Source organism: Oreochromis niloticus, linkage group LG1 (assembly GCF_001858045.2).
Source record: "Oreochromis niloticus isolate F11D_XX linkage group LG1, O_niloticus_UMD_NMBU, whole genome shotgun sequence".
NCBI classification, from domain to species: domain Eukaryota; kingdom Metazoa; phylum Chordata; class Actinopteri; order Cichliformes; family Cichlidae; genus Oreochromis; species Oreochromis niloticus.
Genome location: NC_031965.2, coordinates 11,685,749 through 11,829,927, shown reverse-complemented (window position 1 = coordinate 11,829,927; position 144,179 = coordinate 11,685,749). Strand labels below are relative to the sequence as shown.

At 39.8% G+C, this 144,179-nt stretch overlaps 3 protein-coding genes across 7 annotated transcripts; all 3 read right to left on the bottom strand.

Annotated features, from left to right (window-relative positions):
* Positions 1-41,292: 41,292 nt before the first annotated feature.
* LOC100695694 (kinesin-like protein KIF23) lies at positions 41,293-53,088 on the bottom strand. Of its 5 annotated transcripts, none has more exons than XM_013265072.3 (23): positions 52,957-53,088; positions 52,325-52,391; positions 51,622-51,750; positions 51,262-51,367; positions 51,000-51,136; positions 50,790-50,902; positions 50,487-50,657; positions 49,590-49,702; positions 47,678-47,799; positions 47,433-47,535; positions 47,238-47,317; positions 47,018-47,137; positions 46,525-46,684; positions 46,215-46,379; positions 45,823-45,989; positions 45,531-45,704; positions 44,992-45,192; positions 44,479-44,787; positions 42,733-42,966; positions 42,439-42,527; positions 42,189-42,249; positions 42,064-42,104; positions 41,293-41,965 (listed from the first exon to the last, which is right to left on the bottom strand). In XM_013265072.3, the coding sequence occupies exons 1-23, from the start codon at positions 52,968-52,970 to the stop codon at positions 41,950-41,952; spliced, it is 2,892 nt and encodes a 963-aa protein (XP_013120526.1). In that variant the 5' UTR covers positions 52,971-53,088; the 3' UTR covers positions 41,293-41,949. The 5 variants fall into 5 exon arrangements, with proteins under 5 accessions (XP_013120526.1, XP_025758849.1, XP_013120527.1 ...); XM_025903064.1 differs by having other exon boundaries at positions 46,215-46,376; XM_013265073.3 differs by lacking the exon at positions 44,479-44,787.
* A 5,130-nt stretch (positions 53,089-58,218) lies between these two features.
* On the bottom strand, positions 58,219-67,721 carry paqr5b (progestin and adipoQ receptor family member Vb). The gene is made up of 8 exons (XM_003456743.5): positions 67,439-67,721; positions 66,953-67,080; positions 63,675-63,880; positions 63,145-63,271; positions 61,970-62,014; positions 61,167-61,263; positions 59,920-60,064; positions 58,219-59,139 (listed from the first exon to the last, which is right to left on the bottom strand). The coding sequence occupies exons 1-8, from the start codon at positions 67,490-67,492 to the stop codon at positions 58,865-58,867; spliced, it is 1,077 nt and encodes a 358-aa protein (XP_003456791.1). The 5' UTR covers positions 67,493-67,721; the 3' UTR covers positions 58,219-58,864.
* Positions 67,722-81,799: 14,078 nt separating this feature from the next.
* glceb (glucuronic acid epimerase b) lies at positions 81,800-136,903 on the bottom strand. Its single transcript, XM_003456741.5, has 6 exons — positions 136,699-136,903; positions 113,102-113,208; positions 102,528-103,057; positions 93,216-93,461; positions 86,523-86,815; positions 81,800-86,116 (listed from the first exon to the last, which is right to left on the bottom strand). The coding sequence occupies exons 3-6, from the start codon at positions 103,042-103,044 to the stop codon at positions 85,385-85,387; spliced, it is 1,788 nt and encodes a 595-aa protein (XP_003456789.1). The 5' UTR covers positions 103,045-103,057; positions 113,102-113,208; positions 136,699-136,903; the 3' UTR covers positions 81,800-85,384.
* Between the last annotated feature and the right edge of the window lie 7,276 nt (positions 136,904-144,179).

The following is a 144,179-nucleotide window of genomic DNA, read 5'->3' as shown; positions in this document are numbered from 1 at the left end:
TAATAACATCTAAAAGTCTCAGCCATTATGAAACCCAACACACTTTCCACAAAGAATGAAGGAAACAAAATACCCAAAGCCTGATTGCTCAGACATTTATGTACAGAACATACGGAGCAATGTAATTTCCATTAGCATGCCTAAATTCTCTGGAGAATGTACAGTTACAGCAGTTAACAATGTAATGGCAGCTGTAGTTTTGATGGTCATATTTAACCATTTATCAAACAAAGAAAAACACACTTTCCACGGCGACATCAGAATTTACAAAGTAAATATATTAGCTGTTGAATCATTTTCAAGTTGGTGCACAGTAGTCAAAATTTCATAATTTTATCAAGCTGTTTGTCAAACAAGATTTGAGAAAATGGCAAAATAAAAGAAAATTAAAAATTCCATATGAAATGATTAGTAACGAACAAACAGAAAGAGGCTGAAAATTCCCATTTATTAAGTAAAATGAACTGCACAATTTCTAGATAATCCTGTTCAATTATTTTGACTATCTGGAGGGCTTTTATTCTGACAGTTCAACAAATTCTAAAGCACAATGCTTTTTCATTAAGAAACTTTGGCTTTTATTTTGAAGGTCTGGCAGATATCTTATCCTTCTTACTGGTCACTCTCAGGGTCTGGGACTATTATTTATTGTCCATGATTATGTGCATGTGAGAAAAAAATTAGACCAGAGACTCTTGAAATGATTCAGCTTGAATACTTGAAACTACGCTATCATTGGAGATGCAATTAAAATAACTTGAGTATGGGCGCGCAGTTCCACATACTGCATGCCCACACTCAAAATCACAAACTGCCAATGACAAACAGGCCTAAACAGAATGATGAAGGGTGTTCAAATGCAGTTCAGGCTGGTCACTATGGTCATAGTCAACCATTTGTCTGAGATAGAGACAAATACCTGGAAACATCTGCAGACCCAGAAAGACAGTGGTAGCAGTTAATGCTACCACGGTGACATCATTCTGTGTAACTGATGGTGAAATCTGTGTTCACTCGGCACTGCTCATGAGAACGAGCCAACAAATTCAGATTAACAACTTGTATCGACATAGTTTCAAAACCCTGAGTGTTCCAAGCAGTTGCTCTACAGATCATGTGGTCAGGGAAGCAAGCAGGAAAGAGGTAGTTTCTGCTTACGTCCAAAAATCCTTGAAAAAATTTTAATGGGACTCTATGGGGCAGTTAGACGGCACTCCTCTCACTCAAATAGCTGTAGATAAAATTCTGCATCTGCCGGCACTGAGGCAGATTAGAATTTGAAAGAAGACAAATTTTCCTTCAGTTTGGTGGTAAAATAATGTCTGCAGAGTGAAACCTGTGGGCTCACCACCAGGTTAGAGGCATTTTTCTTTCTATATTTTCTTCAGATTCTCCCGCTCTGTCAGCTAATTAGCTCACTCCAACTCTACCATTCACTTGAACCATGACATGCGTGCCCGAAAAAGTAATAGCAGTCATCTCGCCACTGACTTGGTTAATTTAGTGTCTGTACGAGAAAAACGGCGTGGGAAGAGATACACGCTGAGGCTGAAAAATAATCATAAAAACGAAACTTAGCAGAGCGAAACCTATACTGGGATTGTTGGCTTTGAAAGAATCCCACCAATTAGAATTAATTGCTATCTGTGCTGATTGCATATTTCAGATACACACACAAGTTATAGCTTTATTGATAGGTTTGAAATTGGCAACCAAAATATTAGTTATTAGCTCGCTATTTACACCCATGGCTTAGAGTATATTTCTTGCTGCTAAAGACAGTAACAGCTGCCATGCTAAAACTTAGCATAGAAAAAAAGAGTGAAATGATAACAAACTGAACCTACAATGATTAGTAAAATGCATCATTTGTGCTCACTCACTGTGAAACCACCTCCCACACACAAACATGTTGGGAGGGTCCTAATTCCCTGTGTGATACAGCCCCCTGAAGAGGCCTTATATTTATATCCATTGTCAGTGCAGAGCTGGAGAGACTTGCTGGCTCATAAATCTGACCGTGCTTAGCAAGCACAAATTTCCACCTCATTAGCGCTCCACACCCTGTGGAGAGACCTGAAATACACACCAGTTTCGAAATTTTGCCAATCAACCAACAGTAGGATCCCTCTGCTGCTAGCTATGACACCTCCTCACGCATCTAGTTTCAGTAGACTGTGTCATTTTAATATAAAACTATTTTACAGCATAAGATTTTGTGACCCGGATTAACACACGAAGACCACAGTGAGCACCTTTGAGCAGATTTCCAAATGCAAATTGTTCCCAACAACCATCAAATGATGAACCACTGAGTTTGCATCCATCTGCATCCTAATTCCTTCCCTCCTTTTAAGCATTGTGAAAAATTCACACCTCTGTGATGTCCACTTTGATTATCGCACACCCCTTATGGCTTTATCCCGCACCCGTGTTGCCTGTGGGTGGATACACCCCATCTTTGAAGCCCAAACTAGAGCCACAGTGAGGTATAAAATAGGCTCAATATGCCTCCCCCTTCTCCACCTCCCACACTAAGCCTTAGCCCTTCACTCAAGCTTCAGTCTCTTCTCTCGGGGGAAACATGTATGTCAGAGACAGCAGGTGTGAAGTGAGATTAGAAAGCACAGGAAGAGGAGGAGGGGATGGAGGACGATAATGGGAAGGGAAGGGGAGAGAAACACAAGGATAATGTTGACGGTATACGTGCCGGTGTCTCACTTTGTATGCAGCCAAGTTATGTGAAGTTAATTTCGTATGCTTGTGCATCAGCTGAGCACATACACTGCTAATAGCCTTTGTTTCTCCTCGGAGAATGTCACTCGTCAGGCCCATATGATGGACAGCTTGGTGGCTGGCACCGGTAGATGAAGAAAGCTCCCAGGCCATCCACTCCTCAGAGCAGCAATTATCTCTTAGCCTCAGCCCCACACCATGGGCCTGCATGAGAATGAGCCCAGGGCCATGCCTCGACGTCTGGCGTTCTCTCTTTGGAAATACAGACCACATGCACATACAACACTCAGAGTGATGGATGCATGGCCTAGCTCACACATACCAAAGGAGGGAGGCGGACGAAGCTATAGTATGCTAGTACCGTCCTCCAGTGCTAGTTCCTTCAAACAGAGACACTGGAACTGTTGAATATTTAAGAAACGCAACGTGTCGGCGCACGTTTAAGCAGGGAAGACATGGGCTGGAAATGAAGCTGCTGAAACTGACAGGTGAAGCCCTGTGGCCAAGATCAAGACCAGGTAGCATTTCTGCTGCAGCCTGAGGGTGAAAGAGGGCAAAATACCAGTGTCAGGTAAGTTCTCAGAAGAGCCTGATCTGGAAGTTAAATTCCCAGGACTGTAAACAATCATTCAGGTGACATTTGTAAGGTCAGTTTTAGATAATTCATTAAAAACAAAAACAAAAAACGCTAGTTTTATCTGGTGACACAATTTTAGCTGTGGTAGTAAAGCCAAACACTTTGATTGAAATAAACAGAAATGAAAATTGCTCGACTTGTTTGGCATGAGCAGCAGACACATATGGCCCACGAACAAACAAAACTTCTGTCAATATTAGCCCGTTTGTTTATTTGCTTGCATAGCCCATCACTTACACTGGTGTTTAGTGTTTGTGCCCAGAACAAACAATAATTCAAGAGAATGCTTCTCAACCAGCTGAAGAAGCTTGTACATCCCGCCCACCTCCCCTGAGATAAAACTGTAAACATTTCGCAGCTGCTCTTTCTGTTTCCTCAAACTGATAGCAACAGCAAAGTTCTCCAGTGCTGTGATTTTTCTTTTAATTTGCATGAAAGCAGATATGAGCCACGGTGGCAAGGTAACTCATCAGCATATTGACAGGCAGGCATTTTATTCAAAACTGGCCTTAAAACACATTCATCATTCAGCACAGAGGAAAAGCAAACGCTGCTTTTTGTAAGCATCCAATTATTCACCCAGCAAACACTGGCAAACAATAAATGGCTAAGACATTTTAAAAATGAGCAGTGCCAACAATCATACCGCAACACACTCGACTTTTTAGACAGAAGTTGTTCTAAAAACATGTTTCTTTTTAAAGTCAGCGACTAATTTGTTAGGCCAAAACAGCATATCTCAGAAAATCTTTGTTTTTTGCAGTCTTTTTCTACATAAACAAACTAACTAAAAAATTCTAACACATTGTTACTAGAGAACTTTTAAATCAGGTTTTTTAGAATAGTTACAGAGGATATGGATATATTTATATATGGAGAGAGAAAATTACATCAGAGAAGAACAACATATTTGTCAGCTCTCTCTATGGCGAAATTATATGGTGATGAAACTCTGTCAAACATATATTTTCTGTACTGTAATTTCTTGGGGTTGGTCAGCTGCCAAGTACACGGTAGCAGTGCAGTTGACCAACTCTGTTATGTCTTTAAGACAGCTTTCTTTACGCACAATGCAAAATCTTGGACACCCCATAATCCACACTTAGTACAGACCATACATACACACAGCTAGCTTGAGGTCCTTCAGTTCTTGCATTGGGGGTTTTTCTGATTGTCCCAGGAAGAGACATCTGTGAGATTCTCGGCCCATCTTCCATGCTCTGCTCTTTGGAGATCTATCCGCAAAATTCAGAATTATGTTTAGTCCAGGAGACTGTGAGAGCCTGGTCAAAAGCTTCAGTTTGCACCTCTTGAGGATTTTTGAGGATCATTATTCTGCTGTAGGAGTAATCCTCATTTCATCTTCAGCATTTTTACAGAAACTGTGATATTTTTCAAGAACCTGATGGTATTTAATTGAATCCACACTTCCCTGAACAAAGCACACAGTGTGATTCACCAAAACCTGGGTATAACTGGAGAGGTATTCTTTTTCTTAGACTTTGTTGTCTCTCCAAACTTACCTTTGCTCAGGGCAGGAACTGTTGCTTGCAGAATGCGTCATGCTTATCTAACTGCTTATTTGCAAACTTCTGATCCTGTATTTTCTGGTGAAATTGCAGGAACGCTTTTCTTTTAAAGACTATACCATGAAGATTATATTTGTGCAGGTGTCACTCCAGAGAACAGTGGACCACCTCCACAGAGTCTGCTATGTTTTTTTCCCTCGTTGTGTTTCCTACAAGCATTCCCTTTGAAAGGTTTAAGTTTCCCATTTGGTTCTGATTTCAACTTCACCTGTGCCAGTTATTTCCAACGCTTTGAAATTTGCCTCACCTGAGCTTTCCTAATCATAATCTCCACCTTTGAGGGCTAAAATGATCCAAATTCTTTCAAGACTTTCATTGTAGTTTTTCTCCCAGGTGTAACAATCGGGTAGTATTGTGCAGACATCCACTGGAGTTTAGCAGAACCCAAGAAGCAAGTTGTCAACTAAAAGGTACATGCCTTGTTGTGGTACACAGATTCCTAAAAAGACCAAAACAAAGTAAGATTTTGGAGGCTTAGTGAAGTTAGGCTGCCACCTTGCCACTAGCTTTTAGGCCAACAAAACAAAACAAAGAAACACCGGTAAAGGTTATGGGTGTTCTTAGTAAATGTTCACACTTAGTCATTCATTGGGTTATAGCACCTGTGAAGGCTTGACAGGTAAAGATAAGCACCATTACACAACAAGAAGAAATAAACACAGATGAATTCATCTGCAACACAAATTGAGTAATAAATGTGCTGGTTTAAATTATTGTTTTCACAAAGTCACACCCCTATCATGAATGTCCACACTGAATATGTCTAAATATTTGTGTCCAGTATGCTGAGAGTCCAGAGGCAGTGGTGTACACTGGGAGGTTTTGACAAGAGTTTCATACAACAGAGCAGAGGCTTGGACCTGGGAACAGAGTTTATACATGTCTTTTTAAAAAAACATAAACATACCAAGCTAATTTTTTTCTCTTTCTCAAATTGTTTAAAACAAAATATACTAATCTTGATTTAAATTCAAATTAAATTTAAGCTTATAAATGAACCTTTGATTCACATTTTTGAGACTGTACATTTGAGAGAGGTTTGGCAGAAACATCTAAACAGAAGCAAGATACTACACGGTTACGTCTCTCTTGTTTCTTCTTGATGGCCGTACTTCACCTGTAGCTGGCTCTAGAAAACCATGTATATACCTGGCTTAAAGTACAAGGTGCACAGCTCCTAACAGCACGTCATTCTATCAAAAAATACTGGGCTATGTGTGGAAAATGGTTTGGGCAAGGTTTTTCCCCCAGGCGTATCATTTATAGATATGAAACTTTTCCCTAGTGGAAACAAGGCCAATTTCTCCATTTGTCATTTGCAGAGCACACAGTGCTATGTAGACTCAGTGATCAGAGTCCTGGACTTTGCTGTTGGACAGATGGTCAGTGAACTTCAGTGACGACAGCTTTTGTTTACAAAGGTCAGGCCTGATCTTGTTTATGTAAGCTAACAGGTAAAGATACACCCATTGATCAGCAGTGACCAGACTGCTCTAGTTTCCTGCTGATCAGCCATGACTGGTGACAACCTGATAAGCCTGTTGCATTTTATTGATATATCTAATATATGTTTAATTCTATTTGGCACGGCACATCTTTCAGTGTGGCCAAGCTCTGGTTTTTATGGCTCTTCCAGCTCCGGTAGGCTCTGTTGGTTATGATGTTGCTGCTGCTGTTTTACATGAATTTGCTCCATCTCCAAAGGGTTGGTTTGCACTACTGGAGTACACAAGGAAGCTCTGCACAGCACAGTATCCGCACCGCTTTTTAGTGTTCAGAAGGCGTAATCAGAATGCAGCATAGACATGTTGTACACATGACGTGTGGCTGCACAGCAGTTCATTTTGATTTGTACACACAAACTGGACTAAACTACTGTGAGATTTGTTCACGTGAAAGCAGTCGAAGGTCCTCGCAGAAAGTGTAGGAGGGAAAACAAAGAGTAACCTCCAGGTGAGCAACATCAGGGGATAAATGTACATGAAAACAAAGCAATAATTATATTTCCCAGCAAAAAAACGACTATATATGCAATAAAAATATATTTAAAGTATATATTTAAAGTGGTTTTTGCGACAGGCTTGCATCCATGGAATTGTTGGCATTGGCATTGTATTTATTCACTTCCACTTATCCTTAGCAGGGTCACAGAGAGCTGGAGCCTATCCCAGCTGTCATGAAGGCGGGGCACACGCTGGACAGGTTGCCAGTCTGATGTAGGGCTAATTCAGAGAGACAGACAACTATTCACACTCACATTCACACAACTGGGCAATTTAGAGTTTCCAGTTAACCTAACCCCACTAACTGCATGCTTTTGGACTGTGGGAGGAAGCCGGAGTGCCCGGAGAGAACCCACACAACCACGGGGAGAACATGCAAACTCCACACAGAAAGGCGTGGCAGGCGGCAACAGTGCTAACCACCGCGCCACCAGGCTGCCCGACGTTGCTTCATCAAAAAGCAGACACATCTGTGCAAATACCACTCCTCTTACGTCTTTGTCGTGCAATCATGTGACTCGGCGCCATCAGCAGACACATGCAGACTGCACTGATTGCATGATAGCTCTAATTCAAGAGAAGCGGCCTGTGGAGATACTATCTGTAAATGAAAGCATTTCAAACTGCAATGCAGGTAGGAAGACTATACACTACTGTGGCAACGCCAACAACTCATACTAACACATGTAAACACCATGAAAAGAGAAAAGAGAACTAAAGAAGCAAAGGAGGAAGAAGAGGAAAATCCTTCAGGTACACCCAGACCCCCCAGCACAAAGACAGAGGCAACTAGAGACCTTTAAGAGGCGCAAAAATTAATCAGGCAGCTTATACAGTGCTAAAAAGTTCTATCAAAAACTTTCTTTTTTTCAGTGCATTTTTTTAAGGCGTTCAAATAATATACTCTTCCCACTGAAGTTTCTGAGTGTGACTGAGCAGTGAAATGCCAATGGTTCACCTTCACGACCCTCCTTCTCTTGTCAGGAAAGGTTGTGAGTCATTGTCCTGCAGATACACAACAGTGTACCATAATGAAACACCCCTCAACGCCACTACCACACAGCGCGGCGAGGCAGAGCGCGTCCCCGTTTTACATAATATGGTGTGTTTTGACAAAAAAAGCATTTTTAAACTTCACAGTTCACTAGGAACAGACTGTTAATAGGTTACCTTCCCTTTCCCTCTAAATCGCAAATATATTAACCATTTTTGTGGGTTAAGCATTCAGAACAGGCTAAAATTCAACAGGGATGAGTTGATTTGTCACTCGGCGAGTAAATAGTAAGGATAATGGCAACAATTTATGATCCACAATGACTGAAGCAGAAGAACAAACAGCTAATAATAGAAAAACGACATTTTCTTTGACAGACAAGGAAGCGGTTTAGTCCAGATCAGCCCAAATACCTGCCTCTTTGTTTTCCCTCGGCCTTTATTTTGGTCTCCACCGACTTCATTGTTGCTGCTGTGTACTATGTAGACAGAGCTGACAGGGAGAGGACATTTAGCACGCAGAAATACACATAGCAACTCCAGCTTCTCTGTGTGCTCTGCTAATATTTACATTGCCAGACTGAACACTGCCACTATTGAGTTTGGCCATTCAAAATAATGTTTGACTAGTATTAGAACAACAGTGAAGAAACACCGTCTGGGCAATAAGTCCCTCAGGGTGCGGCCCAGATAGAAAGAGGAAGACAGAGGGGTGTGAGCTGATGGCATCTTTTCACACCAGTTAAACATTTAGTGAGTCAGTATTTTTCGTTGTTGGCTTTTCTTTGTTCTGGCCTTTAGTGTATGTGGAGGTCTGTGGATTGATTCATTCATTCTCTTTTTTCTCTATGCTTTTTCTTGCTTGCCATGAAAAGCTATGAATGGAACACAAACAGATTGCTAACTGGATCCATATGTTGTCTTTAGTATAATTCACAGTCAAACTCCAAATTTATAAACTACTGGAAATTCAACTGAGTGACAGGAGACCAGTTCATCTATATAAGCACAATTACATCATGTCAGTCGTCTAGTTGAGCAACTGGAAAAGCGAAGGTTTGTGGAACAACCCGAGCTAATAGGAACTGTTTTGTCTCTTGTAAAACATTAGCCTGAATTTGTGTTTGTTCAGGTTAAGTGTTTACTGTTTTTGATAGCCAACAGGCAGAGTTCACTGTCCACAGGTCTGTCACCATTGAGCAGGTCACATGAGGGCTGACATGGATAAAGAAAGAAAAGCTAACAGATCAAAGGGTGTGTGTGTGTGTGTGTGTGTGTGTGTGTGTGTGTGTCGAGACAGTCGAGAGAGAACCCCAGAGGTAGGTGGTGGGTGGGACACAACAGGTACAAAGCATTACAGACCAAAGAAAGCATCTTTCGTGGTTAGTACTGCCATCTAATGGCGACTAATTTACTGTATTAATGTGTGAGTTTACAGAAAAGTCTTCATATTTTTGCCGAGGTATTAACTAAAAATGATTATTAATAAAACAAGAAAACATCAAGCTCTTCACTTCACTTGCTGATTTAACAGACTCTGATGTCTGTAGTTTTGTTCATAACTACTTAGGCAAAACAAAAAAAGGTTAAAAAAAAGAGTGATGATGGCAATAGTGTAACCGTAAATACTTTGAGTTAACTTTAAGATGACTTATTTTGAAAGAAAACCACATATTTAGCGTAGTAGTTGAAACAATCAAAAGTGCAGCTCTGAAAAGGTTTGAAACTGAAGAGCTGTGTATTAAATCTGGTTCAATCTAATCACTGAAGGCACTTGAACACTCAGTTTCGACGCTGACAGATTTTCTATGAAGGACCTAAGAGTAGCTGAACTGACAGTGAAGAGGTGAAAGTACATACATGAGTTGTCTGTTGATGTCTAAGCTGCGAAAGCCACTGCAATACAAGTTGATGGGTAAGCCTCACAACACAACTTTAAGATTTCCTTCCAGGCTTCTGATGTTATTTGGGTTTGGACCGAAGCAACTGAATCAATGGATTCACTGCAGTAATTACTGGCGGCTTTCTGAGGAATGTCTGGAGTCACCGTGCCTTGCGGATGAGATTTCAGGTTGGTAAGGGGTGATCTTGCAAAGTTAAGTCTCACTTTCCTCTGACTTTTTCAGCACTGATATTCCCCTGGACTCTTTATTATTTGCCCCCCTTTCACTGAACTGGCAGCAGATGGCCTGGGCTGAAAAAGATTTACATTGTGCCTGAAGGTCAGCTTGAATCTGCTTGGCAGTTACCTAAGCTGTTATCTCTGGTATTTCAGCAATATTTGATGTCTGACTAAGTATATTTTTCTTCCTTGTGGTCTCATTTTGAGAACCGAGCTACAATGCCACAGGTCACAAGCATCACAATAACATTTATTTTTTATGGAAACATGGACGCAGTTCTCCGGAGGTAAACTTGTAGCTTTGATAATGTCCCTGAATTCAAACGTATCGTTTTCTTATCTGCCTCTGTCCACAGTTATCCACTCTATAATCATTGATACACACAGCGATGGCAACGTTAACAGTTACTTGTTTGCAAAACTGGTAGAACGAGTGTTCGTTATGCTGTGAGCAACGAGAGGCAATAAAAACTCTCTGTCCAAATGCTTCAGAGAAATCGTAAGCATTTCCAGTAACACTGATGATACAGGCGCTTGAAATAGGACATTATTAAAAATGGTAAATGGCCTGTATTTGTATAGCGCTTTTACTAGTCCCTGAGGACCCCAAAGCGCTTTACACAACCAGTCATCCACCCATTCACACACACATTCACACACTGGTGATGGCAAGCTACATTGTAGCCACAGGTGCCCTGGGGCGCACTGACAGAGGCGCCCCAGTGCAAGGATGCAAATATTACCAGCAGAATTCCCAGCTTCTGAGTAGTGCAGAGACACGCAAGATGTCTAATAAATGGAAAGGCAATTTAGGGAGCTGTAATCGAATATGTACTTGACTTGGCTGTTAAAACCCTCTGCATCCACTTCATGGTATTTGGAAAAGCTGCCACCAAATAAAACCAGCAACGACAATGTCACTGTTCAATATACCTCTGCTATATTTCAGTTAAGGTAATTATTTTTTCTCTAGTTTGGCAAATCATAGCAGTTATTACTTGCAAACCTTTTTCTAAAAAAATATTACTTAACAGTGTAACCACACTGTCTCAACTTGCCGCTGCTAACAAAATCTTAAACAAATATTAGCTCTGGCAGGACATCACGTCAGAAAACATAAAGTCACTGGCCTTAATGAATAGTTTATAGAGTCGCCTACTGCATATAAAGAGTGGACAAAGACAATGGGATCACAATGGAGGGTGGAGTACTGTGTCCACTAATAGGAGGAGTTTAGTGTGTCCTTATATATCAGTGACCTCAGTGAGTAACATAAGAGTTCTTTAAAACAAACTCGCACAACAACTGCACAATAATAATTGGATCTCGCCAGAATTTATTATGACTCAGTTTGTATTTGCATATCTCTGTTTATCTCTGCTTGTATCTGTGTAGATGCACTGGTTTGTATTTCCCTGGCAGATAGCAATTCTTGATATTTTAAAGGCCTGACCTGCCAATTCAATATCTTTGCACGAATCAATATGCCATGTTTTATTGATTTCTGTGTTTGCACAGGATATTGCTGCCAAGCGGAACAATCAGTGGCTTTATTCTGCTCCTCAGCAACGTGCCGGTACGTTTCTGGAGAGGTGAACGTCAGGTTGTGGTGAATCGGCATAGAATGGGATAAATCTAAGGTCGACTTTTATCTGAGCAGTGACCTACTAACTGATTCTGCCTGATTGATCGGTGCATACCTATTTAAAACTATTTTCAGTGATGGCAGTATGAGGTTAGATGAGGCCAGACATGATTAAAACACACTTTCAGGTTAGCCAAACTTTATTACTCTCAACTGTAGAAATAGCAATGATTGTTTGCTCACAAACACATAGGTTTAAAATACTGTACATCTAGTAGCCAGAACTACAATTCAGTGGTTTTTCTTTTCCATATAAAAACGCTGTCAAAAATACAGTTTTGCCAAAGTGATTAGACTACTAAACTTTTTTCTACATCCTGGATCCAATGTTGTTATATTTATGTGTATATATGTTTTTTAGAAGCATTAAACTCTTACGGTTTGGAGGAGGACTCAAGTGCAGGACTCCGGTTCTGATGCTCACAAGAAGGGTTTATTTACAATTCAGCAGGTGTATATACAAGAATGTGCGGGGGGTGCTATATACAGCTGAGTGAGGGGAGAAGGGGTCTCCAGGGAGGTCCAGGGGAAAGCACGCGTTCTTCAGATTATCCACTCACACGATCACAGGCTCACACTTCGACACTGCCACACGGGAATCACATGGGGCAAAATCCAGGAAGCTCTGTAGACAGGGAGACATGGTTAAGTACGACGCACAAAGGAAAACACTCTTAACTAAACTTGCTGTAGCTTGACTTCACTAACACGTGGTAGACAACGATCCAGCGACGAGCAGCAGTCACCTCCTGGCTTAAATGCTGATCACCTTAATGAGACCCAGGTGTCTCATCTCCCGAGGGCGTGGGCCGAGGGCGTGAACCCACAGTGAGTTCCGCCCCGGCGAGAGAGAGAAGGAGAGAGAGAGGAAGAGAGAGAGAAACAGAGAGAGTGCTGATCAGCTGATCCGCCTGGCCGTGACATAAACAGAATCACAGAAGAAAGCAGGTAGCTAGCACTGGAGGGCCTACCTTCAAAATCTCTCAAAACATAAGACTATAGTGCACGGCAGCTGTCTGGCTAACGTAGCTCACAAAGCATAAAGGTGAAAATGGCTCTTTTCATTTCAGAACAGAGCTCTGAACTAAAGCCCACCATGCTGCATAGTGCTACTGAGCCAAAATGGCTCCTCAAAGAGCTGTGGCATCTGTCTAAAGAGCTGCACTTTTCGAGTTCCAATTTTAAAAATATATCTGCAAAGGTCTTAAGTATGTGAAATATAATGAATATTAACTGTGTGGCTTTTACTGGGCTAAGCCTCAGTTTATATATTTTTTTAATCTGAATCATAAATTGTAGAGCGTGTTAGAAAAAACAGCACCTGACATGAAAGCCACGTCAGCGTGCTTAAAACAGAAGTTACAATGTGATTTCTCCTAATCACATCCAATGTGACAATGCTGGCTTCTTTAAAAGGAGCTTCACTAAAACACACTCTGCAGGGGGATGAAAAGGCTTGGTATGCCATTTTCTTGTGTGCTCTGCTGAAAAGAAAAGCAATTATGTCTCTTTTGAAAAGCCACTTGGACAGCTCTTGTGGCATCCTGTGAGTAGCCCCACTCATACATGACTCATTTCTACTCATTTTCATCCAGCGACTGAAAATGCACTACACTACTGCTCCTGCCAGCTTTTGGTGCAATTATACTCGCACTCCTCCACTCTCATATCTTCTCCATGTGAGGTCAACTAAGGCCCTAATAACTGTGTGATTTAGAATAGAGCATCTAGCACTGAAAAAGCCCTTTGCATTTTAACAGAGAAAACTGCACCGATGTACTTATAGTGGGACATTATCACAATCTCATATAAATCTATATATTGTATACATTTAGTTATGCAACAAGCATAAAGTTTTTATAAGCATGATCTTGATTGTTGGTTCCTCTGCTCTTGGTTTGTCTATAGAAGCACCCATCTGGCACAAAATTAGGTTCTCCAAAAAGAACAACACATCAGATGAAATTATGTGCCAAGATACAAGATATGGAAGACATGAAAACAACAATTTGAAGTACCACAATCCCTATTAATAATTTTTCCAAAAGAGCACGAACCCGCAATACTCACACAGTGGTACAGACAAATTGATGCACCGACACTCGCAGCCATATGCAAACAGGTCATTTGTTCTTCGCTGTGACTGAAGACATAAAGTGAATCATGAGACGTCCACAAAACACAACAAACCTAATCAAAAACTTAAGTCATCCTCACGCAGCTAAACATGGACATTTTAAAAAAGCCTGACCTCTGGGTAGCTAGCTTTAGCAACGTTCAGCTATTCAAAGGTCAGAGCCAGACACAAGCCAGCAGTCTTTGTATGAGCAAAAAATCAAAGCGATTATGAGGAAAATTATAGAAATGAATAAAAAAGAGAGAAGGGTCAATATTCTGATATCCTGTGAAGTTATAAACATAACAGAAAATGTTGCAAATACCTGACATTTGTTTTGCTATAAATCTGTTTCACCTGCCTTTGTTTGTCAGGGTAAAATATATCAAACAAAGATGGCTGTACACCATCTGATTTTCAGTTAATTACTTGTACCTGCTTCGAGTAGAAGATCACTTTATATTCAAATGTTGTAGCTTGTTGAATAATTTTTTTAATCATGAAAATAATAAATGGCAATAAAGACAAGCTTTATATGGGCATTTATATTAATTAATTTAAAATTTTGATTGATTAGAGTGATTTTTATTGATTGATTTATTGATTTATTATAACCTACCTGGAGTAATACTTTGTAAGGGTTTATTTTTAATATATGAACTATTGCTACACTTTATGGGCTCGCTGTCAAACCCATATATCCTTTAAGTAGTTATGAGCTGCTATCAGGTCATGCATCCCTTGTAAAAATAGTTACTCAAAACAAGCAATATAACTTTCCAGAAAATACAATTTGTACTTCCTTGAAATAAGGGTGACCCTGGTATGTATTTGAGTCTCTTTCAATAGGGCAAGTTAAACATTAATTTCAGCCATCCACACCAAACCGTCATTCACTGGATGTTTACAACGATGGTGCTGCCACATGACTTATGATCCAGCACCACACAAAGGGTGGAAGAAACTGTATATAGATTGAGGTGGTAGAGGGAACAAAGTTATTTAATAATTATGTTAAAAAATAGAAAAACCTGCATAAATCAACCTGATATGGTAACAAACCATAACTCTCCTAGTATTCTGATCTCGCACATAAAAGTTCAGATTTTAAAAGTTAACATTCATTAGGTGAAATTATGATATATAAGTAACTAGAATTCAAATACGTGGGAAGAAAGTAGGTGTGGTTAATGGCTTTGAGCGCAGCACGGTGCTCACTGCAGCAGTGTCCTGACCGTGAATCCACCTTCTGCCCTTTATGTGTGATTTTTCCTGCGTGGGTTCCAGCTTCCTCCCAAAGTCCAAAGATGTGCAGTTAGTGGGGTTAGGTTAATTGCTAAATTGCTCATGGGTGTGAATATGAGTGTGAATGATTGTCTGTCTGCCTGCCTGTGTTAGCCCTGTTACACACTGCCTCTAACCCTGTGACAGCTCACATAGGCTCCAGCCCCAGGCCAAGGGACTGGAGCACTTTCTGTGCAATAGTAAAAAAAAAGATCTTAATCCTGACTAATATTTATCTTGAATTCAAACAAATACAATAAAAAAATGAAAACAAAATCCCTCCTCAACACAAGAGCCATTTGTATTTGCTAATTAAAATGATTCATCGTTTTCTGTGTCATGATTACTGAAACTAGATTATGTCAGTACAAACAGGGGCGCTGTTCCACAACACAGGCTTAACAAACTCTGAGCCTAACAATATAATGTGAGTCAATGAACTCTAATATGGACAACTTTCCAATTCCAGAAAGGCTGATCACTGCTAGTTCAGTCAGCCTGTTCACCCTGAGTTAAGCACATGTGTGTGAGAGAAAACCGTCATATGTGGAGCTCCAATACCACAATTTACCATGGCAACAAACACGTAAATAAATAGCAACAGGGACTAAATGTACTTAAAATAAAAATACTACTCTAACATATAAACAGTTTATTTTAGGACCTGTGATATTATTTAGTGAGACTGATTAACATGGATTTTACTGGAAAAGAGATCAAGGATTTTAAATTTTCAGACAATGTAACTTGCAAATTTTGCTTGGCATCATTTAATGACTGAATTTCAAATTTCAATTTCAACATTAAATCAGGATGTCTGAAGTCTGCATTCAAAAACGTACTTCAAACTAAATTTTATCCATGTGTATCATCTTAAAGTCACACACACTCATTCATATATATATGCACACACAGTGTACTGTATACTGTATATGAATATGACAGTTGAGTATTGGGAATCAGACAACTTCATGGGTTAGTTTGTTCAGCTCTAAGGATCAGATTTGGTTAAACTGAGCAGTTTTCTGTTTCAGGGCCTTATTTTTTTCAAGGATGTATAATTTATTTGAAGATTCTTTTATTGCCAGCATTCAAAATGGTTTTCAATTTCAGTTCAAAGAGATGGCGAGGACCAAGAAGGCCATGTGGAGAGTGTTAGGGCTGTAAGGAAATTACTAGCAGAGGGAGTTTGCAAATATAAAAGCAAGTTATCTAAGAGGCAGAGTTACAGAAACAATGTTTGGATGTGTGTTTTTTCTAAACTGCTTAACACACTTCTTGTTGCCATTGCCCTTGCCACTGTATGCGTGTCTGCATGTGTTGGACATATTAAACCATTCTTAGTGTAATCAGATATGTGGTACAATTACACAGCCCCATTATCACTGCAATTAAAAATGATTGGAATACCATTCTGTCAGCTTTGGCAACCAAACGCTGGTGGCTGGCCGCCAGCCTGGCATTCATTTCTGAAAGCTACTTTTAGGAACTGGAACATTTAGCACAAAGCCATTTTCTCAATATTAAGAAAACCAGGAACACTGTAAATAATCTCACCATATTGCTTGTTTCCACTGACCACCTTTTCCTGCGTACGGGTCCCAGTCCTGCTGTATAATAAAATGGCAGGATTTCCCCAAATCCCAAAGAGAGCTGAGGGTAACATAAGGCTTGTGCTAAGATGAAAGATGGATAATTTGCATTGATAATGTCATTAAATGTAAAACATCATGAAAAAGCTTCTAAACTTTTTGTAGTGGTTGTATGAGCTCAACAAAAGCATCATTAAAAACTCAACGCTTGAAAGTAAAAGGAGACTGGGAGTTTAAAACCAGAGCGGGAGTGCGATAGAAAACCATGCATACTAGCCTTTAATGAGTGTGGGCGGATGGGGATCAGTCTCAAAACTGTCATCACAAAGACAACCACAGCCAGTGAAAAGTCAGCCTGGGATTCACAGCGCCTTAGCAAAACCACACCACTGACAGCTGCAGAAACTAAAGGCTGTGCCAGGAACACAAGGAAAACATCCAACCCACTTTGGCTGAGAGTGTTTATCCCTCAACAATGCCTTCCAATATTTTCTGTGGATGCAAAAACCCAGAGCTTTCATTGTTCTTGGCAGGGCCCTTCGTGTCCTGGTTGGTGTTGATGAGGAACCAGCTTAACAGCAATCACTTACAAATGTATTTATCTTTTATTGCTCACGATTGCTAAATGTTTTCTACAGAAGGCTGAAGCCAGTGTTTGTGAGTTGAGGCATTTATTTGAGATTCCTTCAGGAAAGTTACATTTAGGGCCCTTTTCACACTCGAATGTCCAAACCAAAGTATATTTTTGTTACATTTAATCTCGTTAGTTTTGGTTTCACAAGTATGCAAACATGATAAAAACTTCACATATTAATGCAGTGAAAAAAGTGGCTCGGCATTCAGCTCATAGCACTGCTGAGGATTTATTGAAGCCCAGGTTGCTTTAATTCATCTCATCAATATTTTTGGGTCAGGTCTTTCTCCATATCCCATAAGTTCTCCAAAAGGTTCAGGTCAGGCTGGCTGGCCAATCAATCATGGACAAAAAACCTTTTGGTAGTAGATATGGGACTGTGGACAGAACAGTGAAACAACCACCACTAAAACCAGTAGATGAAATGACACACCACAGAAACTTCATGCTGGACTTTGGACACCATGTGCTTCTCTGCTCTTCCTCCAGACTCGTCTAAAAAGATAACTTTGGACCACTGAGCAAGCGTGCAGGTCTTTTCCTACTTAGCCCAGGTAAGGTGTTTCTAATGTTTTCTGTGGGTTAGGACTGGCTTGATATGAGACAATTGCAACTGTATTTATATAGTGCATTTAAGTGCAGTGAGAACAGAAAAATGAAACTAAAACCATACATGCAAAGCGATTTAGTGTAGGCCTGTGTGAACAAAAAGGTTTTGAGGCAAAAATGTAAATGGTCTCAGGTCAGTGGCAGCTTGTTCCAAAGAACAGGACCACAGTAACTGAGAGCATCCTCAGTACACTTCAGTCTGATTCTAGGAAGATCTGTACCCAATGACCTGAGAGGTGTGACCGGGTTGTAAACAGGGAGCAAGTCACAATAATTTTGTGTACCTGAAAGGACTCTGGTTGGAATGAAAGCATGGAACAATTTCTCAGAGACAGTTCGGGATAATATTTTCTCTCTTTTAATATATTTTTAAAATGATAGAAGACAGTTCTGGTGACGTGATTGACATGATCATCAAAACCGAGCTCACTGTGCAAAATAATCTCAAGGTTCCTGACTTGCCTACTGTGTTTCATAGACAGGGATGATCTAAATGAACACATTTTCTTTCTCTGACTTTTTGGACCAACAACCAGTATTTCCATCTTGTCTCTGTTCAGTTCAAAAAGTTTTGAGATGTCCAGCAGTCAATGTCATCAGTGCAACTCAATAGTTTGTAAACAGGGGTTAGATCATCAGAGGAAAATTATATATAGAACTGTGTCTCATATGCATAAGAATGGTAGGATATGTAATGATCTTTATGACAGTACAAAGTAGGTACATGTAAAAGAATTGGTTAAAGAGTAATGGATCAAGGACAAACCCTTGAGGAACACCTGATTGAATTTTTAGTTCTGCAGATCTGAAACATAAAAAACTAAAAATTCTACCCTTTAGATACGATAAGAGCCAATCAAGAACCTGACCTGTTAAACCAACTGCAGGTTTGCTTTTGATGTGCTGATACCACCCTCAGTCCAATCCTTGCTAAGTTATTTCTAGGTCCCGAACTGACTATTCTTGACAATCCTCTGATTGTTGCGGCCGTCGCTGTTGCTTCTTACACCTTTTTCTCACCACACTTTTCCTTTCCAGTCAGCTTACCATTAACATGCTTCAATACAGCACTAGATTACAGCAATAATCTTCTGTTGCTTATTCTCCTTGTGGAGAGGGTCAGTGATAATCATGTGTACAACTGTCAACTCAGCAGCATCGCTGTGACCGTGTTTGCATGTGCTGAACTAGACCAAGAGGTACAAAGTGTTGCAACTGTTTAAATAGTATTGGAATATTTTAATCATCGGAATGAAAAGAGGTGTGATATATTTTCCTGTATTTGCTCTGAAAGCACACGTGTAAAGTGTTGGGACTTAGATTTCTCTTATGTTAATTGTCAAAACATTTATCCTAAATCAGCTGTCCCCAACCTTTTTTGCGCCACAGACCGGTTTACGTCCGACAATGTTTTCACGGACCGGCCTTTAAGGTGTCGCGGATAAATACAACAAAATAAAACCAGTACCGGTACCAAAAAACAGAAGATTTATTCATAACACATGGGAAAAGAAGGGAAACCGAGTTAATGATAAAAACGGATAAAAACCCTGAAAATCATAGTTTTCACACCCGACCCTCAACTCTCACGGAATGGTACCAAACGGCCTGGGGGTTGAGGATCGCTGTCCTAAATAATGGTTTCCTCATCTACCATGTGCTACTGCAGCTTTTTTTCCAGTTCTGATAATAGTCTGCTATACTTCCTATTTACATTGGCACATTTATAGGTCCAAAAACTCCGCCATCCAAAAGGAAATACACAAGAAATGAACCAAACCACGATTCCAGTTTGATCAGAACTGACCCTCATTCATCTGTTCGATCAGGACCTTGACCTGGGGATGGCTTCACACTTAACTGAAAGAATTAGGTGTGAAGCCACACTTGCAGATGCTTTTACATGATTGGAAAACAGCTTAGGTGACCCATTGCATTGCAATGAGCCATTTTACCAGTTGGTGTGCATTTGAGCCAAGGAGTCATTACCCAGAGGCAGAGCGAACGGATGACAAATGAGGCCTCCAAGTGAAACAAAGCCAGATTAGAATATTTTTTCTCCCCTAAATAAATACAGAGAGCATCTTTTTGTGTGGATAAAGGATAAGGCCTTCTGTAATCTATTTATAGTATTTGTATTATGTTTGTGCTGTGGCAGATGGTGTAGCCCTGCTCAGCAGTGGTAGTCCTGAATGGGATTTAGTTCAGTCAAATTCAAAGTTATGGATATGGTATTATGAGGGTGCCACAAGCGGATGCATTTTAGAGCAGCTTTCATTTCATAATGTTACCAATATGGTGGTGTATAAACCACAGCACATTCAGTAATGTGGGGATTATGGCTACAGCAGGGTTATGGGGAAATCCAAGGAAAATATTGTCTCTGCTCACTGTATCGTCCCCATCTTTTAGCTTCAGCCGACACAGTTAAAGTGTCAGCTGAATCTAAGAGAAAAACACTAGGCACAAAACATTTATTTAAAATGAGATTTTAAGCAAAAATGAAAAGGTTGCATTGAATGAAAGTATGCTGCTATAACAGACAGGCTTTTCCCATGTCTTATCTGCATTCATCCACTACCATTGACCTAAGAGTTGCTCCGTTGTGATAGTTTGCTAGTAGTTGTTGTAAACCAAAGTACTGAACACATTTGTATATGGTTTGGTTGAAACTAAGTAAAAATTAGACAACCATCTGTTACAAATTATCTAGAAAATGTAATGTTTAAAAATAACTCCTAGCAAATGTGAGCTTCGTGGTAATGATGGAAAATTTCTATGGTGATAGAAAAGGTCTTTCAGCTAAATGCCTAAACAAATCCATCATATACCCTCATGCAGTTAGGTCCACAAGTTCTTTTGTATACATACATTTTACATTTAAACGATAATCATACAAGCTACAATTTAATCTTGGTCTCATCTGTCCAGAGATGTTTTCTTTTTTTAGACCTTTGCAGGCTTGAGTGTAGATGGTTGGCACCTTGTTGTAAACCTTCTGTATTTACATTCATGAGTGCATCTTGATTGTAGACCTTGACGATGTTATGCCCAACTCCGAAAGAGTGTTCTTGGCAAGATGTTATGAAAGGGTTTTTCTCTTCATGAAACTGCGATCATCTGCTTTAGTTGATTTCTGTGGTCTTTCAGTCATTTTTAGCATTGCTGAGCTAGCCAGTCCACTCCTTCTGTCTAAGAATGTACCAGATTGTTGATTTAACCACTCATACATTTTTTTCTATCTGTCTGGTTGGTTTACTTTGGATTTTCAATTACTTGCTTCACTTGAATCGACATCTCTTTGGACCTCATGTGGAGACTTTCATTGAAAAACTACAAATCTTTTATCTGTTCAAACTGTCTTTAAAACGAGGCAACAGGCCTCACCTAGTCATGACACTGTTTACCAGTCAATTGTCCAGTTACACATCTTGATGGTTTAATTTAAAATCCATCATGATAGTACACAGAGGCAAAAGTACAAAAATGTATCCTGGTCCAAAAACGTAAAGAACTGAGAACTGTGTGCAGAGATACTTAACAGGAGAAGGGAAAACCTTCATTTACCTTAATGGAAAGTACACAATAAACCACAAGGTAACTAGGATTTATCATCTATGTATCATCACTCCTATCACCATACTAAAACTTCCTGGCAGTCGTCTACAGACTTGCTTTCACAATTCACCAGATCGTTGGGTGAACAAAACAGTAGCTGAGAGGTAGAAACCATGAGAATACAGCCATATAACTACATTGTTGCATCCCAGTGTCCCCCATTTCAAAACATTAGCTCCAAGACAGTCGTAGCCCTGATATATACAAAAACTGGGCAACTGTTGATGCCCTTTGCTAATGTCTTATTTAGAAGGTGGCCCTGCTAATTGAGTTTTAATGTCAGTGGCCACTCTCAGGCATATGTTTGACCAAGCGCTGGGGAAAGTTTAGAGTTTGATGAATTACAGCTGGCCACTAGTGGCAGCTTCAAAGGTCATGGGCAAAGCTGGGAAAACCACCACAGCCTAAGTTGATTTTAAAGGAAACTTGCCTGTGACCATTGTAATTACATTTTACAGTGTTCACAAGGCAAAGTGTGGTATACGAGACAACTTTCACTATGCATGTTAATAGCTTTTAACTAAGAAACGACCCATTTTTTGCACTGATAATGCATGCTCAGTCTTAGGCAAAGTCTCTCTCTCTGTGTATATCATAAGGAAATGTTGATCTGATGTCACAAACAGAAAGCAAAGAACATGGCATAAGCATCTATAATTCCCGAGCAGAGTTAGAAGGAAACTAGAGAACTGAACTGCATCCAAGTCGAGAAACAGTACAAGGTTTGTAAGCTGGAATCTGAATATGCTCTCTGAATAAACAAAGAGAAATTTGCATTTTAAACAGCAACACATTATGTGCTGCAGCTTTGTGGAAATCATTAGTTACACACTTCCTTGCAATTAGTTTGCAACTTCACCCCACACATTGCATATGATAGGAAGGCACAGAGAAAAGCTCTAGTCTTTATGAGAATCACTCACCCAGAGCACAAGATAAAGCAGAGCAATAACTTATTTCAAAAAATCCCAACCGGCTAATTAACATTGTGAATTCAACCAGAAAGTCAGTATTCCTCTGACGAGTTTAATTGCATTGATGTGTGAGCCACAATTAAACAGCTCAAATAGAGAGCTGCTTTGGCTCCCATAAATGACAGTATTTTCTCACCTCAAAGACTGTAACAGGATTTTTTTCCTTCCGAGCATAATCAAGTTTAGCTTTACCTGAGCTCATTTGATGATTTAAGAGACTTAAATGAGTTTTCCTACCAAGGTTAATTATGAAGCTCTGAATTTAATTTGCCACTGCGCTGATTGCTTATTTATAAAAACGTCTTCAGCTCCGCTCAGAGGTAATGTGATTACTGGATTGGACTGAGCACCAGCCAAATAATGTTGTGTGCTTAAGCTTGCTGATGAGTTCGAAGGGTCACTGAAAATCAAGATCTTCTTTGGCAAGCAGTGAATGTAGAACAGATGAAACTCTTGGTCTGCACCCTAGCATAACCTGCTTCAGAGAAATATGTAAATTAGAACAATTTTCACTCAAATAAGGTACAGCCACACTTTAAATTGTGTATCATTTGTCAGTGTAGTTAGTAGAAATACTATTTTAATTGGCAGCTTATTAAACTCTGCATTTCTTCACGCATTATGAGAGCTTTACTTCGTATTTAAAGAGCTGCCGTCCAGGTTTGCTCAGGATTTCCAAAATCCAAATCACAAGAGCAAAAGTGTGAGCAATCCCTTACACGGTGCATTTCTCTGCTTCAACATAAGCCACAATCATTAATATCTCCAGTTAAGTCTAGTTTCTCTCTTTCTCACTTTTATTTATATAGCGCCAGATCACAACAGTTGACACAAGGTGCTTAAGTGACCTGGATGGAATCAGAGTTTAGGTAAGAATTAGCAGTTCCCTCCTGCTCGTCATCTCCATACTGCTTCATTTGTTAAACACAGTCTTCCTGCGTAATATCACAGATGTGGCCTTGGAGTTTATTTAAAGAGCCTTTTACAGAGTTCTCTTTAAACATAACTGCAGCCAAAGTTAACGTTATATAACCTGCTGATGTGATCGTCTTCCTCCTTCTGATTTTAAACACTTTCCATTTATAATACTATAAAAGGTGTAAAGCTAAAGTGGTAAATCTGCCATTACGACTGTGCCACGCAGGAATGTTAAGATCGGCAGGCACACCAACAGCAACCGAGAAGGGTGCGGCTTGCTGCACAATTTGATGCATTAAAAGTCATTTACACCCCCCACAGAAAATAAGCTAAATTAGCAAGATGCATTCCAACAAAACCAGCAGATGATGCAAGAGCACAATGGTCTCGTTCTTTTCTAACATGTTTTCAGCATCCGCACTCATCCTCGCTATCCCCCTAACAACTTACAAGCTTTAAAAAAAATTATTATTATTTAAATTTTGCAAATTTATAACACCTCTAACATTGTGAAGCGCTGCTCAGAAAGGCCACCGTGGCAGAGAGAACAAGTGATTATACAGTGGTACAACTCATCAAACAGAGCACTTGATATCTCAGACAAGTGAATTTAATAGCTGCCAGTGCTTGACCTTCTTCACAGGGCCTCCATTTTAGTCATTCTCCAGCAATTCCAAATTGAACGAGTCACATCAGCCAGTGAATGTGTGCAGAGAGAGGCGGACTAGAAAGTACACATAAGAGAGAGAGAGGGGAAGCACTTTGGAGATTTCACCTCCCTCCCTTAGGGTCTCTCTCTTCAGTCCACCCTGGTATAGCCGACCGATTTGGGAGTGGGTTTCCCAGTTGGGCGATAGTGTGACAGCGTCTCTGAGTATTTCACCGCGTAAAGTTTGTGGGCAGAAAGGAGAGCTGCAGACCACCCTACTTACTGGATGAGTCTGAAAGCTGCATTAGCCGTTGCCAGCAATAACATTTTGGCATGAAGGGCACGAGTGTTGCTGCAAACTGGGCTGGATATCCACGGTAACAGGACTTCCACTCTCATTTATATATGTAATATTCTTCTTGTTCAACCAGGATCTGACAAATCAAAATGTTATGAATATGTCTTTTTTGAAAGCTTAGCAGGGAAACAAAACAAAAAATAACACGCTATTTGTGACCTAATTAAACCAGGTACATCTGCACACAGTACCAAACGGTGGAATTTCACCATATGTCCAGACCGGCTCACAATAAGCCTCCATCGGCTTCACATCAGTAACCCACGGCTCCACCCCTGAATGGCCCTGCCATTACTCTCATCCTCCTTATGGACGTCCTGACATTCATAAGTGAATCTATTGACGATTACAATTAAGGAGAGTGATGGAGCTCATCCCTCAAGTTCCAGCGACGCTGGTGAAACATGCAGCAGGTTCTGTGAATGGAACAATTAAGATAATTGACTGTACAAGCCCCATTAACAAAGCCTGCTCGCAGCTAGAAGCTGCGATTAGATTAATTCTCATAATGGAGAAGCCCTTGTTCCTCTATTGTTCACCATTTGCCCTCTTCATTCCAGGTGCCAGTCATATCCTGTGAGTGAGGTTTCATATTCAACTGGAATCACAGCGTTTGGTTAGACACACAGGATAAAGGACAACGCACAGTCAACGTAAAAGTGACCAGTATTTAATCAATACTTTAGCAACAGATATGCAACTCTAAATTCGATTTCTGTCCCTGTGATTCAAACACTGTGTGCTTTAGGGCCCTGGTAAATAGAACTGCATCCATATAACAACATTAGTAACATTTCTTATGATAAGCCTCCATCCCAAATAGACATGATCGAGGCCAGAGAGGAGCCCATTTCAAGCCAGCGAGTTTTGCACGCTTCATACAATTGAACTTTTTTGGATAACTGAGGCAACAGTTCAGTCCTGTGAGATGCACATGCAACGGTTGTATGTGCAAGTCGAGCATGCAGGAAAAAGGAAAAAGAAAAGACTAATTACTTTAGTAAGTTGTTATTCACTAATTCAACTCTAAATTGCTGGTCTTGAATCTGAGGGTCAGATTTACTAAACGGGGCAAAACAGCAACTGATCACAATCCTGAAATAGTGACCATAGGTGAGGTTAGCTTAATGGGTGGTATACATAAGTTAAGCACAGTTGGTTTATTGTCAGTTCAATTCAGTTTTATTTGTTGCTAAATCACAACAACGAGTTGCCAGACCTACAATAACACAACATAATATTATATTTCAATATCAAGCGCAAAGAATAAGACATGCTTTTGTTTGGAATTGAATATAATAAAAATATAATTAATCTAATAATATAATATAATAGTGTTAGCCCTGCATCAGGTTGGCGACCTGTCCAGGGTGTACCCCACCTCTCGCCCTATGGTAGCTGGGATAGGCTCCAGCCCCCCCATGACCATGATAAGGATAAACAGAAGGGAATGGATGGATAATAACGTAATATCAACATAAATATAATTTCAGAGTTCACGCCTCCTATACACAGTCTTGTCACTGCAGTCTCTTTGTATATACTAAGACAACGATTTGAATGCTAAAGGCCAGGCCAGTATATCCCCCACATTCAATCGCTGCTGGTAAACTCACCGCTCAGACAGTACTGCCACTACAGCTCTGAAACAGCAGGACATCTCGTGTTTTCAAATTTAAGTGACCAAAAATCGAAAAAGATGTTAAGTTAGCACCCAATTTTTAATGGTGGATGGTTTTACATTTTTTAAGGAAATGATGCAATAATTAAATGTTAAGTGTCTGACTGTGCATCCTGTGTTTCTAGTGAAGCAACTCCATTACCAGTCTTTCCAGTCTTATGCCTGTGTGTGCTCTTGCCTCTTGCATGCTTGGAGCATGGAGGTCAGGACTGAAGCTTCTGCTACTGAATTTTCTTTTTCTTTGGATGTTATTCTAAAGAACATGATGTTCTCTGTTATGTCTGTCCAGCTCAATCAGCTCATTCCGGAATGATATGGATTCGTCAGCCACTTCAAACCGCCTGCACCCCAAGCCACGCAGAACAGGTTGCATTGCCTAAGTCAAGAATGCTGCAAATACAGATGCAGTTATTGGACAGAGGTTTGTGGAAAATAAGGATAAAAAGCTATAGACACAACACCACAGCAGCAAATGTTTGAACATACTATATGGCAGCGAGATGAGAAGATTTTTTTCTTTCTAATAAAACAAGAGCACACAGCTGCTTCAGATTCGTCCCATCTCTGTCCATTTGCAGTAAGAGCCCCTTCACGACGTCTGTAACAGAAGACAAACCAAATACCTTCTGAGTCAACACAACCTTGATCCAGCCTGCAGTTGGAAAACAAATAAACACGGGCTCACGCTAGGTAGCCCCAGCGAATCCACTCAGGAATTTCAAATACTCTTGAATTTATTTTCCATGAAGTCTTTGGGGCAATCAAAGAGGTCAATTTTACTTGGAAAGAGAAAACTATGAGGTAAATATTTTCAGGGAAGCTGGTCCTATTTGAAATGAAATGGCTTCTCTCTTCACCCCTGCCCTCTGTTTTTTCAAGCACACGCAGTGTACACACAGGGAGACGCACAAAGCTGCGCTGGAGACACATGCATACACAAACAGCTTTTCTTTTAGACACAGTCCAGTTTTTTCCAAACGATCAGCTCCCCTGCCGCTGCACCGACTGACACGCTTGTTTATTTTTCCCATGCCCACTTTAAATTCCAACATCCTCCTCCACTCCACCCCACAGCCGAGAAGATCCATGTGTGCCTGGCCAGGAGGACAAAAAAGGTAGGAAAATATCAACAAGTCATCATTTACATCAGAATAAAAACAAACAGAGCCAGGAGAAAGGAGCTGCTAAGGAGGTCCAAGGCTTTTTTTTCCTTTTTTTTTTTTTGCTCCAGGAATCCTTCTCATGTGGCTTCAGGCAGCCTGCCAGCCAAATCTAATATGGATTTATATACAAAGAAAGTGCTTAGTTTAACATAATGAATATTTAATCATGCATGGACCCTGTAAAGCAATTTTGCAGAAATAATTGAAAGCAGACTTTGTCTCGAGGCTTGGAAAAAAAAGAAAGAAGATGAAGAACAAGAAGGAAAAAAAAAACAACAGCTAAACTGTTGACCCAGAGGAGCCCAAAAATCTCACGCTGGATTAAATGTCTACACTGCTGGCATACACTCTGATAAATGAGGTTAGGAATCTGGGGTGGAATCAGCGGGTGTTAAATCTGCTGATTGTGTAGGGGTGAGAGAACACACAGATGCCCTGCTATGCATATAACACATGCACAGGGCTGAGCAGCTTCAACCTGCATCCCTCAGCGGTCTATGCATGAAGTATGTAAACTCTTCATTCAGAGACTGATGACGTAGTGAAGGAATACAGATGTCGATGCACCTGCATCAGTCAGAAAATTCACGTTAAACGTCTTTTTAAATGAATCGAGCAAACACATTTTGCATTTTTTGCATGGAGTCTGTGTTTTGCTCTTCCTACTCTGAACGTCACATTGTACTCCTGATCGTCCAGCAGCACTTCCGTGGTTATGTGACGGTCAGGATGACACTGTCTCTGCATACTTTAGAGAGTTTAATAGAGTCGGCATGCCTATTAGCAAAGAAAGAAAGAAAAAAATCCACCAGGAGAAATGCTTGATTTTCAGCAGGAGAGCCCAGCCAAAGCAGGGACAAGATAAAGTACAATCAATCACAGGAGAAATATTACATCATATAAAAAGCTTTTCACAAGCATGTCTCATGCAATTCACTCTTTTGTGATTATTACTCTCTCCTAATAGCATTAACAAAGAGACTGTGACGATAGCAGTGCACAGCCTCAGGTCACAGAAAAATACAAGAATAGCTAAACTTGTATTAAAAAAAATAAAAGGCAGGACGGGAGCCACATAAGAGGATTTGACGGAAAGTGTTCACTTATGCAAAATAAAACAGGTTATCAGGTCTATTTGGTGATTCCCTGGCACCCTTAATAAATCAGCTTAGGGTGCGGCCCAACGGCTTCATTCACCTCACAAATCTCTGCACTGCAATAACATGCGCCAGCGAGCACAGATTAATTTAATAACTCTTTAATATTCTCCATGAAAAAAAGAACAGGAGACCAACGAGTCAGGAGCATATGGGGAGGGTGGTGAAGGTGGCTATCTGTGGAATAGGATATTGCTGCAGCAACAGATTGAATATTACGTAATGATGTCATTTATATTCCATTCAAAGTGCTCGCTTTCTAGACTGGGGACTCAAACAGAGCTGGGGATTTGTCTGTGATCAAGTGTAATACTGAGAGAAAAAGTTTGCAGGTACAGTCAGCGTGAATGAGGACGGAGGTGAACAGGTAGTGAAAAAATGGTTTTATTATATGTGAGAGTGGGCATGACTTGATGTAAAGAGCCAAGTGTAATATACGTATATGCATTTGAATACATTAAATAGCAAACAGTTCTCAGTCAAAAACCTTAATATGAAGCACCGTCTGGAGTCATCTTTTGCATGTAAGCAGCTCGATCAAACATTTATAATCAAACATATATATTACATAAGGTTAATTGTTTTTTTCTTTACAATAAAGCAGTTCTGATTAGATTTTTTTAAAAATACGACATGGCTAGATTAAACTTTTCTCTGGGAAATTGCTGCACAAACACACATAAGACCCCTGATTTTTAGCTTAAGTCCCCAACGGATAAACTTCTGACAATTTCATCATCATGGCCTCTAAACTAACTCCAAAACTACTGAGGTTATGGCGTTGTAATATATGCAGAAATGAGGTTTGGCAGTGTCTTGCTGAAATCAGTAAAGGCCTGAAATCACATGGACAGCAGCATGCTGTTGTGCTGAAATCTGCTTATATACCAGTTAGCATTAATGAGGCCTTCAAACATTACTCATGCTATGTGGACTACTGCACCCTAATACCATCACAAAGTGTGGCATCATTGCTTAAAAAAAGTTTTCCTGATTCAAAGGAAACTGTAGCCTTTCTTGTTTAGTTATGATTTATTTATATTTATTTTTTGGCTGCAGTGACGATATGTGTTCACTGATAACACGTTTTCAGAAATACTCCTGTGACTATGCAGTTATATGTAGAAAATGATGTTATTAATACAGCATCACCTGACAGTTCAAGGGTCACAGCCATTCCACACTGGTTTCCAGTCCTGTCCTGCACACACAGACTGAATCTTTTAATCATATTATGACAATTAAAACCACACATTGAGAACTATATGCCCATACAACCTTTTCCACCGTGAGCGTCCTGGGTTGCTCTTTTCATCACTGGTTCTTTGTTGGTCTTTCAAGTTTCTAGTCCTTTTTTCGACCAATGTGTTGCTGACATCCAAACAAAGACATCTATTTAATATGTTCCCTGTACATTATTTTCAATTAAATGCATGATTCAAATTATTTGCAAATCACTTTATTTGGTATTTGTTTTTTTATTTTGCACTGTGATCAAGCTTTTAAAACTGGGATGTAAATAGAAATGTATAAATTTCAAGAAACGTGGCTGCAGGTCTAATGCTATAGCGCTGTCATCCTAAACTATTTCCAAATCACTAATGGAGAGATCGAAATGTGGTCATACACCATCTTGTGCCAACGTCTGACTCTCCTCTAACTGTTCGTTCACGTTCATCACAAATTACTCCATTTATTAATGATACTGTGGGAACTTGTTCATGATAATTATCAAGATCATTTTATTACCCAGCCCCAGCAGCGATGCAACAGATCACTCTAAACAGCCCCACAAAACAAATGATGTCTGTTTTTGCCATTCTGTGCTGAGGGTGATAAATATCCTGTAATCAGCAAAACGAGGCATAGCAAAATGACACGTCTGCATCGGAAACAAGTGTTGAACACATCAGATGGCAAAGTGGTGCAAGGGGTGGAGGTGAGGCTTGGAGAGAATAAACAGAGCTTGCAGACGTTGTAATGAGAATTTGCTCCATTTGGCAGTAGCCCACAGCAAAGGTCTCCCATCTGTTTCCTATTGGAAAGGGAGTCAACAGTTTGAAGTGGGGGGAAGGTGGAAAAAAGGAAATGAAAGAAGGCACAGGCCACAGTGACATCGTGTGGCAGCAGCTGATAACGCAGGGTAGGGTGGGGAAATGTGTGAATCCAGGCGTTCTTTTTTAAATGAATTGAAGCGGTGCTGGAAAGCATTAACAGCTGTTCTTCATTGCTTGTGTTCAGATCGTAAATGGGACACACAAGTAAAGTGTCCAACACGACCTTCAGTCTGTTCCAGCGTAAACAGTGGATTCTGTAGGAAATGAAAGAGCTGAACATGTTCTAATATTTGTAAGGTTTGATGGAGAACACAAGTGGTTTTAAAATAAACTGAATCTCAAGTCTCGTCTGTCGTTCAGTGGACAAACACTGCTACAAGAGCGCTGACTTTAACTAATGTTAGCTTGAGAGTCTACTATTTTAATTGTCTCGGGGGACAGAAGGGTCTTGGCTTTGTCCTCATGCTCACATTCTCAAAGAACATGGGAGTTGGCTGACAGTGACTAAAGATTTGTTTGCATGTTAAGTGACGGTCGTTTGTGCAGGAAGATTAAACACTAGGGTCAATGTTGAACCTGTAAAAGCACTCGACAAAGAATGGCATTACAGTTGTTATTAATGTGTGTGCTTAAACTGGGTACACACACTTGTGTTTAGTGTCTGTGTGTGTATCCATGGGGTGTGAAAGGCTTTTAGCAAGATCAACAGGCAAAGCGGGTAAACAGGCTCGACGGTGGCTATCACCTGTGGAGGATGTTATAGCTTTACCTAGCACACAGGCCCTGCCTTTAACTTTCAAACTGTGAAAACATGATATAAGAGGACTTTCCCAGGCCTCACCAAGCCGTCTCTCAGCTACTGTCCCAAACGCGTAGTCGTCGACCACAAACTTTTGGTTTGTGGTCGAGCACATTTTTTGGTTTGGTTTGTTTACAGGTATCAAATCTGTGGTCACTGGGAGACATTTTTTGTCAACGTCCCCATCAGTTTTTCTGTGATAATACTAAAATTCACATTCTTCCAAATGATAAACACTGCCAGTCACAAAATAATGGAACTTTTAAACAAACCTCAAACAACCTGACACCGAGCTGGATTTAGTGCCGCCTTTCCTAAACACTGAAAAAAACAGTCTTGAGCCACCGCTCGTTTCTTCGATTTTGCTTGACAAACTGAAAATAGGTTCAGCCATTTGTTAAAACTTGTGCAAACATATATCACAATACAGTATATGAGGCAAACAGTTTTTTTCTTTTGTCCATCATTTTTCCCATTTACACAATTTTTAAAGGACGCACTGCACACCTCCTGAGATATGCTAAGGTTTCAGTTAATAGCTCATTGAGAATCAGCTTGAGGTGATTTCCAATGGTCAGATACAAGGAACGCACTGAAAATCAGTGAAAAAGCAGCCAAAGAAAAACTTTGAAAGACCTTCAGAAAGACAAGAGAACTATTGCTCAAGAGCACTTTAAAAAGTCTGGCTGCTTACAAACAATATAAAGACGTTTGCACAGTAATTTAGGTAAGCGATGAAACACAAAAAAACCCCACCTTGATAAGTTTGTGAAGTCATGCGTCCTATAAATTACATGAAATGTATTTATTGACTTTATTGCTGTAACATTATTTATATCATATAATTAGGTTCTGCTATAATTTTATTTGATGCCAATTAAAGTATAACTAGCATTTTTAGGTCTTTTTGGGGGCACATTACACAACATGTGACGTGTTCACGCTACAGCAGGCCACATCCATGTTTTTCTGAGACAAATTCTAAAACAACAAATTTGCAATTCATATTTCCATAATCGATGCATCGTATTAGCTCCAACCAATCAATACAATGTTATTTACAGTTGCTACACATTTGCCTCACAATCGATGTGAGATAAATGTGTAATAATTGTAATAAAATGTAATAAAACTGTGTTAACATTTACTCAGTGTCACGCAGTGGACATGGACACCAACTTGGAAATGAACTGAGAGACGAGGTAGCCCTTGCTTGCATGGCCATTGTTTACTCTGATCACACACACACACACACACACACACACACACACACACACACACACGGCTGTACAAACACTCTTTGCTGACTCGGGAAGAGACAAAGGAAGTAAGTGGAAAGAGGAGGGAGCTGATGTGGAAGAGTGCAGTCATATATTTTTAAACACTGGTGGCAAAGAGTGCAATCAAGAAGGATGTTGGAGCTAAATAAACACATTTAACTATTACAATGGTTTTTTTTTTACTCTCACCCCTCTGTTACACATACACACACATCAGCAATTGATATCAATAACTAAATGCACTGATCATGGCTGGAGACAGTCCTATTAACGCACACCACAACATAAGTACAAAAACAAGGGGAAATACCGTGCTCTGAATGCCCCCCCACCCTTTTTTTTATTTTTTAACAAAACAGCATCAGCCAAAAACTACCTCATCACCCTTACCATTGTGTTCATCAAGACAAAGCTAAAACACAACACAGAGAGATTGAAAAGCCAGGAGGCAAAACATGTTCTCTGACTTCCTAAATGCACCTTCAGATCAAAAATGCCACCACTAAAAGTAGAGTTTATCACATGAATCTGCGTACAGTTTTATCGGAGACCAAGACACTGAAAAACAGTTTATAATGCTACCAGGTAGAATTTCACAAAGAATATATTTTATCTTTCGTTGCTATGATTGCAAAGCAAACAGCCGAATAATACTCCGCACTTTACAAAGCAATCACCCAGGAATGTTTTCATGCACATACTTGACTGGCAATGATTGCTAGATATTGCCACATTGTGTCAGGGCAAAAGTGGAGCCACGTTCAACTGCTTTGGCACCCCCACTGTGCAGTTTTTGAACTGAAAGGAATCCATGAGCCATACAGTAGACTGAGTGCAGAGAGCATAACAAACAGCTACAACATATGGAAATCTAAGTATGACCCACAGCTTCATCAGGAAATCACAGACCTGGTGACACCAATGGGCTACACGTAAAAAACTTAAATAAAATGCAAGGCGCTTTTCTACTTCTAATAACTGTTGGAAATGCAGGCAATCTTAGATCCTAAAACGCTGTTTTAAGGGTATTTCTTAGCTAATTTTACAATTTAGGTACTATCCCAGCATTGATGCAGCTGCACAGTTAGCTACATTTTTTTTTCATCAGCAGGCAGAAAAAATTTTCCCTGGAATTGATGTTGTTCTCCCAGTGGGTATTTACATTGGGGAAGTCCCCTGAACTGTTTGGTTCTGAAGCAACATAACAAAGTCAGACACTTCCTAAAATGGCCTTTAGTTCCTTTTCTTTCTTTTTTTTTAAACAAAGAAATTGTATATGGTGGCCAAGAGGTTGTTTGTAGTATTTGGTTAGTAATCAAGAGTTGGTTTTTTGTTTTTTTTTGTTTTTTTAGATTTCATGTAATCTTAAACCCTTCTCTATAAAATGCAAACTCATTTGAATTTACATTTTCATACCCGGTTCTTTAACCGTCAAACCACCTTTAACTGATGGCAGTTGTAAATGACTTCAAATTTGCACAAGTGTTCAGCTGCAGCTGTGTAGGCTCCAGACTATAAAATTCAAAACTAACCACAGCTAAGCTAATTATCCTTGTGTTCATAAAGCTCCTGTAGAATTTGACAGTTGTAAGCTGTCAGGTGGGGTGTGTGCGTCAGTCTGTGGTAGTTTGATGATAAAGTGCTGTGAATTTGGCTTGAAATTTGCATCTAATAATTCTACATTTAACCTATAGAGCCATCGACCCCTGCCTTTGCTCCGTCCATCTATTGCTATTTAGAGTGTTGGTTTGTATTTTTCTTAGACTCCTAACTATACGTCTTCTGGGTTAGCTGTAGTTCAGCGGGTAGAGGAGGTAACCTACTAATTACCAACTAAGGTTGGAGGTTGTTAGCTAGAAAGCATCTAAGCATAGAAAAAAAGAGCTTGTGTGAATGGATGAATGAGGCAAGTTGTATAAAGTGCTTTGAATGCTCAGTTAGAGTAGAAAGGACCATCCCATTTATCTGCACATGAACTTTAAAGGTGCAGTGTGAAAAATCTCACCACTAGATGTCAGTAGATTGCAGTCTGCGGTCACCTCTGAGTTCTGTTTCCTTACCCCTCCCAATTGAAGTGCACAATCCTGTCATAAACAACTCTAGCAGCTGTCTATATGTAGTGAGAGCAGGCTGCCAGTCTGCTGTTTACCTCAGCTGTCAATAAGTGTGCAGGTTTTTTTTAGTTTGTGGAATTATCCCCTGATTCATTTTAGAGTTTTTAAATCAGATATTGGATCTGTGTTGCAGATTATTGTCTTGCAAAACAAGCTGTAGTTGGCTAATTTCAAAGGTTGTGTGAAAATATCAGGCAGTTTATTGCAGGTGACACTAGTCAGTGTGTAATGCTGTGAGAACAGTTCTACCCTTGATGTGTTACTATGTTACATTAAGGGTAGAAGACATCAATCTTTAATTAAGGCGATGATTCTGATCATTATATCTACATTTATACCAGTTTTTAAGTGTCTTGGGGCTGTAAATAAGCTGTCAATCAGTTTGTGAAACATCTGTGAATATCTTGTTGAATTTACTTGGGTAAATCCACAAATACCAGTGAGTATTCGCGTAGACTGTCAACTGAAGACAGTGTCCAGACTAGGAAAAATCTTTTGGAGGTCACAAAAAAAACCTCTCATGGCACTTGTTTTGAAGTAATTCTTTTTCCCTCACTTCACTGCTACATCTGGTATTAGGGTTCCCACAACTACGCCCTTCAGTCTCTGGTTGCAACTAGCAGAAACGAGTTTTGCCAAAGTCAGAAACTCATCAGAACTGACTAACACACCTAGCTCTAACCTGATCTGATAAATATGTAGAAAAAGCCACTGTAACCAACTCATAACCATTTTCTGAAGCCAGAAGTTTTATGATGGTTAAATCAATAAACTTTATGGGTGCTTTGCACAGACATACATGTTAGCAATCTAATAAAATGTTCGACTTTCTCCCACCACAAGTGAAGTAAAAACTTGTCGGGTAGTCTGTACTAGACACCAAACCACATGACTTTTCAAAAAGTCCCAGTAGAATTCACCAAGGTAGACGATTTTAGTTTAACATTTAAACACTGCAACCTTCTTTTTCTTTTCAGGGTTTTAAATACATCTGTACGTGTTACATAACTGCCTCCTGTCACATTATCCAGTCATAGTTTAATCTGCAGTCCAAATGAACTGTATTCTTTATTCTTTCCCAATGTTTAAAGAAACCTCAGCAGTACCATTCCTCCCACTGCTTAGTTCCCACACATAAACATATTGCTAATGTTACTATTCCCTAGCCTTAATATTTGCATGCTGGCACTTATCTTTCCCCTTGTTTCTTTATACCCCCCCCTTTGTGATATCAGTGCGTGCTCCCCTGACTCGCTTTCATGACACCAATTATAACAACCAGTCAGATGTTTCCTCATAATAACAAATGTGTGCTATTTAAATTAGTGAGTCCTATTCTCAAACTACTAATGACGACTTGTTCTTTCTTACCACAGCCAGTGCTTCTTTCCTCCCCTACTTTCCTTTGTATTACATGTAAATGTCAACCTGGTATTTCACCATCCCAGATCTCTCGCCATCACTATTAATCATTTCCCGCCATAATATAGTCTTTTTTCAGTATCTCTGTCTCATTCATGAACAGATTCCTCTGCTAAGTTATCTGCTTTCTCACCTTCTCATTGACAGGAATTCTCTTCAAGTCCTGGAGGTTCCCCTGTGGGGAGGACAAAAACAAAAAACAGCTCCTCCAATAACCAGCTGAGGTTGGCTCCAAAAACGAGTCAATCCAGACAGAAATAAGAACACTCAGAGCATAACTCCCCCCAAAGAGCAAAGGCTATGCAAAAACGTTGATGTTTTATGGTGTTTTTTATTAGAACATGCTGACGTCAGCATGTTTGCATTACATCATAGGGCGATACTGTACATCCATTCCATTTCATATGATATTACTAAATAAAGTTTCTTGAAATTTATTTCAAAATCAACTTTAACCCCACCAACAATGAAGGCGAAGGTCAAATGCTTAGCCAACCTATGTATTCATTTGCCTCAGGGCAACAAGGTTTATTGTCTTGAAGTATGAAGACAATCCATAAAAAACTGTGGACGCTAGACTGCTAACAAACAGACAGATGGAACCAAATACATACTTCCTCCCTTCGTGGGAAGAAAAAAAAATATTTGAACTACTAATAGGGTTGTAAATATTAAAAGGCAAAGAAGTTCAGAGAGGAAAGAAAAAAAAAAAACACAAATAAATCTTACAGTCTTGAATAAAAATAAAATCAAGATTCATAAGACAATGCAAACAACACAAAGTGTCATTTTTAAGTAAATGTTAAATTTAAGTAGTAAAATAACAGCAATCTTAAATGATCCCAGGTATTCTAAGAAGAAAAATATTACATATCACCTAAAGAAAAATGCTTGTTGTGCTTGAATCACCACTGATTTCAGATCAGGTCACAGGTCTTGTTGTCTTGCACTATAAACAAAAACATATCTAAAAAGATTTCAGTGCACACAAAAGTCTGTGAGTTATTAAAGCCTAACTGCTGTACTTCTGACCTACAGTTAGATGCACGAGCACATTAAAGTCATTAAAGTGAGCAAGCTGCAGTTATTACCACGGGTCTAACAGAAAGTCTACACGTATCAATTACCAAATATCACTCACATAAGCCAAGTCAGAGTTTGAACTTTATGGCTTAGTGTATATTTAGTCTGTCACGCTACAGTCTTTACTGAACAGCGTGTTTGTTTTTCCAGCCTTCTGTTTACTTGAACATCACGTCTTTGTGTGTGTACACAGGCCAACAAAACCCACCAGCCGCTATGTATCTACATCATATTTGTGCTACACTGGAAAGAAAATTACCCAGAAAATAAAAGCCTCAAACATCAAATACATGGTTTGTAATCTCTCGCTTTCACACGGCAGTGCACAAAAAGGTGACCAGTCTAATACAATGAACCAAAGCAAACACAAAGTCCACAACGGATAAGAGGAGCTGTATTTAAGCAGCCATTAGCAGGTGTTTGACTTAAGGAAGCCATAAAGCAGTCCTGTCATATGGTATTTGCTTCCACACTGCTCAAAGACTGGCTAGTTAAACAACCAGGAAAGGAAATGTCAATGTTTTTAGATGCAAGCGTGGAAAGAGGTTGAGACTGGCTGAAAGCCACGTACCACGTTCTTACCACAAAACCAGTCTACGAGGCAGGATGGACATCCTGTGGGCAACAGAAATCACCACAGGATCAAATAACTAAGGACCAATTAGAAAAAACCAATAGTTAAGTCCTGTCATAAGTTTTTCTTTACACAGGTAAAGCTGTATGTAAGTAGCCATAATACTGTCAGGCCAAATATTATTATCAGGTCAGTACAGTGCAAAGTCACCTGGGGATTCATATATTCAAACAAAGCTTTTATTTTTGATGTATTAATCATAATTATTTGATATAAGTTACAAGTGCCCCTTCAGTTCATCCATTTGCTGTTCACTGAAGGTCATCAGAAACGGTCTCAGTGGAAGGGTGGCTTTCAAGAAGCCATTCTTTAGGAAGGGAAACAGGAAAAAAAGGCAGAGATTTCCCAAATTGCTCAAGAACTAAACTGAAAATCAGTGGCAGCAAGTGTTGTGTAATCAAATTTAAAGTTTTGGTTGAAATCTTTGTTCATATGTATGAAGGAGGTCAAGAGAGACACTGAAGAGTGGGATCATCAGAGAACATAACTAAAGTCAGTCAAGAGAAGAGCTTTGAATGTCCTTAAAGAAGCCTGGAGAACTATTCCTGAATACTCCTTGAAGAAACGACAAGATCGCTTGCCTAAAAGAGCTTTCATAACATTATACAATCTCTGTTTTTGCCTTATATATTTGAATGTATGTTTAATTCAGTAAATCTCTGCACCTATTCCCCATTTTCCTGGCAAAATATAAAGAACTGAAGGGTAGGTAAAGCCTTTTGCACAGTTCTATACACTCACTTGAGTTTCCTGTTCACCAATTTATTTTTACACATCAAATGTTGTTAGAAACACTAACTATCAGATGACGAAGGTAAACCTACTTAGCCAGAAAATTTAAAATCCTATATCATGAGCCTCCTGATGGAAGGGAAAAAAATCATGTTTAGTTGAGCACTGTTTGTAACATCATGTTTTGTGTTAAACAAAAAAAACAAAACAAAAAAGGCTCATATTCCATCAGCCAGTTTTAGTAACCAAATTGCCCTCCATAGTCAATTTGCCAAGTGCACATTAGCTATCACCACACATACTTTTCAGCTTCATTTCCTGTGAAGTGAAAATAAGGCAATTTCAATCTAATGACAGCTCATCATCCAGGCAGAAAAGTAGTTCATCAAATCAGTGACCTCATCATCCTGGTTGTCCAGGCATTCACTGTGAAATGATACCGCTGAGGCAGCAGGGCATCATGGGAGGCACAAGCTGTCTAATGTCAGTGGCGGTGAACGAGCAGGCAGCATTAAACCTCCATAAATGGATGACTGTCATACTCGTTTCACTACCGGGTCTTTTCAGGTCAGGCGAGTAACGTGCAGAAAGGAAAATGGATCATAAAGGCCAGATGAACATTTTAAGGTAATAATAGCAGATCAGATTTAGCCTAAAGGAGAATGAAACCCACATCTGAAGCATATCAGAAGCACACACTCCTCACTGATCTGCAATTAGAAATATTGGGTGTGCTTTCTAAAGCGGTTTAGTTCCATCTGCTGTTCAGACTGTAAACTGCAGGTAAGTAAGCATTCAGTGCAGTGAAATGAAAGAAGCCTTTTAAACAGCAGTATAAGAAAATAAAATGATTAATAAGGAGGAAAAGAATCAACTGTGCTCCATAAAGATGTCAAGCTTTAGCATTTTGCAATCAATGACACGCTGCTCTCATAACCTAATCTGTCATCTGAAAATTCAGTTATGCTCCGGTTGCACCGGCTTTGCCAACGCAGTTAATAAATATTGATGGAATTTTATACAACCCAAAATGCAAGCAGAGCCTCAGTCCACGGGATTTTTTCCTCTCAGAGGTGAGGACAGAGCTGCTAGTGTGTACGTCTAGCTGGTAGTTTGGTTTGACATTTTTCACCTGCTGACAGGCCAAAAATGTTGCACAAACAAGCATAAAGTGTCTACTTGTCAGCAAGGCAATCTGTGTGCCGAGTGTAAAAGGAAGCCTTGAACTCAAGCTGAGAAGCTGTCAGGGAAATATATGTTTGAGTTTTAGCTTATGCAACTTCTCTTTACACAAGTTAACAGGAAGTCCCCCACCTTTAAGAATAATCAAAAGGATCATTCTCAGTAACTTCTTCATTCACACTAACCTGTAGCCATTACTATTATTTTTCTTGTTAATTTAATCACATTAAACAAAAATGCTAAATACAACAATGAACTATGCTTACTGGCCACTTCACTAGGTTTAGCTGCTCATTAATGCAATCAGCCAATGGCAGCAACTCAAAGCATTTAAACACACAGGCTATCAGCTGCTTCAATCAGAATCAGAATCGTGTTTATTGGCCAAGTATATGTGCAGACAAATACAAGGAATTTGGTTCCGGTAGATGGTGGCTCTCGAGCACAGCAATGTAAATCACACACAGACACACACACACACACACACACACACACACGTGTATCTATATATACATTACACATGCATACACATACATACACAAAGCTGTGTAAACTAACTACAAATAACTAATCTAAACGTATATACATAAAATACAGAAATGAAATGAGGTGGAATGAATACTACAGAATGCACATAAGGTACTGATAAGAAGGCAAATACTCAAGCACTCGTTACAAGCAAGTCATGCAGAGGAGCATCTCTGGATGGACAACACATCAAACTTTTAAGCAGATGGGCTACAGCACCAAAGACTCTAACCCAAAGAAAAGGAAACTGAGGCAACAACTTGCACAGGCTCACCAAAATCTCGTTGGATCAAAATTTGGCACAAACAACCTGGTGCACTTTGGGCCCCTTAGTTACCAACGAAGCATCGTTTAAACCAGCTGTCCCCAACCTTTTTTGTGCCACGGATCGGTTTATGTCCGACAATATTTTCACGGACCGGCCTTTAAAGTGTCGCGGATAAATACAACAAAATAAAATCAGTACCGGTAGCAAGAAAAAAGAGAAGATTTATTCATAACACACAGGAAGAGACCCAGGGAAACAGAGTTAATGATAAAAATTATTTAAAAAAATAATGCTAAAATACGATAAAAAACCCTGAAAACCATAAATTTCATACCTGAGCCTCAACTCTCGCGGCCTGGTACCAAACAACTCACGGACCAGTACCAGTCCAGGCCCGGGGATTGGGGACTGCTATTTTAAACACCACAGCCAACATAAGTATTGTTGTTGACCGTGTCCATCAGTATGACCACAGTGTACCCAGATTCACATCAACTGACAAATCTGCAACAACTGTGTGATGATGTGATGTCAACATGGACCAAAACCTCTGAGGAATGTTTCCAGCACCTTGTTTTATCTTTGCCATGAAGAACTAAGAGTTTGGGAGGCAAGTGAGGTCAATCCCAGGACTATAAAGGTTAAGACCAAAGTCAGTTTAATCCATTCTCTCTTTGGTGATTGAGGAAAAAAGAAAAATCATAATGAAGCTTGATGTTGGTGTTTGAATGAATTTAATGCCACCAGAAAGAGCAGTGTGCTACATGTCTTAGGAGATGTTTCAATAAGCCAAAGTAAAAATTTCCACGACACCTATTTACATGCAGGCCAGGGATCGAGTTCAAAACCTACATAATGGTGTAATATTTACAGTTTCAATTCTACACAGTATAATCTAAAATGTGTTTTTTTTAATAATCAGCAATATGCTTAGTCTGACATTTGATCAATCAATGACCTTTGAAAAGAAAAACAATGACATAGGAAAAAAAAAAAAGAAGCAGATACAACAGGTCTATAGAGACATATGGTCGTCTTTGGATAGTACAAAGCATTCAAAAGCATAAAAGCTTCCATTTGTTGAGTGTTTTTAACTTTCTTAATGTTTTTAAGGAGAAATATTTCCAGAATTCAAAAAGTAACACAAATGCAGCAATTACAACTTAAATATTCAACATTACTCTAGTTCTGAAAAAATGAAAAATTCCACCAAAATAATTCCTAATAAGATGTGATAGATATATTAAAAAACAAAAAAAAAAACAAACAAAAGACCCAACTTGGTATCGAAAAGATGCATAGTTTCCCTTCAATTTCCTCATGATTACCCACTCTTGTATGTTAAAAGCAAGATGAAAATATTGAGGGCAATTTAAGGCTTTCTGCGTCTGGAAGAAAGAAAACAAAGACAACCAAGAACAGAGTTTAGTTTAAACTGAAAAACAAAATCTAAAGTACATAAAACAAACACATGCTTTGTGCTTACTTTTGATACCCATGGGATGAATTTGTGCTAGCCACTGGAGCCTAGGGAGGGAAAGTTTGAACAGTGATTAGAAAGCATCGTTAAAGTTTTGCTCGTCGTTGTATTTACGCTTTTTAAGAGCTTACCCTGTTTTCTATGTCCTCCACTTCAGCTGGTCCTTCTGCAGATCCTGATCGCCTTTTGCGACTGAAACAAAGAGGGTTGTTTTTAAGTCAGTTCTCTTATAACGTAAGGATTCAACCTTTCCCAGTCTCTATTTGGGAACATTTAATAACTTGTATTTGATTAGCATTAATAAGTGCTATATTTTGGTATTATAGTCGTATTTCTCTGTGCACACAAAAATATATCACATTTCTGTACATAATACTGTACCTTGGTGCTAATGGGCACTCTTGTTTGAGAGTCTCAATGTCTGTAAATTGCACAGTTTGTCCGCCACTTCTGGTCTTAAACACATTGCCCTGATGAGGTTTAAACAACAACAACAACAAAAAAAGAAGAAAAAAAAAAGAAAAGAAGAAGAAAGTGTTATCAGAATTAAATCTGTAAATAAATAGGAAGGAGCGTCCCGCTAAAACACTGTAATCTGTAATCAAGTGAAATTCATGCAACATCTAAAATTATCTAAATCAAACACCAGAAATTAGTCACACTTTTTGATTTTACCTTAATCAGTTTGGTTTCGATCTCCCCGTCAGAGGCAAGCTCTTGATGTCTAAGCACATACTTGTGGCATTTAGACAGAGCCTTCTCGCTTGGGGTGGACACCTTGATTGCATTGGGTATGATTGGCTGCATGACAGTGTCTAACTCCAAATTAGAAGGTGGTTTGTGGTCTACCCATTTCTCCCCACCGGCAGAGTGTGAACGCCTGTGTTTTGGATGAACTGGAAGAGCCTTCTGGTGATCCCAATGTGAGAAAGACAAACCAGGAAGTTATTCACATGTGACTCCAATCAAACTCTGTCAGGGTTAGTAGGGAAGGTGAAACGCTAGAAGGTGTTAGCTTGTTAGGAAAATAAATGTATTACTGGAAGTAACAGGAAGTTGATGCATTATAGACTTTATTTCTGGAAATTTCTAATCAAAGTTTAATAGTTTATTTAAAAGTTTAACTGTCTTCCAGCAATACACAGTGTCAAAGGGTGTTTTCACACCTGCAGTGTTTTGTCAGTTTATATTGAACTCTGGTTCGTTTCCCCCTTGGTGTGGTTCACTTGTGCAGGTGTTAACACAGTAATCACACTCCGGTGCAGACCAATACAGATGAACTAAGGGGTTTCTTCATGGTGTGAATGTGACCCGACCTCAATCCAACCAAACTAGCAGGTGCATCTTACATGTTTGAGCTACTTACAAGAAAAAAGAAAAAAAAAAAAAAAAGCCATGTGTGCTTTGTATTCTGGAATGTGGCAGGGTACTAGAGATGTGTAAAGATCTGTACGGGTCAGCAACTAGCTGTGAAATGAATGCAAATTCTCTGTGTTCTCCAAGACTTCAAAACCCAGCAACTTCTTCCTCCATCTACTTTTGTTGCTCCCACCCCAGACACATCTGGCCAATAAGCAGACTGAACAGTCTCGCGTGGTCTGTAGTGACGCATATTGGTTTGCTTGGAGTCCACTTGCGAACCAAATCAAAAGGGGAAAGCTTAAAGTTACAAAGTCATTAACTGATTCAGACCAGAGTAAACAAACTGTAGGTGTGAAAATGCCCTTAGATTAAGTGATAGCACTCTAAAGAATTAAGAAATTAATGACAATGCATGCATAGAAGCACAAAGGTAGCATAGGAAATGGATCTTGTAATGCAGACACCCATTACAAAAGCCAATCTTTTCCCCACCCACATTTGGCCGACTTATTATCCAGTTCTATTGAGCAAATTTCAGCATTAATTTGAAAATTAGCAACACTGGTGCTGCTATAAGGCTCAAGACCGAGCACTCCGGAGGACCGTTGTCGACGGCCTAGACCCTGGACTATTAATACTCAGTGTTTTTTGGTTTTTTTGAACAAAGATGTTTGTGTTCATTTCAATATCAATACCATGTTTATGCCATTTTACATGATGCTACTAAAGTACAAGGAAAAAAAAAAAAAAAAAAAAAAAAAAAAAAAAAAAAAAAAAGCATTTCTAGAGAGCAGTTTGCATCCAGAAAAAGAAAGATCTACAAACATGATGTAAATACTCATGAGCCTTAAGATGCAAGCCAAGAAGATTTCCAAGCATGACAGATCAGTCTGCCTAAGAGCGAGGACAGGAGACACACCACTCTACACTGATGCTGCTACTCAATGCATTTCTAAACAAGGCAACAGCTGTTGGAATTACAGATGCAGTTCTACACCAATGCGAAGCTTAAACTACAGGCTCACAGAGATGAACATCTAGGTTCTAACACACACTAACCCTTGTGCCTGCCTCTAGGTCTAGTCCATAGACAAGAGTGGTGGCAGGGACCTCAGTGCCTGGGGCCCTGCGCTGGCCTCTCCTGTGACCCACACTGCTGGTGCTGTGGCATGGGGCCGGAGTCCGGCTCCTGCATTGGGGAGTCCCGGTGAACCTATTCTGGCTGTCTGAATCTACAGGGAACCTCTGCTCCCACCTAGAGATGCTGGAGGCTACTGAAGGATAGTCAGAGGAGGATGGAGTGGAGGTGGGGTCCTGAAACACCCTAACTCTGGCTTTATTTTGGTGGGAAGGAGTTTGGCTGAAATCCTGAAAGGGATGAGGTATTGTGGATGTTAGGTGCTCCAGATTAACACAAATTCACAACAGACAAAGTAGAAAACAAAGTGATGTGACCAGTAAGCGTATACATGTCATGATTATCACGATGATTAGAAACATGCTAATTCAATCGGGTTGACAGAATGATTAGGTGCACATTGGCGAAACATGCAGCATCAGCAAATAACTCACAGGAAGTGGAGAGGGAGACCTCTTCTGTTGGATGTTTCGATCTCTCTCCCTTGAGGGCCTCTCGGGCTTCTCTGGACGCTCAGTGGGAGCGCTGCCACCGCTGCTGCTCTCCGTCACTATGGCCTTCAGCTGCTTCAGCTTCTCATCCTTTACCCACAGCTTGTTCTGCATCTCCAGCTGCTTTGCGTTCACCCGTCTCTCCTGATCAGAAACCATGGACAAGAAAATATTTAAAGTCTTATTTGATCGTTTCATATCTAACAACTGGAATTACAAACTTACATGAACGATCTGAGGGATATTGCCAAGTGGAGTTTTTGGTATAATTACATTGTACTGTTCATGTTTTGGTAGATAATGTGGGTTAATCTGTGTGTGTACCCATAGACATGTTTCCAAACAGTAGGGCTCTCAATGCATATTTGAAATGCAATTGTGAAATATAACTTATAATTGTGCAAATTAACATTTGATTGCAGAAAAATAATTTACAATACCCGATATCCTAATGGCTCAAAACAGTGAACAACTCCACTTACACACTCCTTCTCCCACTTGAGTTTGGTGTCCGTCACCACGCCCTGCATGCGCTGCTCCATGCGCTTCCTCTCTGACAGCTCGCTCTGTAGCCTCTGCTCCCGGGTCTCCAGCTCCTGCTGAAGTGCACGTTTGTCCTGCTCGTACATGTCCGTCGTCTTCTGCAGGATATCGATCTGAAAACGAGCAGCGTACACAAACAGTTAAATGCAGGCCATTATTTAAAAGAAAATTAACTGAATGCACATTTCCACGAACATGTGTTTTGTGTCAGTTGTAGAAAGAAGACAGCACCTTATACTCCAATGTTTTGGACTTTTTCTCCAGTCGTTCTATCTCTGTCTTCTGACTGAGAATGACTTTGTCTTTTTCATTCAGTTTGCTCTGTTGATCATGGAGGAAGTAATCCTTTGCACTGAGCTGGCTGTCAAACTGCTGCAGCATGGATTTCACTGTATTAGCTGTAGGAAGAAGCACACTGATATTAACAGATGTAGATTTATATTTATTTTTAAACAGAAATGTTACTCGTTTGTGAAAACAAAAACACAATCCATATCACAGAAAAACAATTTAGATACTGAAAACACTCAGACTGATGCATCACTGCTGTACCGAATAAATCTGCTCTAACAGCCTAATCCTGGAATACCAAACTGTGCGTGATGGAGAAAAATGGCCTGTACCGGTTTTATTGAATTGTTCTGTCATCATCTGTCGGATTTGATGCCTCCTTTCCAGGACCTCAATCAGGCGGGGCAGCGTCTGGTCATCAGCTGGGTCCACCAGCTCGCAAGTAGGTAAATCTGGTAGGCTTTCTATAAACTGAGTCATCAGAACTCGGTCATCTACTATGAGAATCAGATATAGTAAAGATTGTTTAAACCGAGTAACATACAAAAAATAAAACATCTCCAATTGCTTTAAGTTTAAATGTATGAATACAGCATAATAACAGCACAATGAGCTAGCAGCAGAGACTTGAGGGTGATCTACCAGCATTGCTAGGGCCTCCTCGTTCTTCCAGACGACGTGAGAGCTCGTCTCTGAAAGCCTGGTTTCTGTGCCTGCGTCCAGGAGCAAGGCCACAGATTGGACGGTCAACCGGCCGTGCCACTTCTACCTCTTGGGTCATTTCTGCAAAGCGCATCACCAGCTGCAACACACAATATGGAGGACTCCTTAGAAATAGTCTACTTGGCAGGGACAGCTCAGTAGGTAGAGTGGTGGCCCCATGATCGGAAGGTGGGGGGTTCGAATCCACTGAACGGCTACCCTGAGGTACCCCTGAGCAAGGTACCGTCCCTACACACTGCTCCCCGGGTGCCCAATGGCTGCCCACTGCTTCACTGAGTGAATGAATTAAATGCAGAGGGGAATTTCCCCACGGGGATCAATAAAGTACACACATTGTTTCATAAAGCATCCAGCAAGGCTGCAAAAGAAAAGTTTGTAGGCCATTCTACTACACGAAAAGAAAATGTCTTACCACAGTCTCTTCATAATCATCAGCATTTGGGTTGACACAAACAATCATCCTGACTTTTCCCTCCCCATCAAAGTAGTTTTTAAATAGATGGGTAACTTTAGAGTCTCTGTATGGGACCATCTGAAAGAAAACAACAGCTCTAAAACTGCAATGAATGAAAAATCCAAATGTTAACAACAGATCATGCCTCAAGGAGGCAGGAAAATGATAAAACATGAACCTTATTAGTTCCACACATCTGATTTTCACGCAGGACTTCCATACACGTGCGCAGCGTCATCAGGGACTGGTTAATATTTCCTGCAAATGAGACATCACTAAAAATGCTTGGTCTCCTAACAAAAGTGATTTCTACATAAAGTAACTTTCAGAATGTGGTTAACACTAGCAAAGCTGAAAGAAAAAACAGACAAACCCGCTTCACGGAGACGGCTTCCCTCTGCTCTGGTCCTGTTAGTGCGCTCACTGCCGGCCAGGTCAACCAGACACAGCTGGCTCACATTTACCTGGTTTTTGTCCTGTGTTCAGTGATATTGTGTCAGTATCACCAAGTATTATAAAAACAAAACAAAAAAAAGTCTCTTTTAATAAAAAGGTATCATTGAAGATACCGATATCACTGACATATGTAAACATGTTCAAATAAGGGCTGCGCGTCACCTGCAGTATGTGGTCCCCATCAGCATCTAGTGGTGCCTGGGCCAGTTTTATTGTGAAGACACTGTGGGAGCGGCTGGATTCACGGTTGAGCTGAGTGTTGGCTATCCTCCTCTTCTTTTGTCCTGGACAGAGAGGAGATCATTAACACAATCTGTGAGCTCAAAAACCAGCAGTAACAACTTTAATTTACTACAATTTCCATTTATTTGCGTTAATTTATTTAATTTATATAATTATAAATGCTGCCATATATCCTCCTGACTACCAGGAAAAAAAAAAAAAAAAAAAAAGTTGTCCAATCAAATTTTTTTTTTTTTTTTTAAATCCCCCAATGTTTGTAAGGTAATCAGGAAGACTGAAATAATTTTTTAGGGATAAAAAGTTTTTATTTTTTAGATATCACATGTCCACTACAGAGGACATAGGAAGGCCAAGCATGTAAAACTGAACTTTTATGGCAAACATTTGCTTCAACTCTTCACCAAGGAGCAGTTTGAAGTGAGGGAACTTTAGTGGTTTCTTCACCCAAAACTGCAAGTCACTGCTATACTGAAGCCACGAGTTGGTGATTGCCAGATCAAGAAAGTAGAGAACTGCAAGTTCAGGAGGACTTCGTCTGAGTACCATCTCTGATGCTCCTCTTTCTTTCTGCTTGAAGGGCTTATTCCCTATGAACTCCTTCATTAGACAACTCAAGATCTGAGTTTCCCTCAACAAACTGCAATAAATTTATTTCTGCTTCTAAAAAGGACTCATTTTCTGGTCATTTAAAAAACGGAAAAAAATGGAGGAAATGACTACAAATGTCCACTACGTAGGACATTTTTTTTTTTTTTTTTTTTTATAAACACTTCAATACTTAATTAAGCATACTATGTTTTAATGTGTTATTAAGAGACTTATTTAAAACATGTGAACATTTATAGCCAAAAATTGCTCAATGAAAAGTTTTATGCACTTACTTTTGTTCTTCCCATAAAATGTGCTTGCAGCGATGGCTGCCATGTCCCTTGATGAAAAAACTAAAGTTCCCAAAGCCCCACCCCTTCACATTTGGTATCATTGGAAAACCCTAAATATGCTCTGTAGATACCAAAAGGAGGTAATTCTGTAGTATGCAGTGGGTGGGAGATATTCAGGTTTAGAAAGGTCCTCTACAGAGGACAAATCTGCATTGCTGGTAGTCAGGAGGATGTCTGCAGAAAGCTCAAAATTGTTCTGCTGTATATCAGCAATCCCAGCATGGCACAAACATTGTAAAACCTAAGTCACTACTTTCCATTTACATGCAATATAGAAGCTCTTTTAAAGCTCATGTTTTACAAAAAATAATTTCAGATTTCAATTTATCTGACCAGTTTTCCACTTTGCCTCACTCCATTTTTTTAATGAGCTTTGTCCCGCCCAAAAAAGATGGCAGCATTTCTGGATTATGTTCAAATATGGCTGCTTCTTTGCATGATAGCTTTAAACTGGATCTGTAGATGGCACAGTGAAAAGTTGTTCTGAGCCTCTGCGGGGATTTTAACCACATAATCATGCCCATTTTTAATCCAGTGCCTCGTGGCGGCCCAGAAGTCATGGTCATCCAATACTGATTTTCGGCCCTGTACCCTGCGCACAGAGATTCTAAATCTTTTGATGATATCAGGTACTGATGATAATGATATTCAGCCCATCTTTACTTTTGTAGCCAAATATCATAATTAGTTGCAAAATCTTCCTCCAGCTGGTTGTTTCTAGTACCACTTACTTTATTGTTATTTACATTTTACTCAGCATCTGTACTCTTTTCAAACTCATAAGAACTCTTTGATTTAAATATTTTACTTTAAGTCATAAGAAAAAAAAAACCAAACAGACAACACTGTTTAAAATGTTTCAACACATTCAAGTTCTGACTTCTACTCACCCTTCCAGAAGACTTCAAAAGCTTCCTCTGTTGATTTTACCTCCACCTCTGTGCAGCCAGCCACATACATGTTATGATTCTGATCTTCTCGTAGAATCTTAGATTGAGGTGGTCTACAACAAATTCAAAATATTTATCAGCAAACACCAGTGAGGTAACGCAATTACGTGTTGGTATAGTAAGCAAAGCAGCAAAAGCCAGATGCCAAATAATTGTTAGTGCCATTATTTAAAAACAAAAACAAAATTGCAATCTAGGAAGACATACACATTCATTTAGGGGTACAGACACATGCACACAGCATTTGCACAAAAGCAGCTTGAAATGTTCAGAGACACCATTTCCTCTACGTTTACAGAGAGCCAATTAATTACAACAGCGGGGGGAAACAAACAAAAAAAACAAAACAAAACAAAAAAACAAAACACACAAGCCAGTAAGCTACACCTATGCTACAGACAGACGACTGGATTAATGGGAAGGGAATGCACTGATTACCTAAACAATTTATCAGCTACAGCCAAGTTATGCCTATGAAAAACAGTACTGTGTAATGCTATTTTACTGGCCACATACACATACTCATTGCTCCGCACAGGCGTGCTTCCACCGAGCCACCTAACAAAAAACAGGGTTTTTAAAAGTACAATTTGTCATTAAAGACCTACGAAGCACAAAAAACCCCCCCAAAAAACCAAAAAAAACCCCAACATGGTCTCATTTTATACTTTCTCAGTTTCAACACTGTGCTATCTTCATGTGCACACAACACCAGAATTTCTGCAGGATTCATTAGTTGGCGCCACAAGTATGGGTGCTGTTGGGTAGCTTTGTACACAGAGCTTTTTAACAAGACGTTATGTTTCAAAAAGCATACGTTGATTTCTAATCTCTTACTTTGGTCTGATCGGGTCATACGGAGCATCTTCAAGGAGATCGTAGATATAGTTGTTGTAGATCTCGATGTAGGAAACAAACACGCTGTAACAACCGTCTTCATCCACATTCTCCGATTTACAGGCCTCATCTGGACTGATCATATCTGCAAATTCAGGGTCAGGCTTCTGCCTAAAAGAAAAGAAAAGAAAGGAAAAAGTAACCCAGCAATGAAATGCAAACTTTAAACTCAAATGTCAACAGTGCTCGTGACCACCATGAAAGCATTAAGTGAAGAGTGGACTAAAATGACTCCTTAGCTACCTAGAAGACGGCGTTTTGGGAACTGCCTGCTGACTGTCTCGCTTCTGCCTCTCGAGGAGAGCATCAACTTGACTCTGGATCTCCATGGCATTTTTATCATCTGGTTTGAACACCTGAAGAGGTTAAAAATGAATAAATAAATTCAGTAATTTCAGTAAATGCCTCACTCTGCAAAAAAACAAAACACAAAATAAAACTGTTCAGACTTACAAATCTTTTAGCCTGAAAGGGTCCGATGCTGTTGAAGATCATGTCTAGAGAACGGGGGAGAAGACCACCTTCCCCAGGTGAGCCAGTCATAGTGAAGGTCTTACCACTTCCAGTAACACCATACGTAAACAGCAGACCTGTGAACGTAGCATATTGCAACATCACAGTAAAGCAACTCTCACAGAGAAAACCAGCACGGCAAACTAGCAGTAATCTTTTGGCAAGTCTTCAAAGTACACATTACACATGTCAAGTGACTTACCATTTTTACAGTGAATTAGATCCTCTACCAGCGGCTTGGCAACATCCTCAAACAACTCCAACTGAGTGGTGTTAATACCGAATACTTTCTTAAAGGAGTACTGTGTCTGAAGGGTAAACAAACAAGAACATACATCAATGGTATTAAGAAGAATAGAGACGATAATAGCAGTTATTACAATGTATGAAATCGCTGTCGAAGAAAGTCTTTGGTATCCGCTTTCAGGTATTTGCTGGGTTCAGTATTGTTTTGTGATTTTCAACACAGTTTAACACCAACAAACCGAGGTCATGAAAGACGGGGGGGACTAATCAAGTATGAGTGGCCAGCTTGTTTTACATTTTTATAAAATACACTTACCTCCTTGTATTCCCCATTTCGGTTAGCTTTAAGGCCATCAGGAGCATGCAGCTGAATGGTGGTGCTGCTGATCATCTCAACACAGCATTCCTCATCCTCTGATCCAAGGGGCCGTATACGGCAGTACACCTACAATAAAGTTGTTTTTAAAAAAGCTCATTGTTTGGCCCCCACGCAGGACCAATTTGTCTTTGATCACTGGAACACACAAACCCCTCCACCATGATGGAGGGTAATTCACGGACATATATGGATTTGAAGTCTGTCTGTGAGCTTAAAACGGACAAAATTATTCAACAGGACTGCAACTAACAATTCTTTAGACTGGAAGTTTTTAATTTAACCAGTCACATGATTAACTGTTTAGTTTCTGAAACCCCAGAACACAGGGAAAATGTGTCAAACCTTTCTAATTCAAGTCTAACAAATAAGATAAGCAAGACAACAAATCTCAACAGTTAATTGGCATGGTCATAACAAAGGGCTCAAAAAGGTTGAAATAAGTCACCCTTTTCTCATTTTTGTTTGAAAAACAGCAATTATCTGTCACAAGTACTGGCAGCTCTAAAGAACTACATCAATCACCTTGTTTTCTCTGTGTTTATACGAAGCACTAAACTACAAAAAAGGGAATTTGACAGTAATGGCTTCTCCATTAATTATACTTTAGTTTCATGTTTAAAGAGTAAATAAGTTCACTTACTCCCACAGGATCTCTCTCTGTGTTGGACGCCTTCTTTGGCCCAGGCCTCCGAGGCGTCTTCCCTTTGCTGGAAGTGTCAGTACAACACCAAACACATTATTTAGTTACGGAATAACCAACCCATCTTAACGTGTGTGTGTGTTTGGCTTTGTGCGGTATTATGTAGAGGCAGACGTGTGCTTAAAGTGCCAAACTACACAGTTAGACAGGGTTAGGTAGGCGGAAGGTTAAAAAAAACTGTCAGTGAGGGTCTGACGTGTATGATGAATGGAGTCTTCTTATGAATTACGCTAACTAGCTAGCCAAGTTAGCTCCTAACTCGCTAAACATGGTAACGTCATTTTTTTCCTGACTCGATATTATATTTTAAACGTTAAGCTAACCGAAGTCACCTTACCTTATAGGTTTAAAAAAAAAGTTTAGGAAACACACTGTCAGAAACAACCGAGGAGTTGAATCTGACCTCGGAAGCCAGTTGAGCAGTTACCAGACAGTTTTAATTACGCGGCGATAATCTCAAAGCTCCCTTTTCAGAGAACAACCGTAAACTAACTACAGTCATTTTAATACGTCTCTCATTTAAAATGTGCTACCTGTTCACTGTTAGACGTGTAAACGATGATTATACTGACCCCGGTCTTTGCATTGTTTGTGTTGTGAACACCCTCTCCGCTGTTCTCAGGAGCGCCTCTTCTCGATTTGAAAATTTCCCTCTTGTAAATGTTCTTCCGAAAATCAGATGTTCCAGCCAATCGCAATACTCTGCAGCGGAAGTCCCGCCTCCATCCTCTCCCCCTCCTAACTCCGTTACTAGCTCTGGATCAAACAGACAGGTCCGAAAATCTGGTAAGCTGTATTTTGATAAGTTTAGCGTGATTTTCCTCTTCATTCCTATTTTTTAGAGCAATGTCGTAACATTTAACTTCTGTTTTATTTCAGAACTTTGAAACTAGTAATTAACCTTAATTAAATTACATCTGAGACGTTAAAGAAGGGGGACTTGGGTGACAATATATTAGAGTGACTATTTGGGGAAATAACTCGTTTTTCTAATTTGCAATTAATTAGTTCGATAGTTTATTTTTTCCAACACTTGAGTGAGTTGTCTAAGCGTCAGACACCTGCCTGATCTCCTGTATTCTGTTACATTTTATACCCAATGCCCCCCCCCCCCCCCCTTTTTGTTGTGCAATCTGTTTATTTGGTTAAAGAATTACACAAACGGTAGATAAAGGTTGCATTTATATTGGAATATATTGTAGTAGGCCTCACTGGGTCTCTTTATTATGGAAAAATGTTGACACGATGCAAACTTTCTGGTACTGGCATTATAAGGGTGACCAGATGATACAATTTTGTGGGACAGCACAGCATTTAGGTCCCCTGATTCCACCCTCTGAGTCAAAGTCTCTTATTTTGATTGGCTCTAGTATTCAAAAATTAGCAGTACATGGCAGACACTTTTCCCTAAAGATCCCTAAAGAATCTTTGTGCAAAAAGTGGCTCCTAGCGGCCAAATTCTAAGAAAATTCTCAGAGTCATGACGTTTTCTTAGAATTTCCCCAAAAAGTGACACGACAATCCCAGTTAATATAAAAGCTATTCCTCAAGATTCCTAGCGCTTAAAAGGGCTCCTAAGGCGAGATCTGCTAAGAGCAGGGAAGAGGACTTTTAGTGGCTTAGGAGTTCCCCTAAGCAGCTGCACAAAATGGCCAACAGAAGAGACAGGAGAGATGTCCTGCAAACACTGGATGACAGGGAATTATTGAGACGCTACAGATTGGATCGTGCAGGAATCATGTTTGTGGTGGATCTCCTTAGAGATGCAATTACTTCACCAACTCGACGCCACAACGCTATTACACCGGAGACGAAAGTAATCACAACCCTGAGGTATTTGGCAACCGGGAAAATGCAACAATGCAGCAGTGATGACTTGGGTCTGTTCCAATCCTCCGTCAGCAGAGTCATCACCCAAACACTGACAGCTTTGTCACAACCTAATATTGTGACACAATTTGTTTCATTCCCGCTGGATGCCCGCACTTTACACACACATAAAAGGACATTTATGGACATTGCAGGATTCCCTGGCGTTGTGGGTGTAATTGATGGAACACATGTGAGAATAATTGCGCCATCAGAGGACGAGGCTGTCTTTGTTAACAGGAGGAATTTCCACAGCATCAATGTGCAAATAGTGTTCAATGCGGCCTGTAAGATTTTGGACATTGTGGCGAAATGGCCAGGCTCCACACATGATGCGAGAATGCTCTCCGAGAGCGGCATCAGACAGCTTTTTGAGAGACTCTATGTGCCAGCTAATTGCCACTTGTTAGGGGACAGTGGCTACCCATGCAAACCATGGCTCCTTACACCTTACCTCCAGCCACGCCAAGGGCCCCAACTAAACTAAAACAGGTAAGCCAAACAATACAAAAATCATGGAAATGAAATGCAAGCAATATGTTAGAGCATCCAAGTAGTGCAATATTTCCATCAAATGATTAAAGGTCTCTGTATTCTATTGTAGGGCCCACAAGACAACAAGAGCGGTGGTGGAGCATGGCATAGGCCAGCTTAAGAGGCGCTTTCATGTTCTCCACGGAGAGGTGCGGCTGAGGCCTGAAGTCCTGAAGTCAAGTCAGCAAAGTCATCATAGCCTGTGCAATATTACACAATATTTGCAAGGTTAGACAGATTGCAGAACCTCTGGAGGATGGCGATGAGGATGGTGGTGAAGAAGATATTTACATTCCACAGGGGAACCTAGCCCAGAGTGGACTGCCTTACAGGGCAAACTTCACAAATTTACATTTCAGGCAAGCTGTAGCCCCATGTCTTTTGAGAACTTGTGATGGTATTAAGAACTACCACAGTTTTACTGCACATCACCTGCAATTGTTAAATGCAAGACACAGAACACAATCTGTAAATGGTTTATTTTTTAGGTGTTCAATTTTAAGGCGGTAGTACTCCTCCTGAAGGCAATCTCATCGGCAAACTTGATGGGCCCGGTTCTTGTGATGGCTCCATGCTACAGAAATACATAGGCCTAGTTTAATTATTGTTTTGATTAAATTAATTTGATACAATGAGCATGGATAACACATGAAATGGCTTCTGCAATGAATATACACTGTAGATATGAATAACCCTGTGTCCTACCTTTGCTGCACTTCAAGGGCCTGCATCATTGATGTGTCAATGCCTGTTGGCAGCCCGGTGACACTGACCTCAGAGTGTCCCAGGACTTGAAAGACAGTGTCGGCCACCTGGGACAGCAGCTTTGCGGGTGGTCCACCCCCTAGAAAGAAACAGTCAATGAACACAGTACTTAGGCATGTAAATTAACTTTGCCAGCAGGAGCAAGTTGCCAGATTATGTGGTAGGCTATAATATTTTGCTCACCTGTGAGTGAGGATTCCCGCTTGTGTGCTGCAATCTCATCTTTTGCCTTGGACTGCAGCACATACCACCTTTTCTCACAATCGTCGCCTGTCCGCGCCACCAGTGGAAAAGAGGCATTGATTGTTTGGGATTTTGTGTCCCAGGCGCGCCTCTTGCTTTGGCTAGTGACAGTTGGGCCAAATTTTCCTCGTAACATACCTTTATGTTCGTTCACCAACTGGGCCAGCAACAAACCTTGCTCCTCAGTCCAGTTCGGCTTGCGAGTCCTTTTTTTCTCCATTTTCTGTGTTTGTAGGATATTTGTTAACAAGCCTTTATAAATAGACCAGCCAGCAATGACAGACATTGATAAAAGCTGAGCCGTGTTACCCTCGTTAAGACCACACTGGACTTGTAACGTTGTGATTTCTACTTCATTAAGGACAGCCCCTTGAGATAGGCCATCTTGTTTTCAATGGGGTCCATATGGGAGTGAAAGTACAAAATATGCCAGCTAGGATATTAATATGAGCAAATAAGACACGAATCATTATTTGAACAGGGTGTAATGACTTTAAGTTTTCACATATTTTAGATTCTAATGTTAGGCTATAACCCCTACAGCTTACTATTCATTTTCCAGATATTTTCTTGAATGTGAAATATTATTTACAATTACAGTCAGCATAAGATTAGAGTGTATAATTATGTTTATTGATTTGAGGGTACATCCTTTGCTCATTCTCACCAAAAGCTCATTTCCATCAAACTTGTAGGATCAACCAATGATGACTCATACCTAGCAACGGGGTCAACCACACCTCCTCACTAAGATAGGATTTTCCATCCATTCCTTGCTCATAGTTCACTGAAAATGTTCTGGAATCACTTCTAAGCTAAAACTCCTGGCAAGGAATTTTTAGGTTAAGTTAGGAGCTCTCTGAGAGGATTCTCAGAATCTTTAGGGATACGGGCCCTGGCCTTTAACGGCCGTGAAGAAAGCAGAAAGGCTGTCATCATGGGTCATTTGCAGGATAACATGTCATTTTCTGACCAAAATAAATATGAATATCATGGAAGCTACCACATGTGAAATGCAACAAGACTGGAAAAGTACATATAAGTGTGTGAAGTCAGTGAAAGTCAGTTTCCAGTGTTTTTCGTAAGTTATCATTGTTTTCAGTTTCACACAGGAGAGGATCATGATATGGAGTGACCAAATAGTACAGCTGGGAATCACCACGATACACTCCATGATCACTGATGATGGTCACTGAAACCTACAAATGTTGCCATAAGAGGGAGTCAGTCTACTATAAGTCTGTGTTTGAATGGGTCCTTGGAAATCATCTGTTATTGGGTACAAAGACACGTTTGTACCCAAACGTTTAGCTCTCACATTTGTGCTCAGTAACCGTCCTGTTCTATGGGTATATAACCAGAAAACAACCAACAGACAGGCAGTTGAGTCGAGTCCCCTCGAGTTGTGCAGACTGATCAGAATCAGAGAAACTTTATTAATCCCAGAAAAGAATGCTACTGTGAATTGTCACAGCAGCATGCACACAACAAATCACATAAAATGAATTTTCTCTTTATAGAGATATAAATATAAAAATAACTACATACATGACTATAAAAGGACACTATTAACTAATATTTCTGTGATATTAAAGATATTAGTGTACAGGTGTGCAAGTATACATTGAGTACAAATTGACAGAGTGCAGTGAGCAATGTTTAGTCTGGTTCAGTATGTGTGGGTCTGACCCAAGTGGATGAACTAAAGAGTGTGATAGCAGCAGGAAGGAACGAACTCCTGCGTTGTTCCCTCAGACAGCAAGGTTGAAGGAATCTGTTGCTGAAACTGTGCTTCAGATTGTCCAGTGTGTTATGGAGGAGGTGGGAGTCATTTTCCATGATTGCCAGCAGTCTTGGCGACATGTTGGCATGTCTGCATTTAGAAATTAGACAGCAGTGGTTGGCCCTTTGAAAATCTCTCTGAGAGTGATTCCAGCCAGTAGTCCAACTCAGGCTACGAGTGTTTGCAGAAAAGTTGCCTCTTACCAGACAACCTGTGCAATTACCTTGGGATCAAAAGTGGTTGTGACTGTAAAACATCCAGAACCTCTGGGTAACCATTTAGTCACCACAAGTTGCAATCAGTATTAGCCGGCCATTCTTTTTGTAGCAGGTTCCTGTCCTGTTTTTGCTCACGTGACTCTGCCCGTATGAATACTATGTATTTGAATACTATATTTGTCCCTCACATTTGACCTGCATAGCTCACATCTGTTTATTCTTTTAGGTTGGACACTCCAGGCCTCACGTGTCTCACACTCATACTCATATATTTCTCTCAGACAAACAAACTGTTTGTCCCACATTTACTTTGTTGGGATCTGGTCACCCTGTTATAGGATGTAAATACTTGAAAGATAAACACTAATGTGCCAGCATTATGCAACAGGATGCTCCTAATTAAAATAAAAGGGACCCAGACAGACGTAGTTTACAGTTTATTTGAAAAACTCATAATAAATAACTTTGTTCTTAAATACTTTCAGTTTTGTAATCAAGGAAAAATGTAACACCAGAAACATCAGACATTCTGAGGGAAATAAATGACTCAGAGGACATTAGCTCTGTGCTCAGTAACCACAGTCAGTTCAGCATCAAAACCTGGAATTGAAAGGGAAAAAACAGTATTTTACATAGTTTTTGTTCCCTGCAGTCTCTTCATACACCACAAGTGTGGAAATCGGAGAAGCGAAAAGATAAATACACAATGCGCTGCCTCGTAATGTAGCTAACCTGCTACATTTGTAGCTTCATGTAGAAACAGGTTTCCTCAGAAACATTTAAAAGTCGTTACATATTATGAAACTTAACAAACACGTTAACTTTCATGCTATGTTTGTGCACCTTGCACCTATATTTTCAGCCTATCCGCACAACAGCAGGCATCTCATTGATAATTAAAGGCCAAATGCAACCGTGATTCATTTAAACATCATATCAGTTCCTCATCTGGTGCACTCTTTACATTTATATTACCCATAATGCAATTTCTTTAGTCTTGGGACCATATAAAGTGTATGTTTTGGACGAGTTAAAGCCCCTTAAACCATGACCAATGAAGCTGGAGGTTCAGCTGTGGGGGCAGAGTTTGTCTTTCTTTGGTCCTCTACTGTACTTCATGTCTTTGCAGACTGGGCCCAAGAGGAGAGGTAGACTGTAGAGGAGGATGATAACCAAATTCAACACCACACAAAGCAGCGCCGGACCCACTGAGTTGGCAAATGTGATGGGTATTGAGTTTTCCATGAGCCAGGAACGCCGTATCTTCATGTCCTGCTCCATGGCCTGCATTTGGAAGTGAGTGCCGAGGATGGCGCACACATGGAAAAGCTGATGGCTGTGACCTGCAGAGGGAGCAGTTGATATGCGTTTGTTAGAGGAAAGAGGTAGACTGCAAACGTTCAGCACTGAGCAAATGATTCACATTGGAAACACAACATTAACGCAGGATATGTGAAAAAACAGAGGTGATTATGCATTATTGTTGTAGCACAGCAGAGAGAATACTTTTTAATATCCACTTAATAAAGTGCAGTGCTGGAAAATGATTAAGTCAAACTAGTCAAACATTTGTTCAATGCTGGTTTGGTTTCTAATTGGTGGGTGTTTTTCTGTTTCTTTTTGTCACTGATTAATTACCCCTTAGTGTTGGTGAATGCTTATTAACCTCACCTTAGGATCAGAAATTAGCATTAAAATTCACTTTATTTGAAATACAAAAACCATAAAGACTTGAAAGTCACAGAGTTATTGCAAAAAAATAGCCAAAACAAATGACTTATAATAAATAGCACATTGAACAATCAAAAAAGCTAAAAAAAAATCATGCTGAAGGAAAAGAAATACAGCGATGCACAGAGCATTTTTAACGTAATCTTTGCCAACAAAGAGACAGTAGTTAAAGTTCTTTCATGGCTAGATCTCTGCTTTCAGTAGCTTTTAAATGTCTCATTTGTCTGTCTTCCTTTTAGTGCTGAGCAGCTCATGTACAGTGGTTTCTTTGTTTTTTTTGTGAAACACTACGTGCAGCTAAGAGGAACCGGTGATAACGCTCTATCAGTAAACAGGCCGAAAAAGCTAAACATGCTAATAATTATAAAGAGTGCTCGTCAGATCTGTTTTACCTATGAAGTCGAAGCTTCCGGGTGCCAGGCGCTCGGGTAAATGGGTGGCAAACAGAAAAGCAGTGAGAAAAGCCAGGGTGATGTGGTAGTAGTGGAGGATGTTGGTAGCGTTATCTGTACAGCCCTCCCCTTCACACAGGAGCACCTGCGAACACGACACAGCACAATCGCTTTCAACTTCAGTGGTTAAATAGCCGATGACTGTTTTTTACTTTAACACCCCAAAATTTCTTAATGAGGGTCAAACTCTCTGCATCTGCCAGTGGAGCTGCTTTCTTGTCATAAACACAGATTGAGAAAAAAAGCAAGAGTATTGTTCACATTTTTTTTATCTTAAATGTCAAACGCATGTGTCTAAACAGGGAGCTAATTGGTTGTAAAGTATTCAGGTGGGTTCCAAACATGAGCAATTGGCTTCTGCTTTGTAAGTCTTTCAAAGGAAAATACTCGGCTCCTCTTGATATACACCGAAGGGGTTACGTCATTTTATAAAAGGTTTCCGCCTTCAATAAAAGGAGTTTATTGTTTTATGATATAATAAAATATTTTCTTCAGGGGTTAGTGATTTTTATCTTTTTAATGTTTCTTTTATTTGATTTCAATACAAGGTCCAAACCATGTGTAACCTCTGTATCTTTTTGTCCAGTGTGCAGTAATAATGAGAGTAAGTAATTAATAATAGTTGTTATTATGCCCTTTTCTGTAGTAGCTGTGGATTTTACCATGTAACATACATAATTTTAGATTATTATACCAGGGATGCAGCAATATATTGAATACGTATTGGCATATTAGCCCGTACTATATAGCTTCTGTGTAGCCATCTACTGATGCTATTTGCCAACGTTTTTCTGTTGTTTCGCGTCAGTGTTTGCTGGCTAAACTTTCAAAGACAGTGTGATGATAAAATTAACTTCTGCATAACTTCTGTAAGGGAAATAATTGTTACTTTTGTTTATTTAAAGCAGAAACAGCTTTAAAGTTAAATCTGAGGTAGCGTTGATGGCTAAGGTATGCAAGTGGAAGTGGAACATTGAGCACCAGGGTCAAAAACACTTAAAAAATGCTGTATTTTTTGGTGTAGCAAAGAAGTTTGAAGATGATACTCACACAGAAAATTACAAACATACACATGCTTTCAGTCTGTTACCTACTGTATGGTTACCTCTCTAGAACTAACCGCATATTTTGCTCTATACTGTTTCAGGTGTGTCTTGTGAGGCAAGTGGATGTTTAAAGTGCCTTACCCGGTAGAACAGAGGAATGTTGTCAAACAGGTAAGGGTAGGCAAAGGCTACGACTCTAAGAAATTTGCTTAACTTTGGACTCTTGTACTCAGGGAATCTGGAGGGAAAAAAAGAAAGAAAGGCATTTTCAGTGGAGGAAGCTCTACAGAAACAGAATCATCATCGATAATGAAAACATTATGTAAGAACTGATTATTAACCTGCTACATTTTTTTAAACTCAACAGAAATTTAAATGGAATTACAGCTGAAAACAACCTGAATGAGTCAGAAATGTCTAGATAATAAAACAAATCTTTCTTTAAAGAACTCAAAATATAAATACACGCAAATATATTTAAATTTACGAAGGATATGGACCATGAAATGTTTTCTGAGCAGCACGTTAATGCAGTGCCCGCTCCTTCCTATTGTTGCGTGAAGCCAGGATTGACTTTGTTTTTTTCCAGAATGAAGTCAGTGAGTCAGGCTGTTACAGAACACGTTTAGCTGCCCTGTGTGTCAGCTCCTCCAACCTGCTCCAACTGAAACTGTACTTGGAGTCAGTCACCGTTCAGGGCTGATCCGTATAGTTACAGTTACATAACATCAGTTGTGTTAAGAAGCAAGTTGCTCAATTGCACCTTCGAAATTCCATTCACCTTCTGTGGTGTGTCTGAAGACTTGTCAATACTTTAAATAGATGACTCACATGTTTTACGTAGGCACGTTGCATTTAAATAATGAGAATGTAATGAAAAATACAGTTCAGAGGAAGATGAACGAGACAGAGGAGCAGATTGTTAGCAAATACGTTTTGTTTACCTCTTTATGATGTCGTGATTATATTGTAGAAATGGTAAGCCAAGCCTTAGCGGTGGGGGAGAGATAAGTGAAAGAACAATCATTAGCTAGACCAAGCCAACATTTTCCAGTACATAAAGCAGGTAATAAATATAATTATTGCTGTAAATGCACGAGGTGGAAAAGTGGATCTTATGATCAAAACTCCAGGAAACTTTACATTTTCCAAGAGTTCTGATTTGCAGTCGTTGAGAATGATCTAGATTTTGATGTAAGCCACGCCCACCATTGTGCTGTACCAGACACGGTGCTCAGGCTGTTTGACAAGATTTACGTGACTCATGTACTCAAGTACAACCTCGAGATACAAAGACGACAAATATTTGTTAGCTGTCACATTACAATGTTGTCTTGGACCAGGTTCACCCAACTGCTATAAACATATTTCCCTTCTTATTAGTTCAGCTGGAGTTGAAACACTGACTGCGTAACTGTATGCTTCCTAGAAAGTGTTACTGTGCTAATGACGACACAATAACATGCATGTTGGCCTACGCAGTGTTACATATAGCATGGGAAAAGGAAAAAGCATTTAGTGTGTTATTATGAGAAGATGCAAATGTTAGATCTTAACTGAATTTTTTTTAGTTCTCCTTGAAGGTGCTGCCAGATCTCAGAGGACTCCTCTAAGGCTTTCCATTTCAAAGTTTCACCCACAGCTGGAGCTTTAAATGGGCAAAAACTTTTAGATCAAACACACAGTCACACAGGCTAAAAATGACCTACAGCATGTCCTTGCTCAGTTCTGCACCATGCATCTGCAAGAAAAAGCTTTACTGTTGTTAGTTTTATTGTATCTGCACTCTTATGCAATAGAGATGATCGATCCCGTTTTTTAATTTATTTTTTTATTTTCATACACAGTGAGGCACTTATATTTTATTCATCTTGCGTAAGATGAGCTTTTAGATTTTAGATTGGCTTGAATCAGTTAAAAATTGATTTTGAGCTGGGGACGTAATGTTTTTTTCAGTTGGAAAATTTTGTTAAAAGCACAAAGTGAAGCCGTCTGCTGTTAAGAAGGCTTGCATGTTAAATTGCATAGTACAGAGACCTGTTCTTGCATAATAAAAGCATAAATCTAGGATAGAAAGAGCATCAGCAGTAGGGATGTAAAAGTCATTTTCTCAGTTTACCTGGAGTAGCATGCTAGGATGGTGCAGATGATGGTGTTGAACACAGCGATGGTGATGTAGGACTGATGGAAGGAGCTGTTCGCCCACTTGTCGGGGAAAACGTAAGCTGAATAGACGATTGCTGAGCCTGCAGCCGAGCACACCATTAGCATGAAAATCTAGTCTTCCAGCACTCCATATTTCTAATTAGAAAAAGATATCTGTCCACTCAGCTAGGATAGTTTGTTTTATATACACGAGGGAGACGGAATACGGCAGCAAGTTGCCAATTCCAATAAAATCTGACCTAGAAAACTACCACAAGTTTAGACTGCGCCTGAATCAGAACTTTAGAAAAGGGAATCCACATTGGTTTCACTGAACATGTTTAGATTATGCACACAAGTGCACACAATGGTATTACAACAATGGCTGTGTCACGTTCTAATGTGCACCCACTACTATGCAGTGGACGTCCCTGCCCCTTTCGAGTAGAAGTACAAATTCACCCATCGTGTATCTTCCTCAAACAGCTTTTGTTTTTCACTTACCCAGACTGTAGAAACTGATAGAGCCATAGTCAAAAAAGAAGCAGATGTGGCGTGCCCGCACTGACATGGTGCTGAAGGTGTGAGCGCAGCTCGACGCCAGTGGATAAATGCAGCAGGTGAACAGGAAGATTACCATGGGCCAGGTGAAGGAGTCCTGCCACGCTTTCTGCATCAGCACCACCGTTACTAGTTTCCATAGGAAGTACCTGCCGGGAGAAAGACCGGGTTGATAAAATAGTAATGGATGTAGCGCATGCGTGTAACAGATGCGTCTAGTTATAAGGAGTGTATTTAGTAGTTTTAATTCATTTAGTTTTGGAGCGTGATTATTTGATGGTGTACTCAGAACAAAAAGGGCTGTGTGCACAGACAGACTGCAGGAAGAAGAAACAGAGAAACACGATGCACATGCTTTCATACGGGAAGGGTTAATGAATAGTTTGATGGGTATGATATAAATCGAATGCTATGGCTTTTATAGTCACCAAATCAATGCCGCTGAACAAATATGGCAGATTTTCCAGCCGTGGCAAACAGTGCTCTGAGTCCGTTTAGGTGACACTTTAGGTGGGGTTTTCCTTTCATTCGTCAGCCATGGAAAAGGTTAATTATTAACTAGAGAGCACTGTAACTAACTGATAATTATAAGGTTAAAAAAGAATCTGGCAGTCAAAGCTGAAAGATTCACATCGACGACTAAACCCAGCTTCGATCTTAACTCTGTTTTGTTAGTAAGCTGCTCAGTGCTGAATTCACTGTTTGTCATACCATTTGTGGTCACATATAAATATGAAATAATATGCTCTATACATCAGCTGTGAGCACAGTAAACACACGTTGGCTCCCATGTTTCACACGGCTTTCTGTACAACCACATCATGTCATTTTTCACATTTCTGTTTGCCGAAGGATTAAAAAAACCACAAAGCAAAGTATCAAGGACTAACAGTTGACATCCCAGCTGTTTTCCCTTCCTTCAATCTGTATACTGAGCTGAGAGTCCAACTTTTCCTCAAGGCAAGAAAGCTAACAAGTGTTTAAGTGTCCAGAAGTATTAACTGTAGCCCGAATGTCCAACTGGCTCCCTGCTTTGAAGCGACACAGCAACATTAAGGAGGCCAGAAAAACCACATATAATAGCAGAAAGGTGTATGTAGCACCTGTCAGAGTAGAAAAAGTACATTATTACTCAGAAAATGATGTATTTGGCAGTTACCTCTGCAGCTGACTTGACTTTCCAAATACTTTTATCCTATCATGAGGATACTGTATTGCCTTGTGTATTGCAGTCACTGCCTCGACTTCTCAGAGCGCCTCATTAACAAATCAACATTACTCGTGCTTTTCCCATCACTGAGCAGTTAACTAATTGTGGCAATTTATGTAAAAGTCTTCAGTACAGATCTGCTCATTACTACCTAGGTTTACATAGAGCCCCTGGACACCAACACCCATGTGTCCTTTGCTTATTCCGAACACAAAGACACTCACAACCACCCACACCACCCATGCAATCAAAGGAAGGAAGGAAGTGCAGAGCGACTACTGGGAAAAGAAGCCTCTGAAGTAACTTTGAATCCTTACACAACAAGAACAGCATCAAGGCGTTAGCTACAGAGCTGCCGCAGGTCATGGAGGGATTCTATCGTCATGTTTTTCAAACAGACAGAGAGGAATCGCAAGTTTAGGAGGAGGCTAAGGAGCCAAAACTACTTTAGAAAAGAGTCCTCGGTATTTTTCTGTCTCCACCTTTGATTCTGTTTGTTAGTCATACAAACTGTTACGTTGGGTTTATCGTTGTGCTAACTGACAGGCTTTAAACTGGACAGGATTAATTACTGCGCGCAGTCGTCAGACTGGATTCCTTATCGCAGTTTTCATATTTTAGTAATTCCCTCACGTAACGCACTGCCTAATCAGTGTAGTTCATGCTGAAACCACATGTACACTTGAGTCTTGAATATAAAAAAGGACATGTAAAAATGAAAATGTAAAAATGAAAGGTTTTCTGTAAATGCCAGGATGAATGATGATGAGCTAACTAAATTTAATGAGTTACTGATCGACTTTACAAATTCGAAAACTTTTTTGTTTGTTGTCTGGAAAGCTTTGTAATCCTCCTTCGTTCCAAATAGTCACAAATTTTCGTCAACAGGACAGTGCTGATAATGAATTGTGTAAACACAAACAGGCTCATATTAAGATTGAGCATCGTCATACGTAAAATGACAGTGACAGGGAGGCACGGTGATGGGGGACCCGCATCGTTGCTAAAGTCAAAACAAGCCTCTGTGTATGTTCAATCCTCGTGTTATGTAAGTCGGTGCAAACAGATGCTGCTGAAGCTGCAGATCCCGTGAGTCATTTGATCTCCATTCTGTGAAAACTGTCCAAGCTACTTTTAAACTTTTAGTATTAGTACTATAACGTGCCACTGATCCTCTGCCATCTGTTGAACTCCATCAAGACGTAAATGGTAAATGGACTGATTCTTATATAGCGCTTTTCTACTCTCCCGGAGTACTCAAAGCGCTCTATACAACATATCACATTCACCCAGTCACACAAGCACTTTATCTGTACTTAGTGCTTTTTCTAACTACATTCACACTCCGATGAATGCATCGGAGAGCAACTTGGGGTTAGTATCTTGCCTAAGGATACTTGACATGCAGACTGCAGGAGCCAAGGACCGAACCACCAACCTTCCGATTAATAGGTGACCTGCTCTACCTCCTGAGCTACAGCCACCCTGCATACCATGCACATACCGTAAATTCCAAGCAGACTGACACCGCAGCAGTAGTCAGTCACCTCTATCAGTACGGTCGTCCTTTTTTCAAAGAAAATTCTAAAAAACTCAGAGTCCTACGAGCTTTACAAGATGTGCAAGATTCCTTCTTTCATGAATCTGACCAGGCTGGCCAGCAGGGAGTGCAAAATCACGAACACTCTTCTCTGCTTTAAAAAGCTGCTTTTCTGCTGCCCCCTTATTCACAGACGGATCACCACAGCCGGGAGCGCCGCTTTTCTGCTCTCCTTTGCTTCTGTATAAATATTTTTATTTAGTACACAGAGAAAATAGTAGAAAGACTTTACTATGATCAAGACTACTTGATCGCTCAGCTGTCACCTCGTGTACAAACCAGGCCACCTGCCAGCTGAATTTAAATGCTGTCAGGTGTGTCGCATGTTGTCAATCTTTCCAAGCGCACAGCAGGGGGGCAAAACAACTTTGCAGTGAAAGAAAAACAAGAGAAAAAAATTGTCAGCTGTACCAGGTGGGCAGGAAGTGGGTCCAGATATTGAGCGTCTCATTGGTCATCTGGAAGAGGCTCAGGATGCAGTCGGTGGCTGAGCTCCGGGGGTGCCGGTACCCAGAAATAATGCTGTCCTCATGGAAAACCTCAATGAAGAAACACTTGCAGTTAGTGCTCTGTCCAAATGTGAGAGGGCCAATTTTGTTTTCACCTCTTCTGAGAGTTTAACAAAGAATGCATGACTAGAAAATTTCTAGAAGATTAAGTTCCTGTTCAGTGCACAAATCTCACAGTGATCCTTTAAGAATGACACCAAACCAAGGCTGGAGATCGCCCTTCTCAAACATAAAAGCAGTTTGTTTCTTTTTCAACATTTTGCAGTTTTGACTTAATTTTGTCTTTGAAATGAACAGCTTGTTGATTGATTTTTCTTTTTTCAAATTTCTAGCACTTATCCAGTCTGAAAAGCGAAAAATTGTAAAGACTGAGTGAAGGTAAACTTACTTTGGGCACTTGATTGATGGTGAAGACTCGTGGCAATTTGATGAGGCTGAGCATGACTACGGCAAGGTGCTGCTGTCTGAGAGGAGAGCTTAACTGAAGCTATAAGCCGGGTGTGCCTCCGTCTTTTATAAGGTTTGCGTTGTCATGCCGTTCTCAAGGTTCCTCCCCTATCGTGTCCTCCCTCTTCAAACCCAACGAGAATATCCAGTGTACCTGTGCCACTCCTACTCCTGCTGTCTCTCCGGAGGCAGAGGGTATGTACACACAGGTGTATGCTCACACAAACAGACACATACACACACCTGCTGCTTGGCCACAAAAAAAAAGTTTGACAAGACTGGACCAAAATCACTCATGTCACAGCGACATTGGCATTATGAAACAAAGCTATTGTTATTTTGTAATTGCGTAACACTCCTGTGGCAAAGACAGTCTGCCCAGTAAGGCAGGTTTCGGTAAAAGACTCCCTTCAATGACAAAACCCCAGCTGTGATTAACATTAATGGTCTGCAACGGAGGACAATATTTTTAGACATTAGTTCAGAGTTTCAGGCAGGCCAGATAAGGGTGACATCATGAATGTAGGGTGTAAATCAGCCTGGCAGAAAAGTCAACAGAGTTCCTTTCACGCCACTTTGCTGCTCGCCTCCCTATTAAACTGACATGTCACCATCTACCCCCCACCTCCCCACCCCCAAACCGACATCAGCCGTCACGCCCGCAGAGACGGCCGAGCCCAGTCGGACCTCCCCGGGCCTGTTATCTTGTTCAAACTCTGAAGCAATGAAAGCAAACATGTCTCACTGCTCCTGCAGAATTAGGAAGGGGAAAGTAGGAGAAGCCTTTTTATGTGGCTTGTTAGATCCTTTGTGTTGCACACGAGAGAGAAAATCAATTTGGTTCTTTTTTCTTTTTCTATTTTCATTTTGGTGAAATTATTTTTAAAGCGCACAAGAGTTTTTGATCTGAGTAAAACTACAATAATCATTAAGCTGTTATAAAAACGTCATGCTGGCTTAAGAATAGACAGCAAGTTAATCATCCATCTGTTTTTATCCTCTAATCCTTGTTATCAAGCTTCTGTTTTCACATTCCTTCAAACTATTCTGGACCCGGTTTGTTTTAAATATACACAAAGTCCCTTAAACCACTCGATCCTGTACTGGTCTCCAAACCATCACTATTACACCACCAGTGATCCACCTTGCCGTGTTGGGTTGTGAGCCGCAATCACAACAGCTCAGTGCCATGAACTAACGCGTGCATGCTGTGGAGCACCTTGGGATTTCATTCCGCGTTCCCTCTGAGGAGCAGAGCTGCCAGAGCAACACCTCGGGTTTAAAACAAAGAAAATCCACCAACAGGAGCTGCTCGTCTCACCGGGAGTTTGGCTTGGCTCGAGGTCAGTTACAGTTAAAGTGTGAGTTAATATGTAAGTATTTAAGAGTTTTAGGGCCAACAGTATAAACAAAGTCAAGTGCAGAGGGTTATGACTTTGGTAGAGGAGAGAAAAACAAGGTTATTTGTAGGACACCCCAAAGCACACCCCAGTGAGAGTGAATTCATGGTGTCCCTGCGGAGTAAAGAGAGAAACGGACAAAACATGATGTCTGAATTTTATAATTACGTGTAATTTTTTTGTTTTAATATAATTATACTCATAAATTTGACTTGAGTTATTCAATACAAGGGAGGAAAAAAAACACTGAGAAAACAAATTTCCAGAAGTTTCTGCTCACACCCATCCAGCTTTACTGACGGGTGTGGTTAGTACACAGGACAACACATTTCACGCGCTACCTTAATCCTGAACAGTACAGGCTAATGGAAAATTTCTTGTGGCGATGTTGTGGTTGAATCTGCACAAACAAACAAAATCCTCTACAGTGTTGTTTTGGCTTTTGTACTTACAGGAACTACAAAGTACTGGTACTGTACAGTTTTACAGTACGTTTTCTTCTTTGGTGAGTCACAAATCAATTAAATGAACTGTATCTGATTAGCTTATTTAGCACATAGTTACTGTGAAGAAGTGAACAAATAGGTGCATGAAATTGTAGCTGTGTACGCTCTGCCCTGGAGAGCACAAAGACTTCATTTGTGTTGCTATGATTATACTTTAACTGATGTGAAGGTGTGATGTGGCTTTTTTCAGTGTTTGTGTGAACAAGAATAAGGTTGACATTTAACTAGCAACAAGCCAGTGAGGCGAATCACAACAAAAGCTGAAACCGCCACCATCATACTGTAATTCAAGACCAACAATATACTGAATTCATGCTAAATGAACATCTGTTTAGTGCTGGGACAGGTGTTTTTAAACATTTAAAGTACTGAAACATCATGAAATAACTTCTTCATGAGATCACAGAAGGAAACTACGTTGCCACGTTCTTAGCTATACTCGTTCCACTGCTTGTTAACACAAATATTTAAGTAGCCAATCACATGGCGGCAACTCAGTGTATTTACACAGGTAGACATAGTCAAGAGGACCTGCTGAAGTTCAGAGTGTGCATCGAAATGAGGAAGAACGGTGATATAAATGATTTTAAACAAGGCACGGTTGTTGGTGGCAGACGTGCTGGTCTGAGTATTTTGGAAACTGTTGATATGCTTCATCGGCAGATTTCCCACATCTCTAACAGGGACTCATCCGAAAAAGTGAAAATATCCAGTGAGCAGCAGTTCTCTGGGTGAAAGTGCCTGGTTGATGAAGGCAGCAGTAACCAAAACCATCACTTGGTAAAACAAAGGTATGCAGAAGAGCATCTCTGAATAGACAAAAAGTGTAGCCTTGAAGCAGATGGGCTGCAGCAGCAGAAGACCACACTGAGTGCCACTCCTGTAAGAACAAGAAACTGAGACTACCGTTTACACAGGCTCAACAAAGCTGGACAATAAAAGATTTGGAAAACACTGCTGGTCTGAAATGTTTAGCTGTTTGTGTCAGAACTGGTGCTGCTGCAATGGTTTGTCGGATATTTTCGTGCCAAACTTTGGACTCCATAGTACCAACTGAGCATTATTTTAACTCCATCTCCTATTTACGTATTGTTGCTCACCATGTCTATCCTTGTGTGGTCACAGTGTGCCCATCTTGTGATGGCGGAGTGTCATGCCAAGAAGAAGGACGTGGGGGAAAAAAAGAAAAGAAAAAAATGACAAAGAAAAAAAAGAAAAACAAAAAGAAGGATGTGGGGAATTTTTAACCAATGGTTTAACCAATTAACCAATCAGCCAGTACCACCTCGTTAAATGCTAACTGGTCAGCTTGTTTATTTGTGAATGTGTGATTGATCCACTTGGATTTTTTTCTGCTTCCTGTTTTTTTTATTTGAACACAAACTGTTTGATATCTTCGGAGTGACCAAGGCCACAAGCCGAAACGCGTTGGTCAACTAATAAAGTTGTTCTTTCATACTTTAAGTGTCGCTGGAGTCTTCATGTCGTCATGTAATATCAAACTGATTTTTTGAACATGATAATGAGTTCAACAGCTCAGCAGATAATACTTTTATTAATATTAACATCATGTCTCCATATCTCACCAGATTTCAGTCTAATAGAGCGCCCGTGGGATGTAGTTGAAAGGGAGTTTGTACTGTAATTTTTACAGTGGGAGCCTGTTATAGTACATAAACTTTAAAATAACAAATACAGCTGGGAGTACTTTACTGTAATTTAAAGGGGTGATTTCTTATGGTGTGTCTGAAAACATTTGCACGCTGTAAAAAGATAAAGTTTATCACAGTGTCTCTACCACTTCCTGCTGTTTATCAGCTGACAGAGTCTGCACCAAACCTGTCACCTCATATACCGTCTGCCCACTGTTTAATTAGTGTTTCTTACCACTGCAAGGCCTTCACCCTATGACAGCCTGCAAATCTCAAACCACCTTCTCATATTACAGGAGTAATTAACAACAGGCAACAACAACAACAAGCCAGTAAGCAAAGACCAGCTGCTCTTATACACATTAAATACACTTTGTCTCTCTCCACTAGTGCCACTATCACTCCCTGCACTTTAAAATTTGTGTTTCTTAATCTTAGATCTTTAACAAAGAAGGCATGTATAATTAATGACAGCATTAGTAGCATTAGCAGCTGATACCTGCCTTAATTATTTTGGTAACACAGAGCTGACTGAAACATTATAATGCTGAATATTGCTCCTGTACAGACAGGTGGGTTGGTGGGATCTCTGTTGTATAAAACATCTTCAGTTGTAAATCTGTCATCTGATAGCTGTCTGGGTGTTCAGTGTTTAGTTTCTTTATCTCCTCTTTATTACTACCTACTATGTACAGTGCCATGAAAAAGCCCCCTCCCCTTATTTTTCTTCTTTTTTTAAATTATTATATTAGACAAAGACAACCTGAGTGAATATAAAATGGAAATGACAGACAAATCACTTAAACAGAACCTGTCTGAAATACGACTAACATCTCAAAAAGCAACACATCATGCCACGTTATAAAGAAAAGACTAAGAAACAAAGTCAGTGACATCTACAGTGTGGAAAAGGGTAAAAAGTCTAAGGCTTTGGGACTTCAGTGAACCACGGGGAGAGCCATCAATTACAAATGGAGAAAACATGAAACAGTGGTGAACCTGCCCAGGAGAGGCTGGCCTACCAAAATCAGTGCAGGGATGACTCATCCAGGAGGCTGGCAAAGAACCCAGAACAATATCTGAAGAACTGCAGGCCTCACATGCCTCAGGTAAGTTCCGCATTCATGAATCAACAATAAAACAGAAAATAGACAAAAATGTCACCCATGGCATGATGATATTCAAGAAGAAAATCACTTCTGGCCAAAATGAACACAAAGGCTCGTCTCACATTTACCATAAAACATCCTGATGATCCCCCACAGAAAATATTCTGTGGGCTGATGAGGCAGACGCTGAACTCTCTGGAAGGTTTGAGTCCCACATCTGCGTAAAACTAACAGCATTTCAGAAAAAGAACATCATAGCAACAGTCAAACATGGTGGTGCTAGTCTGCGCTGTTTTGCTGCCTCGGGACTTAGAAGACTCGCTTTGGTAAATGGAACCATGAATTCTTCTACCAAAACATCATGAAGGATAACGTCCAGCCATCGGTTCATGCCCTGAAGCCCAAGCTTGGTTTATGCAGCACAACTGAAAAACCTATTCAAAGTCATAACTGTAAATAGTTGTGGTCCATCTAAAGTGCCTTGGAGAAGCTTTGATGGCAAAAAGAAACAGCTGGAGAAATGAGAGAAAATATAAAAACATAAACTGCAAATTTATTTTTAAATTTATAAAAATGCACTTTACTGCTACAAAAATGAAATAAAAATAGCCAAACAATCCTGCATCTCATCAATGATCTGTCTAATTCTAATATACATCAAACACCATCATTCATAAGTTCCCCTCACACTGACCAGCTGACGTGCAGTAAAAGAGCTGTGATATCAACTGAAGTGAAACATGAAGGTGATGACAAATTAAAAGGATAAACTTGAGCTAATGAGCACAGAGACATAACAAAGGCATGATGGTGATCCCATACAGGGTCACTGAAAGGTTTACCGAAAACGTGACTCGAATGCTGTGACCTTTACGCCGGCTGAAGACTGTTATAGATGACTCTGATGTGTGAAGCAGCTGTCTCCACCATCATCAGTCAAGCACCGCTTTAAGGATCATCTATAGGGAAATAATTCAAATGTGAATAATCACTGATATGAGTGGATGGTAGCAGGGAAGCGCATTTTACTTCACGGACACCCAAAATCAAAATAAGACTCTTTGTTAAATTTGCACTTGTAATTTCCCATCTTACCACACGGTGTCAGTGTTTTCCAAGAGAACCTGCTCGGGCCGACCTCAGCAGGTTCTGCAGCTGGTTATGATGATAGTTTGAAGAGCCAAATGTTTTCATTTCTATCTTTTCTCCTGTCAGAAGGTTTCTGCATTTTTATTTTGCATTCTTACCTTTGTTTTCCTCTTGGATTAATTAATTTATCAGTCAGTGCACAGCTACCTTTTTTTTGTTTTAACCTTATGTCACAGGGAATTAAAGCAGATCACTGTAGGGAGAGAAAGGTCTTCGTGTGCCGCTGGCTCCTTTTGACTGTTAATGAGAAAAAGTAACAAGTTCGGTTCAGGCTAGAGCCCCCCTCCCTTTTCCCTCTCCCCTCTCCCATGCAAGTCGAGCTGAACCTCTGTGGCAAGCCCTGAATGTTCGTGTAACATCAGCACAACCACCGTGGAGCTCTCCTCGCATTAAGCATTCATTGAGTCATTGTTGCTGAGGCAAACATTGCCATACTTAAGAGAAGTCGGTTTCTGCTTACTGCGGATGACTGCACAAATATTAAAATCAGTCTTCTCATTTTGATGGAAGAAAAAAATAATGAAAAAATAAGTGTATTTAATTTTCAGCATCTTAAAGCCACCCTTCCACTGAGGTCATTTCTGATGAGGCTTCAGTGAACAGCAGATGGGTTAACTGAAGAGTCAGATGCATTTCTCAGGTCGGGTGTCAGGTCTTTGCCAGGTTTATTATCTGATGACTTTCAGATACTACTACAGACGGTTTTTTAGGCCTATCTCTTCTTCATTTATTCTCAACTTGTCCCGTTTTCTCATTTTTTTAAGGACACACTGCAAACCATGTTGATAATTAAAATTGTTTCTGTTATGTACAGTGTTGGAAGGTTACTTTGAAAATGTATTCTGCTACAAATTACAGAATACATGCCCCAAAACGTATTTTGTAACGTATTTTGTAACGTTACTTAATGACAGTAACGTATTCTGAATACTTTGGATTACTTAATATATTGTCATGCTTTTTACAACTACATGAATGTACTATTGCTGTGTGATTTATTACTATTACTGAAGTATGTCTGTGAAGGTTCTCAGTCATCCAGGTCATCGTAGTCAAAGGAGTTTGCAAAGAAAAGCGTCTGGACTTCTTTAAGTTGCTTGAAGACGTTTCACCTCTCATCCGAGAAGCTTGATGATTAGAGGATCACCAGGGGGTCCTTTGTCCCTCCTTGGGGGGATACGCCCAAGGGTTTAAATCTGGGACTCTCGGCCATTTGACCTTAGAACTGAAGAAGCTTCTCGGATGAGAGGTGAAACGTCTTCAAGCAACTTAAAGAATTCCAGACGCTTTTCTTTGCAAACTCCTTTGACTATTACTGAAGGTTACTCGCCATACCAATACCAACTAGATTTTTAAATCTTAATATAAATGAGTAACAGTAGGGTGGACATTAGGTAAGGCTGCACTTTTTGAAGCGATCTCATATAGAAAACTATTCCGCGCTTCTATAAAACAGGTCCGCGGCTCCGAACCGTAGTAAAGGGACCTCTGGCTAATACGTCGGGTTCATGTCGGGCTCGTAGCCGAAAACTATAGTTTTTGTTACTTTCCTGTCTGGGTCAATTTTGCTAGCGAGAGACAGAGAGAGGCGTTGAAAGGCTGCTCCAACTTATTGTTTCAGAGGAAAACAAGAACACAGTGTACAGTCGAGTCTTAATACCTTGTTTACAACTGGGCTCGTCAGGCACTCGTTTTGGCTGCAGTGGTTATTATTATATTTACATGCTTCCAGCTCCCGTTTCTGGTCGGTGACAACTCGTACTTTTCTACTTTCCTTTTTCTAATAATTACCAAAAATAGAGAGGGCATAGTCTAACATATGAAACAGGAAAAGACTGTTGTGTAATCCATTTATTTCAACAAAGTAACTGTATTCTGAATATCACCTTTTTAAATGGTAACTGTAATGAATACAGTTACTCATATTTCGTATTTTAAATACATAACGCCGGTACATGTATTCCGTTACTCCCCAACATTGGTTATGTACACAACACTGGCTCATCCCTTTAGTTGGGTTCCTTTAGTCATAGATCAGTGTCACAAACAAAATAAAAAAACACTGAAAATGGAGTGAAAAAGCAGCGAATGTCTAAAACCTTCAGATAGCCTGGAGAACTAATGCTCCTCATCCGAAGCGAGATATAAAAAGTGAGGGTGCACAACACTATAACGTACCTATAATACACACATGACCAACTACAATATCAGAATGTTTGGTGCCTTTAAACAAGACTTCACTCAAGTAAAAGCAATACTACGAGATAGTTCAAAACTTTAATCTTGCACTTGTGGTACAGATTAATTGCTGTTGTTACTACTACTCATAAATTATCATGAAAGCAGCTTTTATTGTTGTATTTGATGGAGGTGCCTCTATTGTTATTCAGTGTCAGGGAGTTAAACCTGTAACAATACATCATGTTTTTACAAGCAGGTTATAAAATTCACAGCTACACACGAGCGAACTGGCATTAAACAATACACACAAGTACAAATAAAATAGCAAGATACACATGTTACAATCAAACAATCATCTTCCTGCTTCACAGTTACCATTTTTAATAATAGTAGTGATTATGTTCTGCTGATTCTGTGTTTTTTTGTGCGAGAGTCGGGGAATACAAAGAGACCAACCGGGCTGCTGTGCTGCAGCTGCTCAAAGACTCTGCTGCCTCCCTGGTGTTTTGGTTGATGAGGTGTAGTTTGTGTCTCCAAATGAGGAGCATGTGTGGCAGACACCCCCCTGATACATTATTAATAGTTGCTAGACTCCAGGCGCTCTTTTCTTCCCTCTGTTGAATTTCAGACCTTCACAGCTTCTTCTTCTTCGCTCTGTCTAGAAACACTCCCACCACACACTTGCTTTTTCCCCCTCTGTACATCACTGCATCATTTTCCTGTTTACCCTACCCCCTGCCGCCACCCCATCCCCCCATTGTTCTCCACCAGCTTCCATCTTCATACCTGACTCAGCTGCTGATCAGTAGCGAAGGCTTCTATTCTCTCAGCTGCGTAAACCAAAGTCTGTCAGCTTCTTATAAATGAGCAAAAAATAAAGCAATTACCTGGCTTAGAAACTGAAACAGTAGATTCATTTCATTCTACAGTAATGACTGCTTCTTTGTCTCTGGTGTTCTTTTAGTAGCGAGGATGAGGCCGAGCTGAATTTGACACACCGTCAGCTCAATAGCACAAATGAAACCAGATAAGAAGTGAAGTTGGGAAATGATTTGGCAGAGCGCAGGGAGAAACAGATTGCCTGACAACAGTAGGTAAAAGCTAATGAGGACTTCAAGGAACTTCAACAGTTTGGAACATGTGCTTCTTCTCTTTCAGAGAGCAGATCGACACGGCTCCGTGTCTATATGTCAGCTGAATATAAAGCTAAAGATACACTTAGCTTAACCAAAAGGCTGTGAGGAGCAAGTGAAGCCAGACACATTTTAAGATAGAAAGCAAACACTCCAAGAAACCTGAAGTAGGAGAAAACCTCACGCAAAATAAGAAAACTTTATTTTGAGGCAAAAGTTTTTAATCATATTTGAGTGGTGATTCTAAACATTTTTATTCTCTGGTGACCAAATTGTAGCTAACACAGGATAATCTTAACTATGTAACTAAACTATGCAGAGGTGTTTCAAAATGGTCCTCAAGCGGGGGTGGTGGTGGTTCTTGATTCTTTAGGTTCTTTAAAGTTTTTCCAAAGGCAAGAAAATCAACCTGGTAGTGGCACTAAGGCTTACAGGGATGTGTTATATATGTGCTATTTTGTGTTTAATTGGCTCAGTTTTTACAAAAAAGTTTAAACTGAAACATGTCAATAAATAGAAGTTTGAGGTTTAGCATATTGGAAGGGCAAAGCTAGCTGTCCTGACCTATGAATTCTTCTTGCTAAGCTCGTTGGTTGTTGGTTGTAGCCTGATACATGCAGATCAATTAAATAACTCTGAACGTAGCATGGTTGGAATATCCTGTAACCTAAATAACCCCTTGTTATGTATGCAGAAGAGTGTCTCTGAATGCACATCGCACCTTGAAGCAGATGCCCAGCAGCAGAAGACCACGCCGGGTGTCCTCCTGCCAGCTAACAACAGGAAATGGAGGCTATAATTTGTAGAATTTAGAAGCTTGTAGAAAAGAAGCTACGTCCAGATGAACAGACTCAACTTTTTGGGATTTCCTTACCTGGATGATTGAGCATGCATAAAGACATTTCAGGATTGAGTTTAAAACTTGATTACTTGTATTTAAGAGTGCCAATGGTTTGGGCCCCCATCATTGACAGAATGTTTGTAACCCTACAGTCCTATCAGAGCACTGAGGTCTACTAAGCAGCTGTTTCGAGCTTAAAAGCAGAGGTGATTGAAGCTTTTCAGTGGTGGCTCCTAATCTTTGGAACAACTTACTCTTTTTCCATGAGAGCTGCCCAGTCTCTCAAACATCATAAAACCTGCTTATTCTTGCTTGTTTTTGAGCCTTGTGTTTGTTGATTATTATGCAAATATGGTCTTTTTTACTGTATTTTTTTGTTGATTTAGTGACTGTGTATTGTGTATATGTTGCAAACTTGTACAGCATTTGTTCTATAGAAATAAACTTTGACTTGTACTAACTGAGCATCATTTAAATGCCACAGCCTACCTGAGTATTGCTGACCACATCCATCCCTTTATGACCACAGTGAACCCATCCTCCAACAGGCTAATACACCATGACACAAAGCTCAAATCACTTCAGACTGGTTTCTTGAACATGACAATTGAGCACCTTTAGGATGTCAGTGGACGGACCAGAATCTCCGAGTGCTTTTTTCAGCATATACAGTGGCTTGCAAAAGTATTCGCCCCCCTTGAACTTTCCCACATTTTGTCACATTACAGCCACAAACATGAATCAATTTTATTGGAACTCCACATGAAAGACCAATACAAAGTGGTGTACACGTGAGAAGTGGGACGAAAATCATACATGATTCCAAACATTTTTTACAAATAAATAACTGCAAAGTGGGGTCCATCTAATCTGACTGAGCTGGAGCTGTTTTGCAAAGAAGAATGGGCAAGGATTTCAGTCTGTAGATGTGCAAAGCTGGTAGAGACATACCCTAAAAGACTGTCAGCTGTAATCGCAGCAAAAGGTGGTTCTACAAAGTATTGACTCAGGGGGCTGAATAATTACGCACACCCCACTTTGCAGTTATTTATTTGTAAAAAATGTTTGGAATCATGTATGATTTTCGTTCCACTTCTCACGTGTACACCACTTTGTATTGGTCTTTCACGTGGAATTCCAATAAAATTGATTCATGTTTGTGGCTGTAATGTGACAGAATGTGGGAAAGTTCAAGGGGGCCGAATACTTTTGCAAGCCACTGTACATAAGTATTTAGATCAACGTATAAAAGACTACAAACCCCATGGAAGTTTTGAAGTTGCACTATTGCATTGTTTCTGTTTTCTTTCAGCTCGATATTTCCACCTCCATTTTTCTTTTCCCACCTCCCCTGAGAACCCAGACAACACACAAACAAATCCAATAACGCAGGGTTCAACGGTGTGTTAATTTCATCAAGTGGGTAAATTTATGGACACTATAAAGCCTGTGGCTTCTGGGCGCCAGAGTACCAAGTATTCACTGTAATTTTATCATGGGCATCTCAAAGGCATCTGAATGGCAGCAGAGGAGGTAGAAGAGGCTGATACAAAGGCCGTGACGAGGCCGAGCTTATCGGGTTTCTGTAGGGCTAATTACAGGACTGGGAGACAGACTCTCTGTCAGGAGGCACAGTAACATCATTAGCGTCAAGAAAAGAGGAGGAATGTGATGTGTGGGGTAGTGAGGGAGAAATTATGGGTGGATTGTATTAATGCCAAAAGGTAATGAAAAATGCAAGCGGGTGGCAGGAGATACAGTCCTTCTCAGGTGTCTGCGCTTTTTCACTGGATCAGAATAGCCTAATTAGGATTAATAATTAATCAGGATTGTTTTCCTTCCCAGCAGTTTCACAGAGACCGTGTTCAGTATGGACAAACTGTTTCTATAATACAGTCAGAAATGCTTAACATTTGACACAAGAAATTTTGATCAGAATTAACCCAGAAATACAGCCTGTCACCCGTAATAATATGTGAAGTTGAGTTAGAAATGTTGGAAAGAGCTCTGATACAAACATCAACTTTACCAGAGACCTCAGGTAAAGTCGTTCAAAGGAAAAGATCTGATCGGGTTGGAGTGTCACTCAAAGTACAGAGAGGAGCTGAAGCATCAGTTGACATGTACAGTCTGGCACTGGAGTATATCTGGAATAACTGGGAACTAGTTAAAAGCCACTCAACCCTCTCTGATGATAGCGAATCAGAAATTAGAGATGTTAATACAGAGGATGGCAGAGCAGGTGGTTTGATTATGAGGCGCACAATTAAATTACACAGAAGGGTTTGCCATTAGACCCGAGCAGGCAGAAATGACATTAGTGGGGTGCAGGCTTGAGTGATGGACTAAATGGTTACACGGATGATCAAATCAATCCCGCTGGTCTGGTTTCACCTGAACAGAGTTTTTCGTTGCGACTCAGTAATTCCAACTTACTTAGTTTCATGCTGCCTGGCATGCAGTGCTGTGAAAAAGTATTTACCCACTTTCAGATTTCTTAGTTTTTTGCATATTTTCCACATTTACATGTTTCAGATCATCAAATTCATTTCAATATTGGATAAAAAAAATAACCTACAAAAACACAAAATGCAGTTTTTAAATGATGATTTCGTGTATTAAGGGAAAAAAGTTACCCACACCTACTTGTCCCTATGTGACAAAGCAGTCGCCCCCTAAACCTGATAACTTGTTGCGCCAGTTATGGCAGCAAGAAGTGCAATCAAGTAGTTCAAGTAACTGGCAACGAGTCTTTCATAATGATGTGGAGGAATTTTGTCCCACTTTTCTTTGCAGAGTTGCTTTAATTCAGTCACTGTGGAGAAATTTCAAGTATGAGGGGCGTGTTTAAGGTTCGCATCTTAATCTTTAATTCTGGACTTTCTGACTTTTCTTTTTTGAGCCATCCAGAGTTAGATTTCCAGCAAGTCGTCCGAGTCCTGAAGCAGCAAAGCAGCCTCAGACCATCACACTACCACCACCATGTTTGACTGGTGCTATGATGTTCTTTTTATGAAATGCTGTGTTAGTTTTTCATCAGATGTACCAGGACTCATAGCTTCCAAAATATTTTCCCAGAGGATCATCAAGATTTTTTTGGCAAATGTGATATGAGTCTTTATGGGGTGTTTTTGGTCAGCAGTGGGTTTCTCCTAGAACTCTCCCATGGATGTCATTTTCCCTCAGTCTCTTTCTTATTGTTGAATTCTAAACTCTGACCTTAACTGATCGAAGTGAGGCCTCTTTAATGTTGTTCTGGGGTCTTTTGTGACCTCATGGATGAGTCGTTTTCCAAGTCTTTTTCTCTATTTGTGTATAATGACTCACCATAATTCAATGGAGTCCCAAGGTTTTACAGATTTTACTTGCTTTAGATTTCCGATTTTCCTGATTCATCACAGTTAATCACTGTATTTGGCAACTTTACCCCTTTTATCCAGAAACCAATAGCAGACTGAAGTTCTTGTGGTCACGATGCATCATCCCTGCAAGTTGTCGCAGACTTGTTTCCTGTCATTGAAGCAACCACTTTAACTTCACTGCATGCAGTTGCAGTAATTTAGGTGGTGCTCCAGTCTCCAACCATTGTTTTTATCCCCCCAGTGTAGCTGTAGGATAATCAGTTGGAGTCATTGTTGTATGGACATGGAACCTCTCGGTGTGCGCTGGGCTTGTTTAGCACATACCGTCGATCAGACGTGCATCTTGTGGTTCTTTGTGTTCCCCGACCTGCTCCTGAGATCGTAAGACACGGCACAGCGCACGAACTTGCTGGGAAAGCTGCTGCTGTCGGGCAATCTTGTTGCTGTGGGTGTGCTAGTCTCTAGGCAACATGCCAAAATAACATGAATGTCAGCACCCAAGTGTTTGCAGGCTCTATTTTTCACTTTCTATTGCAAAATAATACTTCTTAGGATACAATTTAGATGTATCCTTAAGATATAATTATAAATATTCAATTATTGAAATTGTAACTTTCTTTTTTATATAATAACTTTTAATTTATTTGCATCTCTACTGATTTCCATCGATCCACTGTTCTAATTTCTTGAAGTCCATGGTGCCATCTTTGCGTTACAAATCAAATATATTCAGGTGTTAATCAAATATGAGGGCAACAATGATAAAACTGTCAGAAATGAAAAGCTAGAACCAATAAATGGTTTTATATTTCCTAGAAATCTGGAAAAATGATAAATGGCCAAAACCGATCACCATTTATCGACAACTGATTGATAATCGCATAAATCTATGGCTTCATTAGCCATATCTATTCTTCATTAGGCTGCTGTGTTCATGTCAAACCTCTGAAAAACAAAACATACCAGGAATTTAAGAAAAAAAATGCTTTTATTTATTGATTTTTTTTTTAAACACCTTTAAAAAGCAAAATCTTAAAGCACAAAGATTTACTCTGTATATAAACACCTCTCTTCCTTGGACTAAAAAAATGGTAGCATTTGCACATTGTGCTTCGGTTGCAAAGTCTGTACAACAACTCTGGGTCTCTCGTGGTGTCACGACCCCAGTAAACATTTTATTGCATAAATCACATTTGACCTCAGTGGCCATTTGCTGACGTGTTGAAACAAAGAGTGTAGAGACAGAGGAAAGGGTAGCACTGAAATGAGGAGAAAGAAGCTCTCATACCTGTTACACAGTGAATAACAATAGCAGCTTTCTTAATGAAGGCGTTGCACATTGTCCTGAAAAGAAAAAAAAGTAACCCATAAAAAAGAAATACAACTAAACTCATGTGACGATAACCGACAGTTGTGCTTTTGTCTAACTAGAAAAACTCTCTTATTCCTCTGCAGAGGAAAAAAGAAATAAAATTTTTAAAAAAACTCAAGGAGAACCTGCAGCTATTGGCTCATTTCCCTTTAAACAGTAGCTTACTAAACACTAATCTCTAGTTGCACACAACCCCTTTTACAATAAGCACATTTACATATCTTGTTTTTGCGACAATCTACTCAACCTACATCTGAAAAAGTAGCATTTCTCAAAAGGCAGTGTCTCTCCATGACATCTCCGAGGAGACTTTACATCATTAAATGCTGAATGGAAGTCGGTTTTTGCACAAAAATATACAAATACACTCGAATCAATGACTTTGGTATAAACAACATGGAGCTCGTTATTCTCACACAAAGACTTCTATTCCTGAACGTTACCCCCCTCCCCACCCCCGCCCTCAACGGGCATATTTCTACTCGTCGTGTATAAATTATGCAAGTGTTTACAGGAAGAAAAAGCCAACAGGAAGTAAAGAAAACTAGAATCAGCAAAAACAACAACCAAAAAAAAAAAACCCCAACAGATTATCCAAAGATCTCAAACATCTTTTATGGTATAAACATTCCCACAACCTATAACGGAGAAAAATGAATAAAAATGAATATAATTATCATTAAAAAAAAGATTGATTGAAAATAAATGTTAAAAAGTTAAAAGGTTCCCCTTTTATTGGACACAGTTGTAATTTTTCAATCATAAAACAAGAGTACAAAAACAATAAATGACAAAGCAGGGTTATATAAAAAATAGATTAGAGACATGCTTACACATTAGAAGCATTACTTCAAGAACCAAACGTTTTTTTTGTGATTAAACTTGATGTTTAAATGTGCATTATTGTGTTCTGTCTTTATACTTGACAGCGGCTTTAATAATTCAGCACAGAAGGTCAGGATTTATTAATCAGTTTGGAAAAAAGGAACCTGGATGTTCAGCGTTCCTTCGATTTTTGTCCTGCCAGTGCAAACTCAAATAACCTGAAATGCCGGCCTTGTGGGAAACCGATTTTTGTCTCAAAAAACTGGCGTTAATTTTTTTTTTAAACAAGATTTAAAGAAGAAGAAACCAATCTGCTGCTTCTTTAAATCTTCAAAGCTGGATCAATGAAAGCCTCATTGTTGCTGAGGGCTCCGCTTTGTGTTGTTTGTGAGTACGATGCCGGTGAACGCTGACTCATCCGTGAGCAGCGACTGTACCGTGAACAGGCTCTCCAGCCTATTAGCCGGGTGAATTGTTAGAGCACGGCGGGCCTCTTTCTCTGCGCTCGGCGGTCAACAGGGCAGCGCTCAGATTAAAAACGCCGAGTTCATGCACTCGCAGCGGCTGAGAGGAGCAACGAGAGCCTGCTGGGACCGAGCCTTTGCATGCTCGTCAGGAATTTACCTCCAGCTTTAGTACTTCCTGGCATTGTCTATTTAAATGGTGTGAATTAACATTGTAGTGAGATGCAGCTGTGCTTCTGCTGCCCACGTTCATCTCCTCCAATACACAACAGAGACATCTACACCACCTACGCTCGTATCCTGCAATTATCATTTTCCAAGTATGAGTTACAGAAGAAAAGCTTTTCAGACGAGTTCCCGAGTAAACAACGAGCTGAAAAGGTCAAAAAGGAGGAGGGGAACGAGGGGGGTGGGCACAAGAATGAATTAAAATGTGGCTACGACTGATGGAGCTGATATTCACACCAAGCAAAAAACAAAGATCTGAAATTATAACAATGACGGTTCCATGGGGAGCTGGAGTTTGGCATTTAAAAAGTTTCACATTAGTATCACCTTTTTGTTTAATACTAGATTAACCTCTTGGTTAATCTAGTATTAAACGTTTAGCCTCGTTCAGGCCTGCGATCACGCGTTTAAGTAGTAAACACAGTTTTTCTTTTTGAAACAAAACTTCAGATTGTGCAGCTGAAAAGAAGTGAGCATTTCTCCTGGTCTTAAATTCAGCCAGCTGGGATTTCTCACATGGGACACACGTTTTAATAAACACACTGAACTCAAAGTTAATCATAAGTGAATAGTTGCAACCTTGAACAAAAACGGTTACACAGGGGTATCGCTGCCTGACCATCGGATACAGGTAGCAACATTACAGAAGCTCACAGCTAATTATGATAACTTCATCATTTTTAAGCATTATTGCAGGGCTGCATTGATTTATCTCAGTGAATACCACAGGAACAATCACATAGCTACTGAGAACTAGCTTGATTATTACTCAGAGCGGCTTTCAAGCATCTTAACAGAAGCCTCATATTTATTGTAGAGGGGAAAAGATAAATCTACTAAAGACATAATACTATAATTATTGGCTAACATTAATCTGTGTTTAGAGAGAAAATGGATTTGGAAGCATAAAACGTTTGATTTTCTAGCATTTCCACAAAGGGATGAATTCTCTAATAGACATCTCTAACCAAACATTAAATGTGAGACACTTAAAAAAAAGTCCTGTGTTGTAATTTGCATTAAAAATGTTGTGGTGACATATTCGAATGCTTCTTATATAATGAAAAGATGCGCTTTTTTAGTTTTTTGGCAACGTTTTCCTTCAAATAATTTATAATATATTCTGTTATATACAGTTTGTTTTAATGAACTTTGCAAATCTGAGATGACGTTAAAAAAATACAATTGCAGAAGAAAAATGTGCTGGATGCATCGAAGAATGTCTGAAATGTGATTCACAGAGTTTTTAATCTTTCACCAATGTCATATATTCTTTTTAAAAACACACGCACACACACACACGCACGCACACACACACGAACACATACACACTTTCTTCCTGAATGCAGACACTCTCACTTTGAAATGAGGTTTGTGCATAACTACAAACACTAACTCAAGAGAGGGAGGAAAAGAAAAGAAACAGAGAGAGGAGAGCTACAGTGGATGTTGCAGAAATTAAAAAACCTGCAACAGAGCACACGAGAGAGTATTGAGAGCTTCAGCTGATTAAACTCATACTTCAGATTTTGGACTTCAACCAGATCTGGGACGTGCACAGACACGCAACGCGAGCATAGGCCGCTCATTCATTCCTTCAGTCGCACAGAATATATCGATCTTCTTCTCATCTCAGCCTTTATAGTGTGTGGGTTGGAGTTTAGTCTAATTGTGCTTGGCACGAATCCCTTTTAAGTAGGTTTTCCAGCGCTTGACCACATCCTTGAAGATGGGGGAGTTGTCTATGGATGCCAGCAGCTGTAGCTGGTTAATGTGCGTGGTGTGATAGTCCCAGCGAGCCAAGTTGGGCGCAGTGCCCAACATGAAGTGACGCAGGTCATAAATGCTCCCAGACCCGGTGTCAAAGAGCGGCAGCATGGCCTTCAGTGACTCCATGCCGCGGCTGAACAGCTGCCCTGCCTCCCTGCCGAGCTTCTCTCCAGCTGTCTCAGTCAAGTCGTAGAGCCCCAGCAAGGAGTAGATGAAGCCGTTGAGCACAAAGGAGCTGGGTGTGGTGGGGTACTCTTCATACCAGTCATACTTGTTCATGAACACAGCTTTGACCCCATGCTGTGCTGAAGGCACCTTATAAGGTCCTACTGCCTTCAGGGCAGCGTTGAGGTACGCCTGGTCCTTGGTGAGGAGGTAGGCTCTCACAAGGGTGGACATGGCCTGGCCCTGAGCCATGGCCGAGTACCAGCCGGGCTCCAGAGGTCTGAAGCCTTCGCCTAGTTTACGGGTGACCATGATAGGCCATCCGCCTCGCTCGTCCTGGTTGCGCAGCAGCCAGTCGCTGGCGGCAAAGAAGGCGGCCATATGGGCAGTGGTGGAGATGGTGATGTTGTCAACAAATCCACGCCCATGTAGGACTAATCGCACCACACGTCTGGGCATAATCTGAAAAGAGACAGTAGATGAAGGGAGTTAGGACCTGGCATTCATGAGTTCTACATACTGCAGATTGAGTCTTCATAAAGCCAAATAATAACAACAGTATTTAGTAACACAAAGAAACCCTCTGACACAATACAAGTGGCAAAGACTTGTAAGTAGCTTTGATAATGAAATGCATACATCATCACCATAAATATAACTATACTTCCTTAATGGACTGTTTTCTATAAAATGTGAGAAAGGAGTGAAAAATGTACAAAAAGTGCATTAAAGTTTTTTTGTGGAACTTTTGCTTTAAAAATGAGAGCTGCCAGTTCAACTAATTATCCCAGCTGCAAGTGCATCGTCCATAGACCACAAATATTTCAGCAGAGGTGCTTTTTGAATCAGCGCTTTGAGTTAAACGGACCTTTGTGGCCTTAACAGCCTTGGTGTTGGACAGCCCGACGCCCTTCCTGAGGTCGGTGAGCAGATCCCGGGTCAGAGTGCTCCAAGCGGTTCGCGGTCCAATCCCGTAGGTGATGTCACGCTCTCTGAAGGCGATGAGCTGTGTGCTGGTCACGTAGTGGATTGTGAAGGGGGGGCCCTTCTCTGTGGTTTCAAGGATTACAGACACGCTGCCGTTGGAGATAAACTTGAGGTCCAAGCTGAGGATGAAGTCTTTGGAGTTGCCCAGCTGGAGGGACACGCCTTCGGAGGAGTCTGTGGGAATGGGAAGTGAGTGGGGCGGGTGCAGCAGATAAATAAGTCAAAATTGCAAAAAAAACATTTAACAACATTTATTCAAAGACACTTGGTCTCATTTGACTGACTTCTTTAAGAACTTAATGATTACTGGCTGACAACGTGCTATTTTTAGTTTACTGGAAGCTTTTTAAATCCGAGTCTGTCTCTTAATACGCTCCTCTGGTGGTCTGTTTATATAACGACTCATCTTTTTTTTTTTAATACTCTCAATGATCAATCACAATGAGCCTACTTTAAAATCAATCACTGGTCAGAAGCTTAACATTTCAACTACCCTGGATTTTGTATTATTACCCGTGTGATGTCCCTTGCTGTTTGTGTGTGTGTGTGTGAGAGATAGTGTGCACACACTCACACACACACACACTCACACTAGGACGAGCTTCTCCTGGGATGTGTAGTACGGCTGTGTCACTGCACACTGAGCTTAATAAGGAGGACAGAGAGGAGAGGGAAGACAGTGTGGAAAGGAACAGAGGAGCAGCGTGAGGGAACAACAGAGTGAAAGAAGAAGTTGATATATTGCACCAACTTCTCTATTTGCATCCCCACATCTCCTCCAGTCAGAGCTCAAAGTAGAAATTCGATGATTTTCACTTTCCACACTGCCACCTCTGACACTGGATCACCTTTGTGTTACTATAGTTCAGCTCCGACTTCATTTCAAGACCCCGAAGCAGCGAGCAGTTCAAGAATGATCTCTGCTTTTGCCTTACTCTTTGGTGTGCACAGCAAAAAAACAACAAAAAACGAGGAGAATGTTTTCTAATCGAGGCTCCTCCAAGGATAAAGAAGAGAAAGGGTCAAAAAGTCAAGGAAAAGGAGAGTAATGGAGTGATGGCTCACACAAGAGCTCTTAAAGCCAGGCCTAGATGGGAGAGGGTGAAAATGAGCCAATAGTGAGGAGACAATTGAAATCAGAAGACGGAGAGATCTCACATCACATAAGCTGAGAAAGCAGAAGCAGATGAGGCCTAGTGAGACTCAAAGACAGTCGATCAGGAAGAGAATGAAGGAGAGAGACAGTCTGGCAGGGGCCTCTGGATGACTACGGCTCTTTAATGCACTCATAAATCCATTACTTAAGGCAATGCAGAGAGTAAGTGGATTTGTACTCTGGCCCTGTGATTACTCTGCCATCAATAAAGGATGGGCAGGGAATATAGACGAGATTCCACCTCCACCGCTCGGGCTCCCTAGCTGTTTAGCAATAAGTCTGGAGACAGGGATGACACGCGGCTAGAAATACGCCCGAGTAAATCACGCTTGTATACATGACCGAGCGTGTGAGACGAACACTTGAAAACGTGCACAGTGCCTGCAGTACATGTGCGGACAACAAAAGACGTGACAAGTGACGAGAGAACAGTCGATGGAAGTGTGATTTTTCCATCACGCTCAGCACACGCACAGCCAAAACAGCAAATTTAATTAAAAAAAAAATAATAAGTGGTGGTTTTTGGGAAAGTTTTAATGTATTTAGGTCTGCAAACAGATTTTTTTCTTCCAATATTGATTAATCAGTCAGTTTTTTCCCCCAAACTGTGAGAAAATTCCTCTTTGGTTACTTCAGTCTGTGCAGAAAGCTCTTCAGCAGCTTTACACCTAATGCTCTGCAATTCCCCCGCACCATTCTTCTTTGAAACTTTGTGTTATTTTGCACGGAGATTGTGAGTGAACAGCATTTTTCCAAGACCCTAGAAAATCTCGATAAATACTCAGCCATGACAGACACTGTTGACTTTGATATGAAAAGATAAATTCTAAAGATTTTTTTGAAAATCACACCTTTCTCTGCAACACCACCTCAAAGTATTTACATGCAGGATAATCTCTCGGTATAGTGGCAGTCTTTTTCCTGTGATGGGTTCAGATTGCTTAATAATCCACAAAGGATTCAAAGAAAGACGCTTCACAACTGTGACCCCGGCGCTACCGCTTTTGATGTCGAATCCACCGTTTACAGTTCAGTCTCCTTCACCTCTATCAGAGCCGTTTTAAGCTGCTCAAATGCAAACGCCACATCTCTTATCTCTGCAGCCTAGCATTCAGCCATCAGACGAGAGGTGGGCGACTTCTCAGCAAAAGAGCGCCCACAAAATAGGACTATAACAATTAAAATAAAAACAAAAAAACACCAAGATTTGCAAGGATGTAATGGAGCAAAGAGCAGCTGCTGGAAGTTAACAAACCTAAATGATCCCCGCTGATCTGGGAAAAACGACTTGTTCTGTTTGAAGCATGAAATCAGATTGTGGTTGCAGTTATTATTGACTGACATATTTATTAGATCGCTGACTGTGTTTGGTTGGAAAAGGAAGAAAGATTCTTTAAAAGGATATTTTGTGTTCGTAAATTTAAAAAAAAAAAAAAAAAAAAAAAAAAGACAAAGTAAGCCGGCTGTGGTTCAGTATCATCATTAAACCTCCTGTAGCTAATCCTAGCTGTTCTTCCACTCCATATACATACATTATTTCATTAAGTATTTACTAAAGTGAAACCATGGCTCTGTACTAATCAGAGACATGCCAACCATAACGCTTATCCTACGAGCGGTGTAGCTATTACCCATTTCTCATGAGTAACACTGTTTCTGTAGCAAAACTAGTAAGTGTGTGTAGTGTTGCTCTTTTGCCGAGGGACTAGGCTGCTCTTTAACGGTCTCAACATGACAGTAATGATACAGTAAAAGGCTGGAAACTCAGACACAGAAGGCCAACTCGCTTTTCCTCGACTGAACGAGTGGCGAAGGGTGACTCGTTGCGGTCACAAATGACGGCACTGTTCATGCCAAAGTTGCCGTGCAGATGGTACCACAGATACCCACGCAGGGTCGTCCGCACACCACAAAAGCCATTTTTCTTTGATAGAGTGATTCCACCTTATCAGGGGAACAAAATGCATTTGTGAACTATCAACCAACCACAAGGGGATTGAGAAAATAAAGGTGCTCAGTGGCAGACAGCGTTTGGGCAGGAAAGTGCAGATGGTGGATGGTAGGTTATTATCAGGGGACTGACGATTGATCCAGTTGTCAGAGGCTTGGAGAGATTGCTCAACACTCGTGCCCTAGATACAGTAAGGAGGAAAGAAAAAAAAAAGGGACTGCAACAGGAAGAAGGGAGTAGGAGGAGGAAGTGTAGGGAGGCAGAGACAGAAAGGAAAACTGACAGCAGAGGAAGAAAATGAGGAAAGTTTGATGAGAGACAAGAATAAGGCATCAGAATGGATTGGGGAAATATGACTGCAATGTTTAGGAAGCACAGGAGTGCTGAGGGGCGATAAGTGGGTGGAAATAAGTCAACAGAGGTGGAAGACTGACAGAAATCTGGAGTAGACAGGGAAGATTAATGGAGAATGAAGGCTGCTTAGTGAGGGCTGAGAAATGATGATGATAACATGAAGTCAAGGTAGGAAAGAGCAATAATGGTGAGCTGAGCTTTAAAGCAAAGTGAGCAAGCAGCAGGGAGATAGAAAAAAAGTGGAGGGCGGTGGAAAAAAACAAAAATTGGTGATGATGAGAGGTTGAAAGTGGAAGAATTGGGGGGGATGGGAAAATTACTGTAAAGACAGGAGCTCGGCAGAGGATGGAGAGTGTGTCCTGGAAACATCAGCAGGAGATCAGAGGAGAATAAAGACAGCTCACAGTCAGCACCGGGTATAAGATGTTGACTTCTTCCAATCCCCAAAATAACTCTGCCAGCTATCTCCTGGCCTCGGTCACTTTAAAGCTCTAAAACTAGGCCAGATCTCCAATCTTTACTGTAACAAACAATCTGATGAACGGAGCTTTAATTTACCACTCGAAAGATGCACAATGCTGCTGCATTTCTTGTTTCACAACATAATAACAGAAAACACTGCGCATTATCTAGAGTCTGATCATGTGTTAACAATAGAGCCTGACCAAGTTTTAAGACCATTACTGATATTAAAGTTCATCTTATCTTATATTTGGTGACTTAAAAATCTCCTATCAGCTGATGGTTTTTTTTTTTCGTTTTAGACACATGAAATATAACATTTATCAAGCTGGTAACAGTATTTATTTGAGCGTGTGAATCCCAAAGCAGAAGAGCACTTTAGCTGAGACCACCGTTTCATGCTCTGGTACCTTACAGTTAACCTAAATGAACATTAGCCCGTGCAAATCCTGCTTTTCCTGTGAATATTATTTGTGTCAGTGGTTGATGCTTTTATTGTAGAGATAATAAATGTGACTTTTATAACAGCCAGTGCATAGCTCCCGTTTCACACTTTGTATTTTGTGCTTGTTGTTAGATCATCGTTGGAATAAGGTATGCTAAAGAGTGAACATCTCAGGTGCAGTGCTGTCTTCGATAGTAAAGTATAGTGTCGAGGGAGACGCCCATATTGCAGCATTCCCACGGGATCCTCTATATTTATCATCCCCTAGGATTCTCAGACTAATCTCACACTTCCAATTTTAAACTATAAACTCTGTTTTTTTTCCATTACAAAACTGGAACAATTTGAAATACATGTACTAACATATTTGTGAAAAGTATTAAATAATAGGATTAATGGTTCTGTGGGAGCATCTGTGCTCACTAGTTTTTTGACAGTTAAATCCAATAACTTTGTGCTACTTGCAAGCTTATCTGAAACAAACATAAGGAAATTTGTTAATGTTTGTACCTCTATAAATAACCTAAAACTGAGCATAAAGCTACAAAGAAGAGCACATTAATCAAGCACCAGCCGTGTCTCCTTTTTATCTTGATTTGCCGACTCACAGGATTAACGCGACATGACAAGAGTTGAGTAAATGCGTCACAGAGAGTTAATAAATCATAATACAAGCCACAGTCTAAGCACTCTTAGATCAACAATTTCAGTCTAAATATGCATATATGCAATTATTCAGGCATACACTGAAGCACATATAACAGCAATTTATTTCTCCCTAAACGGCACCGTGTCTCCTCCAAGTCAACCACTCGGTGAGAATAAGAGTCGCCTGCTCAAACTTGCAGTATCTGATTCATACCCACCACATGCTGCAGCCCTCAATACAACTCTGTTTGGAACAATGTAAAAACATGAAGTGGGAGACTTTTTCCTTTTTCTTTTTTTTTTACCCCTTTTTATAGATCAATTTTTAGATGCATAAGAGAGAAGGCCATATGAGTGAGTGAGCTGAATGAAATGAGATTCCTCATAGTTGAAACAGTGCGAAATGGCAGCAAGGACAGCCCCATTATTCAGTCTGTTTTATTACAAGTGATGAAATTCTCCATTTTCTGAAGCCCTATTAACTAAGCACTTATGGAGAAATAGGCAGTATATGTTAATATTCATCAGTCTCTGCTGCGGTTCTTACGGCAACATTCAAATCTCACTGAAGCCTCGACAACAAACAAAGAAAACGTCTTCGGTGGCCTTCACGTCAACTAAAAACCCGACTTGTCACAAGCCTTCATGTATTATTAATAACACATTCTGTTATGATACTGCTAGTACTGTGTTACTAAAACACATTTTAATTAAGCGTTAAAAAACTAATTGTTGATGAATAAACTCTGGGCAACAGTGATAAAAATCATTAATACATCACTTCTGACAGTGTGACAGTTATCTGATGACCACTCAGTGACACTAGCTTGAGACTGCAGCATAGTGAACTACCATTAGCTTCACAGTATTAATGCTGGTACTAATATAGTAGGCAAATCTGCTTTAAGTACATTAAAAACAATATGCTTTAAAGGGTTAATCTATTCTACATATGTTTATTAACACATGCAATTAAAATACCCAAATACAGTCTAGTAGAAATGTACTTTTTTAAAAGGCTAAAACAGATACTTTTTATACTGACTGCTACAACAGATCCCGGCAGGAAATTATAGCTCTTTTTTAAATGGTATAAGTACACATCTGTGACTCTTGTGTTAAAAAAAAAAGTGACATAAAACAAGTCCTTACAAAGAACACAATAACTTATAATGGCTTTATTTTGCCTGCGACTAATAAAGATGGTGAAGTTTCATTTCAACACCTACATTTACATATTTATGTTTTACCAGAGAGGGAAAAACTGAACTAATCTCATCAAGTGTTTTTGTCTCTAACACCAGCTGCAATTTCAGTGTCTGATTAATGGAACAAAACAGGATGAAATGTGTGCTTCTTTAACCATCACACTGTCTAAGAATATCATTATGCTGTGGGTCCACTGTCAGACCAGACAGCCTGTCAGCGTACTCTCCCTGTGGCGCTGACTCACTGCAGACTATCATCCTGTCCTCAGGGTATGCTTGCTACAGCCACAGTTAACACGAGATAAGCTTCTTGCCCAGAGGCCATCTGGGCTAATGGAAGGCTTAAATACCTGGAGCGCTGAACTGCCGCACGGAGGTAGCCCTGGTCTTGTCATGGACGCGGCTGAGCCCGCAACCTTTCGGTACACTCCAGGTCGCGGCATTGGCTCGGCTGTCCCTCTCCTCGGCCGTGTCGTAGACATCAACATGGGGAGCGCGCTCGGTCAGGTTTTTGCTGTAATGGCTCAAACCGTACTGGGCGATCTGGATAGCGTAGAAGTAGCCCTGAGGGCCCCACTGAGTGGACAGTGGCACGCCTGGGTGGAAGGAAAGGAGGACGAAAAGGAGGATATTAATGTTAAATAAATACTGGAAATAGCCTGATATGCAAGAAGTGCAGTCTCTTTAAAACTGGCTGGAACTTTTATGAAGCACAGCGATGGTTCTTAATCTTGGCTGACATGATAAGCTGGGTTTTCTTTTAAGCTCTTTGCAGTTTATTTCAAGCAGATGTTCTTTTTAAGATGGCACTTGTCATAACATTGCCTTATTTTTTTTTTTTTTTTTAACTTTGTTGAAGAATGACTAAATCTGTTAAGTGCAGCATGACACCGAGTTCATAACCACAGTATAAAAGAAACTGGTGCAAAATTAAATATTAATACAAACACTATAAATTTTAGAACTTCTCATCTCCTGGAGACTAGAGGCCGGCTAGGGCAATAAAAAAAATACTCCTTTAGTAAAACAAAAACAAAACAAAAACAAAACTGTCTGAGAGTAGAAGAAAAAGGCTTGAAAATAAATACCACCAGCTACAATAAATGATTAGACTGTGTGGTGAAATTCAACCTAATCTATTGCATTTCACTGGAGGCGAGCTTCCATGTTCATGCAGCCAAAAATAGCTCAGCCAGGAGAATCACTCTGATTAACAGATAGCTCATTTTAAGACCTTGTGACAGGGAATGCACACGTGCTACCCAAACCCCATCCTTCTAAGAAGAATGTAATAAACTCCGATTAGGGCTGACAATACGCCGCCTCCTTCTAAACTAATCACCACTGCATACATAGCAAGTCCATTTTAGTATCTCCTCTTGTACAGTGTAGAAGTCCAGCTGCCCGACACCAACTCAGGAAGCAAGCTCAATCTTTTTATGACTGAAAAAACTGCAAATGCCCAATTTTAATAATGACACTACGTTTTTATTACAGGACCCTCTGCACATAAAACTCAGCTCACAAATAAGAAAAAAAAAAAGAGCAGGCAATTTCAACAGCAGTTAAAAAGACAATGGATGATTATTCACACACGTAGAAAGGAAAAAATCCATTTGCACACATACAGGCACACTCTGGTCAAAGTAGGATCATGCAGCAGTCTTTCAGTTCTTACCCCCATTAAATATACAAAGAAACTCTAATTATTCTCCTTTTATTCAACACACAATTCTGCCTTTTACTTGGCAGCAAGGAGATTTATCGAAACCTCTCCACCTCGATTGATCCTCTGCACAGGGTTCCCAAACAAACACTGCACCAGGAGTTAATGCAGCAACAAGGACTTATTGATGTTCTATTCAAAAACACAGGTATTAGTAACCAATGGCTGCCCATCCATTACGAAGCACACTCGCAGGGGTCTGACCACATGTTCTGTTTACAGTCTTTACTTCTGCATGTAGAAAACTTGACACAAATAGCTCTTAAGAGATTAATAGCTTACATTTCACGGGCTGCATGTGCGTAAGTGTGAAGAATTATTTCAGAGAGAATTCTTCTTCTTAACTGCAGACTGGCAGTCACACTGACAGGCAGAAAATGTGGCACAATTTTCAGCTGCTCCCCGCAGTGTTTCCAGCGCAGCCTAGCCGCACACATTCACTCCAATCCACAGAGGATTTTCCACGTGCCTGCACTCATGGTTTCCCTTTCAAAAGTCAACGTGACATAGAAGTGGCCATCAATAAGTTGTGTGAGCAGTCCGTCCTTGCTGCAGCAGGTCAAGCAGAGCTAAAGCTCTGCCGCCAACACCCCCACCCGTACCACTCAATTACGTGCTTTGAACCCCGTGAGGCATGCTTAAATTAACAGTTATGCTTTATAACAGCTTTATCACGATGCACTTCTTTTTTCTTGTGTTAAAAAGTTCACGCATTAGTGGGTCGCAACATGCACGACTAAAATATTTTTAATAGCTAACATTAATCGGGGGCACACGGCTTCAATAAATACGTGCCATCTGACTGCTCCAATTATCCTCCTCCTCTTAATTTTGGATGGCAGTATAAACAAGTTAGGAGGCACTGAACAAGTTCATGTGGTGTCTGATTTGACCCGACGATGCACTGAACTCTGTTAATAACCTGTCAGGAACTTATTTTAATGTTTAGATTTCAAGAGACAAGCACAAAGGATGCAGCGATGCCCCAAGAACTGATATTTCACTATACTGTCCATAAATAAGAGCCCAGAAAGACAGCTTGTACGCGTTTATACATTCCCCCACACACTGCCATACCATGCCTTAACTCCCTGCCTGGCTTGTTACCGGCATCTCCCTTGACAACTTAAGGAAAATGACTGTCAAAATCCTAACGCTGTGCTACCCACTGCATAACACCAAGTAATCCATATGGAAATGACTGTTAAGCCTCCATATATTTTCCTGACTCCAAAGAGCAGACTTTTCTAGAAAAAGATTGGTCTGTAAATTGCAGTAGGTTCTGAGGCTCGACGCCTACTGGAATTTACACGGAGAGGAAAACTGATACAAAATGTTTTCGGGATTTTTTTTTCCTCTCATTAAAAAAAACCAAACAAAAGCTTTGTTTTTGACCTCTAACAGGTCAGGAATATGTAAGCTCCACTGAGTAAAATCTTTAATATTAAACAGTGAACCACCCCCGGTAATTTGTAACTTGTTGTTGTGCTGAACTTAGAGGGATTTCAAGCACTTTTGCAGATTTTAGCTTTGTCTAAATGAAATATTTTTTTAGAAAACACCTCAGAATAACTCACTGTCAAGACAGCCGAAGTACATTGATGGAGAACATTCAGCAAGTAGGAGCTTAAGGTAAAGATGTTGGTGGTTGCCTAAAGCAGAGCTAAAGAAAATAAATATATCTGTGAATATTCAAGTGCCTTCTTTGTCAGTTTGTCAGACATATGATGCCAGTGGGATTTTCATGTTTTTCTCTTGGGAGCTTAAATAAAGTAGAAAACAGTTACTAACAATTTAATAAATGAATGATATATTAAGGATGTGTTTCTGTGAAGTTTTGTTGCAATTCTACCGTATGATAACTAAAAAAGGCTTAATGCAGCTTTAACTTTTGCATCATGGCTGTGTATTTCAGCTGAATACATCAAGAAGCACTTAAGGGAAATGATGTTCTGTTTATTCACATGGACATTACAATTTCTGCAAGTGTGTATAAGAACTTGCTCTAAATGCAGCATATGCTGTAGGTGGAAGGCTAGTGGATAATTACACAGATCAAAAGAATGACTCCAACCTGTATTTTGATTTAATTTGTCATGACACAGGGCTCTTTCCTTGTGCATATATTGGAGTGACGTTGGTCTGCACTAAAACAATCAACATAGGAGAGGATAGAGGAAGGTGGAAAAAACATACCAGACAAAAATGAGACAGAACGTGATTTAAGGTTGTGTTACTGCAGAGTATTAACTACAGTGGTGTACTTGTTAAATCATGAATTAACTTTAATTACCCACATTATTTGGAAATCTGAGTTTAGTTTCACTAAAGACACTGATTACTGAAAGACCTGCTGAATCAAGAAATCACTTAATCAGAACCTGTCTGACAAAGTGAAGATGGCTAAAAGATCTCAGAAAGCAACACATCATGCCACAATCTAAAGAAACACCTGGGAAACAAAGTCACTGACATCTACCAGTCTGGAAAGGGTTACAAAGTTATTTCTGAGGTTTTGGGACTTCAGTGAACCATCGTGAGAGCCATTATACACAAATGGAGAAAACTTGAAACAGTGGTGAAACGTCCTAGGAGTGAACAGCTGACCAAAATTACTCAAAGAGGACAATGACAACTCATCCAGGAGGTCACAAAAGACCCCAGAACATCATTAAAGAAGCGCAGGCTTTCACATGTCTCAGTTAAGGTCAAAGTTCAAGAATCAACAATAAGAAAGAGATTAGGAAAAAAGGCATCCATGGGAGAGTTCAAGGAGAAAAGCACTGCTGACCAAAAAGAACACAAAAACTCATCTCACATTTGCCCCCCCAAAAATCTTGATGATCCCTGAGAGATCTGGGAAAATACTCTGTGGACTGATGTGACAAAAGCTAATATTGTGGTAAAATATTGTGGTGGTGGTAGTCTGGGCCTGTTTTGCTGCCTCAGGTCCTGGTAATGGGAAATGGTACCATGAATCCTGGCTGTCTACCAAAACATCTTGAAGGAGAATATCCGGCCATCTGTTTGTGACCTCAAGCTGAAGTGTATTTGGGTTCTGCAGCAGGACAATGATCCAAAACACACCAGTAAAGGCTTGAAAACCTTCCAGTGTGGGTGAATTAAAACAATTCTGCAAAGGTAAGTGGGCCAAAATTCCTGTACAGTGGTCCCTCGCTATAACGCGGTTCACCTTTCGCCGTCTCACTGTTTCACAGATTTTTTTTGGGTGGAATTCTACATGCTTTCTTTTTTTCCCCGTTTCTTACAGCGCTTTGTGTTCTGCGTCCTGATTGGCTGTAGACCATTGTCAATCAATCTCGTGCCGTGTCTCCTGTACAGTACAGAATGCGTTCAGCTTGTCAAATTTACATAAATCTTCGGTCGCTAGCAGTGTGACTCTGAAGTGCTGTACTGTATGTTTGTAAGTTTTCTCCCCAACAAACACAACAATGTCAATGAAATGTTTTGCACCGTCAAAGGCAACCGCGGGTGTCTTTGGTTTCATTCTATAATACTGGACTTATTTTTCTATGAAGGATTTAACTTTGAGAGTGTTTAAACAAGAGAGAAAAGTGTGAAAATGTTAATGCCTGTCTGAGAAAAGTGTATAAAGTGTGTAGTGAGGGGTTTTACAGCCTTAAAACATCTATAATTATTGAAAAAAAGAAAGTTGGCTACTTTGCAGATTTCACCTATTGCGGGTTATTTTTGGAACGCGATAAACGAGGGACCACTGTACAGCGCTGTAAAAGATTCTTTGCTAGTTATCCCAAACGCTTGATTGCGGTTGTTGCTGCTAAGGGTGGACCAACCAGTCATTAGAGGAAGTCAGAGGAGGTTTAGAGGAAGTCAGTTTTTCCACACAGGGCCATGTGGGTTTGTATTTTTTCCCCCTTAATTATAAATACCTTCATTTAAAAACTGCATTTTGTGTTTACTATCTGTAAGCAAGGAAGCCAAAAAGAACTTCCACTTGCATGTCAGGATTTATTGACCCTGACATTTAAGCAGTCTCTGTATGCAAGCAAGTAAATGTTCAGTCTTGAGTAAAAAAACAAAGAAGATCAGTTAATGCCTTTTAAAATACGCCTGCATTCATAGTTGGACTGTAAAATTCACCAGCATATGAAACCGGACGTTTTGTCCCAGATAGTCGTTATCTGTCATTGGCTGGTCGCAAATGAAGCCCTGAAACACTGGCTGTTGTCCCTTGTGGCTAAATTATGAGATGATAGCCAATGGGTTTTGTGACTGTGCACTCTGACAAATGCATTACTTATCAATATACTCAGCTGCGTCCTCTTTGTCTTGGGCTGCAGCTGGCGACGGCAGTCAGCCATCTCATCACAAGCTGAAAGTGATGTGCTGATCGCAGTAACATCCTCTGGCACTGCAGTTAATCAGCAGAGCGGGTGGGCCAGGTCATAAAAATTAACATGATTAATAGCATCTGATTAGCAGCAGATGAGTTGTGAGTGAGTGAAATAATACATCATTAATGAGGGGGGGAAAAAAATCTACCTTTCTAAAATGCTTTCCATTTGTTTCCATGCACAAATTAGCGGAAGTCTCCTGCTGTGTTGGCTATTTATATTGCTCATAACCAGTCTTAATTATAAAGTTACTATTCTATAACATTACAAACCTCCTATTGATAAATAAAGTTAATGTGTGAGGGTCTGTAAATGATATTTGTTTTGTGCAGGGTGGTGAGCTCAGTGTGGTAGGCAAATCAACCAATGTCCAGTTTATCATTATAACAACTTTGTAATAAATTGAAGTGACCCTCTCCTCTAAGGCACCAAGGGGACCCAAACCATCAAATAGACCTCACACCATAAGAGAAACACTTTATCCCCCCACTTGCCCCCATGTATGTTTAAGGTCAGGTCAAGTTTCTCCTTTAGTTTTTCCACCCGTCTCACCTTTAAATCGTGGGGGTGAACTGCCTCAAATAAATCGATATATGGGAAAGACTAGATTGTGGATGGGCTCATTCACTGTGCCAGATTCTAAAATAAGAATAAAAAAAGAAAAAAGGCTAAAATAGGCCACTAAATATACTTTGTCAGCCTGCCTGAGTAAAATCTCTATGAAAACACTGGTGCTGTTAAATAACCTTTTCATGGTTCGCAGGGGTGCACTGAGGAAAAATCTTTCATGACCTTGTTTAAGCCCTGCGGTAAATCTGAATGTGACAGGCTAATTAATGAACGCCTATTTTCACCTGTAAAAAATGTTAAGTAGAACACTGGTGTTTGTGCTTGTACATGTGAAGGAATAAACAGGAAGAAGCCTGGAGCTTCATTAAGTGACCTTGGTAAATTGTGTGTGCAGTAAGTATGTACTTGTCCTGCATATATCAACACACATACATACAGCTAAACAACTAACTTCAGGATTAGACAGATCAGACAGTAGCCAACTAAGTACTGCTTCTATAGGAATTGCTGATCAAATGAAGATGATTAACTGATCAGCAAATGTGAGCCTTCTTTAAAAATAGAAGTTTTGTCAGCTTGCTGGAGTATTTAGGTGGTTAACACAATGCCACAATCTACCCAGGGCTGGATATCCCTTCAAATCTAGTGGACGGTTAGACTGTATAATGCTCAGAAAAACTGCAAAAACCCAAGAGTTACAACTCTGACTCTACAGGCCTCAATTAGCATGTTCAATTTTAAACTTCATGATGGTGCAATTAGAAAAAAGATTGAACAAGTATGACTTGTTTGCCAGGAGGAAGCCTCTTTCCTTTAAGAAGAGCATGGCAGCACAGCTTAGGTTTGCAGAGCTGCATCAGAAAAAACCACATTACTTCTGGAACAATGTCATTTGGAAAAACAAAATGAAGACGTCCGACAAGAACGAACGTCACCACGTTTGGCAAAAACACAGCCACCTTGGGCTTGTTTGCAGCCACGGGACCTGGGCACCCTGCAGTCATTGGTATATAGTGGAGTTCCTCATCAACTCAAAGTATTCCAGAGTCAAATGTCAAGCCATCTGTCAGACAGCTAAAGCTTGGCTGAAATTAGGTCATACAACAGGATAATGATGCAAACAGTGGCTGAAACAGAAAAGAATCAAGGTGTTGCAGTGATCCAGTCAAATTCCAGACTTCAATCAGGCTGAAGTGCTGCGGCGAGACCTTAGGAGAACTGTGGATAAATGAATGCCCAAAAACGTCAGTGAACTTAAGGCAAAGCTGTAAGAAAAAAAACAGTAGACCAAAATTCTTCCACAACAACATCTGAGAGATTTATCAAGTCATAAAGAAAATGATTCAAAATTATTGCTGCTAAAGGTGGTTCTACAAGCCACTGAATCATTTTTTCCACTCTCTTTTTTACATGACTGTATATAGGACACATAACCCATAATACTGAATGCACTGAATTATTTTTAGTGCTTAAAAATTGGTTTCTATAACCCACAGCCTGCATCGGTCAGGCTCTCAAAACAAGTGCTTTGATTGCAACTCACTGTGCTTTGTGGACAAACTGAGAAAATAATCAATGATTTAATGTGATAACTAAAATATTGCTAAGTTGCAGAACTAATAAAAACAAAAGAGAAATTGCTGAAAACCAAATAAACATAACAGAATTATAGCTTTAAATGTGACCTTCTGACCTACCCAAGCCTTTTAATGTCATTATTCTCTACTGTTTTGCTTGAAACAATCTCTTAAAGAGTTTATGGAGAATTTGAAATAAGAATTTAAAATAAGTCTCGACGAAAGATGGGGGGGAAGACTTCAATCGTGATGTAAAAAAATAAAATAAAATAACATGTGGGAATTTGCACTTTCCATTTCAGCAGCTACAGCTACAAGTTAAAAAAACGAAAACTAATTTGCTGCTGTGAAACTGCTCTCACAGACAGTAGCCATCATTATTCATCAAGCTTACCTCTGCACCTGACATTTTGCTACTGAACATTTCCTCCTCACATTTACCCGCCACCACAAGAGCTTTCTTCTAAGATGGGTAAAGGACTCAAAACTGTGGCCGACTAACTGTGAATCCTCTACCTCCTGCTTCTGTCATTTCCAATAAGAACACTGATATGTCTGGATTTATAAGATTATTTTTTGGGGGAAAAACAAACAACATATTCTGTGTTCATAGCCGACACGATCTCCTTTTCCCCTTTTTTGTGACTGTAGCTATTTGACAAAAAAAGAAAGATAATAAATATCTATTTTGTAATTTCAAGCAAGTACAAAGAGCTACTTCTTCAAGCAAGCGAGGAACAGAACTATATTGATGACAAAGTGGTTTCAACTAATAGCCTTTTAAAATGAGCTATTGATCTTTCCTGGCCATTATCTTAAAAGGAACCTTCAAAAGAAAACAACTTTGAGGACAGACCAGAAGCATAGAGGAACATGGAGGGATACGGCCACTTATCAGAGCCCCAGCTGCTTGTATCAATACAGGCTAATACTGACAATGAGTGAAGAAAAGAAACATTTTTAATGGAGTCGACACAAATCCTATTTAACAGTGTTAGTGTTAAAGAAAGGCAAAAGGTGTTTGGAACCGGGTGGCAGAGAGTGAGAAGGTGCTCTGGAAATCTTTTTGAAATCTGGCCCATCTTGCTAATCAAGTCTCGCCTCACTGTTTAAACAGGTAATTTACAATGTGCCATTTTACAGCAATATGCTTACTTAAACAAGTCACACATTTCTCTGAGATGTTTGTTTGTTTGTTTGTTTTTTTTAAGAGTTTTTGGTCTCTTTTATTTTTTCTTATAAGATGAGCTGTTCATCTTGGCTACACACATCAGACACTACTTGTGGAAAGCCTTGGTTCAGCAGGATCTCAACAACAGAAGGAACACTAATATTCAGATGCATGAGCACCTCCATCAGGAATTTAAAACCTGAAACCTGCGTGCAATCGAAACCTAAACAAACAAGACTTACCTTCCACTCCACTGATACACTTGACCCGGTCACGGACCTCCACGTTGTATCCCTCAAACGACATGAAGACTCCATTGGGGTGGTAGGGTTCACGCTGGGCGTAAACCTTTGAATAGCTGTGCTGAAACTCAAAACGATCATAGCCATCGTACTGCACTATTTTGCCGTACACCTCAAAGTACTTTTCCACCCAAGAGAAGGGCAGGTAGACTTCTCCCCCCTCTCGCCGGCCTTTGACAGTCGATTCATCATTGATTAAGCAGTCAATTTCTTCATACTTGATCCCCCCGACAACTCCGACAACAGGCGGGGGCTCGGGAGGTTGCGGGGGATGCTGCTGGCTGCTGATGCTAGCATCGCCGATCTGAGAAATCGTGGCCACCGGGGCAGCACGGGGCAGGAAGCGTATGGAGGTGTCACTAGAGCAGCGGTTCCACAGCAACACAGTGATGAGTGTGAAGAGGGCGCAGATAACGATGAGGGTCTTGTAGTTCACCCGAGCAGCCAGGCAGCGCATGGTCACAACCTGCCTGTATGGCACAAACAAAAACAACTCATTAGAAGACTCTCATTGGAGTCAGAGTAGCCTGCAAATATATTTATACTTAACTTCTGCCATTATACACCAGCAGCCTGCACTTTATGCTCTAGGTTAAAAAGCAACCTGCACACACCTAAAATCTGCATTTATAATAAAGCAGAACTGCATCAGACATGTTTTCTCCTCCAAAGTTATAAAAAAGGTGTTTTCATCTGAGCAACTGGAGGAAGAAGGAAAGAAACTATATTGTGAGTTTGTTTCTCTTTTTGCAAGAATCCATTTGAAATTTATAGACGGTGAAAAGTTTACAAGGATCGCACTGCTGTGTGAGCTTTCTTTTCATCCCGTGGTGCCAAACACATGGCCGCGACATCAGCTGTGTGCAGGAGAAATCTGTAATCCCACACCGCCATCACTGAAACCTTGTTCCTCGTTTACAATCGGTTTAATGGAGAGAGTTGACTAAAGTGGTTACTTAAGTGCATGTGAGTAACATAACTGCCCTGATCTTCTACAATGACTTCAATTTTACAAATGAGTAAAGTCAGCTGATTCACATTAATAGCACTTGCACTGAGTAGATAAATGGAATGAGGTCATTATTGTACTAAAAAAAGTCAGAACATAACCAAGCGAAACTAGTAAAAGATACAATCTAGCATATAACACTAAAGCTTTATGGTGAACATCACAGTTTGTAAGTGCCTGGAGAGTGTAAAGTGCTGCTGTTCTCCAGTGATTCTCTCACCAGATCATCAAACTCCAGATAAACCTGAGTGAAAGCTGCTTGGAACAATTTTCCCTAAATAGATGACATGTTGTAATTTGTGTCAAACCCAGAGTTTTACCCACTTTTGTCTGGTGAGGAGACCGTGTTGCCGTGGATGAGTCACGAGCACCTGAAGACAGAGCTAGTACATTCATGCTGTAATTAAGACTGAACAATGTGAAGAAAAACTAAGTTTGCGTAGTCTAACCGATTTTTATTTTCCCCCTCCCTTTTGAATCGAGTCAATATTGGTCTTCACTGCAACTCAAACTCCTCTAATCAGCACACCTGCATATGAAGGGGTAGTACAATATGTTGAGCTTTCCGTGCAGCAAGAGGCAGCTTAAGTCTACATCACGTCTGAAAACTGGGAAGTAGCTCGCCTGGCTCAGATCACAGAATCCACCAAGCAGAACCTTTAAATCTAACTAATAATAATGTTATAGCTTTTTAACTCCCACAAAAGCTTACATATATGCTGGGCTACTTCTTGGCCAGCAGCAGTTGCCAAGCAACCAGCAGAGACTCCGGGAAGTTATAGCTCCTGCCCAAGAAACACCAGGGCTTACTGAACTACAGCAAACATCCTTATAATTATCATTAATTTGGACAATGCAGGTATCAGGGGCAAAACTGCTTGCAACACAGTTACTACAATTACTAGTATCTTAAAAAAAGATTATGACCAAACTAAAAATATATCTTGTATTTTAAACTGAAAATTTCTTTAATTTCTAAATATAATTGAACTAAAAACCTATAAATAAATAAGATGAGGGTGTAGTGAAGAGCAGACGGTTCTTGGTAGTGGGTTAGTGCCAGGTGGGAGAAGTCCATCTCATAATGACCTGAGCTGAACTAAACCAAAGTCCTTTAGTAAACACCTCCAGGCACTTATCGAAGGTCACTGAGTTAAAAAAAAACATTGGATCTATAGAATAAACAGTCAAATATGGTGAAGTCAAAACTTAAGCCAAAAAGTCTACCTCCCTTGAAGTTACACTTGTACAACAATATTTGCTGCAAAGTTCTCTCACAGATTTCAGATCATCACTCTTTGACTGTCATACTTCTCCTTAAACGGTGTCTCTGTCTAAGCAGTGAGTGACCTTTAGGACTGGATAAAGAGCACAGATGTAACAGATGTGACTCTGGATTTATAATGAAACAAAATGAGGACAACACTGCAAAAAACTCTTAAAAATCAAAGCCACACCTTTATGATCACTTAACCTCAATACATCAGACATGCATTTCCCATCATGACAATGCACAACTTCTCCTTAGATAAATAATAGAGGCAAAACAAACCATATCCTTCTGATGCTGGCTTACCATCAGTCGCTGCAGACAAAATGTAATTTAAGGTCATTTTGTTTAATTTTAAAGCATTGCATCCTGCTCAGGCCATATTGCAGGTCCCCTAGAGGCGCTCCTCAATTACCCTTTCAAAAGGTTTAAACCATCTCTCATGTCTTAAATTGACATTTTTGATTCCAGTCTTAAGAGATATTTCCCCCCCTAATTGAATCTACATAAAGGTTACTGTCACTATCATTTATATTCTGTATCAAATTATGTGCTCTGTGCATTTCCACCTTATGGATGTTAAATTTATTACAGTAAACTATCTGGGTGCACTTTGGTTGATATGCTGCTTTTCAGATTTTGAATTAAAAAGCAGCATGCAAATCAGACGTGTTACTTTCTGCATCAGTCTTCTGTTTTCATGTCCTCTGTGTGTCTCTGACATTTTCGCCAAGCAAACAAGAAATCAATACACATCCTTAGGTCTCTCCTCTTCCTCCACACTAATTACAGCTTACTGCTGATAGGATTTACTATTACACTGATGACAGCGCCCTGTCCTGTGATGACAGAGGAGGGAGAGGGAGAAAATCATTATTCGCCAAGTTCATTTCACTATCTCAGCTTAGACTAGCCACAACTGAAGGTCAGCTCAATCAATGGGCATTAATTGGACAAAAGTAATCTTCTGTAGCGTTGCAAAGTCAAATAATCACACTAGTGGCCTCTTAAGAAAGTTAAAGTGCTACATTACTCGCAACGAAAAAATGCTTTGAAATACAAACACAGAAGGAACGCATGCTGTAGCAGATGAAGCTGCGGCTCCATGCACGGCCGGGGGGGGGAGGAGTATTTTCTCCATTACTGGATGGAAAAAGTTTTCAGCTGGATTTTATAAGAAAGAAAAGACTTTGGTGCATCTCTGCGGCTGGTAACTTACTGCCACACGTTAAAAACCATCACTGATATTTAGAAAAATGACAGCATGGTGCAGTGATAAAAGATGAGGCTGATGGGAGCTCTGACAATGCTGAAAATGTGAGGCGGAAAGACTGGGGCCTGCACCCTGAAAGATAAGTAGAAACAGCCCTGTCAAGGAAACCAACTATAAATAAATGGCTCTTTTTATAGTGATTTGTTGCTAGCGTTGAGGCTCGGGCTAAAGGTGGATATACACGGGCTTTAAGCGTGGCAGCATGAGGAGTATCCTAAAACCTCTTGCTCACTTGATTTACCTAAAGGCATGTCCCATTTCTCAAATGTAATTTACATCTTCACGCTAGAACAGTAGGCGCACTGGAAGAGAGGTTAATGTCACGGGTGAGCAAATTACAAGATGCAGTTTGTTTACGGATCACAAACCATGAATGTTCTGTCTGAGGAGATCTCGCACTCTGCCACGTCTTACACCCAAATAAGCATTTGCAAAGTTTCTGTAAGGTTGGGACTAGCTGTAGAAAGCCAAAAAACCCCTAAAAAACTGTAAATAACAGCAGAGATGGAGAAAACTGAGAGACTTAAAAACGGTTTATTCTTAGAAACTGGAAAGCATGCCCTCCTTAGAATCTAAAACTTAATTTCCATCAAATTCTTGGCAATAAATATAAACAGAAAAATGAGTAGACAGTGTTGAAATTTTATCAGTGAAAGAGTGGTGTAGCACTTGCAACATCAAGCATGTTTAAATCAGAAAGTTAACAGTTTTTAAGAACGGGCATCTGTCTTTCCACAACAGGTGAAGCAGGGCACCTTCCTGAGCACATCAAAACACCTTATGTAAGCCACGCCCACCTGTTTTCTCTGTTGTCACCATGATTTTTCTTTTGTCTTGATCATGGCAGAAATATAAAATGAGCTCATAATTTACAGACCAAATGTTTACCTTTTGCTTTGACTTCCAGTTAATCTTTAAACAAATGAATCTGTTACTTTGTGTCAGAACACAGGACTGCTTTTTGTCTGAATCCCCGCTTAGTCAGAAGAAGCTTTATATTTATTGGAAAACACCGTCCAAATGAAAAATGTGAACTGTCTGTATTACAGTATGTAAACCAAGCTGACACACAAAAAAAATTACTTTGATTTATTGTTCCCTCGACTCCGTTTCCACAAATGAACTTCTTTGCAAATCATCTCTGCCGCTATGTTAATTACAAGGCAAAAACAACACTTCGTTATGCAGACACTAGCTGCATTGTCTCTGGTGTATTTTGACCCAAATTCACTTCCATCTATCAGCATCTCTCTGTTTTCATCAGAAAAAAGAAACAAATAAACAAAAGACAACAGTGTTTTTTAATTATCATTGAAAAGACTCATGTTTATGTCTTCCATATGAATTAATGTAAATGAATGGCTGCTATGACACAGCAGAACAGGCAGTAGTTGTATGGTATTGATGAATGACAACAGCGGGGGACAGCTGAGTAAATTCAGCACTATAAACTCCATCGATTGTATTTGATGGAGTTTATTTCTTAAAGCATTACCTTAAAGATATTAAGATTATAGTAATGGTTAAGAAAGCTGCATTTGTTACTTAGTTTATCATGCACAGGGCATGGAGGTGGAAGATCAGCCAAAGCCGTTCTGAGGACTTGTTTATACGATACACATCTGTGTAATCCACTGGTTATCGGATAAGCTCCGGAGGTTTTGCATAGATGCACTCCCTTTGGTGATAACACCGCTTTGATCTGGAAGAAAACTACACTGTACACGACACTAAAAAGTATATTTACAACAGGCAGATACAGCTGGACAGCAGGTGAAAGACAATCCTGTTGGAGGATAAAAGTCTTCCATGCCTGACAGATTAGGGAGAAAGCCACTGGAAAACAAAAGCAGCTTTTCAGCTTACAGCATCCCACTGTTCTGGCTATGGAAAATGAGAAGCGACTGTAAGTACAGGTGAAGCCTTTTTCTTCATATTCTATAGTATAATACGATGGCACTATTAGCTTGCAAAGGTAAATTGTTTTTGAAATTATGTTTTGTATTTTTGCCAACATCAACTCTCATTTCAATCTGTATCCTTCATCCCAACAATACCAAGAACAAAAACCTGTAGTTTTACAAACTAATTTTCCCTTCACTCAACATGACTAGACGAATGTTGGAATCACAAACACAGCACCCAATTAATGTACCGACAGCTCCCTGCAATACAAATGTGAGCAAACGTGTGGTACAGACCGAGCAGTGAATCTGCACAGATGCAACTCTCTGCACTTGAGTGCAAGAATATAATTAACTGAATCATTTTTGTTTTTTTCTGACAGATGTGTCAAACACTCCAGCTTTTTCAGTGTCAGGCATTGGCACTTTTATTTTTTAACTTGCAAAGATTGGAGTTTTCTGTTGGTGCCACAAAGCCTCAAGAAACCTTACAGAAGTCTCTGATACAATCATGGGCTACTGGTGTTTTTCACTGACAACCCACACGCTGACATACAGGGACAATTAATATTATTCTGTTGTTATTGTTAATTACCAGAATATTATAAAAAGCCACTGTATATGCAACTACATGTAAAATGAAAAGCTGCTGGTAAATCACATCTGACTTTACACCCAACTGAAAACTCCTAAATGATACTGCTGACAGTTGTCACTGTAGCGGCCTGAGAAAACATCTGCTTCACAAATACACAGGTCTAGCAAATTCACAGTCTTGAGTCCCTGAGGTCACATGGCACTCGTATGTCTAACAAAACACAGATTCACTGCTGCTAATGCAGATCAGAGGCTTGAAAATCTACCTTTGAGCTGTGCTGGATTATAAACACATGATTAATCTCTAAATGTGAATGAAGCCTTATTTTGTTAAACAAACCCTAATATGTCCTTTACAGTCCTTTATCACCAAGCTTTACAGTAACAAGGGTAAGGAAATGTTACCAGGTACTTAATACTGCAGTTTTGTTTGCTAATGACAGAGGATTAGGTGGGTGTTTCTTTTAAAGACCCCCATAAAAAAAATCACATCTCTTGAATGGGGACTTCAATTTAAACTAACTACAAATCTCAGTCCAGGTCCCCAGTGCAGAATGTACAACATTTACACCGAGTGAAAACTGTTGTGACGTTGGGCTTACGGATGGGTGAATGGAGTTGTTTTTCTTCTCCAGCTCCAGGGGTAACAGTCACAAGCAGTCATCACAGCAATAAAAGCTTGAGTGCTCGTGAGATATCCTTGGGGAGCTATTGGAGCAGAAGCCCAGAATGCGTGAGGTGCAGGTTTTTGTAGCCTCAACTAAACTCCTGGCATTTCACTGCCTTCCTCCAGGGGTAAAGTAAGGCAGGGGTTTGAGACTGCCTGTAAATTATCAGCTTATGCTGAAGCTCTGAGGCATGTTAGCTCCTGCAGAGATGTGATGGAGTTTGTGTATGTGTGTGTACACTCTGGATGTGTTTTTAAGCCTGATTATGATAGCGTAGGCAACAGAACAATTCAAGGCAACAACTGACAGGAAAAATAAACAACTTACATCTTTAACCATGAACCGCTCAGCATGCAGCAGAACTGCGTGTATCGCCCGTTATATGAGGCACAGTCTATACTCTGCATGCAAAATCAATTATACATTATACTGTCATGAGAAACTATTCAGAGGATTAGCAAACATAAAACAATCCGTCATCAAGATTAGGGCAGGGCAATATGGCCAAAAATATTTATCACAATATACATTTGAAAATTTGTGATAATGATATAACTGACGATATAATTGACGCGAGACAAAATACTTTACAACTCCACAACTTTATTAGTGCAAAAAAAAAAAAAAACCCATCAATGTATTTTCACTTAAACAAGCAGCTGTTTTTTTATGTGCATTAAAGTTACATAAAAATTTAACAGTGCAAATGAAAATTCCTTGCTGACAGTTTAACCAAAAGGCAAATATTTTGCAAATATATAATTTGCAAATATGTGATGTCTTGATAAATCGAGCAGATATTTGAAGTTTACACAGCAACATTCTCGCCTGAAAATATCTTAAAAGTTTATTTTGTGATCCAGAAAGAGTAATATTTCAAACTCCGCCACTGCCTCATTTGAGTTTTGGACGAAATGCACCTAAACCTATATCTATGTCTGTCCAGAAAAGGTATGCCTATCACTGTCGCTTCAAATACTCAGTAATAGTAGATCGCAGCTATCGGTCCTAAACAGACATGAGAAACCTTGAAACCCTCATCACGCAAAATTATTCAGGTTTGTTTGGAGGCAGCGGAAAAGTGAGTGCACTGCTTTGAAGTTAATGCGCCTGTGTGTTTAATCTCTGCTTGGCGGATTAAGCAGGTCATTACTAAAAAGCTTATAACTGAGGTCTGCTGAGAGTTTTAGCCAACTCTTAATCAAATGGAGGGGAGATGAGAAAAATACAGGGTCATGCCTGGTGCTACAATACCATAGAAACAAATGCAGGATTACTAAACACAAGGAAGCAAAGGGATCTAAAATAAGGGAATGAAGTCTAACCTATGGTGTACAGTTGTAGTAGATTATTGGGGTCAAGTAAATGTCAGCTGAATTTCAACTCAAAGTAAAAAATAATTCATTTTATCCTGTTATTTAGTGGTCTTCTTCTTTGAGGAACAAATAACTTGACAGCAGTGATGGGAAGAAATGGCATTGTATGGCTTATATTAAGAAGAGATGCACTGATTGAAGTGTGACCTGCTGATCGCCAACTGTCATTTTCTTTTCTCAGAACTATAATTACCAGCACACAAAAACAAAAAAAATCTACTTTTGTTTTACTTTTTCTCTTCTGTTCTGTTACTGATTTATAACTACTACTTTTCTTCAATGCAAAATATTATTTTCATAACAATATTATTCATAATAACAAAACAAATTAAATTTTACAAATTCCCTAAAACTGCTGTAATTACCAGGATTGGCTCTCGCTGAAACAACTGAATATAAAGCACTCTGTTCCTGGAAAGAGGTACAAATATCATAGAGTTGGGTGGTATAAACGGTATACAGTAGAAATGATATGAATTTGGCCAGCGGTAGAGATTTTTGACTATAACGCTGATATCAAGCTGCGCCTGTTTTGGTCGAAATCATCGCAGTGCCTGCAAGCATGGAGCCTACACGTGGGGAGGAGGAGAAGGAGGAGGTGCTCATGAAGAAGGCCGGTGCGACATCGGTCACATGCACCTGGTTTGGGTTTAAGCAGTTTGATGTTAAGCAGAAAAATATCATCTGCAAATTACGCCGGGCGACAGTAATAGAGAAGAGACGAAGCACATTTTGGAATATGAGAAAAGCCAAAAACTGCGCCCTCCACAAACGTCCAGTCAGTCAAGTGGAAAGAAAAAAGGGTGGCCCTACACACCAGCAGACTGATCTTTTCCAAAGGCACATTTTGCACTTTATTTTAAACAACTTAGAATTTAGTGTTTTACTGATATTTTACTTGTATTTTTTTATTCAAACATTTTTGCGCATTTATCTTCATTGTTATTTGTTATTTAAGAATTTTGTGTTACATTGTTTGGAAAAAGATCTATTACATCTTAAAAATTATTTGAAAAGTTTTGTAATTAAAAAACAAACAAACAAAAAAATGTTTGCACAATAAATGTTCTTAAAATGGCATTCAATACTGTTCAGTCATTTTGACATATATCTATATAAAGAAGAAAAGAATATATCGCAATATATATCGTTACAGCACATGCTTCAAATTATACCGCCCAGCCCTAAAATATCATATAACATATTTTACCTTACCAAGCAAAAGCAGGTGCAAGAAATGTATGTAATTACACAAATGTGTGTTACTCACATAATTTTCCAGCATGTTTATAACTATAACACCAGGTAACAAGACACCAACCCTTTGCCTTTTTTTACTCATCTCCATTATTTCCCTTGTAACCACTTTGATTCCTTGCTCATACCGAGGCTGCTGGCTAGCTCTAGCGTTGCCCACTTTGCCTTTTTTAGCTGGCTTCAGCTTGGTGAGGGTGATTTAACTGTCTGGACAGATTTGTCGTTGTGAACTGTTTTGTGGTGTTCACGTGCCAACTTTGTGCCTTCACTCATAGCATAGAGCTTCCATGCTAATTACATGTTAGCATGTGGCTGTGAGAATATGTGAAACTACATTTCAAGATGTTCTTCATGTAAGTGTTTCATGTAGGTCTCTCAGTACTTCCTTAAGTAACTGATTTAAATGGACACCATGTACTGAATCAATTATTTAGCTTTAGCATATTCTAAAGAGTAACACTTTTAGGATTTCACCAAAAATAAGGGCCAAAGAGAATAATTAAATCTCTAAAGAGAAACACTGCATAACTGGTTTAAAGTTCAAAAACATACAAAAACATCTTACGCAGCACTACAATGTGATATAAGTTACGGCCTCAAACATCAGCCGTGGATTGAAATGCTGTGCGATTATCTAGCGCTTAAAGCAGGGCTGCATGGGGGTGTGTTTCAATATCTCAAGGCCAGCACTTTCTCCTCACACAGATGCACAATTACCTGTTACGCAAGCAAATGAACAGTTAGTTCCAAGAGCTCCATCTTTCCCTATGCTATCAAAAGTGTTTCAGAAGAGAAATGCAGCGCTTAAAGGGGCTTGTAACAGATATGCCTAATAATTTCATCACACAAGCGAGACCAGGCCATTTTTCACAGTGGATATAAGAGCAGATTTAATTTGCCCATGTAATGCAGTTAAGCACCAATCTGCATGTGGAAGAGGTTTTAGTGCACATCGAGTGTGTTGGTTAATTTCATTATTTTTTTTTTTATGATCGACAATGTTAAAACTTGTCACAGTCAAGGAGCGTGCATGAACCAAATATTTACACAAAATGTCATTTAAAGGACAATCTCTCCTCCGTCCGTGCTTGCTGGACCACAAATATAACTATCTCACTCTAAATCTTGACAGTGACATCTGTAAGGACAGTGATACTAACCTCTTCTATTCATTTAGAAAGAGATAAACAACTGGCTGAACATCCTGTCGAACTTCACCCAGCGTCCTGTCCTGGCTTGCTCTTCTGGTACTTTCTGTCTGCAGTATCTGTAACACCAACAAAGGAGACACAAAACATGAAAAGTCAGTATTGTTTCTCAAAGGTGACCTCATATTTTTTTATTTTGCGTGCATGATGAGGACGATGTATGTGTAGGTGTGTAAAAGAGTAAAATACACTACAGAGAAACATCTTTTTTACATGTTAAATGCAAGCTGACAGATTTCATGGGATGTACTGTACTGAATTGCTTTTATTTGAACTGAGCTCTTCACTCAATTCTAATCATTTGTCATTAATGTAGCCACAAAAAACCCACAGCCTCATAAGCAGACCTTGTTACTCAAACATTATTTTGAAATTCATTTCCCAGAATCTGTTATTGCTATTGAGGGTCACATGAAGACAAAAAATGCACCAAGTGAAATGCACTAGACAGCTGTTGGTTGCAGGCCCACTTCAGGCAGGTTAAAATACTCACATGTGAATGGGAAAGGTTCAGTTAGCATTAGCTGATAGTAGAGAAGAATGAATTCCTCCTGTGCACTGGTTTAAGCAGGCTCTACATCGCTCAAATGAAATCCTTTAACTGGCTAAACGCTTCCTGGGGTAAATTATGACTGATTGCTCCTAAGCAGCTTTTCAATACCACCTTTTCACAGAGCAGCAAAATTAGCCAGTGTATCTTTTATTTTTTTTCTCCTCAATGTGGCAAATTATAACTTTAAATCAATGCAACGGACACAGATGCACAATAAATTACGATAAGAAAACCGATGCATATTTGTAATTGCAGCTATTGCAGGGTCACTAATGTACGCCAATCAATCAGTCCAAATATGCAGTTACATGGATACGTCACTCTGCAATTAATCTTACTAGTTTATTTCTAGCTGCTGTAGTGGCAAGCTATTAAATTAAAGAAGGTACTAAATCGCTACGTCAAAGAGAATATATTGATCTTTTTTATGAAAAGTGCTTATTGACAGAGCAATTAAATTAGATATTGAAGAAATTAAACCAGCAGAGCTTCATTCTGTCAGTGCACGGCCAACTGCAATGTGACAGAAGCAGAACGACAAGGCCACTAACAATTTAAAACTGACAAATCCACAATAATTACAATATTTTAAAATATAATGGTATCCAGTTACACAAGAGTAAAATTGTTCCAGTGATGTTGAGGTATCTACGTAGATCCTTCTAGATCACTCAGTCAGGAACATTTTAAGCAAAACTATCTGATGGCTACCACTCCCTCAAACTAGTAGCAAGTATATTTTTGCTTTTTTCCTCTTTAGCTTTCGTCATAGAGTATACTGATGACCTGTTGTGCCACAATTCTGTCTATTCATGCTACAGCTGGTCTATAACAAGTTGCCATAAAAGATGTATCCTGGCTAAGAAACAAAAGAAAATACGTTAATGAAGTATTTCAATGACACTCTTGAGTCATCAAAGGAGGACAGAACATGTGTGTTTGTGGCCTTTTATCTAAAAGAAAGCATACTGCCATCGAGCCTGAGTGAAAAGGAGACAGAAATGTCAGGAGTCTTAATCAATATTCTCTGGCTACTTTATGAGGATACTGATGTTTTTAGAGGCAGGTGTGCTACAGGCAGATGGTAAGAAATGAGAGTAAACATCAGCCTGGAGCAGCTCATTTTCCCCAGAGCTAATCCTGCAACAGCCATGCCAGCAATTCATTCTATACATCTCTCTCTGAACATCTGGATAAAGTGTTGCTTTGCTTGAATAAGCATCTTTGTAGATGGCCTAGTGCACATGCACCGTAACCCACACGGACAACCTCACACACGCGCTTGTGCTAAATGCTTCAAGATGACTGTGAAGGTGCCATTATGTTTCTCCATCTCTTCTCCTCAACCCTTCTGTCCAAAGTGGATAACCAGTTTCTAAAAAAAAAAAAAGAAAAAGAAACAAACACGTGTTTCATGCATCAAATGGAACCAAAAGCACAGTTTAAACTTGAGCTCAGAGGTGCCTTTAGTGGTGTTTTAAGAGTCTATAAACCTTATCTGTCCTTCTCAGATGGTTTATTATTGTGGCAAAAAAGGCTTGGCTGGAGGAAAAAAAATCCACTTATATCAGATGAAATTAATTAAAACATAATATGAAGCATACTGAACTTCAAGGAAAATGATCTGTGGAACTGCATCAACAGTAAAGGTCATGTATTCAACAACTGAGTGAGGTGACTACTACATTGAGAGATTAAATACTCTAGATCTGTCTGATTGGGCTCAGGGGGTGATTGATTACTAACACTAGTGACCGATTTCCTAGGGGAAATCCTGTGTATGAGGTTTTATACAACAGGCTTTGAAGGACTTGATGAATGAGTTAATGAAACAATTGTGTTTTTTCAGTATATGTTTATGTGATTGCGGCTATATATATCATAAACACTTTAAAGATGTTTTGATATTTGCACACGTTACACACGAGCACTGCTGCCATGCTATAAACTACTCACTGTGTAAGAGAACAGATATTTTCCAAGAAACACCAATATTTGAAATTCTAAGAAGTTAAACGCTCAATCAGTATGAGTTCTAAAAATATATATAATCTCTTAAGGATGTGTAATCAAGAGCAGAGGAAGCTGAGCAGCACTCCAACTCCTCTTTAAGGCTGTTTAGCATGTCCAGGCTTTGCTCTGTGGTGACACCATTTTCACAGCCTGTACATACTGACCCATTCAATCGACCTTTCCTAAGCAAGGGGCTGACACCTTGCATATGAATCACGGACATCAACTTTATGGCTGTCTCCTGTGAATACATTTTGAACATTAGCCTGAGGATATTTCTTTTATGATGGTTTGACTGAGAATGATATTAGGCCATTAATTACTCAAGTCGCTACTCATTTGCTGGCGCCACCACACATGCAGCCATCTATCATGACTTGTGAGGGTGAAAAAGAAAAAAAGAAAGAGAGAGAGAGCGAGATGGAGACCCATCTGTTGGGCATTCATAAATACATTCATTTTCTTTGGGGAGTCAATGGCTGGCCAAACATTGAATGATCGCACCACGGATGCCACCATGGAGCCAGCTATCATTGACCATCTGATGCCCAGAGCAATATCCAAGAATTCTGCGTCTGCAAAGTGAAGCGCTCAATTAGCTGAGATTTCTGCTTGCAGAGCTGGAGAGCGAACTGATTAAATGCGATTGCTTATCATACAAATAATCTACTCCATTCTGCCCACATATACACACACACACACACACACTCGCACACAAGTCTGAAGTATTCTGATGCACAGTTTAATAAATAAATAAAATCAACATGAGCTGATGCCAAGGTCACTGGATAAAAATAGTCTGCATAGTATAATCTAAATGAATTGCTTGGTGGACGCATCTATATCCCAAAACTAAATAATAGTCTGAACCACTCTGCAATACATGTTTACAAAGAAATACTCCAGATGATTTAATCTGTGGTTGGACTGGAGTCAAAAGCTTCTCTTTTTAGGCAAATTTACACAATAACCTGTTATATACAAAACACTCCTTGAAAAGATAACTCAGAAAAATAGGACTGTGCACATCCTTATATGGTCTGCTATAACAGAAGAGAATGATTTTACTTAGAGCTGCTGTTACTTTTAAAAAATAAATAAATAACTAAATCTGCACAGAGCAAACCTCAACAAAAAAAGACAAAAATCTTTACTTGAAGGGCTTTTCTATACAATCCTGGAGGCCCATGCTAGCCACCCGTGTTAGCCACATTCTCCCAAAGCACCAGTCCCATGCCAACATCTCCCAACTCTCAAAACATTAGGCTAATTTTCATACTGGATTTAGTGAACAAAGAGGGTTTCAGAAGGCCTTCGTCACATGCTGAGAGATGCGTTGTGGTTGTCACAAGTGTTTAGGGATATAGATAGTAAAATCTGATGTTATTTAGTGCTGCTTTGCATACATTTATGGGCTGTGTCACTCCCTTTTTTGTGCTTGTAAAGAAATGCAGCTTTGTTGCACCAGCTTACTCCCAGATTGGGTGCAGCTGTTCTCCACTGTTTGCTCTCTCCCTTTTCTCATGCAGAAACAATTTTCCATTTGTGAATCCCCCCCTAAAAAAAATCTCCATACTTCTAGATTTCCCCTGGAGCATCATGAGGTACTTACCCTTTAAATACACCTACACTCTGAGATGCTTTTTGCATTCAGTCGTGGGAATGTCAGTGTCAGAGTGACACAGTTAAAGGTTGAGGCAACAAGAACAGGCAGACTCTGGGGAGGCAGGTGGAGTCACTGCGCAAGCCATACAAAACAGATACTTGGAAAACTCTCTGAGAGCCACTCCTGCTTTGCGTTCCAACTCTAAACTGAAGAAAACAGGATGAGAGGATAAGTCTCAGAGTGGGAGGCAGCAAAAAGCAAGCTTGCAATAGGAAGCCAAGATGAAAGTAAATAAGAGTTAGGAAGTTTTTAGAAGCACAGCAAATACCCTTGCTGCCTGTCAGGACTGTAGTGAACCCCGTTTTTCATGCTAGCAGGCAAACACTGGTTATAGTAAGAGCGGACCATTAGATGCCAGCGATATGTTAGGGAATGAGAGCGTAAACATACACAAACAAAGTTAAGCAGCAGCAATCAACACGGCTCAGGGACCTTATTATCTCAGTATCTAGCACAACTGAACTGTTATGGTGTCCACGAGAGGTCACTGCAGATAGCGCTGCTCACTTAGAATCGACATATTCAGATTTATCTTGATTTGAGGAAAAAAATGAGCAAGATTGCAGCTAACAACACCTTCCAGTTATTAAATTATCCAGATCTAAATAGGGAGAGAGATGACAGACAGATGCACCTACAATGCCATAGCGGACAGCCATAGTTAGCATGCAGGCTGTAGTTGTAGGATGGCAAAGCTCTTACTTACAGTCTTCAGGTCATTTTACAGACTCTTTGTAGATTTCTGATATGTAGTATAAAGACAAATCACATGAGAACATTCCCTTCTGGGCTCTGTGCATCTGACGAACAGCTCTGAACTTGTTCGCAGCACAGACACCTCGGTGTGAGCTCTGTAAAAGAGGAGGGCTGTGCCCCAGCTGCCTTTCACATGAAGACAAGACTTGCATCTTCAGAACCTTGTTAGTTCTCTGAAAAGGCCACCGACTAGTTTGGAATATTAAGCAGCTCGTGCTGTCGGAAATCAAAAGGATTTTGGGAGAGAGTGGGAAGTTTCAAAAAGGCTTTGATGGTATATATCGCTCAATCTCCAGAAGATATGACAGGATGAAAAAATAAAGACAGGAGAACAAAGAGCCTCTTGGGGAGGAGGGAGGCAGAGGTTATTCTTCTCCTCTCTCTGTTCTGAATATGCATATATCATTATTCCTCAATCAGAGCGTCTTGCTCTTAAAATGTCAAGACTTCTGACTGAAAAGACGAGAAAGCGAGAGACGGAAATAGAAACTAAAAATGGGGAAATGGGACACCAAATGTTTCAGGTCATCAGACACACTCAAGTAATATAGTCTCACTTTAAGGAATATACAAATGCAGAGCAAAGTTAAATAATTCATAAATCTAAGGCCTGGTAGCACAGTTTGTTTAAAAATAATTAAAATAATGAAATGATTACTAGATGCCTGAATAATTAGAGAAACAGTTACATCTTTCTAAAAATCTTTAAAGACACGAATGTGCACAGCATGCTTCTTGGTGCGCTCTAAGACAAATATGTTGATTTAATAACAGCACCCTGTTGCATTGAGAGAATTGCCATCGCTTTGGGAGGAGATTAGATTAAGCATAATAACACGTCTCCTGCAATATGCCTTTCCTTCAGTCACAGTAAAAATAGGTTGTTGCCAATATAAAGGGCTTTCTTTCAGGGATATATGGAAAATCTCACTTTTAAATTTGAAGGGAACAAAGTTGTTTGAGACCCAAAAAGAGAGTTAAGACGGTCAAGTCTGTGGGATTTAATATGTAAAGCACATTGGCTCACACAGCTAAAGAATTTGACAGAAATGTCAAGAGACTGCAACAAGGTTGAACATGTGTGGCAATGAAGAAAAAAGCTGTTCAGAGGCAAAGTAAAAGCCCTGAGGTGATTTTTAAAAAATGTCTCTTTCGAGCTGACCTTGACTTTACCGTATCCTGCAGGTTTACCTTTAACTGGCCTTACCAAGCAAATTATTACTCCTGTCAAGGCTGCAGTGTCCTGCCAATCTTCTGCTTTCTCTGCCTTGAATGCAATTGCTCGTGGATATTTCTGCTCAATTTTCTTCTGCCGCTTTCAGGCAATTTAAATCTCTTTTAGTTCATTCGCACATGATATATGTGCCTATAGTGGTCCAGAAATATTCAAACTCAATAAGGGAGATTGTAATTCTGTTGGTTTTTAATTATGGGGATTAAGGCACGCAGTGTTCGAGCTTTACAGATTGCACAGTAAGGCCATGCCAGTTCTGTTGACACTGTTCAGAAGTCTTTCATGTTGTAACTCAGTTTGTAACCCAGAATGTCCATGTGCGTGGCTATAACACTTCTGTCATGGTCCAAATGTCTACTGGAAGCATTTCAGAAGCAGAGTATCTGCAGTGTCTCCGCAATGTCTCCTTCTCTCACTGTGTATTTTAACACCAAGACAAGTTATGTATAAACACATGAAATGTATGATGACATTATTTTTAATTTAATTGCGAATGAGAGACATGAGCCAAACTGGTATATGTGCAAGTTAGATTGAGATTCATTAAAATGATCAAGGCGTGTGTATGCCTGTTTTTGCTTTTTCAAACTCAGTCATGATAACTGGCTGAATGTGTGTGGGGGCATCTGAGAACACTCAGGTTTACATAAAAGGAAAAACCAAATGTACTAATTGTGGGACATTGGCGAGGTTCTTTGACAATTCCAGAGCAGCTGTCATTACATATGAATGTGGTTATTTATAGCGCTGTTGCATACCATTTCATCCCATTAGATATATGCACACAATGAAATCATTCCCTCCTCCATGTACAACAGAAGTCTTCCGCAACACAATCTAGGAATACAACCAAACTTTGCACTTCTTCCTCTCAGAAGGCTCCAAAAATCTCCACCATATTTTATAGACTTAAAATAAACCCACACTGCTTGTGCAGTTACATCTGGGAGAGAAAGCTGTTGACTTTGTGTCTGCAGAGTTATATAAAAGCATGTTAATCAAACATGGTTTTGATGATAATTAAAATGTCAAAAGGTGATATTAACCACCCGGCATAAACAAGGAATTTTACCATGGTGGAAACCGAAAGCTGTTCCATTTGTAACTACTGCCATTATTATCCACTAACCCTTTAGCACTGAATTGAAGCAAAATGAACATTAATGCAATACCACAAATCTTAGTTCTTACCCCCTGAAGAAAAATGATGACTAGTAAGTGTTTAAAATCTTACAGTGTTGCAAAACTGCAGGCGAACTCGTAAAGAGGGTAATCAGGGGAGTTTTTGACTTCTAACAGCGCTCTACAGCTGCTTTTCTGAATGGTTCACTGTTTGTCTGTCTTGTATATGTGCACACAGTAAAGAGAGACAAGGTTGCAGATAATGACACACAAAAAACGAATAAAAACAAAAAAACTACACAAATTATATGTCCAAAAACGTCCATTAAACAACCCTTAGTCAAGAAACTGTCTATTTATGATCATCCATACATGCAGTATCAATTAATTACACCATCACACACAAACAAGGCTGTTCCCTGGGTAGTACTATCAGTGTCCCTTATAGATAAGATCCATACAGTCACTTGAAGATATGACGTTGAAAGAGCCAGGCTCCATCACATTCGTCACTGCTAACAGGGCTGTCAGAGCTGAGCTGAATAGCAAATATGCTAGTCAGGCATGGGGACAGATATAAAGTAGACAGAGGCAGCAGAGAAGCAGGAGAGGAGACATGTCTGTACTGTAATGGTAAAGCCAAGCCTGTTTATGCAGCTGCACTTCTTCATGTGTAAGAGATGCAGTAAGTTCACTCATCTTTCTCCATCCGGCTTTCCTACATTTGTGCAGTATTCATAATGAGATGCCACAATATTGAAGAAAACAAAAAGACAACAACGGGAGTCAGTAAACTTCTATGCAAATAACAATTCACAAGTCTCTAAGCTTGACACTGATACTCACTAGTATAAAAGCACAAACAGGTATTCAATGTCTTTGGAAGAAAACTGATAAGAGTTTTAACGAATCATTACGAATGACAGAATTTTAATTTTATTATTATGAGCATCCACAAACATAAAGGACATATTTATGGAACATAATCTTTACAAGTCGATCTTATTGTGTTTCCACTAAAACGTGGTCAAAACACCAATAATCTCAAGTCTTCACGGAGTCTCGATCTCCCTCTAACGTGCACTAGCCAGCACTGATTTGCAGCGTTCATCTGGGACTCTGTTACCACAAGCAGGTTAGGTGAACTGCAGCAAACGAGAGGCCCCAGAACGGCCCCACTCCTGGGGAGTAAAAACAAACTATGCAGAAAGGCCAACAGATTTAAAACTTCTCGCTGTGAGGCAACAGTGCTCACCACTCAGCTATTGTGCTGCCCCGTTGTGTGTTAAATGCCTTCCTAATTTTGTGGTAATAATTGGGGGAGAAAAAAAAAAAAAAAAAAAAAAAACTGCCTGTACATGACTAGTTAGCCCAAGCTTAAATCCTTTTTGGCCTGCCAGTTTGAGCAGAAGCTCATTAGTGCAGAGGCTGCTGAAATTAGAAAAAAAATGTCCTGCTCATTTGTATGTGGGAAAATAGCTACAGAAAGTAAATTAGGAAGCCTAAAGCTTTGGTCTGTGCACCAGTGTACAAAGCACCTGGCTCTATCATGGTTCCTGGACATGCTGCCACATGTTATTCCAGCGCTTTCCGATATTCACTTGTCAGCGTACATACATGCATACAATTGCAGAAAGCTGGAATACATGTTTCGTGTTTTTTAAGTGAAGAATTTGTGACTGGCATTTCAAATAAAAAACATTAATGGCATTCCATTTAACTGCTTTAGTTCTCATATCAAAAATATCTTCAATGACTGCTCACATTTAAAAACACAGTAAAATCGGTAGTTCAGTAGTTTGTAATTTGACTAATTGGGGGTCTTATGATTTTAAGTACTGAGTCTTGATCTGAAGCATTTGGCTGCTACCTGCTACCATGTGTTCAGACATGAGGCTCCAAAAGAGCCATGAAAATATGAAACAAGTGCTGATGAAGCAGGTCCAGCAGCTGCAACTAAATTCTTCTGAGACGTCTTCTGAGCTTAGTATGTCCAGCCAATCCAATAAAGACTTAACAGGTCTCTCGGCCCAAGGTCGCACTTCCTACCCTAAAAGAAGGAAAACTTCATTTGCAGGCCTAATCAAGCGTGAACGTCACAGGGGCATAGCGAAGGAAGGTCACGGAAGGCTAATTTTGCTCGGGGAAGATGAGACAGCTTTCGAGTCTCCCAGTTTTGCAATATTGGAGGGTGTCGAGTTGTAAAGATGGCTATTAAAACAATTAACTAAGACATTCTTTATCCACATTGGGTAGTTAGAGTGGATAGCTCTTATGAGAGTGAATGCAAAATGGTAGCCCAGGGAAATTTCACTACTCAAGCTTCATGCGCTGAGCCCTTCAATTATCGAGCTGGATGGAAAAGAACTTCTCACAAATACAACTGTAGCCTTAAATTATTCTTGCCCCTGCTTTGATAAGAGCCAGTGTAATGCTACACAGACTTTTGCTTGTTACTACAAGAGACAGCGCAAGAACCTGACTGTGAGGTCATTCACTCCGTCCATAAAAATCCTTTAAAAAAGAAGAATAAATAACTCGAGCATATTAAACTACTTAACCACTTTCATTATTAAAAAATAAAATGCTAATATATTTTGTTTACTATGACACAAGTCAGGCAGGAAACATTTGGCATTTTTGCTTGAAAAATGTCTCAAACTTGTTGCAGTTTTCTGCGCATAAATAGCAGACCTTAAGAAGTCAAGTATGTTCAACTCTCAATATCAATCAAATACTAACACAAACAACACTTCCTGCAGATGCTTCTTGAGCAAGAGCCAAGTGAATTACTGCTTTATGTGTTGCCAATTATTATTCAAGCAATTTTCCTCAAGCTTGTGCATTTCTTTTATAACAAAATAAGGTAAAAGAATGGTCTATTCAAACTCTGTATGACTGAGTGCACAATTAACACAACCAAGTTATAAAGAAAGGGGATTTTGAAAAGCACACACACACACTGCCCTGGCACAAATACCACCAACCCAGCGCAGCCTCGACAAACATGCTGTTTGTGCAGCTTGTGCCAAGTTATTTTTGCTCTGTTTGGTTTTTTTAACCTCTGTTTCATTACAATTATTTGAACAAGTGAATGGCTGTAGTGAGTAAAAGTGAAGTGAGAAGCATTTGGCCTGTTAGTATAACACAAAAGGCATTGTTAACTTTTACTGCACAAAAGAAACGCTGAGAGACAACACAGTGGCATCGCTATTCAATGCCACTGGAAAGGCACTTGGAGTAAGGCAAGAGACAAGAACAATACTACATTACTAGTTTAAATGTGTGATTAACTCATGACTATAAAAAAGTGGTGGGCAGTGGGTTGTTTGGTTTGAGTACTGATGAAAGATGGGACAGAAGGCGAAGGCACAAGCACACCACACAGGATCATGAGCCAGCCAACCAGAGCAACTCGCTCCCTGTAGAGTGTTACAATTCCTTGGAAAGCCTGGTTGAACCCACCAGCTTTTAATCCGATCTGCATCTATAATGCTAAATTAGTGTTAGACAGATTTTTTAAGACTTGTTTTACCTAAAGTTCAAAAGTAAAGTGCAGAAGACGATAGGACTGTGTCCCTTTTTCAGGCCCACTTTCTTTAGCTCTGCATGGTGGTACTTGGTGGGACGGAGGGATATAGCAGAAAGTGCCCAAGGGAGGGTTATGGCTCCAAAGAATGCAAACATAAGCTGTCTGCATGTTGCCTTTGAAGCAGGCTATGGTTGGCTGTACTGTGGAGGTCACAGGGCAAAGCAACAGCGGTGTCCCACAGAGAGACTGGGCCCACCCAACCCCCCTCAACCCACTGTTAAAACGAACAAAGAGCAAAGGTTACAAAAACATAAACATGAATGCTGAAGACTCACAGGAACTGTCATTGTGAAAGTGCAAGCAATTAAAAACAAAACAGTTTAACATAATTTACAGAATTTGCAACAAGCCGTTACACCAAAAAACTAGCACGCCCAAATGGCTTGCCTTTTCTAACATGGTTCAACAAACTCATCTCAGAGCACTGACCCAGAGGGACAGAGAGCACCAAGTGGCTTCACTGCTCAAGTGTAACTATGGCAAAGCAGTAAAAGGATGAATCTCAGTGCTGTCAGGTGGAACGCTGAGACCAGTCCCTGGCACTTCCGCAACAGTAAACTATGACGGGTAGGGGTCCACTGTGGAGTCTGCCGAGTCTCTTGGCCTGATCACTGCAAGAATTTGTGACTGATTGCTTAATCTGACTGTGCTGATCTGAAAATTGGAGATTATTACATACAATCATATAATCAGGGGGGCTTTCTTTCAACTTTATTGCACTGAATACCCAAACATGAACTGCACAAAAGACACAAATGATCCTCCACCTTCCAGCGTGCAATCATCAGTCAGCCACTTATCAGAGGATTGGATCCCAGTGACGAGGGTAGATTTTACACGTTAGGGATTTGAGTTTTCGGAAGTGTCAACCATGCATCCAGCACAGAGAAGACCTTTGTCTGTTAGCCCATTATTAAACACTGTGGGAAAACCCAGCTTTGCCTGCATTGGAAACAAAAATCCCAGCGGGAGATAGTAGCTAGAGCAGCAGGAAAGACCCTTTTAGACATGTGCTCCTTGCCATTATTCTGACTGCATATAAACCTCAGCTTTAAAGCCTTTTCTATGAAAGTAATGATGGTGTGCTTACTACACAGTTCTTACACACTTTAACAGCACAGTTTCATGACTATTCTTTAACTTTGTCACAGCATGCAAGATTTCCAGACAACACATTCTGAAGTATCTGTATGAGTGTGAAAAATTTTAAAAAGTACACATCCAAATTTGCTAACACATTGTTGCACAGCTAAAGCTTTAACATGCATTTCAATGTGAAAACTAGGTTTGTTAACCCTGAGATGAGGTAAGCTCATCTCTAGATCTTCTGGGCTGTTCTCTGTTGAATAAATGTCAGCAAATAAAATGACTCTCTTCTCCCTTTTCAGGATAGAAATCATGGTCCGCATTCATGATACACATTTATATTTCTAGCTCCTTAGATTAAAATAGAGCTCTTTATTTAATCCTGCTATCTTGGTGAATCCTGGTATTGCAGCTCCACTGAGCATGACTTTTTTCCTCCACTAACGCCATACAAGCTTAGGTCACAGTCATCATAGTAAGCTGACTAAACTGATTAAGGCTAAAATTATTATCATAATTTTGATCAATACTGAGATCATGATAATCAGTCACAATTGTGATTAACTGATTTTAAATAAAAAAAAATGTCTTTTTATTGCACTCACACAGAACTCTACTTTCACATTTGTACAAATCTTTGCATCAAAATAAAATATAATTAAAAAGAAAAACAAATTTAAATCAACAGGGCGCCACTTTCACCTTTACGCTATGTTACATTCCTGTAATTTCATCTTTATAAAATAATCTTTGCAGAGAAACAAGTTGCTTATTCACATGACCCAAGCGCATCTCCTAAAAGCAAAATGTAAATTCTTTCACTCCATTTATTGTGCACGAATGATGGATCTGAATAACACTGGCAGCAAAGTACTCAACAGCTATGACACCCCTGTCCGTTTCCTCTGCGTTGTTTTACATACAGCACAGGTTTTTCCACTCTGGAACAGAAACAGTACAAGGTGATGACCCCCTTTTGTCCAGTACGCTGACAGTCTTCCTGAAGCTCTTTAAGTTTAGTGAAAACACATCTTTGGCCAAATGAAATATGCCCATGTTGGTGATTTCAGTGCATCTTTGCGTGAGCTCAATGTGGATATGAAATGTTGGGACAATTCATGTTAGCAATCATTCCATTGTTTTTCTTGGACTTCATGAATTAATTATATTACAGTTTGAAGTGTACAGTTTTTTTTGTGGATGAATGAGTTATTTATGCTTCTTTGCAGCAAGGACACAGCACTACAGCACTCTTTGCATATGATTTACTCCTGGTTAACATACCTTGTGCTAAGTCTAATGCATTTCCAAACAACAGATCCAATGTCAAGGGACAATCTGTTCACCTTGTGCTGTGCCAGACATATGAATTTTGTTTCATAAATGTGTCTTTTATTGTAATGTTACTCTTCCAGAGAAGTCCGTGGAACTTAAAGCTGCATGATGCAAGGAACAGCTAAGTATGGATATGCAGACACGCTGTCAGGTGCGGACCACTTGATTTCCTTTTGCCTTGTGTTCGACTGGTGGAGCCTGTATTTTTAGTATTGCATGATCATGTTCATTTAACTGTGGGAAACCAAAACCATGACCAAGGTTAAAATGTGATTAACTGTGCAGGCCCAACATAACCTATAGTACTGGTAATTAGCTACCTTTAGTGACCAAAGTAACTGCAATTTATTTCTGTTTCTGGACACGGCACCTGATGGCAGATGGCAAGAAAACACAGCTAGTGATGAAGATGAGAGTCAGTCTGTGCAGAGCAGCAGTATGGGAAAGGCTCCTTGATCATGGCTAGCTGGCCATATTTGAAATGTCAAACCTTTTTACTTCCACAATTTACCAATCCTCTGTCCTGGAATCAATCCATACCCCATGAAGCCAGACATTTTTAAATCTGTATTTCCTTGGTCCACATCTCCTTAAACTGCAGGCTACAACTCACGTTGGAGTCTGACACACAAGACTACTTAACGTCAAGAGACACAATTAATCTCCACAAAAAGTTAAATGACTAGTATAAAAATATATAATCACTTATACTACTTAAATGCAAATTTCCATGACTTTTTCAGCAATTTATGTTTTTTGAAACAACTATAGTCTGAGTCAAAACTCCATGCAGTTACCTTAACAGACAGACATGTAGATCACAACTACACAAGGCTCATATGTTAGTGGGTGGCTGTGGCTCAGTATTTAAAGGGGGTCATACACTAATCAGGAAGGTCAGTGGTTCGAGCCCCAGCAACTGCTGCAAATATATCCAATGGTGTGTGGGTAGAACCTGTATGCACAGAATAAAGTGCTATGTGAATGGGTGAATGTGGCTTGAGATGTGAAGTGCTTTGAATGGTCAATAAACACCACAGAAGCATGCTATAAATACTTACATTTTTTAAGTTGCTAAGCTTAACAGACAGAACTGTTCTGGAGACAAGTTATCTCACCAACTCAGTGTTTAATTTGCAAAAAAGAAAAAAAAAAGCACTGCACAAACACTGATTTTACTGGCAATTATAGAGAATTAAATGTTCAAAGTGTGGCTGCACTTCACTAGATGTCATGCTGACAATGATAGTTGCCATAAGCATAAGAAGTCCTTTATACATGTGGCAAATATTCCCCCATCTGCGCTGGCTTTCCCCATCACTTGTGTTTCTGACGGAAACCATGAGAAACGTGTAAGAATGACTCATCACACTGACTGTTGCTTTAATCAAGGCAAAAAAAAAAATAAAAAAATAAAAAAATACAATGACTTGCCATGCTGTAGGGAGGACTTGTGCAGAAGTCTGAAATCAACTGTTGCTCAGACAGCAGAGATTTTTGAAGAAATGCCACACAACCAGCTCTAAACAGTCAGGTTGATGACTGTTATACAGTTAAACACCTAAATATTACATGGATGTGTGGTCTGAGCGAGCTGCATGTTTGATGGAAAAATATCACCTTAACACCACACATGCTACAAAGAACTAAATTATTGCTGTTAAGCAGAGCAAGGAATTTTAACAGAGTTTTTCCAGACATCTTGAGTTTTATTTTGCTTACACTATTTTGCACAGAGAAACAAAATTTCACAAAAACCAAAAACTACCAGAGTCCAACTCATAAGCTGATGCTAACAGTCATTCGCGTATCCTTGTTGCTGGATAACAGCCTGCAGTCATCTATTATAGTTTTCAACAAGTCCTACACACGTTTCCTGAGCATTTGCTGCCCATTCAAATCTCTAGCTCCTCCGGATTCGATGGTCTGGCATGAACCTTGGTCTTTAGTTCACCTCAAAGATTTTTAATGGGATTCAAATAAGGGTTTTGACAGTCTAGTCAATAACATTTCCTTTGGTCTTCTTGAGGTAGTTCTTGACCAGGGCTGACACATGTTTGGGGTTTACGTCGTGTTGGAAGACAAAGTAACAACACAGACCCAGTTTTGTTACTATTTGTGGTTTTCTTTCAAAATCTCACATATCCTTCTTTATTCATTCATTCCTTTCACCTTGTTGAGATTCCCAGTTCCAGATGCACTGAAGCGCCTCCATATCATAATACTCCCTCCACCATGTTTCACTTTGGGGTCGATGTTCTTTGGATAGTGCACCGCTCCCTTTTTTTTTTTCCTTCAAACATAAGCAGCCTTTCTTTTGGAAAACAGTTCTAGTGGCATCTCATCTGACCAAAGGATGAGCTTCCAGTATGCATAATCCTTCTCCAGGTTGCCCTGAGTATACTTAATTCAGGGTTGAAGGTGTCTCTTCTTGCAGAAGTGGAGTTTTTCTTGGTATGCAACCTCACAGTACATTCCTTTCTAGGATTTTTAGTAACCGTCTTCTTTGAGACTACAACTCCTGGTTGCCGAAGTCTTTCACTCAAGTCTTGGCAGTTGTTCTGGTCTCTTTAGACACATCTCTCATTAGTTTTCTCTCCAGAGTATCTGAAATCATTCCTTTCATACCTCAGCCAGGCTTGTTCTGTACTGTGTGGCTTAATTTGAATTTTTTGACGACACTTCTATCTCTCCAGTTCTTGACATTTTGAAATGATGTGATAACTTTGTATATCTATCTCCTGCTTCATGAGCATCAACAATTGTTTTTTCTCAAGTCTAAACTGATTTCTTTTGTTTCCGCCATGATGCCTTCACAAGTGACAGCTCAAGTTTTTTACTGTGTGTAAATTGAAAGATAATCCACAGTTTTAGTTTTAACTTGATATTGTGTGCAAAGACTAATAAATTATGCTTTGCATTAAAAAAAAAAAAAAAAAATCTGCGCTCTGTTAAAATACATAAATGAATTTGACAGAAACTTGAAATTTTGTACTAGCCAGCTGTGTGGAGATGAAGAAAAAGCTGCCTGGACCTTTGAATCCAGCCGTCTTTCCTCACTCACCACACCGGCACATATCACATGCATGTTTCTCTAGAGTGACTGCCTGGAAATGCCCACCGTCGCGGCTGTTTTTGAACAATATCTAATCTCCACAACCCTCCCCCTTCTGTATGACTCACAACTATAAACACTTGATTTTCAATGAGGCTGGACCACATGTCCTAATAACAAGTTCTGGGAGATATTACCCAGCTTTTAGATCTCTTCTGCTGCAGTCTTTTGTAGAGATAGACGTGCTTGGACTTGAACTAGTAAAATAACGGGGAATGATATTTATTCACAAACAACAGCAAAATACAAACAGCAGGTAGATCAAACACAAGTAGTCTCAGATTGGTCTCAATTTTAAGCATAATGATGACTCCATTAGTGCTGGGCGATATGATAACATATATACCGTGTGGACGATAGAAAAGTGTCTATCGTGCCATTTGTCTTCTATCGTTTCTATTGTTTCTAACCCTAATTTTATAAATTATTACATAAAATATATCATTAACCCTTTACAACCGGTCGGAACAGGCACACTCCGTTTGCCTAACTATTTTTAAATCCCTGTAGAACTGGAACCACTTAAGGTAGCGCAATAATTTTTTTTGCATATGAAACCGTAGGAGTTGTACTTACATCTTATTCCATTAGCTTGCCCTAGGTCACGGTTTCCTTCCACATATAGCTTTGCAAAAATTGCATAAAAAGCACTTCCAGCAACAAAAACAATATTCCAGACTTGCAGCAACAAAAAAGATAATATTCCAGAAACACGCTTTGCCGATCCGATCAGCTGTTCATAAAACTTCCTACTTTGGAATATAAGTCAGCGCGAACTATCGCATCTCCGCCATTACCTGTCCGAAACCGGAAGTGACGTCATTTTCGCGCAAAATGTAGTTTTTTACCTTCAAAGCCTATGTTGGTGTTTTTAAAAGTCATGTTTGACTTTATGCTTTTCTGTATCGTTTCTGGGATGCTTAGGAGTCAAATTACACTGTTGGAAATAGTTTATTTTGATGCACATGCTGTTTTTTTGCAAATTTGCATTATAATATTTATTTTCATTTTTCCTATAGTACATAAAAATTAGTGTATCTCAAAAATAAAACTATGAAGACACTCAAAATAAATTTCTCGTGGTTGGAAACTATTTTGTGCAACTTTTTTGTATTTACAGTTTTGAGGGATAAGCCTCTTAAATTTCTCTAACTAGAAATGTATGTAAAAAAAAAACAATAACGATTTTCAATTTTTTTGTAGTTTATTGCACTTTTTTGCAATTTATGTAGTTACTATGGACTTAATGCATACATATTATTAAAATTTGGGCTGTAACGGTTGTATTGATGTATAGCAACTTGTAATGCTCCCACAAATGGCACTACAGCATGTAAAATGTAAAGATAAGCTCTGGCTCTATTTTGTCTTGCATAAAGTTAAAAGTATAAAAAAATGATATTTTTCGCAAAGAAACTCCGTCTTGTGGTTTTGCGACATGGTGCTGCTTTACATGCACCCGGATTTGCGACATGCTTTACGGTAACTCAAAACAAAGACTGCACCCTCTCCACTCGCTGTTTACAGACTGCATACTTTCCAGATGACCACGGGTCAGGTGGTATATCGTGATATATATCATTATCGTGATATAAAATAATTCATATCGTGATAAATATTTTTTCCATATCGCCCAGCACTAGACTGCATCATAGATATCTGTTTTCCACTTTACTCCCTCTCTGTGAAAGCCCTACCACAAAAAAAAACAAAACAAAAAAAAAACAATGACAAATGAGTAGATTTCAGTATAAAACATTGTTATCATTTAACAGCTTTCTACACTTTTCTACTTCAGCCACAAGGACACTTGACAGTTCCAGGCAGTGTGGTGAAATGTGCTGATTAAGGGCACTCATCAGAAAAGAGACCGAAATGGCTGTGGAAGGACAGACGTCAACAATAAATCAAAGCACAATGACATAAAATTGCAGGGTACCGAATTCAGCAGATAGCCCTAGACGGGACACTGTGTTTAATATTTACTGGAGACAATGGACTAAATGGAGGAATGTGGGTTCAACAAAGAGTTCAGAAAGAATTTGTTGCAAGTGCAGTAGATTAGCATATGAACAACAGCTCTGGTGTTCTGTGGGCTGGGTGAGCAGGCTCTGTCAGAGGACACCAGAAACTGGAGAAAACGCGAACATGCTAAGAGATCAGAGGGTGCATGCATATCTGAATATTTTAGTGGAAAAGTGGAAAAAACACAATCATGCTGAAGGAGTAACTTATGAGAAGGTGCATTTTGCATCACATCAAGAAATGGCTATAATGCATCTAAGACAGCCAGGTAAAGCTGTCTGATCAACACAAGTGACTGAGGGATTATTTTGAAAGTGCTTCATGGATTTTATTGCTCTTTGTTTGGATCGAAAATGATTAAATTGCAAATTTCATTCACAGTGATCACATATTTGTACAAATATTAGTATATACCATCTTCTGTCTTCTATAGGATTTTATTTTTTTAAATCAGCTCTCTGTTCTGATTGGCTGACTGTAATCAGCACACTGCCAGTTTCTGCCAGCATTACTGCAATCTGCCACAGCTCAAAAATAGTATGAATTCACGCTCCACGGAATATGGTTTTATTTCTTTAACCATGTAGGCACATTTCTATACACCCTCGCTGGCTTTTAAACAACAATATATAAACTACTTCTTTTCTATTAATTGGCACCAATTCACATTTGTTTGTTTGCTTACTCCCACCAGCTGGCTGGCACAGACTGAGGCACCGGTAACGTTTAAGCAGCTTTAGTCACTAAATTAGTTTTCACGCATATGCAGCAGCCCTGACGTTTTCCAGATATCACCCAGCGGTGTACATAAGAACGCAAATGTCTCAACCAGTCAGACTGGACACTAAACACACTTTTAACCCTGCCAGCTTCTGATTACAGAGTGTGTGTAACGGAGCCTAATAGTGCAGCCATGTGTCCAAAAACTTCACAGTGAATCAGTGGGATTCATGTGTTGTACATCCTCGATGCCCAACCCAAAAACCACCGTAATCCAAATGCTCAATTTCCATTCATGAGATTTTGTCTGAGAATAATCTCTTGACAGTACCCAAAATTCATGTGGAAAAACTGCCTTTGTAGTAAACATCTATAATTCTGAATAAGCAAGCTTTAATTTGTGTTGAAAAATGTACCAACACTAATACTTTACTTTATGTAAAATCAGAGCACCAAGTGGAACCGCGTAGCCCCCAAGCTTTAGAAGAGGATGAATGCCAATTGCCAAAGTTGACAGAATAGCTACGACAATGAGGTGATAAAGTTTCTGGATAACTGCACAACGTATTTCAGTTTAAGTCTGAACTACAACTTTACATTTTCAGGGGCTTCCACTGCATCTGTGTCATGTCAACATTTTCAATGCCAGAACTGAAAGTGCACTCAAATCAACAACAACATAAAGGGTAAATTTTTACTATGATGAATTTCCTGCTTCTGCAAATGCTTTTAAAGGGATTTCCAGAATCTCATTTTTATATGGCGTCCACAGTTTACATTTACTGACTGAAAAAAAACAAAGATAAGTCCACTATGTAGAAATTTCAACAAAGTATGAAATTCAAAGATTTTTACCCATATAAAATGGGTAAAGGCATTCATCACTGAACATGAGCTGCAAATACGGCTGTGCGATATGACAAAATATATCGGATGACAAAATTAAAACATCTATCGTTTGTGCCAAACAGAAGGACCAGTCAAATCGAGGAACTTCCTCCTAAACGAGCAGCTACCTGTAGCATGGACATGGTTTGATTATGAAAACTCTGGCACGGACCAGAAAACTTTACTATGCAAATTATGCCGCAAACCGGTCCCCACCTCAGACGCAAACACGACAAACCTCTTCTACCACCTACACAACAATCACGTGAAAGAGTATGGACAGAGTTTATGGATGAGAAGCAAAAAAGAGCCATCAGGTGCTCAAAATAAACCTTACACTCAAACGTTAGAACGAGCTTTTCCCTCCAGCACGCCGTGTAATAGGGACTCTCAAAGAAAATGGCGGCCATTACAACTTATATCTAAAATATAAGAAAAAAATTAACTCCAGTTACACAACACCCAGCTGAAAACACTTCACACAAGTCTAGTTGCCTGGAATTCACAGAATTCACAGAAAATGATTTTGTGATATATATCGTTATCAGTATGAGAAATGTCTTATATCGGGATATGAGATTATGGTCCTATCACGCAGCCCTAGTTGCAAATCTATCGTGTAAAAAAGAAAAATCGTGCCACACAAATGTCTTCTGATGTGTTCACAACCTCAAACAAACAAACAACGCTTATGGGAATGAACATAGTGTAGGGGCCATCGATCTAAATGTAAATCAGGTTGTATGCCATAAGTCTGATTTACATTTAGATAAGTGGATTTTAATTTCCTTTAGAGAAAAATCCTCATTTTCACACAAATGAATCGATACACAGTATGACTGCCTGCTAGATCAATAAGACTAAAGCTAGAGCCATAAATCAGCTAGGAAGATATACTGACAGGATTTAGTTTAGGAATGATAGTATTGCTGTGTACAACGGAGAATATACAACAGGGTGCAAAGTATACAAGAGTTACCTTCACTTTCAGAGGAATAACCACAGGTGACCAGCAATAACAGAGTTTTAAACAGCTATCTACTCCTGCTCCAACAATTACAAAAAAATGTACAAATCAATATGCATTTTTATTAATTACTGAAGACAGTAGGTCTCACTTCCCTTAATATTCATTCTTAATGGATGTGCCATCAGCTCCTATTATTTGTGCTAGGATTCACTTTAAACTGCTTGATTCACTTTAAACTGTCAAACACACATGAGCTAAAACATTATGACATCTCACAGGTGAAGAGAATAATTCTGATTATTTCAACGCAATAGCGCATGTCAAGGTCTGTAACATACTAGGCATTAAGTGATCAATTAATCCAGTACGCCTTGAGGGGTACAACCAGTAACAACTGAGAAGAACCTCCCGGCAGTAGTTCACGGAAGGATAAATAACCTACACAGTCTGAACCGCTGCAGTTCTCTCTCTAATACTTAAAAACAATGTCCTGCTGTCTCATCACCAAATGCCAAATGATGATTTCAAAGATCTTACACTTAGTCTACGCCTAGGTAGGTCAAACTGCTTTGGCAACACAGGACTGACCATGATCATATTTGGAGTGTTGGTTCATAATTCTGCACAGTGACCCGGGAGCAGAGAGCAGTACGGCATGAACGAAACACACCTGACAACTGCTGTTTCATTTAAGACTTTTGCAGAAACATCCTTTTTTGAACTTACATATTATATAAGTCTACTAAAGATCAGTCCCTATTCTAACACTTAGAGTGCAGAAAACTGTTCAAAAGTGGAGTAGACTGGTATTGGCTGGCTCTTTCTCGGCATCATATCAAACAGAAAGGAAGAGACACACCCAAAGTGGGAAGAGATTTTTAGTAGGAGATCCTGAATACTGGCACGCACTTGCATAAACACATGCAGTACACCATGTAGGCAGAGTCTGCACACCATTTAAAGAGGCAGCTGGTGCATATGCCAGATTCCATGCTCAGTTCAACAGGCGTATGCGCCTTTTTTGACCGTATAATGCAAACACAACAGACTAAGTCTTAATGCTAAGTAACAATGCAACTACCATTTAACAAATAAATGCATCTTAAAATTTACTTATTTAAAAATTTTCCTGAACAACCAGACATTTATTACAGGAATAATTGTTCCTCTGGGCAATCACAAAAAACATTAAAAGACAAAAACAAAATATAAAAGATTCTCCTTCAGTCCCCCTCATCATTCCGGGCTACATGACTAGCACGTCAAGGAGAAAAACAGGCACACCCAGGATCTTACATATAACACGGTCACTGCTATAATATAGCTTATTTTATGTTATTGTGTCTGGTTTTACAATGAATGTGTACTTTGTAGAGCCTGACCAAACCTATGAATTTGGTGACAATGATCTCAAAATCAGCACAGATAAAATTAATGCCCATATAGAAATGTTTTAAGAGTTAAATTTTAAAACTGTGGCCAAATAATCTGCAGAACTTTTTCCTTTCCTCCGACAGCTTTGTCTGGCTCGTAACTTTTCTTGCCTGGAGTAAACACATTTGTAAGAGTATGTAGAAAAACCAACAAGATGGACATATCAGTTCCCTAAAATCACCCCATGCCATTTAAAGAAGATCCATAACAAACGCGCACTGTTAACAGCTGTTTAGTTACCACAGCAGAGAGCTCAGGCTGTTTAAGTTCAATCTCTGATTATTCTCTACTCCTCAAAAGCCTTTTTACACATAGCTGGTTTTTTATCTTTAGTGTACAACAAACTCACAGCTAGAGGCATGTGTGGAGTAAAATCATCTCTGTAGAGAAGGTTGTGCACAAAAAGATACCTTCTTTTTAACCTTAAGAGGTACTAGCATTAAAAGTCGCTATTCTGTTGCAAAGACTTATGGGTTTAAAATTATTCAAGGTACTATAAACCAAGAGCAGAACTGTCGCTTTAAGTATCAATGCCTGCAGGTTAGCTAACCGGTGAACAAGTTTGTCAGTTTCATTCACAAAAAGCTTGCCATGGCTCCCTCGCCTCGCCAACTCATCACCGCCTCATCGACAGGACAGTGACCCAGAACTATTATCACTGTGTTGAGTTGGCAAGCGAATTAGCCAGCTAGGTAGTGAGCCAGCCAAGCCACTTTATACTAAGCAGATGTATCGTTAGCATACAAGCTAACAGGGATATGCATTCCAGAGACAGAGTCGACAGTGGGCTTTGAAGTTGCTGCTTCCCCCCCTCTGGTTCCGTTAACACACGCCGACCAGCTGGAGGCTTTCTTCATGACTTATCGACAAAGTGCTTTACGAGGATAACTTAAAATGTGACAGAAGAGGACGCGAAGATTGGTGGGGGGGTTAAATGTTGCTTTGCTGGTGTAAAACTCAACTGTGAAAATATCAGCTAGCCCTGCATATGAGTGTCTGGACAGCGGGAGCCAACAGGACGATAAGGGTAGCAACCTTACCTGGAGGATGAAAGGTGTCGTGCAAAGTCGGAGTTTGGCCAGACACGTCAGTAGCTTCTTTTCGCTTTGTCGGTCAGTTTAAAAGACTCCTGCTTTACCTTTGGCTGGATCACGGTCAACGAAAGATACTGCCTGACTCTGCTGCCTCCCAGCCACAACAGCGACTGAATACAGTTCAGCGTCTGCTTCTCACTGGGAAGAATCTTTGGCATCGCGAGATAGGGCGAGAACTCGGGGATGTCTACGGACCAATCACAGTAGCCGGCTGGAGCGAAGCGTTTGTTTTTGTTAGGGTTTGTGTGAAAGTCTGAGAGACAGTCTGCTTCTCTATAAAATAAAATAAAATAAAATAAAATAAAATAAAATAAAATAAAATTAGCATTTTTATTTTTCTAAAGTTAATATACCTTTTAACTAACTTGAAACCCATTTTACATATTATTATTATTATTATTATCATCATCATCATCATCATCATCATCATCATTATTATTATTATTATTATTATTATTATTATTATTGATGCAACTAACATTAGGCAAATCATTTTTTAAAAACTACCTGAAATAAAATACTAAAACATGAACATAAGTGACCAAGTGATTATTATTATTAAGTCAACACTGCATTAATCAAAAGCCTAACTGCTACAATCTGCACGTACCTCTGCCTCAAGAAAAATGTGTAGAACTGCATCAGTTGATAGCTAAAACAGCCTCAGGTTGCCTATTAAGTGTGTGCGATGCAGAGAAAGGACACAAGAATTATAAAGCAACTGTTCGACATATTGTAAATGACGGAGGCAGAATGCACTGCAGTATTTTTGACTAGAATGAGGAAACACTGATGAACTTCTCAGATGTGTTACATTAGATGAGATTATTTAAGTTTTCTTAGACCTCTAATATCTTTTACAAGAGACTGCATGAGGGTATTTCAGTAAAGCATTAAAATAAATGAGAAATCCAGTCCTTTTCACTATATGCTGATCCCATGTCTTATGAAGTACAACGTGAGAAAGAATAAAAGAAGATGATATCATCATAGGCAAAAAGAACCCAGAGTGCAGCACATGCATGATGCAAGACTGCACCACTCTCTGATGGGGGGAAAAAAAACATCTGAGCATTCTCACATTTTCTCTGTGAGTGTCGCATATCCCCGCAGTTAACTTAACGGGCACTAATGCAGTCTCAGTAGCTTTAGCTGTCCTAGTTGTGGATGCTCATTAAAATCAGGTATAGATTCACCAGTCCACTGGTGCTTAATAGTTTAGTGGACTCAGAGGGATCCAGATTTCTTTTATTTTAAATTCTTCCTATTTTTTTAAATTTACTTTTAAGATTAGCAAGCCAACATCTTCAGCCCTTCTTTCATCTAAAAATATGTTAAAAATTCAGTCAGCTCTGTTTTTTGTGTGGAAAGAGCCTGTATGTTTTTCTTTCATTATGGTTTGAATACTGAAATCATTTTGTTTTGGTGAATTAGAAGTCAATGAACAGGATCACCTAAAGTAAGCAAACCACAACCAGCACATCACATCACATTACAACACTTTAAGCTGCACAAAACTGGCTTATTTTAGGCTGTTTATAAGATCTTTGTGACCAGACTCTATATATTTTTTAAAATTTAACTGCTGTCAGTTGAGACATCATTTAAATAATTAATAGCATTTGCCTTTGTTGATGAGGTGTTCTTTTTTCACAAAGGCAACATTGCTGTGTCCCCTACGTCGGTCTGTAGTGAAGTACTCTATCTTAGCTGATGACTCTCTTTGTGCTGATATTCATGTTCCCAGAACACGAATATCATCTTTGCCAAACCAACAATCTGGTGCATTCATAAAAAAGAAGCAATCCACCAGTTAGCTCACCAGCACCAAAATTCCTGGAAGACCACAGAAGACAACTACAGTGGATGACTGCAGAGTTATTTCACTGGTTTCAAAAGTGTTCATACTTTCTAGTCAAGAAGTCAAGTGTAGTCAAGAACACTCTTAAGGAGACATTGTGAAACTACAATCAAGACAGACCTTCAAGAATGGAAACGATTAAGTGTTTACACCAAGATGCAAACCACTGACTACACTGAGGATCAAGAAGGCCCTGTTATTTTTCCACAATTCTGAAAAAATTGTGTCTTTGGACAGATAAAGTTGAGATTAATCTATACCAGAATGATGGGAAGAGAACCTCTGGTGATCAAATCCATATCACATCATCTGTCAAACAGGGTGCAGGCAGTGTTATGGCATAGGCATTTTAACTAGGTCACTAGCATTGATGATGTGACTGCTGATAGGAACAGCAGAATGTATTCTGAAGTTTACAGGGCTATACTTTCTGCTGAGATTCAGATAAATGCTGCTTCACAGCGCAAATGGATAATGATCCAAAACAAACTGCAAAATCAACCTAGCAGTTTCTCTGGGCAAAGAAATGGGAAATTCTTCAATGGCCAAGTCAGTCATCTGATCTCAACCCAGCAGAGCATGCATTTCAGTAACTGAAGACAAAACTGGAGGGACCCACAAACAAGCAACAAATAAAGGTGGCTACAGTAAAATCCTAGCAGAGCATCTCAAAAGAGGAAAGACAGCATTTGGTGGTGTCTGTGGGTTCAGGCAGTCATTGACTGCAAAGTATATTGTCACGAACCAGCCCAAAGGTCAGACAAAGGGAGGGAGATATATATAAATTTGTCTTAGAGGAATAAAAATGTAATTAAATTAAAATTAAAAGAAATACAAATGTAGTGGCTAGATCAGTCACTTGAAGAGTGTGAATTCACATATGTTGCAAAGGTCTCTAAAAGAAAGAAAAGTGAAGTTAATCCAAAGCCAAACCCAAACCAACTGTTCTCCTGCCTGCTGGAAAGAAGTGAAAACATTAGCGTCAAGCCGTTTTAAACCATTAGCCAAGTGCCAACAGATGTGCTGTCTCTCAATATCTGCCTTTCACAACCTGCTGCCTTCAACACAAGACCAGAAAGAGGCAGAACAGAGAAGGCTGAGTGGGTAGGGTCATCACAGTGTTCATCACATTATTAAAAACAATGATATTTGAAATTATTTTAGGTTGTTCGTTTTATTTTGACCCTCTCAAAACTGTGGACCATGTTTCAAAATGGCTGTAAGTGCTAAACAGATAATGCAACATTTTTGTTAAATCCCTTCAATCAAATCTGAAAATCTGCACTTCAATCACATATTGACTGCATGATATAAAATCCGCTGTGGTGGTTTATGAAGGCAAAGCTACCATTGTGCAAAAACAAATGGACCAAATCATACATGGCAACACCAACATATTTCTTTTTCCTTCTTTTAAAAAAAATTATCTAGGACTGCCATTACTTAAAAAAAATTATCTAATCTAATCTAATAAAAATTCTATTGACTATATATTATATAGTTTTAGCTATATGATCGTTTAGTTGGGGAATGTTAGCAAAGATAGACCATTAAACCAAGATATAATAACACAGTTGTATTTAGCTACAAGGAAAGTAAATGACAGGTTTTCTATGAGTGAATATCACATGTCATGATTCCTAGTATTTGTTCGAGCTGGTTGCTTTACCCCTGCTAAACTGCTTAAATATAATATGGGGCTATCGTGGCTCAAGAGTTGGCAGTTCGTCTTGTAATCGGAAGGTTGCCGGTTCGCGCCCCGGCTTGGACAGTCTCGGTCGTTGTGTCCTTGGCAAGACACTTCACCCGTTGCCTACTGGTGGGGCAGCCTCGCCTCTGTCAGTGCGCCCCAGGGCAGCTGTGGCTATAATGTAGCTTGTCATCAATAGTCTGTGAATGGGTGGATGACTGAATGTAGTGTAAAGCACTTTGGGGTCCTTAGGGACTAAGTAAAGCGCTATACAAATACAGGCCATTTACCATACCCATTTGGTTTTAAAGTCTAACATTGTGGATAAAGGTAAAACTTGTTTTTTTATGTTACCTCTCAGAAATAGTTTAAATGGGTTGTTCCAGCCCTTGAATTGAACAGATCCTGGGGGGCTATTTGGTGGTCACTAACGTTTAACCTAGCAATTTTTCCAAGTGCAAGGATCAATGAGGAGAGCTGCCGTTACGGGTGTGGCAGCTGATTGCACTCGAGGTTTGCTAGTGAGTTGCATCATTAGAGTCTTAGTGGGATTGGCATTAGGACATAGGCAGTTAGAGCTAGGCCAGGCTCTTCAACACCGACTTCTATCAGTTTCTATTAACCTATTAAGGAAAAGGACCAGACTCTGACCTTCAGATGGAAAGTCGGTCCAGACTTCCTTTCCTTTACTTCCTTCACTTGCTTTAGACTTTCCTTGTAACTGGGATCTAACACTTGGTGATGTTAGCAATGATAAACCACTAAACTAAGATATAATAGCTTGGTTGCATTTATTGCTCCAAAGGGCATACTACAGCCACATAGAGCTAGAAGCAAAAATATAACTATCATCAAAATCAGTCCGGAAGATGGAGATAATTCTATACTCACAGAGGTATTTATGTGTTTTTCTGAGCAGCAATTTGAAGTCCAGAGTTTGATTATTTTCCATTCCTTTTAAAGTGTTGTTTTTCTATAAGTTTTCTAATATTCCTTTATTACAAAACCAAAGGAAAAATGCACACACTCACGCATGTGCACACACACACATACACAAATCCTTGCGATATTCACGCCTAAAACATTATACAACGCTGCGGGGGAGGGGACTTTATTTTCATTATGTACAACTTGGCAATAGAAACTTCATATTACATCTTCTTTTATAGTTAATGTAATTACCTCTCGGAGAGGTTTTATGAGAGACAATATTACCAAATAAATGAAGAAAGAGGATATTTGAGTGTGTCGAAATATATTTAAACGTGGTACAAAAAAGCTATTTGATTTTGTGCTGTGTATTTGTGTCCCTGTACTGTGATGAGTACTCTGATAAACTTTATTGATTAAAATCAAAAAACGTATTTGGATCAAAAGGGACATTATTAACTGTCAAAAACTCAAAAACGCAATAATGGGACTGGTAACGGACTGAAATGTAAAGGAAACATGTGGTTTTATAGCCCATTTGTCAGCATGCACAGATGATATTCAGTCATTCATTCTGTGCAGAGCGATATTCTGCACGTTCACTGCTGAAAAGAAGAGAAACACACGCATGCACACACACGCACCCAAGAATTTGAATGTGGTATTAAATATAGGCAATTCAAAAGAGATCGTTTTCTCTTTTCATTTCTTCAACTGTTGAACCCAAGGAGCAGGGCTGAAATATGAGTTGCTTTTGGTGAACACTCAACAAGGGTCGTTCAGTCGGCAGAGACTATTTCAGAGCTTAATCATATTTCTGACAAGCAGCAGCAACCTTCTCGATTAAACCCCTCTTGCTGAGAACCATTGCCCTGTCCAGTGACTAAATTCTATGGAAATTAAAAGCTTTTTTCGTTCTTTGTTTTTTCGCTTTTAATTTCATTCAAAGGCTGATTAAACACATCGCAGCTGAGGAGATTTCTGAGTGTGTTTTTGTGGCTCAAACACTCAAAGTCTAAACTAACCTCACCACTGAAATGTGGACTCACTGAAGCTGCTGAAAAGAACTTCAAACACCAGTCCTACTTTTAATACCTGTCAGGAACCGTTCCAGAGCAACGGCAGCATAAATTGGGGATTAGCAGGCTTAACGCCCTGTCTTAAAAATCAAAATCCTTTCTTACAAATGATGCACAAAGTGAAGTCTCAGAGGCTCAACTTTTCTCTGGATTTCCCAAAAGCAAAGGGAGGCCGAAATATGGCAAAAGCGTGAGCAGAAAAATAGCTTCTTTGAAGAAACTGTCAAAAATATAATAACAATGTTGAAGGCAAAATTGAATGTGATGTGTGTGTAAGATGTCCCTGTTTGCGCTACAGCCAGAGGGCTTGCTGAGAGAACCTCTGAGGCCATAGTCTCTCCTTTTGGTGTCTGTGCTCCAAAATGACTGACTGAGTGAGATAAGGAGCTCAAAATCCCTACCATTCATTTGATCTGTGGCTATTTGTATTCCAACTCTGTTTCTCATTTTAACTTTTGGAAAAGAAGGGTAGGGGCACCACTTTAATGTGCTGCTCTCTGTATCTGATATCAACCTCAGGCACAAGAAAGAGATATAAACTGACTGACAGCTCTGTGTGGACAGAGATAGTGGGTGGAGGGGAGGTCTTCCTGTGGATGAAGGCGTTCAAAACACATTTCTTTCTTCAGTCCGACAACATAATTTCTTTTTCAGAGGTTTTGCCACCACTTATTTCCCACAATTGCTGAACGTAATACAATTTGCACTAATGAAGAGTGGTTTCGCCGCCGCGTAAAAGATGGCAAAACCCACAGAGACCATTCAGACTGATAACAGTTTGTTAGTTACATAGCTAATTTGCATTCTCAGTCCTTGAGAACAGTAAAGTTGTGTTGCTAATGGAAGAAGAGAGCAAAGGGAAATAATCAAATGCTAATTTTCACACAAGGCACCCTGGGACGTGTCTGATACAGGCCTGGCTGCAGCAAGCTTTACAAATTAATATGCCTGGAAGCTCTTCTGTATTATATTTCTAAGATGCACAGAGACAGATTTATCAAGAGCAAGTAAAAAAGAAAGATTGAAGGAGTCGGTTAATGTTGCCGAAAAGGACGTCTGTGGCAGGGTGCAGATGCTCGAGTTAAAATGAAACCGAGCCTGAACAGCAACCATAATGTTGCAATGACAAAACATCTGAAGGTGAAGAATATACAGCTTTATACTGAACAATATATCAGTCCAATATGAATCGGTCCATATATATGTATAAACATGGTATCAGTAGCATTGATTGTGTTAAATAAATAACATTTTTTGGAAATGGCAAAAATATACCACAAATATGGACAATGACAAATGTCTGAACCATTCGAACTGTGTTGACTATCACATCTATTTTATTTATAGCAGGGTGGGGAACTCAAGACCTTAAGGGCTGGTGTCCTGCAGGTATTAGATCTCACCCTGGGTCAACACACCTGAATCAGATGTGAATCAAATGAGTTCATTGCTAGGCCTCTGGAGAACTTCAAGACATGTTGAAGAGGAATTTAGCCATTTAAATCAGCTGTGTTGGATAAAACATTCAGCACACTGGTCCTTGAGGCCTGGAGTTCGCCCACCCCTGATTTATAGCTTATAGCACATCAACCAAAGTTGAACCCAGAGTGCTTTGGAGACAAGCACATTTACATTGAAGGTCTTGGGGGGGAAAAGATCCAGTTCCAAAATACATGAAAATCTGAAAGTTGTGTTTTGTTGTGTTAACTATTTATTGAGGAAAGTAAGAATGACACTGATTTAGTGTTGAGAATATGCAAATTGATGACAATTCATCTTATAAATACCTCATAAGCAGGTATAGCTGATATTGGATTGATACCAACGCTATCAGCTATACCTGCTTCTGCAGCTGTAGCCGATTTAT

Coding starts and splice junctions, on each gene's coding strand:
- glceb (XM_003456741.5), bottom strand. CDS start 103,044: ATGCGCTGCCTGGCTGCTCGGGTGAACTACAAGACCCTCATCGTTATC. Junction 93,462..102,527: donor GTGTATCAGTGGAGTGGAAG/GTAAGTCTTGTT, acceptor CCTTCCACCCAG/GCGTGCCACTGTCCACTCAG. Junction 86,117..86,522: donor AGGCTGTTAAGGCCACAAAG/GTCCGTTTAACT, acceptor GTCTCTTTTCAG/ATTATGCCCAGACGTGTGGT.
- paqr5b (XM_003456743.5), bottom strand. CDS start 67,492: ATGCTCAGCCTCATCAAATTGCCACGAGTCTTCACCATCAATCAAGTG. Junction 61,264..61,969: donor AATCACGACATCATAAAGAG/GTAAACAAAACG, acceptor TTTTCCCTCCAG/ATTCCCTGAGTACAAGAGTC. Junction 60,065..61,166: donor ACATTCCTCTGTTCTACCGG/GTAAGGCACTTT, acceptor TCGTGTTCGCAG/GTGCTCCTGTGTGAAGGGGA.
- LOC100695694 (XM_013265072.3), bottom strand. Junction 47,800..49,589: donor TTTTGAAGTCTTCTGGAAGG/GTGAGTAGAAGT, acceptor CTCTCTGTCCAG/GACAAAAGAAGAGGAGGATA. Junction 45,990..46,214: donor AGAACAATTCAATAAAACCG/GTACAGGCCATT, acceptor TTCTTCCTACAG/CTAATACAGTGAAATCCATG.